Source organism: Vigna angularis, chromosome 4 (genome assembly GCF_016808095.1).
Source record: "Vigna angularis cultivar LongXiaoDou No.4 chromosome 4, ASM1680809v1, whole genome shotgun sequence".
NCBI classification, from domain to species: domain Eukaryota; kingdom Viridiplantae; phylum Streptophyta; class Magnoliopsida; order Fabales; family Fabaceae; genus Vigna; species Vigna angularis.
The window spans coordinates 31346571-31454127 of NC_068973.1; the positions used below are offsets into that span (position 1 = coordinate 31346571).

Genomic DNA, 107557 nt, shown 5'->3' on the forward strand with positions numbered 1-107557 from the left:
TAGTGAAGGACCCTTCCACTTCGTCTGAAGCATAGGCTTTCGCCCTGTAAGCCATATTTTTACTTATTGTTATGTTCCATTTCCTACTTATTTTATCTCTAATGTCAACACCCTTAACATTACGATTCTCTCTTACTATTTTTTCCAATTTTTTACTTAGTCATTTTGCATTGAATAGGCCCAACTTATGCTCCCTACTGCATGTGTGTCGATCCACCACAGTCCTCAACTGCCATGTATCTATTGCCTCCATGTAACCAAAATAAGTCATCCATGGACATTCTCCTTTTGCTTCCACACACTTAAGCCTTATTCTTTTTTTTATCATTTTTAATAAATTTTAGATTTTTTCCATTCTCTAGTGCGTAGGTTTTGATGGCATCCAAGATGTCTTTTTTGTGCCCAAAAAATGTTCCCACCTCCCAGTTGAAATCAACCATCTTTTTTGGCATAGTGAATATAATAAAATTTCCAAATCCCCCTTCAACATCACTTTCTTCATCACTGATATCGGGAGAAGTTAACTCCTCAGATTCTCATTCATCATTGAATAAACTGTTATCACTAATGTCATGTTCTTCCAAATCTGACTCACAAAGAACACTGCAATCAACCTCCATATTACCATAACTATCATTTTCTCTGAAGACACACTGGATGTTTATGTCTACTAAACCATCCATACTATTCACTTCACCATTATCATCATCTGATGTACTCCATTCACGGACTTGTTCTTCTATGTCCTCCAACTCTTCTTCTACTTCTGTTCTGTTAGCCTCACCGTCATTTACTTATGTCCTCTCATCATGTGGTTCATCAACTTCCATTGTCTCACCCTCAACATCATTTGCTTCTGGACTCTCATCATGTGCTTCATCAACTTCTATTGTCTCCTGAACATTATTTGGTTCTATCCTCTCATCATGAGCCTCGTCATCTTGTATTCCCTCACCCTCAACATCAACTTCTATTGTCTCCTGAACATTATTTGGTTTTGTCCTCTCGTCACGAGCCTCATCATCTTGTATTCCCTCACCCTCAACATCAACTTCTATTATGTCCCCCTCACCCTCAACATCAACTTCTATTGTCTCCTGAACATTATTTGGTTTTGTCCTCTCATCATGAGCCTCATCATCTTGTATTCCCTCACCCTCAACATCAACTTCTATTTTGTCCCCCTCATCAACATGAACTTCTATTCTGTCACCCTCACCAACATGACCACCTACCCCCTCATCATCCAACTGTTCTGTGACACCACCATCTCCCAAGGATTGCCTAAGACATAAACAATCATCTTGTTTTGTCCTTTCATCCAACATTGCACACTCACCACCCTCATGCATCTCAAGTGCAACTTCCTCACCTTCTTCATGAACATTATATTCAATCATCTGAATGACATCAGGTTCAGACACAGTGTGCACAACATATAAATGAACCTGACCATTTAACCTAGCTAAATTGACCATATGCATAGCTCCTACGTCATCACACAAGGCTTTTGGCTTACCATCTAATACAGGACCACATCCAACAAAATACCACAAATCCTTAAATCCATCATATCCAAGCGCTTTTACTACACTCACCACAACAAAGTAACTCCACAAGTCAGGGTCAAAATGCATAGTATCACTTTCCCCTTCATACTTCAAGCACCTTTCGTTCACCAAGTTCCCCCCATGGTGAATAACAACCTCTATATCACCCTCCATCACAAACAACAAAATCAAGAATATTCTACACCTATAAATAAACATAAAATGACAAAAAAACACCAAATATTAAAACATTGAACAACTGATAATGAAAGCAGACAAGGAACTTTAACTATGGGGGACATGCGGGACCACAACCGCAATATGCATACAATCACACTACAATCAACCTCAACCCCACATTCAAAAAAGCATGGCCAGATAACAACAAAAAACACTGAATATTAAATTGATACCTATCTATATTACACATACTAACCTCCCACGAAAATCCATACCAACCGCTTGCGATACACGTTCAAGTACTTCGCAATTCACGTCCAGATAGCAACCCTTACTCCAATCACGAAACTCCAATGCCCTAAGGACTTCACCTCTGCTTGCGAAACACTCAGCTTCAGATTTTCTCTTCCCAATTATAATCCCAATTCAATTTTCAATTAACCCTAATTTTATATTGCCTAATAAAAACCCCATTTTTTAAATTCGTTGTTTAAGAAAATACCACGTAGAAATAAAAAAACCCACGTATAAGGGTCTGTGCACGCCACATATCCAAAATTATCCACGTCAACCTTACGGGTAAGTAAAAACTTAACCACGTTAAGTTGATTTAACGGAAAGGGCCCAATTCATTCAGTTTTTCAATATTAAGGACCTAATTGGAAAAACTTAAAAGACGGGGATGTAACTGGGATAAGCCCACGAAAATAGGGACATTTGAATGGGTTTAACCTTTAATACAATAAATTGTTCAAATAATGATTTACATTTATACCTAATTACACCTTCTAATAAACTAATATATAAACTAATAAAGTCCTCTTTAAAACCTAAGATGCAATAGGAACCTCACATAATTACTTAAAAATTCCCATTAAAATGTTCTAAAGTGTAAAATCCAGCAGAGTTGTTGAGTGAACCCTTTTATTGCGTTTGACATCATCTCTTTTTCTCCTTTCATGACCCACTAGTATCCTTGTAGGTAACCTTAAAACAATATAAACAAATATTAAGCATCAAAATTTAGTACCCTAAAACATTGTACATAATCAAGAAAACAAATGCCTAGTGAAAAATCAAACCTTGCAAGAAAACAAATGCCTAGTGAAAAATCAAACATTGCACCGAAAGCTCCAACTTCTCATTATTTGCTTCGGCATTCAAAGCTTCACTAGAAGGATCATCCCCTCGTCCAATTATTGATGGGAAGCAACACTGGAATTAGTTTTCTTTTGAAATGATCGAGGACTATAATACTTAACAATCAAATATGTTTAGACAATAACCATAATATTATATTATCATCCAAAAATTCATAATATTATATTATCAAATATAAATTTCTTATAGTAAAAAATAACAATTACATTAGTAAAAATTCGGACCTTGAATTTTAATTTCCAGTAAAGCCATCTTAGATATCCATCATGTCAAAACATTCATCAGGTTTCAACTGTGGAGGTGTGTGGCCGAAACCCTGAAATTATTAAAGTAAAATAATAATAGAACAAAGAACTAACAGATTTACACAAACATCATTTTCAATGCATGATTGTAATGATTTTGGAAGAAAGAGTTTCACCATTCAAACCACATTGTAGAGTTCATTAATCGTAATAATCAACAAAGTGCTTATTGCTGAAATTATGGGTAAAGTCTATAGTATTGCAAGTGCTAACTAATTATTGTAAAAGAAAACCACTGTCAGCTCTATCATCTCACCTTGCGAACATGAAGTGCAATTTGAACATATATCATCATTTTCCCATAAACCACATTGGAATTGTGCATAAGTCTAATTGTGGAAAAGAAATAAACATCATTACATAAACACAGAAAGGAAACAGTAATTGAAGAACATCTATCATTTAATTAAGACATGAAGATTACCGGACAGTTTATGGGTGGCACTTTGATATCAGTTTTAAAAAATTGCTTCTCCGGAAATTTCGTAACTAGGGATCTTCTCAAAGTAGGTTCACTATTATCCGTCACACACCACCCTGGATCCAAAATATTGAACTTCTAAGTCCTGATACAAGCTGTGGTAATACAACAGTTAAATTAAATTGGATACAAATTTCTAAAAGTTAAAAAAGAAAAAGAAAAATCTAGCAACAAAGGAATTTTGCTAGAAAGACACATAACAAATAAATTAATCAAGAAACTGATGATGATTCAACAGATTTTCTTAGAAAAAACAAGTAAATTGATATCGTTTATTTCAACCACTTTGGTGGGTTGCTAATTGCTATTCCTGTGCTAATTAATTAATGTAACTATGATTTAAAAGGACAAGTTGGTGACAGGGAAAAAGAAAGTGCATCTTGCAATTATTCTTCTGCAGCACTGTTTAAGGTTGAAATCTTAGTAGAAAAAAGTGGAAGATCTGGTATTGTATTTTTGTGGACAACAACGCTTTTTGTTGTTGCAGTTGAAGTCTTTCCCTGTACAACATTAAAATTTTGATCACTTGCACTCCATTCTTGATCCACCACACAATTAGTGTTCTTTAGATCATATAGTTAAATCTCAATAACAATGAGTATTGGATCCAGGCAATAATTTCAATACCAAGATATTTATCTATCTAAAGCTACTTCAGAATTTTCATATTGATAATTTCATATTGTGTTTTATTTAGTTGAAGAAAAAAATAATAAAATAAGAAATGTCTCCTTATTTTCACTTTCCTCCTTCCCAACTAAACAGAAGCTAAAGATGTCTCATATTTATAAAATCTCTGTGGAATAGCCAAGCTTTAGTAGTGATTAGGGCTCCGCATAATTAACCTAACTGCACTAAACTATATCTATACTATATTAAACTATAAAAACTAAACTATTTTTACTGATAACTAAATTATACCATGTTGTGGTTCAGTTTTAAAAAACTGAACCTTTATAGTTACAGTACAGTTAGCTGTATAAACTATCTCTTTTATGTTTATCTTTCACTGTGTTTTGTGGTAAAGTCTTTTCTTATCACTTTTTTCTTTCAATCATCGATTCACCACGATTAGAAATGTTTTTGTTGATCGTCCTGTTGACGTTCTATTACTGCAATTTTAGATTTAATTTTCTCATATTAAAATTATAAGTTTTTATTTCTGATTTAATTTTAGCATCTTACCTTAATTGGGGATTTTTTATTTAGTTAATTTTTGTATTAATTAGCTGTTCTTAAGTTTAGACAATCCACAGCATAATTAAATTGTGTCTCTTATTCAATTCTTCATAGGAAACATAAACAAATTATTTGCCTTATGATAAATGATTTCTGTTAAATATAAAATTATTTTAATAAATTACATGTAAAAATTATATTATGCATATAATAATATTTTATATGATCTGTATATATATAGTCTAAAAATATATAATTTATCTTAAAGACAAAAATAAATAACAAAATTTAAAACAAATTGTCGTAAAAACTGTGTAACGGAAAAGTAAGAGTCTGGTAAAACTGACTTACACTTATAATCAGGAAATAGTTTAGTTATTAGTTAACTGGTATAAATTCAGTTTTTTAAAACTGAATTCTTAAATAGTACAGTTTATATATAATATCAAATAGTTTAGTTTTTTTTGTAGTTTATTAAAATTAAAATATAGTTAATCGTAGTTTAGTATAGTTTAGTTACTTATATCCAGCCCTAGTCTCGTTGTCTCCGTACTCCAACACTTATTGATGTATGTTAACATATACAGTTATATATATATATTATTGTTGTTGATGATGTTGTTATTATGTGTGTGTATGTAGAAACTTATGAGTGATAGAGTCCTTCTTAGTTGGTTTCATGTCATGCATGCAGAAGACAGTGTGAATTGAAATTATCAATCTATAGTAATTTGTAATATTTACAAATCCCCATGCTTGGCAGTTTAAGCTTCAAAAAAAGCATGTGAATGCATAGTTATATGAGCTGGAGAAACAAAACAAGTTTGAAATGGCAACAAATAAAATATATTCAATTTCAGAATCTAAGGTACAGTTCTACGACAAGATATAACTTTGGAATTGGTTACAACTTATAAATACAATGGATTCTCTCACTAGTACAAAAATGGTTTTTTATACCTCTTAAAAAAGGCTTTTTATACCTATTTTTTTATAGGTATAGAAACAAGGGGTATAGAAAGTTTTCGATCTTTTATACCTATTTTTGAATCGGTGTAGAAAGTTTTGCTTTTTATAGCTGTGTTATTCATAATAGGTATAAAAGTCTTATATTTACACCTAATACTATGAGAGCAGGTATAAAAAGTCCTCTAGAGAGAAAATTTTCTTTTTATACCTACTGGTGCTATAATAGGTGTAAAAAGTGGCGTTTTTTTCTTAAAAATATTTTATTTGTATGTACTGCTATCCATATTCAGACCTGCATAAGATTCAATCCCAAAATACAGTTTAAATAATCAAATAACAAGTAAAATAATCAATATTGTTTTCATCAACACATCAAAATGTAATATCTACTTAACAAAATTCCTAACTATATTTACCTAACATAGTTACTTAACATATTACACATAAAATAGTTCCTAAACTCAAAATGTAATATTGAAACATGCTCTCGAATAACTTCAGTTGGTAGTTTTCGCTCATTCAAACAATTAACACACGGACAATAGAATCTTCCGTTATTGTCTAGAACATTCATCTTTGCAAATTCAAGAAATTGTTCTACTCCACTCTCATATTCATTTGTTGTACGTATCAAATTTATCTAACTCCGATCCATTGTTATCTGTGGAAGCAATCACCTTTATAATAGTCAAAAGTATAAAAAATCAACTACATCTAAAAGAAGAGTCACATTTGTTACAACTAGATTGTCAGCTACTATCTTAATCCTTTGTAAACAAAGTACATAGTGTAAGAATATGTTGATAAAATTAAGATAACCACCTGTTTGCAAAGGTGGATAAAATGATTAAGCAACAAGATAAATATCGCATGTCAACAAGTGTATCTTACTTATTATCAAAAGTAAATTTTATCAATCCAATTGGTAGATTTAATCTTCTTATAAAAAGTAGATCAAGTTTATAAGATAATATTACATAATTTAATAGTTTTTATGTAGTTTATTTTGCATAATAAAGCAGTTGAAAGTGTCTTTCTACAAAGTTTGGTACCTAGTATGAACTGATCTTATTCCTACGCACCAGTCAAGAAGGCTTTCTCCAATGTAGGGCAGTGGATTTGGGGAGGATGAAATTTACAGTCTTAAACTCTGGTCAGCCTCATGTTTTAAATTAGTTACAAAATAACAACATTCCACAATCAGTTCAAAATTAAAAGAATCATGTTTCCTTAACTAATATCTCTTACCTTTATTATAATCACCAAAACTATGGTTGCCAAAACCTCTAGAGATGCACATGAAGAAAATACATATTTCACTAACAAAATGGGCATCCTAATGACTTCCAAAACCACAAAAGAGGAGTTATTTCCAGGAGTTGAACTCATGACTTCCAAGTCCATAAGCAGCAAATTTACTGTTGTATCAAGGCTAAAACAAAATTAAATCCAAATTTCATGAAGCCAAGCAATCATTCAATCGTGTTTCTTTATCTCACATTTGACCGTCTAAAATCTAACATCAACGTGCACAATATAAAACTGCTCAATCAATATAAGTTTTTTTAAGGAATATAACTTAAAAGATTGTATCTGAATACTCTCTCGTCTCACAAGGAAACACTTCTTATATAACTAAATGTTTTTAATTATCATTAAACCTTCATTTATTATTTGTTATGTTTAATTATTTTAATTTTAGATTAATTAATCATGTTTTTAACTGTAATTATAATATTGGTGTACTTTAGATCAAACTTTGGAACAAAAGTATAAGAAACTTTATAAGATGTAAACTAAGACATCAAATTTGATACGAAGTAATGATAGAAATATACCTTAATTTCATGGATATCTACTATATCACATCATATATCTTATAAATTTATAAATTATATTCTCTCTATTCGTACATTAAGTGTTATGAATCTTATTGGTCTACATGAACATTATTTATACTTTTGTGATATTACAAAAGATTGTTTTGTAACAGCAGTTACTTTAAGTCCATAACTGTCAATGCCTTGTTGGATAAAAATGATAAGGTATGTGAATAAAAAGTAAATGTAAACCATTAACAGTGCCTAATGATGATTACCAGTTTGAGATTCCAATCATATATTCATTACAAGCCGAATTGAATGGCTCCTTAAATAAGCAAGCACTAATTTTGTTTGCTTTTCAAATTTCATAGAAATACGTCACATATATAGTGTGATGGGTATGAAGTTGTGACTTTTGAGTGTCTATCCAGAAACCAGAAAAACTGAGGCAGCAGAAAAGGCCAAAGTGAAGGAAATTTCCCAACAACAGATTAAATAAGGCTGTGATTAAATAAGGCGATCTCAACAACATATTAGAACTTAGAATCTTGTTTCCCAACGATTTTTCTTAGAGAAATAAATCAATTCCCATGGCAGGTGGTTGAAATTTGCAAAGACAATAAGGTCAAGTATGAGTTGGACAAGAAAAGTGGACTTATAAAGGTGTGGTTTCGATTTTCATACTTTCATTCCCCTTCTTTCATTCCATATGCTTTGATGTGTTTGAAAGAGATGAAAGACTTTCTTCTAATGGGGTAGCATTATCATCTATCATTGCTGCCTGTCTATACTAAAGCATAAATAACACACTAACGAAAGAGCTGAACAACTTAGGTTGATCGGGTTCTTTACTCATCTGTTGTCTACCCGCACAACTATGGCATAATATCAAAATTTCCTATGTGTTTGTTGTTTTATGAGTAGAAGTTGTTATTAAACACATTTTCAAACCTGATTGATATTCCCATAATTGCTTGATTTTAGAGGGAACAAGCAAGATCTCTCCCACTATGGTCAAAAAATCAACATCATACTTAGCAAACTTAGGAAGCAAATCATGTTTTGTAGACAACAGATTGGTCGGTAACTTAACTGGATATAACCTTTTATCTTTTATGGCAAGCAAACTTGACAAACTGAATTTTTGCATTTAAAACTAAAGGTGAACAGTAGAAAAGACTTGAAGTGGTTGCTAACATGTTAAGTACATTTTTTTTCTTTTCTATTTCAAAGGAGGCAGAGTATCATCATAGGCTTAGGAAATTGCTTCATATACCTTAAAACCTGTGACATCACTCAAAATTTCCAACCAGCCATTTTCACTTCGAAAATAGTATTCTCAACTATATTTCCCACGAACCATTTATAATATAAAGAAAATTGAAAATGAAGTTGGCAAGAGAATGAAAAATAAAGATATAAAAATAAGGAAAGAGAGTTACCAAGTAAACTAATGGTGCAAATTTCTTAATTCAGTAGCATGCAATTCCTTTCCACAAGTCCTGAAAACAAGTAAAAAGGATGCCTAAGAATGAATTTCAGTCATGCTAAACAATTTTAAATCATTCAGTTATAGCATATTTTTCCAGTCCATTCCTTTAGCTCAATACCACGTCCAAGTCATGAGAATTTATATAATCAATAGGAGATTAGTTCTTACTGTTTCATGCTGGTTAAATGTCTCTTTAAGATTGCTTCAACTTCTTCCTTAACCTGTAAAGAGACCACATATTTGATTCTGACATCAACTATCAGTAAAAGTGGAACTAACATTTATATGATCAAAATCTAAGCACCCTACCTCAGATGAGAGAAAGAGAATTAACATAGGATATCTCTTAAAAAAAACACATCCAATTGTTCAATAATGAACTAGAAAGAGAATTCTGTTTTGCTGCATTACTGGACTTAACACTCATTGCACAATATGAACAGTACTTCTTCTTGTTGATTCATTTATCTCAAAAATATCACAGCATGAATGCAACACAAGGTATTTGCAGCCTGCAAAGCATGGTGTTACTCACAAACAATACTTTAATTGTCTGATTAAATTAATTCAATTATTCCAAGAAGCATAATCATGTCCAACTATCAAGAAATGCGCAAGAATATTAGACAGATCATATCTTCATGAAACAACATAAACAGAAAAGAACATTAAAAATTAGAAACATAAATAAATGCAAGTATAATATAATCCATTATGTTATGAAAGATAAAATTTATGTCAATCTTCTTCACCAGCTGTTGTAACTGTTCCGATCCTCCAGATCCCGCAACGTCTGTCAGCAGAATTAGCTTCTCGCGCCAAGCGCTGCAGCCAGTTCTCCAGCGACAGTGTCGGCGTTAATGTTGTAGGGTTGTCCGGAATCTTCAACGGCAACGACGACGGAGGTGACGACCGGGATGTGGTTGGTGTCGATGAGGGAGCAAAGGATTGTGGGGTCGACTCTGGCGACCTCGCCGACAAAGCCTAGATCGGCGACCTTGGGGCTGGGACGGGCGGTGAGGAGGCGGCCATCAAGGCCGGAGAGACCTACGGCAGTTGAACCAGGTTGGCAACCCGCGTAAATGGCATGGTGGTGGCGAAGGCCAGAGGAAGGGAAAAAGCGATGGCTGTTGGGGTTTGGTTACGAATGGAAAAGAGGTTTTGGCTTTTAATATTACATTTTTGACACCGCTTTATTTTTACACCGGTTATAAGTTTAATAGGTATAGACATATCTTTTTATTCCTATTTTTGAAGATAACCGGTGTAAAAATTTTTGTCATTTATTACAATTTTGCCACCTTATTATTTTTAATACCTATTTTATATATAATAGATATAAAAGAACTTATATTATTTACGATAATACCATCGCATCACTTTTTACACCTGATAGATTATCGCAGGTATAAAATATCGGTATAAAAAATGTATTTTGTACTAGTGTCTGCTACCAAGTTCAAACTACTGGAATCTATGGAGGGTGGATAGTGTATGTATGTGTATATATATATATATATATATATATATATATATATATATATATATATATATATATGTACCTCAAGATTTTGAAAATACAATATTGGCAGTACAATTATTATCTATTATTAGTTTGTATACCCAATCTTTCTTTGTATTTTATACTGTTAAATTAGAGAATCTAACTAGAATTTTGTTTAACCAATTTATTAATTAGTATTATTTAGATAGTTAAATATTATATTACTGAATTAAATGTCAAATTTTGTCGTTGACTATTTTATGAATAAGTATTATTTAGGTTGTTATATTATTGGGCTGAAATATGTCAATTTTATCGTTGACTATTTTTTAGGTAGTTATGATCAAAGAACAACTTTCTCTCACTTTCATAGTTTTCCACAATATTTTTCTAAGGAATTATTTCCACAGCAAAAAGAATTCGACGTTTCCTTAATATAACCATACCCTCTCACTATTAATTCATACAAAATATGTTGCAATTTTGTCTCTTTTTGATGAATATTATCTAGCTTTTTATATATAAAAAAAATATTATCATTTGGTATAGAGGCATTACAACTTTGTTTTATACGATACCAAATTTTTTCATGGCTATGATTTTGACCAAAATTAAGAAAAAAAAATTTAGGATTATTTTATCATGTAATGCCATCCACCATGTGCCAACCGAGCAATTGAAGATATGTTTGATCTCAAATATTAACCTACCTGTGTTATATTGCTTTATCTTTTGTTTGTTTCAAGGAGTAAATTTGAAGAAGATACAAATAAAAAGAGAAAAAAAGAAAGATCATTTAAATAGAAAGAAACAGAATGAATGAAAAAGTGAAGGAACATAAAAAAAAATTGTAAGAGATTTAATAGATATAATGATTTTAAGAAATTTTGTAAAATAACTAAAATTATTCATAACTGTTTCTAATATTTTTATTAATATTTAATTTATATATGTTATTATTATTAATTATTTCTATTTATTATTATTATTATATTACAATATTATATAATACGTATCGATAAAAGATTATGTTATATGAAGTGAATTGTCAATGTTTTCATAATCAATTATATAAGAAAAGGTGAGAAGTAATTTCCTTCCTTCCAACTTGATTTTGACGTTGTTCTTCACATGTTTGAGACTAGACAAAAACGTCCTCGCAAACAAATTCATCCACAACTTTCATTACATATCAACATATACAAACAATAATTTTTTATTATTATTATTCTTTATGTACAAAACTACTTTAATATAAATAAAGCCTTAATGTTTTTAAGAGAAGTCAAAGTTTAATTACAAGTTTTTTGTGAAATACAAAATTAAATACATTAGAAAACATACTTATCTTATCATTAAGTAAATGTTCTAAATTTATATGTGATTTATTAATAAATTTTTTAGAAAAACTAGTATGAAAATATTATATAAACTGTTGTTATTATTTTATTATAATTATTTGCCCTAATTGCTTCATGACCCAAAAACTTTTTTTATTAATTTAGACCCTACGTTTTAACTAAACTATGGAAAAATATTGACTAAACATATTTACAAAAAGAAGTCAATACATAAATTTACTTAGTTAAAATATTTCTCAATTGATAATTGCATTACATATTTTGTGATGAAACATTTGAAAAGCTACATGTTATCCACAACACAGCCGACCAACTAATTTACAAGTATTAATTAGAAATATTTAAAAGTATGCTTTAAGTAAACATTGAATATGTCTATTACTATTGGACGAAAAGACCAGATAAATTAATTTAAAGCTTTTTTTTATAGGTTTATATTAAAAAAGGTTTAATTACTTTATTTGTCCCTGGTTTGGATGTACTGTGTCAAGTTCGTCCATTATTTTAATTTCAATTTCATCCAAACGTAGTTTAAAAGTGTCAATTTTGTCCAAATTTAGTAAAAATTTTCTCAATCAAGTCCCTTCCGTTAAATACATAGAAACGACGTTAACTTTTTTTCTCTCTCTTCTACTCCTCTATGCAACGCTTCAGTCTTTGTTAGTGCTATTAATGTTCTTTTGTCTTTGGATTATGTTCACAAGACTCATATGTGTTTTTACTTATCTTTTGGTTGGTACAACAATCAATTATATTAATAATTATTTTTATAATAAATTATATTTTTATATACTTTGTTTTTAAATCTGATAACAAATATGTCATAAAAAATAAAATATAAAAAATTTAGATATACCTAAAATTTATAAATATCCTAGTATTTTGTTTAATTTTACCTTGCTTTGATATAAAGATTTTTTAAAGGATATATTTAAATATATTAAATTTAAATTGATATTAGTTTAAATTATTTTATTTTTCATTATTTATTTGGATAAGTAAATTCAAATTAGAATATTTTTATTTGGATGAAATATTTCAATTACTAATACATACAATTATTTAAATCTAAAACAATCATAATTAATGTTTTTGAAAAAAAATTCAGTCAACATTTACAAAAAAATTGAAACAAAATATTAATAAATAATAATATTCGTGTTGATTAATAAACAATCATAATTAATTAACTTTTTTTTTCATAAGCTCTCGTTTTTTCCCTTTTCGTCTATGTTTTATTTTTATTTATTAAATTTATTTAAATACTACTGAGGTTTAACATATTCTATTTGTATTTAACTTTATTATAATATTTTTATTAATTTAATATTCTTTTGAAACTGGGTGTTAAAAAAAACATATATTTTGGTTAGACAAGATGCTATGCTACCTTCAAACCAGCAAAAAAAATTCCATTTAAACTAGTTCCTTCACGAATTCTTTCTAAAAATTCTTTCTACTAACACGAATTCTTTCTAAAAATATGACAAAGAGAAAAAGAATTACAACATTTGCACTAATTACAAAATTAATAAACATGAAAACTACATAAAATTCGGGTACAAATATTTTGCAAAGTTCTACCTAAAAACGGGTACAAATATTTTGTAAAATTAAATTACTTTATACATAAATTTTTAAGCTTAATGTTTTTAAAATTGATATAAATTAATTTAAGATGAAAAATTATAATTTATTCAAAAGATCTTTTAAGGTCAGTGTGAATTAAATTATATCCTGAGTTTAATTTTAAACAATTGTGAAAACAAATTTTACAATGTTGATTGAATGAACTACCTTCAAAATATTTTTTAAAATAATTATTACAAATTTTTACATTCTTTTAATAATATGTGTGCATTATAATTATTTCTATTAGATAATAAAAAACAATTTTTCGCTAATATAGCAATAACATTTAAATCATAAAATAAAACATGCACCATTAAAAAGTTAACGTCCTTTCTGTCCCGAAAGGAGTTTTCTGTCTATTTAACGAAAAGAATTTAATTGACACAAATTTTATTATTTTCAAATGTACCTTACACATTCAATAGTCAAAGCTTTTATATTTTACGTTTTCTGTGATTTTTTTAATTTTAAAGAGAAAACAAAAAAAAATACTATTTCAAAATTTTAAAATGCAATTGATAAAGAAACTCCTATAAAAATTAGAATTTTAATAATGTTGTGGATATAAATCATTAATACTTAGAACATCTCACTAAATATCAAATCAAATTTATAAAATAATAAACAAATGAATAGTAAAAGAAATTTTAATGTTAATTGACTATTAAAATTAATTTTTTCTTTGAAAAAGTACACATTATAGTTAAAGATGAAATTCATAAATACATGTTCAGTAAACTATTAACAGAATGTAAATAAAATTAATAAAATTTAAGTTTCTTACTAAAATAAGAATTTTTTTCTTATTATATTAAAAACAAAATATATTAATACTTAATGTATTGAACTAATATTTATTCAAAATAAATTAAAACCTAACAAGATAACTCTATAATCTATACATTCGTAAAAAAGGTGACTGATAGTATTATATATCATTTAATAAGAAGGTCTTAACGGAGGAAGTTGCTCTTCGCATACCACATTGAAATGTGATTTTATTTTAGGAGAAAATTGAATAGATTTAAGTCACAAAGACCATGAGTATAATTTGGAGGATTAGGTTGCATAATGATGAGCATAAGAGACAGAGAACATTATAGAATATGTGTCACTAGATAAAAAAAAACATTTGTTTAATTTTGGGCACGTGTCTCTGTCTTCGTGGAAAGCCACGCCAGCCGAAATACATATATATCCTGTAAAAAAAACATAAAAAAGTTAATTTATTTTTCAATAAAATAACAGTGCATAAATCAGCAACAGATGCTTCTCGTTGTCTTCGTTTTGGCACACGTAACCTGCACATCAGCGTTGAACAGCACCAACACTACATTTATTTGCAGAATTCTTTAGCAGAAAAACAATTGTTCTAAAGCAGCTATAGTTATATTTATAGAGATAACATATATAGTAACTCTATGAATTAAGTCAAGTATAATAATTCAGCTAAATTGTACTGTCTACGCTTTAAAAGTTTTCATTTAACATTCTTTTGAAAAATAAAAAAACATAATAGTATCGTTTACCTAATAAAATATTTATGACATTTTCTATTGTACCCTTTTTTTCATGTCACAATAAATGCAAAATATTGAATAGAAAAAGTAATTATTGTGAATAACTGTTGTTTGAAGCACTTCTGAATTGGAAGTATATTAAGTGTGAAAAATAGCACATCCTAATAATGCATTTTGGTTTTGGAAACTGTTGTTTACTTAAAAATGAAATTGGAGTTAAGAGGGGGAGAATTGAAAAGATTATGAATTTTGGTTTCGGCAACATGTGGGACAATCAGCTATCACTTCGAGACAAAAACAGTGTTCTATATACAGAATATAATTAATTTTAAATCAATTAATTTACCTCATATTATTTTGTTTTATGACTATTAAAGGCTTTTAAACTACTTTTAAAACCAATGTACACTATCAACATTTTTATAAATTAAAAACTAAAGTATTCAACTATAGTAACAAATATATGCTTAAAAGAACATTAGTCAAATTTCTTTTTTTTTAATTTTACTTAAAAATACATATATTATGGTTTAATCATTATAAAAGTCTTTGTTTTTTTTAATTGTAGATCGGTTCTTCAATTTTTTTTTGTCTCAATTCGATCTTTAATTTTAAAAAATTGATGTAATGCATCTTTTATTATTAGATTGACTAAAGTGTGTATGTAACATGTTGTTGTGGACTTTTTAAATGAAATAGTTCCGTGAACAAGTTAGTCACATGAAATTTCGTTTTTTTAAAATAAAAATTGAGAAAAACACATTAAATCTTCGTTTCATGAACTATAATTGAATCTATGCAAAAGCTTAATTTTGTAAATCATCATCGTTGGTTTGCTAAGTCTTTTTCTATGTTTCGTGAGTTTTGAATATGGCCAAACAATTGAAAAATCCCAATATCTGTGTAAAACCCTAAAATCGAAAATCCTCAATTTCTTTCTACCTTCGTTTTGTAATGGTGGAGAAAATCAACTCGGGTGCACTGCTTCTTCTCTCGTAACACTTGTGGCTCACGACAGTAGAAGGCACTCACGTGTTGGGAGTTGTTACCGTAGGAGACGCACATGCTCATGTTGGTGGTTCGCGTCCTTATTGCAATGGTTGACCTCTATTATGCGATCTAGTATACTGAATGTTTCTGGTTTTCATCATTTGAGGCTTGTGGATTTGTGAATGGCGAAGTTGGTGCTGGTGATCAAATTTGGTGCGGTGGTGGATTCTTACGTCTTTTTTAGATATTCATGGTGGTTTGATGCTGACGAGAGTGAGGTTGATGGGGTGAGGTTATATAATGGATCTTCGAATTAGGGCTTGTGGTGGTGTAATAAAGTGGTTCTTGGTTGCTTGTTCTTGCAGGTTGCTCGAGGCTCTATGGTGGTGACGCAAATGAGTTGTGCGATGAAGGAGGCGTAGTTACTTGTGGTGGTCTCTACTACAATGAATGATGGTGTGATTTATGGTTATGCTCAAACGTTTCTTGTATATCTATGACAAAGTGTGATAATTCATTCATTCGTGCATATAAGATAGAGGCGCGAGGTAGATTCGTGGTTTAGGACTCGCGATATAGGTTGAACAGTGGTGACACCTTGCACGTGGAAGTCAATGGTGATCGACGACAGCATTACAGTGGTATAGTGGCTAAGGTTTCTGGTTTGAGGTTGAAGATGATGATATGGTAGCATCTGATTAATTTGATTCTACGTTATTAATAAGTCTACTAAACCACGTCAATTCTAATCAATTTAATTATACAAGCCGTATTGCTTCAATTTTTTATGACCTAATTGAGAAAAAAAAAATTAAGGAAATGTAACTTCTAACTTAAATAGAGACCATGAAATTATTAAACTCAGATTATTTAGTCACAATGTTGCATTTAAGAGTATAACACAATAGGCTTATCATAGTTTAATGATTTAAAAGAAAAAAACTATTTTAAATTAAATTAAACTATCAAGTACTTCAAAAAAAATTTAGTTAAATTAAAATATAAGGTAAACATACTGAATTAAACTAGTTAGTTTCAATAGTGAATTGGATTAAACTATTTACAAGTTTAGTTAACTATTTCTATATTATTAATAATCTAAACTATTTATTTTTTGCGGAGCTAAAACTAAACCGAAAGATTATTACTATAACAAACTCATTTCCTTACTAAAATTGTTATCGTCACTAAACTATCTTTTTTTATGCTATGTGGAAACTGATCCCTCCGAAAGTGGTATGTTTGGAAAATATGGAGGAATTTTTGGCTAGCTTTGACTTGGTTAAAGGAAGGCATGCGAGAATTCAGTTACCCTCTTTCTGATTGGGTTATGAATAAAACATGTTTGGAATGCTAAGAAACATGCTTTACTTTTGGAGGATGAGGTGTTGGAATTGAATTTTTCGTGTTCTTGTGTCAAATTTCTGCACTTGGATAATGCTGGATGAATGAAACAATTTCATGGAACTGGCACATCTGTGGGCTTTTGCACCAAAGTAGGCAAATATGCCTCTAATATTACCAAAATGGGCAAATTCAAACCATATTACGAAAATGGGGAAGTCGTGGGGAGCCCAATCGATTACAGGACCCAGAAGTCGTTTTTTGGGTACACGATTTCAACACTGTACCTATGAACAATGTGAAGTCGTGCAGGGGGGCACGACTTCTTCTTTTGAAGTCGTTTTGGCCCCCCACGACTTCACTTTCGATCAAATTTTGCCTATTTTAGTAATAAATAAAGCATATTTGCCTACTTTGGTGCAAAAGCCCACATCTGTGAGTGCCTTTAAAGTCTAATATGTTAAATGTTGCACCAATGTTTGACATTTATAGAATGGTTGATATTTTTTGTAAAATTTGGCTACAAAGCATTAATATGCAACATGACACATAAATGATCTTGTTACGAAACTGTTCCTAAAAGTTTAGATTGAGTACAGCATCATAGGAAAAAAAAGGTAGAATTGTGATTGTGAAGAGAGAGAGGAGAAGGAATGAGTCATAGGCAATTCCGTTAGGTGGAGATGAAAGCAAGGCAAAACACATAAGAGAAACACGCAGGGTATTTACAGAAAGAAAGAGGGTATATTGGTCTTGTTGAAAATAACGAATGCCTAGCTGGCTCTTTTCTTTTAATTCTGCTTTTCTACATTCAACAGTTAGCAACGTTCCCTAGGCAAAGCCGCCTAATTAATTACTCAAACCCAGACATCTTTTTCTTTTCTTTTCTTTTCAGCCATTTTCATTTAATGACAGTAAATAATATATATATTTATATTTAAAAATGAAAAAAAAAGGAGAAGAAGGAGTATGCATGATGTACACACACAACACACCATCGTTTTCTCTCTCTGATCTCTATCCATCTGGCTTGTGTTATGAGCTGTTGATATGCCTCCACCCCACCAGAAAATACAAAGAGCATTGCAACCATCAAAACGCAGAGCAAGGGCAACCTAAAAAAGCAAGATAATTCTACACACAATCTCATCACTCATTCACTCTCCATTTCACTTCTTATTGGTAATGTGCAGAGGCTGCGAGTGAGTTTACATTGTAAATGCGTTGATCACGCAACCTCCATCGACAGCACCAGAAAAATGCGCCAAGAAGTTGTACAGGAGGGCAGGAGCAAAACCCCAGAAGCGGAGAGAGAGATTTACAGGGTAAAAGCCGGGAACCGAAGAGTTACGCCGAGCGAGGAGGAGTCGGAAGTAAGTAGCAGGAGGGTGGAGAAGCGGTTGCCCAGCGGTGACGTGTACATGGGGAGCTTCTCGGGCAACGCGCCTAGCGGATCGGGGAAGTATCTGTGGAGAGACGGGTGTATGTACGAGGGTGATTGGAAGAAAGGGAAGGCGTGTGGGAAGGGGAAGTTCTCGTGGCCTTCGGGAGCCACCTACGAGGGTGAATTCAAATCGGGTCGGATGGAGGGGTTTGGGACCTTTACCGGATCCGAGGGCGAGACGTACTGCGGGTCGTGGAGTTCTGACCGGAAGCAAGGGTACGGGCAGAAGCGTTACGCCAACGGGGACTTCTACGAGGGGTTGTGGAAGCGGAACGTGCAGGAGGGGGAGGGGAGGTACGTGTGGATAAACGGTAACGAGTACTACGGGGAGTGGAGGAACGGGATGATTTGTGGGCGGGGTACGCTGATTTGGGCCAATGGGAATCGGTACGAGGGGCAGTGGGAGAACGGGGTTCCCAAGGGTCAAGGTGTTTTCACTTGGCCCGATGGGAGCTGCTATGTTGGGTGCTGGAACAAAGACCTTAAGGTGCACCAGCTTGATGGAACCTTTTACCCTGGGAGTGCTGATAATCTCACTGTCACTATGAGGAAGAGGTCTTCCGTTGACAGTTCCAGAGCAAGTGGGGTCAAGAGTTTTCCCCGGATTTGCATCTGGGAATCCGAGGGTGACGCGGGGGATATAACCTGTGATATCATCGATAATGTCTCCTTGTTGTATCGGGATGGGAGAGAATCCGGGTCGGATCGGGGACTTGTTAAGCCGTTTCGACGGAATCCTTGTTGTTTTTCCGGTGAGGTGAAGAGACCTGGCCAGACTATATCAAAGGGGCATAAGAATTATGATCTTATGCTTAAACTGCAACTGGGTATAAGGTGGGTTTATATTTAACTCTTTTGAGTTTATTCTCTTCATTATTTGTTGTTTAGTGAATCTATGTTCATGGATTTTGGTTTTTGTGTTGTTTCCTAGGTACTCTGTTGGGAAGGAAGCTTCCATTTCGCGAGGGCTCAAATCGACCGATTTTGAACCTAAGGAGAAGTTCTGGACTAGGTTTCCCTCTGAAGGATCTAAGATTACGCCACCGCACCAATCTGCGGAGTTCCGCTGGAAAGACTACTGCCCTATGGTTTTTAGGTATATCCTTTTCGTTTTTTGCTTTATCAATTTATCCTATTTTTATCCTATAGACACAATTGGTTAGATAAAATTTTTTAACCTAACACTGCAATGATAATTACATGCTCAATCTTTGGGCAATCCTGTTAAGAGTTTCATTGCAGCCTTTTCTTTCTGCTTCTTGTTGACTGGATTCTGCTTTTGTCTTGCAGACAATTGAGGAAGCTCTTTCAAGTGGACCCTGCGGATTACATGTTGGCCATATGTGGGAATGATGCCCTCAGGGAACTTTCTTCTCCGGGGAAAAGTGGAAGCTTTTTCTACTTGACACAGGATGACAGGTTTATGATAAAGACGGTGAAGAAATCCGAAGTCAAGGTTAGATGCATTTGTTTTAGATTCTCTGGTTAAATTTGAAAAATCCTTCCATGTTTAATAGCATTCTTAATGGATGTGTTTTTATTTCAAAGAACCCTAGTTTCTGCTCTAAAGCAGTATATAGTTAAATCGCTTTTATCATCATACCATGGGAATTTATTTATCTCTGGAGAGATCCATTTTTTGTTTTACTTTTGAAATTTATTCAAATCAGTTATTAATTTTTGTCCTTCTATGAACTTTTCTGCAATTAGAAATCCTTGGCTTGGTTGTCATTTTTATTAATGCATATCTTTGGCGACGATAACATAACTTTCAGGTGCTTCTTCGGATGCTTCGAAGCTATTACCAACATGTTTCTAAATATGAGAACTCACTTGTTACAAAGTTCTACGGAGTGCACTGTGTCAAGCCAATTGGAGGTCAAAAGGTATATATCTTCAAAGATAAGTTGTTTGCTCTTTGAAGCAGTAGTTCTATGTGCCTGAGTGCCTAATTGTTGATGTTGAAATCCAGACACGCTTTATTGTGATGGGCAATCTGTTCTGCTCGGAATATCCAATCCACAGACGATTTGACTTGAAAGGATCTTCCCATGGCCGCACAACAGATAAAACCAAGGAGGAAATTGACGAAACCACCACCCTCAAGGACCTCGATCTCAATTTTGTGTTTCGTCTACAAAAAAATTGGTTCCAGGATCTAATCGAGTATGCCGTTTAGTTTTTTGTTTTATTTAACACTTTCATGGCTGCTGCTACTTGGCAGTGAAACGCCATGCATATCTGTTTATTTAATCTTATCTCGACATTACGTGCAGACAAATTGAGCGGGACTGTGAGTTCTTGGAAGCTGAGGGAATTATGGATTACAGTCTCTTAGTTGGCCTTCATTTTCGTGATGATAATACATATGAAAAAATGGGATTGTCACCGTTCCTTTTACGCACAGGTATAGATAGATGCATATTTCACTTCAGTGCTGATAGTAACTGTGTGAGTAATTTTGTTGTTCTTGCTTTGCTTCTTTTAGGAAAGTGGGAGGATTCTTATCAGAGTGAAAAGTTCATGCGTGGTTATCGCTTTCTCGAAGCAGAGCTGCAGGATAGGGATTGGGTTAAATCTGGTCGGTATGTGAAAAAAGTTCACTTCCTTTACCCATATTTGTTTTTTTGTTTTTAAGTTGATAGAATAATTGCGCTGTGCTAACATCTGCATCCAATGTCTTAAAGGGTTGGTACAGTGTTTTACTTGAATCAGTTTTAGTTTTCAGAACCTAGGAATACGCGTGCGTGTATTTTGTACACATTGGCGTCTTACTGAAAAAGTAGATAAGAACTCTTGAATTGTTGTAGACCTGCTGAATTGACGACATTCATGATACATAATAATTGCAACTTTGCAAGTAGTTTGAATCATCGTAGTGTGTAGTTAGGGATAGAGTAGCAGGAAACAGTTGTTTGTGGGGGATACATCACACCGTGGGGGTACATCACACATGCTGGTTGTGGTCCTTAATCTCTTTAAAAACGATTTGGAGTTCTTAATTTAATGTTGGCCCGGTTATTATGTGCTCTGGTCATTGTTGATTTTTCTCTATGGATATTCTTTCATATTATCTTGTGCATTTTTTGTTCAATTTTCATTCGGTATTTAACTGATGTACTGTACTCCATCCATCTTATACATATATCTCTTCATGTTTCAGGAGATCATTGATTAGATTAGGAGCAAATATGCCAGTGAGAGCAGAGCGTATGGCTCGGAGGAGTGATTTTGATCAATACACCCCTTGCTGCAGTGGTGAAACTTACGATGTTGTTTTATATTTTGGGATTATTGACATTCTGCAAGGTTATGATATCAGCAAGAAACTGGAGCATGCTTACAAGTCTTTACAGGTTGACCCGTCATCAATCTCAGCCGTTGATCCAAAGCTCTACTCAAAAAGGTTCCGGGATTTTGTGGGCAGAATATTCATTGAAGACCGGTAATAGTGAGTAAAAAAAGTTTTCACCTGAAGTATTAAAAAAATAGCTGACGATGACTGTTGGTGGAGTGGGAGAGCTTGCGGTTGGCGGTGGACCTGTTTCTGCGGCCGTGACCAAGAGAGATCACCTGAATGCAGGTTGTTTTCATGGCTGAATTTTGAAGATGCACAGCCATGATACCGAAGACAGGGAAATAGAAATGATCTGTCTTTTTTCTCTTGTTTTTCCCGTGAAAGGGGTTGGGTTTGTGGATTCTTTTTGTGGTCACAAATAGGATATGAATATGATGTGAAAAATTATAGATAGAAGAGACTTGAAAGTGTTTCTCAAAAGATTGAATTCACAGTGCGTGGATAGTTTGTTAATAAAGAAAGTGTACAGTTCATTCAGAAAGCATAGATTGCAGAAGGGTATTGTTTTAAAAATAAAAATGGTAATATTGACTAATTTTCTCTCTCTCTCTCTGGTTTTTTTTTTCTGTCAGTTGGCGGTTTCTTGTTCGATGTTAGAGATATTTTGGAGACAAGGTTGTGAAATGGAGGGCCATCATCAGCTCATAGGGATTTCTCCCACACAACCCAAGTCGTTTACTTTTTTTTAATATAAAAAATAAAAGAGTAAAGGTGACTCAGCTCTATACGGTGCTGAGCAACATTAAAATTGAAGGGGATGATAACTTTTGCAGTGAAAGTAGGGGCATTGGGCTGCGAGGTATCAAAAGCAGAGAAAGCACCAGAAAGATTCGCAAGCGCTTCTTGTTTTTTCCTCTCATCTTCTTTACTTTCTTACTTTTCACTCTATCTTATACTGTTTTTCTTTTAATTTCTCAAAAAATCGATGTTGACCTATTTTCGGACTATAATTTAGTATCTCTTGTGATTATTTTAACAAAGCGGACTGCAATTTTAAACATCGTTTAACAAAAATCTTTTAAATTACTTTTTTTTTCACTGTCATTTTACTAAGCAGCGTCCCAGGACAAAAGTTTTGAAAAATCCTAAAAGATAAAGAATTAAAGAATTTTATTTTTTTATTTGTCAATTAGTATCCTTGGGATTATTTGCTTTAAAATATATTTATCTTGGTTTAGAAAGTATATCTTTAGAGTTTTGTTTTATTTTGAAAATGTTATGTTATGTGAACATATTGAGAGCGGAGGTTAAAAGCTCAATAATTTACTGTTATAAAAGAATGACTACATTTAATACTATTAATCCTATTTTCTGAAGTTATGCAAATATTACCAGAAGCAGTATTTTTGTAACAGTCCTCACGGGAAGAACAACATAATTGTTTGATAAAAGAATTACGCGATTACTTGTACTGGTGGCGAACGTTGATTGGTAGACTGAATAAACTATTATGAATTCTGCGATGGGATCGAGGGACAATTATGCGTTGCTCATGCCAATGAACCATGGGAGTTGTGTAGGTAGATATGTCTGAATGAAGTTTGAAATTCGTTGCAGAGGTCAAAGTCAGTGGCAGAGGCATAAAGTTTATGCTTTTCCTTCTTTTTTTTATTCCCTCTAACCATTTCTCATCAAACGTTCAACGCGAGAAAAAGAAAAGAACACAGAATACTCACTCGATTATGAATTGTAACGTATTGAAGCACATATCTCTATGTTATGGAAATTTATTTTGATTAATCTGTATAGATAGTAAAAAGAATAGAGAGGAGCAGTGATTTTGTTTTTGACTTTGTTGTCTTGTTGGGTTATTGTGTTGTCCGTTTGCTGAGACAGGAAGCAATCGACCTACGCAACGTCACTGTGAGTAAGTGGGGTCATTCTCATTTATTCCCTCTCCCTGGCTGGTGTGAAGTTCCATTTCCAGAATGCCAACCTCGCCTTCAGTTACAAATCGCATTCACAAAATCTTCCTTCCATCAATGAAATATTTTTACCTTTTTTCTCCTTTTAGTATTTGTCAATTTCTGAATATGAAACATTAATGCCTGGAAACATGGTCAGCATGTGTTGGATTGATGCATCATCATCATCATCTACAACCAGAAATTTAGATCTGAGAAATGTAGATATATCCGTATAAGTGCATGCCTTTGCACTTTTGCCCTAGCAGAAGGACTCAGGAACAGTGCTTTTTCCATGTGCACTTCAACCCTTGCTTCCACCAGCTCATCACTACCAAAACAAGGGTTTTTAATATACCTAATCTCTTCTGCTACGTTCAGTACCTTTGTTAAAAGCATCGACTCACTAATCAATGATGCCGTTTTAGTAGTTAAGTTCAGTACTATTATAATATATACCTACATTTCAAATTCATCCAACGGCTTGTAATTGCGTTCAAGTCAAATTCCACATCCCCAAATGTTAATTAAAAACATGTCCTAATTATTATACAAGGCTACGAATATGCATCTAAATATTAATAAATTTACCACACGTTGTCATTAAAACAATTAGTATTTAAATTATCAAATATCGAAAGAAGAAATCATATATATTTTACAGCCAAAAGAGGTAAAAAAGAGTGATTGATACTCGTAAATGAAAATATCATATTATTTGATGATAAAAATATAAAGAAAAATAGAAAAATGATGATAAAAGAGTATATGATTGCTCTTGAGGAAAACCTTATCTTGAAGGCAGAAGATCAAAGGGTATGTGATGACTGAAGAGGTTTGGTCTTGGACACTCTCATTTTGGTGGTGCTTTGGAAATTGAAAGTTTTGGAACTTGCACATTATAAAAGTAAAGTGAGCTAGGTGAAATCAACAAACATGATGTCCTGCGGAAGCCAAGTGCTTTTTCTTCGTTCAAACACACGCATCATTCTGTCATTCCTCACAATACCTAACCATACCTGTCAACATTAATTTGTTCAAAGATATTTATGATAGCAAAATCATTCTGTCTCTTTTTTCTTAAGAAATACAACAAATATAATTAACATTTTTTTACCTTCCTTGTTTACAATTTTGTAATAATTCCTTTAGCATTATGTAAAGTTTACAACTTTCGTAAGGCACATTTTTATTTGATGCACCCAAAAATATCAAAGTTTCGTTCCTTTTTATGGTGATAATCTTTGTTACGCATGTTACAACCTATGAAGATAAATCTCACGTTTCCATAGTCCAGCATCCGCGTGTATGCATTATCATCCCTCCGATAATATAAACACGAGCCACCACTACCATGCATGCATCAATGATCAATCTCTTTTAACTTCACCATTTTTCATATAAGGTCAAATACATAATACAAACCCATGTCAACATGTAGTTCATATATAAATTGATAAAGTTTGTGCTCTATACTTAGAAAGAAGTGCTTACAATATTTGTAGCTAATCTTCTGGTACTTGTTTGAAAAGGAAGAAAATTGTAATGGATTGTGTACCATATAAAACCGGACAGTCAGCTGTTATTAAGGCAATAAATCACTATTAGGACTTGATGATCACGGAGTCTGACCGATCAATTGTTAGTACAATTAATTTTAATATTGAAAATTTTAAGATGAAATATAATTACTAATTATTGGACCATAATTTAGTTATTGCTTTCTACAATTACTTTTTGATCGGTTTGGATGAATAACTATAAAAAACTTGAGTAAAAGACAATTTCTTAACCTCTTAGATAATTTTTCTGACACATTGACCTTGACCCTATACTCTAAAACAGATTAATTATAATAATATTAGTCACAATATTCTGATTTACCTCACTTTTTGCTATTTTGTGGTTTATACTTGCACTTAGTTCTTTGTATATTGAATTATGATATTTTCTAATATTTTAATATTTAGGATGTTTAATCTCATATAATTTGAATTAAAATTTCATTTGAATTAAAATTTCGTTTAATTAACCTCCCAATAGTAATTATTAATATTAATATTAAATAGTATTGTTAAAACAGGTCATTTGGCACAGTCCACCACGGGTTGACTCCTTAGTGAGTTAACTCAACCTGACTCATTTATTAGTGAGCTGAAAAAATTCGAATTCGGCCCGACCCACCACGGGTTGGTAGATTAAACCTGTTGATGATTCACTTAATTACAAGTTCTTTTTTTAAATTAAAAAAAATTACAATTTTTTTATAATTCAAATTTAAATAATTTCACTCTAAAATGATGTTAAACTCTAAAAACAATTCAAAATAAAAAAAATTAACATACAAACACAAATGTAATCCAAAAACAAATCCAAAAAACGAATAAATAAGTTTATAATATTGATAATTTTTGTGTCAGTTATCCATTTATTACTTCTTCGTTTATAAGATTAGAGTGATAAATTTATAATATTTTACTGTTTTGAAACATTTTTTTCTTTATTATCATTTTCAATATAATAAAAAAATGTTAAGTAATAATATTGAAACACGAAATAATAAATAATTCAATTAAACTAGTTGGGTTGGTGAGCCAACCCAACTCACCATGAGTGGAATCCATGGTAGGACAGATTGATCCATAGGTTCTAACCCATTTTGACAACACTAAACGTAATGTTAATTACAAAAATCAATTTACAATTTTAAACAGCATTATCATTAGAGACACGTTAGTTAGCAATATTATAGTTTGTACCACTCTCTGTATTATGAGTGAAAAATTTATTTAAAACGATAAAATATTAGTAGAATTCTTGTATTGTGAACATAGTAAAAAATGAGATTTTCAAAATTGTATAATATCTAATAAAATTTAATAAAAAATCCTTTTTTTAATTAATTTACTAGCTAGCCCTATTACAAATCCTCCTATTACCTTTTTTACAAAAATTAGGGGTAAAAAAGACCTTCTTGGAAAATTAAACGAGAAAGTATTACAGCTAACATATATAAAAATATATAATTCATTTTTTTTATGTATTGTGAAAAACAAGAAGATTAACTTGGCGTGATAAATATATTTAGAATTATTTATATAATATTATGTAAAATGAGAAATAAAGAAGTAAGTAAGGGTTATTTATTGGGTGGTGTGGAGATATAGGGAAAAAGCCACAATTGTTTCCAACTAAGGTTGTCCAGAGAGGAACCATAATAATTGCTTTCATAGTTGCAAATGACTACTCACATAAATATCATAACAAACACAAAATTTTTACCACTTCTTCCATTTCTAACCAATTATAGAGTCCTCTTTTTCCAACCATGCCATCAATATGTACATTTAATGCTCCAACATTTTCTTCTATTATCACCATCTTCCACAGGCTACCACATAATCAACATTAGATATACTTCAGCCATTGCATACTTTATTATCTTCACAATATTAACTCATAAATGCATTTCAAACCACTTCAATAAAATTCTTAAACAATAATCAATTTTTAATGATTAAAAATAATTAATTATTATAATTATCAATTTAGATATTAATCTATAAACTAAAAATTGATAATAAATAAATTAGTTTCTATTATAAATAAAATATTATAATTAACTTTTAAATTGATAACTAAAATAGTCTTTATTATGAATTGATATTTAAATTAGTCATTAATATTAATTACCAAAATTTTAATTACCAAAAATATTTAACCTTTAAGAAGCAGAAGCAGAAGTCAATGTTAAGTAGTGTTGCTAATTAAATGGTAAAATAAAATTACTTATAAAATACATTTATATTTTGAAGAAAATCATCACTTTTAGTGTTTACTTTGTTTCTAATTTTGTTATAGTTTGAATTTATTATTTAGTGTGATTAAATTGTTGATATAAATATGTTAGATCTACATTTAACCAATATCACATGAATATATAAATCTGTCGGCACAAAAGAATAACATATACTATCCATATAAAGTCACTAGCCATTCCGACAAAGCTAATATACCAGCTAATATTGTTTTTCAATAACTTGCATGTAACATTTTTTTATAGCGTTGAATATCTTAAATCAATAATTCTAGTATGTTAAAAACTGCATCTTTAGTTTTCTTCTTTTTCATTAGTTAAGAGGAGCGTTAGAATAATACTTTCTCTTGAGCACATTGTAAAATCTGTAATATTGATGGAAATTTATTAAACATATAAAATAATTAACTAAAAGAAATATATTTTATAATTTTTTGCGAAGTTTTTTTTTAATAAATGTGTACAAAAAATGCATTTAAAATAGTGTAAGAGAATTGTATGTATACTGCTTTAATTTTTTCTCTACCTATTTAACACTTGATAAAAAAAACTACTTTTACTTTTTTATTTAATTTTTCTTAAATTATTTTATATTTTAAAATGAAAATACAATTGTATTGGTGTTGTAAAAGTATTGGTGGATGTTCCAAGAGAATGTTAGAAAAGACATAATATTAATAAGATGTGAATTCATCCTATATATAAAGAATCCACATCACTTCACTCCATATATATAATATTTTAAAATAATAAATTTATCAATTTTATTTATATAAAGCTCAATTTTTTCATCACTACATGCAAAACTTAGAATGACACTCAGTAGGTATAAAATAAAAAAAGTGTATATCATCACCATTAATTTGTTCATGCACTGTGTAGGTTAATTATTTACATGAGATCTCTTCCACCCAGTTGAAGTAAAGTGTATGAGTGATAATGAAACCCTAACTGGTGCATGCAACAAAAGCCAAAAAGTTATGATTTTAACGATCATCTACGTAACACTGAAATGTTAGATGACTGTATATAATATTAAAAAGCTTGGATGTAAAAAAGTGATTTGAGGGTTGAAGATTGCCTTGTTTAGAAGATAAGAATTAAGATGAGAGTTAATTTAGTGATGTTAAAAAACAGGAGGTTCCAACATAGGGGACAATCTTCCCGAACACTTACATTCTTCCATTTTGTTATTGGATGCAGCAGAGACAAACTAATGTGGAACAATAGCACCTCCAACTTACCTACTAAGCAATTAAATAATAAAAGTCTTCATTATGCTGTCTAAGGTTACACAAAAGAGGCAAAACTAAACAGTTGCCAAACTCTCGGACCCATGCACTTTTCTCAAATATGTCATAATCACATTCATTTAATTGTGTCTTCTTTTCTCTCTTTTTCTTCAATGGGCCTGCTACACCTATTCTCTTATAACGCCACCTCTCACACCTTATTAATTCTCCATCTCTAATTCATAAACAGACAATGATCATCAAATATCAACCTTCATCACTTCAATATTGTATACATACACTCTTAAATATACATAGTTTTGAATATTTTGACTTCAAAATTTGAATTTTTGAACCAATAATTAGTGGTAGCTACTATAGGTAAACAATAAAAGACAAAATGGAAGAAGAGGGTGAATGACAGCAAGTGGAAGGTGGCAATTTTCTGGTTTAAATCGCGTGAAAGTGAAGGGTCGTAGGATATATATAGATAATGTTGGATAAACGCGATTGGGTATGGAATTTGTTGTTGTGGGTTCAGTGGAACTCCTTTTCGAAGATTTTCTATAATGTTCTTAGTGCCCGACCACATGGATGCTAATCAAGTAGGATCTTATCATAGGCAAAAGATCATATAACCCACATAATTAGAATCTACAACTAGCTTTCTCATAATGCTTATTTAAGGAGTGCCATGTACATCATGAGATTTGGGAAATTTCCATAAAGCCTTATCTCAGATCGAAGTTGGAAAATTCTTCAAATTTGTAAAAGTTTGGATTGCTTGTGTTGTTTTCGAAAACAGTTTTCTGCTTTCTAAATTTTGTTTCTTTCTTCAATATATTTAAAATCTATGGTCTATTTAAAGCTTGTTTCTGTTTTCTAAGACTTTGTCTGCAAAACACTTAAAAAAAGTGAAAAAACATCTCCTAAACCGTTTCTTACTTTAAACTTGTTTTCAAATGGTTTTCAGAACTTAATCATTTTAAGTGGAAAATTTATTTTCCAAAGGTGTTAATTTGTTTTCGAAAAAAAGCTTTAACATACTTAAAAAAAACTGAAAAAAAGTATCAAACATTTTTAACATTTGGTAAGACTTGAAACGTATATTCTAATAAATTCGTCGACCCAAACGCAGTTAAGTGTCTGGGATCCGATGTAAAAATGGTGAGCTCAACTTCGTAGAAAACAAGAAGAAGAAATTGCTAGTATTATGTCCAATTGGTAGAATGGTCTCAAAACTAAATGAATCCCCTAGTGCTAGAAAATGTAGTTTTCTCCCATCGTTTATTATTTTAGAAGGAATATATTTATTTGTTTATTTATTTCATGTAACGAAATTTGTATTTTTTATTTTATTTTTTATATTGTTTCTTTGTCAATGTCTTTAAAATATATACACTGATATATATTGATTTTAATAATTTAAAATATATTTGAAATATTTTTAAGTGAAGTATAGAATTGTTTTGCATTAGTTGAGGTGCCTTCTTTTATGGAGGTCATCATCGAAGAAAGGAAGAGGCCCTTGATGAAAATGTAGACCATAAAATATATATAGTAGACAGGGAATGTCATGAGTAAGGTCTCTGGAAATGAGAACAAAGGAACCCCACTAAGGCACATAAATAGTTGTGATTTTATGTCAACGAAAATAATAATTGACAGATTGTCCAAACCCTCTCGTGGGATGTTTGGTTTGAGCCCACATGTTGTTGCCTATAATGTTTTTGTTCAATATGTGACTGTGCTTCATTTCGAGCTTTTGGGACATGAAAAGGATCAAATCAATATCATTGTGACACACCACATCACAAGATTGCTACTGTTTGTAGATTTTAACTCTTTTCAACGAAATTGCTGGTGGTCCTAAGAGTGGTTGAGAATAATGAAAATGAAAAGAAATGAAATGAAGTGAGGTATGAGCTCCTTGCGACTAGACACTCTCTTTAAACAATATCAATGAAGAAAAAACATATTTGGTCTAAAATACAATGACAACACATAAAATGAGATCGTGCGAGTGGTGTCATGAGCACAATTTTAGACCTTAATTTACCCTAAAACAAAATCATTGTCCACAATAAAAAACAAACATCCTCCAACTTCCACCCAGGAAAAAGGACCTATACACAAATCTTTTTCACAGAAATAAACGTGCAATCTTGAGTCTGACACAACATCAACATACTTGAAGTAATAATAATCACTGATAGGTAAATCTTATAGGATAGTTCAAACATGAGTCTAAGGTAGATATCTGCGATTTGAACAAGAAAAAATAATAGTAAATCTATTGACTCAAACTAAGAATACTTCATCTATGTTAATACATCACTCAAACATCAAATAAAACTTAAAAAACTAAATATCTCTGTAGTTTATATAGAAAGTTATATGTATTCAATACAGTTCGATATATATTACCCAGTTAATAATTCTAATAGCAAAGTAAGAAGTCTTGAAATGATTATTAATATATTTAGAAAAGTATTTAGTCCACTGGTTCACCCATGACATCGATACCCACATTAATTTATAAGCCTCACAAACTAAAATCAAGAAAAATAAGTGATATAGGAAGTAACATTAAAATTAAAAAAAAATGGGAGAGAGGAAAATAGAAAGAAAAATTGAGTAATTTTAATATAATTTTAAACAATAATAATTTTTACCGATATCATTAGAGATAAAATATTAACGAGTTTCTAGAAAATCAAAGATTAAATGACTTATTTTTTTTAGAAAATTTAAGAGCTAGAATAATTAATTACCAGAGTCAATATTTTCAATTTTTACATGTGAAAGTTATTTTTTGAATTTATTAATTATTATAACTGTCAAAAACTGTGTAATCTAAGAGTTCCGATGGTGTATGGCATTGACATAAAAAGATCGGGATCAAATTAACTTAATAAAAGATACAGCTAAAAAGATTGAATCTATTCGTTTTCAATTTTATCTAATATATATTAAAATTGAAATAATCAATTTTTGGATCAGGCCTGGCGAACTTCGGCGTTTACTTACCGCACCTCCACAATTTCGTTCTGCAGTTTCAAATTTTTTAAGTGACCATTTTACCTTTTATAAATTTCCAGATTAGATGACCCAAAAACTCTTTAGAATAAATTTTTGAATTTTTTTTAAATAATATTATCCAAAATAATATTTGCAGAACGTGATTTCTGAAATAAAATTTTCAAAACGCTTGAAATGCATAATTGAAAAAACTTTTTGGAATAAAATTCCAGGCATAAACTTTTCGAAATATTCCTACATGAAATGGGTTTGTAAACTAGCTTTTCGAAACATAAATATGTTTTGAAAATGACTTTTCAGAATAAGATATTTTTTTGCATTTTGTTTCTTTTTTTTTTTCTCTCTCTGTAGAGTTCTTCTCGTCTTCTTCTTTTGCAACAGAGCCATGATGGAAGTGACAATAGCTATTATCACAGTAGCAGTGATGTGATACAATGGTGAATCTTGTTTGATTCTTTTCCTATTATTATAGGGCTGCAGATAGTAATTTTAAAGGTGCAGGGAATAACCATTTACTTTTTACCATTGTTTGATTGGGGTGTTATTTCCAGCACCCTATCACTTCTCTTCCTGCATCTCATTAGAGCTTTCTAAAAAAAATTCCAAAATAAGAATGGGTGAGTGTCGTTCGAAAAAGAAAAAAAAGAGTGAGTGTCTTTCAGAAAAATCTTTCCGGAAGGGATTTAATGCGTCCCAGATAATAAAGTTTTAATCATATTTCAAAATCCAACCAAATTTAATTAGATTTTAAAATTCGTTTTGGATTTTGAAATTTAATAAAATTTTAACTAAATTTTAAATTTTAAAAAAGTTAAATTGATTTTAAAATTTGACGACATCTTAGTCCAATTTTAAAATTTAATTAACATTAGATTTCAAAATTCGATTAAATCCTTTTTAGATTTCAAAAATCAATAACTTTCTTAACTTTATTTTCTTAATAGATTTTCAAATTCGATCAATATTTTAACTGTATTTTAAAATTTATTGATCTTGTAAACCGACTATGAACATCTTATTATTTTCTTAAAGAATTCCAAATGTAACGAAACAAAAGTAAAACCAATAAGATAAACAAGAACACCAACACCAAGAGACCATCAACAAAACTCTGGAGACCATCAATGGCAAAGCGCTGAGAGATCATGAACCATAAGAAGAACAAGGAAGAAGAACGAATAAGAGAATGAATGCAGGGTGCATGAGTTTAGTGAATATATTGGCCAAAAATTAAAAATTTTGTTTGGTAAACAGTAATTATTTTGTGCCTTTTTTTTTCAATTAATGAGAGGCAAAAGTGTTTACTTAGAGGTGCAAGAAGAAATATTGGAAACACACGGAGAAGCACTGAATGCAGAAAGTAGTTGCCAACATTTTAAACGGTGTTGCTCCTTCCACTACCACTATTTCTCTCTCCACTCCCCCAATTTATTTAATTTTCAAAACTATCCTTATGTTAAAATTTATTTACTTTTACCATTTAGGATTTTTTAATATATTTCAAAACTCTAATTTTAACTCACTTGTTCACTCACGCATCATCACATCTCTCATGGATTATATTTACTCTTTCCATTTTTATTTTGAGTTTTTGTTCTTTCTTCTCGATGTGAGGGAGTAACCCGAGAGTGTTCTGGGAACACAAAATGAGAAGGGCGTTGGCTGGATTGTTTATGGAGATGAAAGAAAGAGAGAGGAGAATAGAGAAACATTCATTAGAAGAGTGTTAGAGTTTTGATTGGAGGTTGAGAAGAGAGAATTTAAAATGAAAAGAGAATGAACCGAGATGGAAGCAATGAATGGAAAAGGAAGAGATGAGGTAAAATTAGGGTTTTGAAATATATTAAAAAATTCTAAATGGTAAAAGTAACAGAAAGATAGTTTTGAAAATCAAATAAATTGGGGAGTGGAGGGAGTAAGGGGTGGTGGAGGAAGCAACACCCCATTTTAAAAGGTCTTTTTCTCTTCACAGGCCCATATTTGGTGTCTCTTTCTTTTTGGATCACAGCCCAATTCACTATTTCTCCTTTCCAATTTGTAATATTTAAATGATTCAACATTTTCAAGTCTATTATAACAATTATTAAATATTTTAAAAAATAAATATGAACTGAATTATGTAAAATCAACTACTACCAGTTTGACAAATGTTTATGATATTTTTAATCTTTATAATATTAAAATTAAAATATTATAACTATATACAGTATTTAAAAATAATAATAATAATTATCATGATTTCTCAATGATAACAAATAATAAACTTTAAACTATTAATTATATCAATATTGTTTAATTTAAAATTTTAGTTTTCCAAGGAAATATTATAACGAATTTAAATAATCAAAATTAGTAAAAGAGAATTTGATTATATAACTTTGACTTATGGTTTGAATAAGACATCCATAAGTTGAATAACAAGACAGAAGAGAAAAAGTAAGAAATTGAAATTTGAATTGGATGGACAAGAGAAAAAAAAAATTGTTTCTAAAAGAACTATAACAGGAAGCTTGCAGCCTATGCTGGTGAGCAGAAGCAAGAAAAATAGGAGGAAGAAGAGAAGTTAATGTTGCAAAAGGCCAAATTGCATTTCATTATTAAAATTATATCTTTTCTCCAAGGATCTGACTTTCGCTATATATCTTATCCCACTTTCTCCATATTGTTGGCGGAAGAAGCACGATTAGCAATGTGGCTTGTGTTCTTTTGTATCATATATTGAACTTCAATGTGAAAAGTCCGAGTGAAGGGAATACTTCTGATTTCCATTATGATGTTGCAACCTTTTTAGAGTGCTCCGATTCAAATGGATCTCAAAGTATCAACAGTACCTATTTAACCGCTCATTGGGAAGGTGTCATGTCTAGTATCAATATTTATAGTCCAAATGGTGAAATTTTTTCCGAAAGGTTGTGGACATATTTCATAGTTATCAAACATTTTAGATTTTTATTATTTCTTTGTTGTCTTTATTGCAAGCTTGTGTGGTTGTTTCAGAAAAGATTAAGTGAAGTTTACAGATACTGTTGGAAAGACTTATTAAAGACTGTTGGAAATACCTATTAAACAATAAAAGCATTAGAAAGCTCAACAAACTCAATGAGTCCAATATATATTGGTTTGAAAGTTGAAATTGAAGCAAGATGATGTCTAATGACTTCGTTTAGGTCATCAACACAGCTCATGTGTTTTTAATTGGTTGAGTTGTTTTCTATTATGCTAACTTTTGTAGTCAATTTTATTTAAATATTATGTATTTTTTTATATTTACATTGTAATTGTGAATAAGTGTACTTTATCTTAAATCATTAATAAAATTAATTTTGATTATTTTTTTTGTTTTACAATTTTATATATTTTATTTATTTATTATTATAAAAAACAAGTTTAATTAAATTAAAAAAATTGTAAATGTAGATGGATAATTAGAAATAAAGGAGGTTTCAAACCTCTACAAAATAATAATAGAAGAGGTTAAATTCTCCACAAAAAAACCTCCACGGTATAAATCTTATAGGAGAGGTCGGATACCAAGAGTCATTAAAAACCTTCACAAATTAATAGCTACGAGTCCAAGGTTTGAAAAACCTCAAAAATTAATTTGCAGAGGTAAAATCCTCCCCAAAATGAAAAATAAACCTCCATTATATAACAGTTTCCTTTTAGTATTATAATCATATAAGAAAAACATATTATTTTTTTTTATTGTCAAATATACAATAAACGTTTGCATAATTGAGCAGATTATATTTTTTAAAGAGAGATGATATCATGACACTACAGGAAAACTGTCAATTACCGAAGGATTAATACCGACGGCCTACAGGCCTTCGGTAGAGCTGAACTACCGAAGGATTTTCCGACGGTCATGTTAGGTGTAGATTATCGAGGCTTTTTGGTCGTCTGTATTGGTACAACGACTTTAGCAAAGGAATATGACCGCCGGTATATTGCTTAGACTTAATGAAATAACAATTTGGGATTTCTCTCTCCCATTCTGCCAAATTCTATTTTTGTGAAAGCTTCCCCCAAGTGAGAAGTTCTTCCCTTACTCTTCCTCTGTCATTCAGAACCCCCAAACCTAACCACTGTTGTTCGTTTCGCCCTTCCCCATTTTTGTCAAATTGGTGTTCAATCGCTGTGTGCTAGGTTTCTATCGTGGTAGGAGAGTGCTAGTGAGGAAGGTGGTGGTTGAGGTGAGGGATTAGGTTGTTGCGAGGGGGCTATTCGAAGGGGTTTCTTGACGAGGTTTCTGTCGCGGTGTGACGAGGGTGGTGTGGCGGCGTGACCAATGCTTCCGGTATCGCGACGAGGCCAATCTACGGGCTTTGTGACGAAGGGCCTTTCGCTGCGTGAGGAGGGCTTTGACTATCGCGAGGAAGGCTATTGGACGACCGATACACCTAGGGGGTGAGAGGTGAGTTCTCTATTTTGTGAATGATGAAGACTTTGTTGATGAAGGGCTGATGAAGAATTTGATATGTCGTTGTTAAATGTATCCAATGTTATATATTTTTCTTTGAATTGGTTTGGTACTTTGTTCCGTGAATGAACAATGATGTTTAAATTATGTGCAGTAGGTTTGCTTTGAAACCTTGGCCCGTATGATTTCATGAACTTAAAAAGTAAGCTTAGTTTGCTTTGAAACCTTGGCTTGTGTTGTAATAATATATGATTATGTAAATCCTACTTTCTCTACTTCTCTTTCAGTTTCCTTTATTTCAAGCTCTTCGTTGTGGCTTATGGTGGCAAGGATTTTGTCTTGCAATGTTTTCTGGAATTGCTAAGGGAGTTGTGGCTTATGGTGGCAAGGATTTTGTCTTGCAATGTTTTCTGGAATTGCTAAGGGAGTCCCTAAATTCTGTATGTGTTTTGTGCAAAGAAGGTTTATTAGAAGTTGCTGACCAAGTTGTAAACTAAGCTGCACTAAAGCTGTTAATTATGCTTTGTAGTTCTTAAGAGTGTGGGAATGAGGAAAACTTAATATGAATTGGTTAAGTTCAATTATAATATGCTTTGTTCTCATAAAAGTGAATTAACCCAAAGATTAAGCAACTTGAATTGACGATAGTATATATTCTTTTGTTCTAAGGGTGTAGTGAGTTATGTAATGACATATTGATATGATAATCTATTGTGGAGGGGTATTTGCTTATGTAGTAGGGAAGATGAATTTAATTTAATGATATGTTGTGTAGTTTTTAACGTTATTAGAGTTCTTTGAGCTGTTAGTTATGTTTGAAGTTGTATTTTGTGGAATTGAAATGAATGCTATGTTATTAGGTTTTGGAATGGAACGTCTGAACCTAAGGGAGTCTTTTTAAGCTGGCTGTTATGATATATCTGGGTGGGATTAATCAGAATTGGTAATAACTTTAAGTGTACATGTTTCTCTACAAATGAATTTGGTTTGATATGGTTGTATGTATATGGGAATGTCCTAAGCTTTGTTTAATTATGTTTAGTGTAATTAAAGGTTTGGATTCAGTTTCTTGGCTAGTTTAAATCTGTTTGGGTATATCTGGGCTAGTTGGAATGGAAATAGAAAATGTTTAGACACATTTTCGTTTTAAATATAATAACATTGAAAGTAAGTTATTGTTGAGTGGTAATGTAATTTGTTCATTACTGTACAAGGTTATGGTGTTTTGATATGGGGCTGAGGCACAATTGGTGAAGGTCTGCAGTTGAAGTCAAGTGTCCAAGATTTCATCATTTTCAGGTACGTAATGTTCGTAGTTTCATCATTACAATTGAATTTTTTTAATTAATTTCGCAGTTTGACCAATTTTAGCATGTATGAATTGTCTGTTTTGCTTATTATAGCCTTCATAAGAATTAAATTCTGCAAATTGAGCATGGAAACTTATGTAGATGCTTTATTTTAGTTTGTTGCTGATTGATCTGTGTAAAAGCCTATACATTGAAGACACTTTTGTGTTCTCTAATTTCAAAAACTATAACAATTGATAACAAACCTAATGAAAAAGGAGATAAAGTACATGCTTTAGGGTTGCCACTAACAATAAGAATGTGTATTGTACACTTCTTCTCATCTTTTCCTTTTATTTCTTTCTCCTTCATTCTGCTCCTGCCAGGACCATGCCCCCCCCCCCCCCCCCCCCCCCCCCCCCACCATGCTCCTTTCTTTCTCATTTAACTTCCACCCAAAAATCATACGCCAGGACCATGCCCCTCCAACATGCACCTAGGGTCTCACATATTTCAACCACTTGTTCATCCCATATCTATGCAAGAAAACAAAATCTTTCTCTTTCTGTAACATCAAAATCTCTCACTTTTTTATTTTAAAACTACAATTTAGATGTGTCATGTAGTGATTGCTTGTTCCTCTCGGCCAAGGCTATTCAAATCTCACTTTTGAACTTTCTTAGGGTGGTCTAGCAAGTTTCTTTTAGAGGATAGACACTCAATCTTACAATCCCTAAGCTATTTGGCTTCTGTCCCAAAATTTGGCTAGTGGAGTTGCCAAATTTTCACTCTTTTTCTCACTGCAGAATGGTGTTTCAGGAACCTATTTTCCCTTGTTGTATAGGCACTTAGATCAAGAGCTATACAAGTTTCCACCCCTCAAGATGCTACCACTATCTACACAAGTGCTGTCTGGTTCATTTTTTCCAAAACAATGAGTCGCAATTTGGTGGTTTAAGACACGAAATGTCACAGCAGTGGCTGTAGCTCAAAACTAATCACTCTAGCAACTTGATTTAGTGATTTTAAACTTGTTCAAACTTTGAATTGGCTCAAATCCAAACTGTTATTCAAAAACACCTTGCCACTTCCTAATTTTGACTCAAAATTGATGGTTTAGTATACTATTATGCACTCAGACCATTATATCACTAATTGAACTCTGCTAGCAACTTTTAAACATCATTTTAGACTTGCTCAAACTGTCACACAACATAGAAATGCTAGCATTCAAAATCTGACTTTGTTATGGCCAAAAATGTGGAAAAATCACTCCATCACACCACCAAAACTGAGTTTAAAAGATTCAATGGACTAGGCAATGTTAAAAGTTACTGTAGAATGTGTAACTACATAAGACCAAGCTGAAAAACAGCAGCTAGGTGGAGTTAAACTCGATTTAGACTCACACACAACTCAAACAGCATAGTGCAAAGTTGAAATCTGAAATCCGAATGCTTATTCAATGCTGGTGCAATATCAAGCTTCTGTTTCAGTGCACATTTCTTGGTTCTACAACTTAAGACAAGTTTGTTTGATGATTTTACATATTTTTGAAGTGATAGCAACTCCTAATAATTACAAAATTGAAAATTGACTATTTGAGTTGCTCGAAATTTGATTTCAACCACTGTCACTGCTTGGAAAATCTATCACCCAAGGTTCACTTAAACATAACCCCTTCTGATATTTGTATACTTTAAATGCACTTGATTGAATATGATTGCTAGTTTTTGTGAACCTTGGTTGACCATATGTTTCATTTTAAGTTTGATCATGATGCGTGATGAATGAAAGGTGTATATGCTTTATTTTGTATTGTTTAAGCATGTTTTGGTGGCTGTTTTAGTGGGCTGAATATGTTGGTTGTAGATGAATACAAATGTTACACAACTAAAAGAACATAGCAAAAGACATTCATGTGATACAATACAAATACATGAAGTAAATAATACTAAAGACTAGATAGAAAGTACCATATTTTTTATAAGATCATTTTGATCCAGCTTTTTCTCTCATTTGTCAATGATTCACAAACTGTTTCAACCATCAACTCAGTCACATATGCCTCTTTTTCAATGATACCTCCACACTTGAACTCAACAATGTCCCATAACACACAACCTACTTCACCTCAAAACTCTAGGACATTGTATAATCTGGTTTTACGGGTCCAAGGCTGATGACAATGGACTTGAAAATTTGAATAAAAACCTAAAACAGCCTCAAAAATTGGTGCTAGGGAAAATTTTCCAAGGTAGGGTATATTTGGCAAGTGACTTAATTCAAAGAGGGCCTAGATCACATCAAGAATTCACATCAAATGATCAGTTATGAAGAGAAATAATGCAAGGCCTAGAATGTCATTTTCATGATGCACACACACAAGAAAAACTGTAGTTCAAACCTCTCAAGGTTCACTTTTGTCAAAACTGTTCTTTGGAACTGATTCATCATGTAAAAATCACTTAATTCAATGTATGAAACTATACAAACATGACTAAAAATTATGCACTCAAGTTAGACACTCTATCTATCATCTACAAATTAAGAGCTAAGCTAGCAAAATGAGAAATGTGCAAATCTGCAAAAACTAGTAAAAACAGAGGTAAAATTTATTCAAGGAACTTTAAAATGACTAAAGAAAGCTAGAAACAAACTCAAATTAAATTGTACAATAAACTCAAAATTTTACTACTCAATGTTGGAACAATCGGTACCGTCTTAGAGTCACGCAACGGAATAAAATATTCTGAAAGCGTGTTACGGTCACAAATCAAGTTTTGATGGTCCGTTTTAGAAAAACAATTTTCTTAGAGAAAATTTATCAAACAATTGATGTGCATAAAACAGTAAAGAGTGTAAGGAATAGAAAAGTTGACACACTGGATTTTTATCCTGGTTCGATTCAAAAGAATCTACGTCCAGTTGTTAATCACTATAAAAAGTGATTAACGTTTTCAGTAAAATCAGTTTCACAAGTTTACAATAGAGTAAATGAAACAGAAAAAGATAAAACCTTCCTTCGAACAAACGAACCGGAAGAACAACAACTTTGCCAACTTGAAGAGAACCGCTCCGACCCTTGACCCACAAAGCGCGAGCTTCTCCTTTTCACAAGACTAGGCAATGCAATGAACTAGCTTTTGGAACTTCCTCAGATCACACTGTATTCTCAAAAGCTCTGTGTTCAACTACGTTTTTCTTGTTTACTAATCTTCACAGAAAAACCACTATATAGCCAGCTGCTCTGAATATTTTTGGTTAAGTTTCAACTGCCACGAATAATCGATTATTGTAAGTGATAATCGATTATTCAAGTCCGTTACAGGGTTTTCAAAATGTGATAATCGATTATTCCTGTATGACTCTGTGATAATCGATTATTGTCATTCCATAATCGAGTATTGCTGTTAAAAATGCAAGTTTACAAAGTTTACAAGAATTTCCTACTACATTTAATTTCTACAAATTGCTTTTAACTGATTCTAATATCTTCTTCAACTAAAACTTCTTGCAGCATCATCAAAACAAATTTCTTCAAGATTTACCAATACTCCTTATTGGTAACACTCAACCTACAAAAACACTCTAAAACTAGGTTAAAGAAGCTAAAAGTAAGAACTAAACTAAAACAGAAAGAATACCAGTAAAGAAACTACCTAAGCAAGTCTTAAATGACTAAAGAAAACTAAAGAACACTTCAAAAGTCACTAATTGTAAGAGATTCTAAAACTCACTAGTGAAAGCCTAAAAAGTATGCTAAACTAGTTTTAAAATGAGGACTGCACTAAATTGATATGTAGAACTGTTAAGACACTTTGTAAACAACTTTTAAATGGTCAAAGAATGTCAAAACTAATATAACCAGTACAAACAACCAGAATTGCGAAATTCACCCAAACAAACCCAAAAAATGTTATCTGAACCAAGTAAAAACTGGAATGTAAGTATGTAAACAAGTTCACAATGCTAAAATACTAATAAAAACTTAACTAACCACTACAAATCACTAAGAAAACAAAATCTGACTATGGACGTAAAAATTAAAGCACTTAAACTAGTAAGAGTAAACCATAAAAAACTGCACTAAGTTTAAAATTGAGTTAAAATTCCATTTGAACATGTTTCCATTCATCAAACTAAGTTGTTGAAGTGGTTAGTTATGATAATTAAACTTGTTTGAGTAAACCACTACTAAAACCTCAAAATGAGTACTAAAAATGTACTAGAATGGTCAAAATTTGCAAACTGCACTAAACTAGCCTAAGAAAATTCAAAGAAATTGTCCTAACAAGTTTAGAATGGTAAAACCTAGCTAATTAGAAACTCACACTACAAGAGGTGGGAAGAAAAAGGGACGAGTGTACGGTGCAGGGCAACTTGCTGCAAACTATACAACATCAAGAGGAGGTACTCTGAAGCACCAACCATCTTCTTCCACCACTACTACTGAAGAGACCATCGACCGCTTGACACAGCTACTACAACAACGTGACCAGGAAAATCATGAATTGAGAGAAAATTACAGTGACTTGAGAACCGAGTTTACAAACTTCAAGTCCCTGGTCATGAGAGCGCTGTCTGATGCTTCAGACATTCATTCCACTGACCCTCAGCAGCCCACATCAGTCCAACCCACACCAGTCCAACCATCTATAGAGCAACAAGATGATGAAGATCATTCTGATGATGACTATGTAGATTTTTAGTTTAATTTTGTTAATGAACATAGTTGTTAGAACATTTTTTATGTTACATTAGGATTCTGTTACATTACATTTGCTAGATGAACATGTTGTTTTATTGTTTATGTTTAATGTTTCATTTTCAAATACAAGTTCTTAAATTTCAACAATACAAATGATGTTATTATATTGTTGTTTACTCCATTAATGATTGGATGATTTTGGAATGTATATTATGGAGGTCTGTCTATGGTTTGAAAATGTTATACAGGTCTGTCTGTGATGTGAACATGTTATGCATGTTTGTGTGGTTTGATAACAAATACAAAGATCACTTACTTCTGCCTGGTTTCTACCGAAGGCTTCTGCCCTTCGGTAATTACCGAAGGCTTTTGCCCCTCGCTAATTTAAAAAGGCTTTTGCCCTTCTGTAATTACCGAAGGCTTCTATCCTTCACTAATTACCGAAGGCTTCTGCCCTTCGCTAATTACCGAGGGCTTCTGCCTTTCGGTAATTACCGAGGGCTTCTGCCCTTCGGTAATTACCGAAGGTCAGAAGCCCTCGGTAAATTTTAGCGACAAAAGATTTACCGACGGAGTTTTGGCCGTCGATAAATCGTCGGTAAAAGGTAATTACCAAGAGCTTATGGCTATTTCCGAGGGATTATGGCCTTCGGTGATGCCCTTGTTTTTTTGTACTCTTTTATATTCATTTGATACATAATACAAAGATAAAATGATTTAAAAAATATAAAATTTTACATTTTTTCGAAAAAAAAGAATAAAAATAAATAAGAGTACTGAATCTAAAATATTTAGGTATGTGAAATAATATTTTCTTTTTTAAATAATGAAGAGTCTTATGCAAATTAAGTCTGAGCGTATTACACTCTTTTCAGAACTTTAATTATAATCTGTATCCCGGTATCCAATCATTGATCCACGATAATAATTATTTAATAGAATGGTCCACTGACTCAAATTAAACGAGTTCATTAACTAAATATAGTCTTCCTAAATCAGTGGATTAAAACCTAAAATTATTATTAGCAAGACCAAGTACTTTAAAATAGAAAAAAATAATCTAAAATTAGAAGAAATAAAATATTTAATATGCTGAGCCGATAACTTATTTACGATTTTAGAATAATTTCAAAAACATTACATATTTATTAATCAAATTGAATATAATAAGACTTTGCTTGATAAAAAAAAAAAAAAGAATAGTTTCTTACAATTCTACAAGTTCATATCAAATGATTTATTTGTTAATCAACTAACTTAAAAGTTACAACCCATAAGTAATCATAGAGCAAGATTAGACTAATAAGTTAAATTTGACTATATGAAAACTTTGAATTCTCTGTTATTTATTTTCTGTTGTATCTACGAGTGTTAGCGAATGAGAAAGTGGTTACAAAACAATTGACCTGAACCTTATCAAAACTTAGAAGCAGACATTTTTTTTAATGTGAATTGCTACTTTTTGTTAAATTTGCATTAATTAATTATTTGAAAATGAAAAGGTTTAGTTTCCGGAACATAAAATAGTAATATAATTACACACGCAACACACAGATTTGCCCCAAAACATAATACGGTTTTTATTATCCTTTTATAGCCGCCTGATACAACAGACGAAAGTTTATGTACTAGACAACATAGACACATACACCGACTTTGTTAATGATTGATTCTTCCTCCCAATGTCTTTTATCTCCAACTTTTACGTAATTTAATTTAAAGTTAAATATATTTTTAATTTCCAAACTATGAAAAGTAAATTTTTTTTTAATCTTTCTAAGGTACATTTTAATTTTTCTATTTAAAAAAAAGTATTAATTTTCTATTCTTTTGGGAGGACAAAAAGTTGAAGTAGAAAACTAAAATGTACTTTATTTTAAAAGAATAAGTATTCGTTTCATAGTTTAAGTAAAAACATATTTAACCTTTTAATATATTAATGTACATCTGATTCTTGCGCGGTTTTCAGACCCATAAAGAAACTTCTTTAGTGGTGTTGGTCTTCCAGTTTTATTTAAAACTAACATTTACTCACATTAATGCATTTGCACATTTTATTTAACCAACTCATTTTATACGCAATCATCGGTTGAACATGATGTAGTCATTCCACCTTCACATAACCTTAATATAAAAGTAAAATTACAGTCAAAATCTCGTATGTATTTATAAAGGATGCAAAAGAAAACGAAATAATTTTCTAATTTGTAGATTCTAAAATAAACTAAGAAATTATCGACGTTTAACTTATTTATCTATTATTTTAAAATTTATTATTAAAGTTTTAATACTTGACAAAAGAAAAATTAATAACACACCAACCTTTAAGAATAATAATTAAATAAAAAAACTTTCGTATGTGCAACATTTAAAAAGCTTTATCAATAACTAGTTATACAAATTTCATATTTTATACTACCTTTCTCTCGTCATCTAATAAATAAATACACGTGTAAATTGTGTATTAATAAACTTGTTGGAAGAATTAAAAATATAATAGAAACGATACTATTAAAATTTCAAGAAAATGAATCATTTATTTTAAAATTTAAATATATAAAAGGAGATGAAGAGAGTAATATACTTCAACCTTAATTGTTCCAATATAACTTTACTTATGACTGTATAAGAGAATAAAAAAAAAGTTACGTTTAAATATTAGTTTTTGTCTCTTGTACATTTATATATCCATTATTCTCTTTCTTGTCTAAAGTAATGTATATATGATGAGATTATTTCAGTAAAACTACTTCAAAAAGTAATATATTTCTCATTATTCTTAATATATATAGAATAAATAAAAATTTGAATGATGAATTATTATGGTTCAATGTTTCAGTTGAAATGGTCTGAGGTCAGTCGTCCTTTATTCCTCTACTCTGATTTGTTCATTCATTTATGCGTTCCACTCCGATCGTCAACCTTTTTGCTTTGTTTCATATCTTGAATGTTTTAATTTCTCCAAGATATTTACTACCGGTTTGTGGGTGACATGCAGAAAACACTCTGACGCTTAAAACATATATGTTTTCAGTCTCAATATGATTATCGAAAAAAGTATCTTTATCTGAAGATTAATCTCGTATTTATAGACTTCGTAACCATCAAATCCATTAATTATTCATTAAGACAGTGTATTTTTAGACAATATAACCGGAGAAGTTCATATGCCTACCAGTACATATTGTATAATACAATCAACATACTCTAAGATTAATACTTATGAAGGAAGATGATGGTCTATAAGGGGCAGAATGGTTTCAGAATAAGACGAAATATGAAGTGAAAGAGAAGGTGTGGAAACTGAACATATATGGTAAGGTGACCTTTCCGCGCGCCAAACAGCATACAACTTTCCTTGACCTAACGTAAAACCAAGGGTGAAGTTGCATAATATAATTTATGTTTAAGAAATGAGTTTTAGTTTTAATTCAATTTTAAATTCAGTTTGTAAAAGTAAAATTTATATTTAAATATTATTCTAAATTAATTTTATCTTAATTGATATGAAACTTTTAATTTTAAAAATGATTTTGATATTATATTAAAACAAAAATGACGTGTACAATAAAAATTTATATTCATATATATATATTATAAGTTGATGTTATTTTTAATTACATAATACCTTCAATATCTATATGAGAAAGTGAGTTTATGCCTAACTCATCCCCACAAAACCGGTTTGTAAGGTGAGGTTTGCACCTCACTTATATATTATCATTTGGCCTTATCTCTAGTCGATGTGGGACTTCCAACACACCCCCTTCACGCCGAGGTATAGACATCTCGTGCGTGATAGTAGAAATTGGGTGGTCCGATAGCGGCCCGATTGCGGGTGGAAGAGAAGAATAGAATGCCCACTTAGAACTCGCTAGGATAGGCTCTAACCATGACTCTGATACCATATCAAATATGGTATCAGAGTCATGGTTAGAGCCTATCCTAGCGAGTTCTAAGTGGGCATTCTATTCTTCTCTTCCACCCGCAATCGGGCCGCTATCGGACCACCCAATTTCTACTATCACGCACGAGATGTCTATACCTCGGCGTGAAGGGGGTGTGTTGGAAGTCCCACATCGACTAGAGATAAGGCCAAATGATAATATATAAGTGAGGTGCAAACCTCACCTTACAAACCGGTTTTGTGGGGATGAGTTAGGCATAAACTCACTTTCTAATAATCTATATATATGAAACCTGTTTATATGCATCCAGGTCCCATTCTCAAGATTTCTTCTTCACCTCTCAATATATCCGTACAAATATCATAGGACAAATGTTTGTGTGGAAAATACCTAATTGTTGGTTACATTAAAAGGGATATGTGTATACGTGAGGTGACATGCACATACAAGATATTTGTTTTTGCATAATCATTATACTTATTTGATACAGTTTTTACGTAAATTATAAACAAGCACACATGTCTCAATTCTATAACAAGTATTTTTAATGTGCGTGACTAGAATAACTTTCAAAACACTTATTTTTTTCCTTTTGAAAACAATAACATATGCTCTTGAACAGAAAATAAGAATTACATGATTTTTTTGTGTTGAATTTTTAGTTTGAGATTTTAATATTTTTATTTAGTGGTATATTTTAGGTTTTTGTAATGCACATGGTACGGATAGTATGAAAGGGCGTTAAAATATGGAAGGTTCCGAATTATATCCTTAGCAGAGATAATACAGATTATACAGCGGTACAGATGCATTGTATATATGATTGCATGTGAATCTTTAAATGATTTTTAAAAGAAGTTTTTTTTTAATATTTATTGACTTTAAATATTTTTTGAGATGATTGTGATGACTTGGATATAACATTTTATTGCCGAACCTCAACAGTAGAATTTTTTTTTATGGTTAGTTATATAAGAGGAAGTACACAAGTACATGTGAGCTGATATGTTTAGCACAAAATATATTTAACCGATGTCAGTATAAGTATTTTTCTTGGTAAATATTTGGTACAAGTACTTCTGGTACATATTTGGTACACGTATTTAAGTAACATATTTGTTGATCTCAAATAAACTTTGGTGTTATTCTTTGAAACGCTGATATAACATCATAAAAACTGGATCAATAAAGGAATATTCTGTTAATGACTGCATGGTTAACGTTACTACCGATAAAAAAAACATCACCCTCTTATTCCAAAGTCGACATCATTTTTCATCTTTTAATTTGATTTATAAACATACAGTGTTACTATGGGTTCATAGCCGATCGAACAGTAAAGGTGCAAGAGAGCCTCTAAGTTATTTTGGGCTTATAGCCGACTGATGATACTTCTCAGACAAATGAACTGAGCGGACAAACAGTTAACCGATCGGTAAAAATAGTCGTTAAAGTAATCAATAGTAATAACTACTGGAGAGTTAATGAAAATAATTGTCATTTGTTAACAATTAATAATTTCATTTATTGGTGATCAATGAGTCAAACCTAACCGTAACCTTCTTATAATTTATAAATATTTGTATGAGAAAGAGGACATGTAACTTTTGAACACTGATAACTAATCTTTATTATAAGATTATTACATAAAGTCACTGAGATAACTAATCTTTATTACAAGATTATTACATAAAGTCACTAATTTGAGTGTTAGAGTGTCTTTTGTAGGTACCATCTCCTGCGACTTCGACAAGAAGAAGAAAGCGTAATTGGATAATGGAATGGACAACTTTAAATGTTTTGGATTAGAGATCTAAATCCTGCAAAAAAGAAAATATAGTAAAATAGGTGGTGCTAGTAAAAACTACCATATCCTCGCCCCGCCTAGTAACGGTGCTTACATAAATGACGTAATGCAGTTGTGCAAATAAATTGAAAAGTGATAGTTGGATACTTGGTTTTATATTATTTTATAATACAAAAAGAAGTAAAAAACATTTACATACCTCTCTACATGAAATTTGAGAGGAAACGTAAATCTAGGTTGGTAGCTAGTTGTCCATGTACATATACACTTTTTTATTTAGAAATGGAAAGACTGAAAAGTCTTGAAAGAAGGTGGTTGATGTTATTGGATCATGACTTAGAAATTTTTTATAAGAACTTTTCTTCAAATAATAGAATATATATTACTATTTTATTGGTTTCTATATTTAAAACAGATCAATAGAATAAGCTATGTATCACGGTTCATATATTTAAAATAAATAGAATAGGCTATATATCACGATTCATATATTTAAAATAGATGAATCGTCACTGTTCATATATTTAAAATAGATCAATCAAACCAATCACGAACTACACAATTGTAAAAAAAATTTGTTTTTCCGATATTATATCAGCATTTCAAGTCGACTTTAGAGATGGAGCCTAGTAGTTCATTACCCTAAAACACAAGCAAGTCGTTCTGGATGTCGTAGCCCAACTTCTCCAAATTGGGTTTCACCGCAAACTGAATCATGGGAGGTGGACCACAAGTTAACGCCAAGGTATCAGGAGATGCAGCTGGTACATGCTCTCGGAGGATAGTCTCGGTCATGAACCCCACACTGTATTCCCACCCTTCTCTTATGCTTTCTTGCACCACGTACCACACCTTGAGCCTGTCATGTTTCTTAGCCCATTCATCAAGCTCCTCTCTCAGCAATATATCATCCTCGGTTCGATTCGCGTACACCACATGCATTTCGGTGTGGTCCTCTGGGTCCTTCAGAATGGCTTGAACCACTTGGTAGATGGGTGTGATCCCGGTGCCACCAGCCAACATGGCTAGCCTCTTGGCAAACCTAGGCTTCCCCTGGACGAGGAAGTTTCCTCTCCCGGTGTATTCTATGTGGCCTAGTGGGCCTTTCACGTCCAAGACAGAGCCAATGGGGAGCGAGTCCAAGTGTTGAGACATGGTACCACCGTTGGGGAATTTAGGATGCACTCCTTTGAAGTAAACCTTGACGACGAGGTCAAAGATACCCACTTCATCTACACTGCTTGTGGGGGTGTAGGCTCGCATGCATAGCTTCTCGTCGACAGTGGCACATAAGAATACGTGCTTCCCGACTGGCAAACCCATCAGCTGGTCCTCGCTGGGTAACGCAAAGCGGAGGAGCCTGACGTCGTTGGAGATGGAGGTTCTGGAGAGGAGCTTGCATGGGATTTTCTCGCGTGGGTTGAGAGCCACTTCTCTGATTGGGGCCAAGTGGGTGGTTTCAGAATTGCCATGTACGGAGGAGTTGGGGGAAGAGGAGTCAGAGGTGTAGTCGGTGGTCATGAGCTCACCGATTCGGTAGTCTTGGAGCATTTCCTTGGCTTTTCCGGAGTGAATGGCTTCGAACTCCTCGGTACAGTCGGTGCCGGCGTTGATGAGGATGCTATCTTCGCCGCCAGGATGGTCTTTGAGGAAGCGGGTGCAATCGTAGACATGGCCGTTGACTATGATCCAAGCCGAATCTCGGTTGTTGTGTCTTCTGACTTCGGAGATGGAATAGGTTTTGGTGGTTGTGTTCATGAATGGGGAGGAAACACTCTTCTTGAGGGATGGGTTGGACTCCGATGATATCTCCAGCTGCCTCTCTCTTCCCATCCATCCGCCAGATTGGTTGCCTGGTTGGGTGGGGTGCTCGAACACTATACCAATCTCACCCTTCTTCGGCTTGCACACGTTTGTCTTCACTCTGAACCAGCAGTTGTTCATCATTCCCTGCACATTCAAAACCTTATTTCGTAAATTGCACTCTAAATTATTCATTAACATCCATTTTAGTAAATAATTATTAAAAACCTAATTATTTTTAATCTTATGTATATTTATTTCTCATATTTTTTAACTGTTAATTACTTAAAGTTACTAATACCAAACCTAGATGCTAAGTCATGGAAATAGCTATTACCAGCTGTCACTAATCGGACCAAAGTTGTGTGCGATGCGAACCTACCAAAACTAGGTCGCTGTCAATGAGCACGCGGGAAAGAAAAACGACAGATAATGGACGAGAGAGAGAGAAGCAGAAAGAAACAGAAACTGACCCATTTTCAGCGGGTTGACGTCATAAGATCATAATAGATATAATAAAATAAAAACATATTGTGACTGAGAAAGAAACAATGAACATGAAAAGAGCACTGTGGTGCTCGAGTTAAAACCTGATTTACCATTTTAGTCTATTTTCTTTTAATTTCGTTTATTTTATTAGAATGTTAAGATAGAGTTTTTATGTCTTACTGAAGCTGTTTTCTAACAAAGTTATATAGAACTACAGGAATTATTAAAATAAAAACTGTAAGTAAAAGAAAAAAGCACGAATAATTATTGCGCATATATTAGGTAATATCAAAGGGTAGTAATTAAGAGTAGCGTAGTTTGTTAAATGAGAAAAAAAAGGTAGAGGTAATGAATAATGGAGTAGGATTGAAAGAGAGAGGTAATTACCAAAACATTCCAGATGAGTTTCTCTGGCTGGGTGTTGAGGGCCTCGTCCCAAGCTCGCACCGCAATATCTTTTGCTGCGAGAAGATCCAACACCTCCACCTCCAAGGACCAGAAACACCAACACCAGTACTTCCCATATTTGTTCGGCTTCTCCGGACATTCCACGCTGCACACTTGCCACGTTTCACCACCGTCCAGCGTTACCTCCACACGTGTCACCTTTCTCCCACCTCCTGCATCAACCATCATCTTCACGTTTATTCTCACACCCAAATTCACTTCCAATTGCTTCACTTAAACACTAAACAAAACTAACTACATCCCAATGCTTTCCACCTTGCAAGTTGCAACGCCAAATCACCTCAAATTTTCTTTTTCCCTCTCTATCTTCTACAATATTACTTTCTCTAATTATTTTTTTCCGTCTTGTCTTTTTCAATTACCTTCTATTATGATTTTTAATACTGGGGAAGTGGGAAAAAAAGAGAACTGGCAATATTTGATGATAAGAGAGATGAAACTGACCGGAATAGGCGTAGCCTCTGATGAAATAAGGCATCTGAGTAGTCCATGAGTTGATAGGCAAGATCTCTTCGTGAGAGGGCGTTGTTATGACGGAGTTTATGTTGACCTCGTTGATGCAATACTCTGGCTTGTACCACCAAGCTACAAATTTTGATACACAGACAATATATAAGCACTTTTGATTACAATCGATAATAATTTATAAACCAAGTAATTAGAAAGCGGAAATGGAGGGAAGGGAGATACCTTCTGCATTGGCAAGTTCGGCATCCACGTGAGATGGAAGCACCCTGTTATCCATGTAATGGTAATAGCTTTGAGATTGCTGGGTAGAGACAACGATGCGCTTCAACCATTTCACCATGCGGCCACCGACGAAACCGGGTATTATCACCCTAACGGGGAAGCCATGATCCGGGGACAAAAGCTCGCCGTTTTGCATGTAAGCGAGGATGATGTCGCGAGAGGGATCGAGTGCAACCTCCCTCGTGATACTGGTCCCGTACTTTGACCCACCGTCAGCTGGCAGATCCTCGGAGCCTTCGAAGCACACGTGAAGGGCTCCCTTCGCGCGGCTGTAGATCCCGCACCGCTTCAACAGGGTCCGCAACGGTATACCGCGCCACACCGAAGTAGATATGGCGGCGGGCCCCCAGTGGAAGCCGATGCTCTGTTTCACCATGTTCTGTTCCTTGCGCCTGTTCCCAGCGCAGACAAGTGTCGCAGGGAACTCGCGGATTGGAAAGTCGTGGAGCAGCTGCTCCATGGTGAAGCAAGTGGGCCGACTAACGAGGCCCTTGACCTCAACGGTCCAGTCCTCCCAGCGAGCCCGTGGCACGGGTCCGTGGTTACGGACGTAGTGGAGAGGAACCGGAGTGATGAAACCGTGGTGCATGAGACGAGCGAGGGGTGGCTCCGAGTTTAAGGGGTGCTTTCCGGTCAACCGGATCAGGGAAGCGTTCCGTTTGACCCAGTGGTCGGAGGTTCCATCGTCTCGAGGGTCGAAAATGGAGGATTCAACTTCCACGCTGGACTTTAGAATGAGTTCCTTCAACACAGAGGTTTCTTCTTCGTCGTCGCTTGAAGAATCGGAGGGTGGTGGTGGGAGGGGTAACTTGATAGGACGCGGGAGTTCCGGAGCAGGCTTGTAGGAGCGAACGACGGGGTGTTGGTGGACGGTGAACGGACGGTTGTCGACTGAAGCCGCCATTGAGGGAATGGAGGGAGTGAGAGCAGTAGGAAATTAGGAAATAAGAGTTTTGTTTAAGAAGTGATTATATGTTGATAGAGTTGGTTGGTTTAGAAGAAGGAAAGTTGTTTTTGAATGAAGGAAGATGCAGGGATTGGGGAGTTATATAGAAGGCTGGTGGGGGTAGGAAAGGAAATTTACCTAACCAGGATGTTGATGGAAAAGAGTGAGACTATTCTGTGTACCATATACTATGTCCCACTCAAACCAAACTTCTATAATCCACCCATTCTCTTTTCATAAATTATTTATTCTATTATTATAAACATAAAGCCTCTTTTTTCACATATTCTTCAAGTAATCTATCCCTCTTAATCAATCTTACACTATCTCAATCAATCATTATTCATTATTCATATGCTTTCTTTACTCTACATAAGTCAACCAAGTTATTACATATTAGTCTCATTTAATCCACCTTTATTAAAAAAAAATAATCACCTTCTTTATTACAAAAATTATCACATCTTTTACAACATTACTTATGATTTCTATATAACTTTAGCCTTTTCTAGTTTGACTAAATATTATGTGAACATTGAATGTCAATTTAATAACGTAATAACATTTTAAAAAAATAATTAAACCCATTGTTCTATTGATTTATGTAATAATGTTAGAAGTTTCTTGTATTAAAAAAATGAGAGGATATATAACTATTTAATAGACTTTTTCTTCTCTATATTCTTATTATTATAAAAGCTAAAGTTTTACTCTTTTAAATATTTTGTTTCATATTAATTTTAAAATAATTATTATAGATGTTAATGGTTATACTGTGTTTGACAAATAACATAAAACATATTTATGATATTATATTCTAATTTGGTTCATTATCTTTGTAATAAAAAGGTAAACTGGTTATCTTACATGCAGCAACGACATATACTCCAACAGCAAAAAAAGTGTACATAAGAAGGAAATCTACTAAAAGATACGAGGAAAAAGTAGAGGGGAAAAACGAAAGTACGGTGTAAATAAAAAGCAATAAATTGCATAAAATACGTGCCAAAAAAACCAAAATTTAAAGAATAAATAAGTTTACTTTATTTTGATAAGCATTAAAAAATGTCTTTTAATTATTTATTCTCTATCACTAAAGACAAATGGTGTGATAAAGACTGTTATTGTTCAAAAGAGTAGAATAGTTAGACTAAAAATCAAAGAAAAATATTTATTTATAGCAAGTTTACGAAGTTTTTTAATTAATGAACCCTTTTACATATGTGAACTTTTGATAACAAAATGACATAATTTTTTTTCTTAAGAAATGTTTTGAAAAAAATAAGTGGTTTTCATGTTGGAAGTCCCACATCGACTAAAGATAAGTGGGTGCAAACCTCACCCTACAAGCCGATTTTGTGGGATTGAGTTAGGCTTAAAATTCACTTCTAATATGGTATCAAAGTCATGGTTAGAGCCTATCCTAGCGAGTTCTAAGTGGACATCCTATTATTCTATTTTATCCGCTATCGAGCCGTTATCGGATTATTCAATTTCTACTATCACACACGAGATATCTATACCTCGACGTGAAGAGGGTGTGTTGGAAGTCCCACATCGACTAGAGATAAGTGGGTGCAAACCTCACTCTACAAGCCGGTTTTGTGGGGTTGAGTTAGGCTTAGAGTCCACTACTAACATTTCAAAATATTAATATAATTGTTAAGGTGAATTATGTATTTTTCAAAATTTGTATCATTATATTTAATTAAAAAAACTACTCAATCAATAATTATTATATATTTAATTGAAAATTTGTTTAGTATTGATAATGATGCGTTTAAATAATTGTCATTTAACACCTTAAATTATTAACGATAAATTAATATTTTTATTACTAATAATGTCATATTATAGATATCAAAATAATAAGAAGTTTTATGAGTTGAAAAAATTGACTATTATTATTAACTTTAATTTCTTATTGATAACAAATTCGTTCTAAGACGATAAAATTTACAGCTACTATTTTGTCTGAAAAGTTGTGACAAGATTGACGTATGTATAAAATATGTATAAAAGATAAGATATAAGATATGTAGATATGTAGATAGATGTTAAGGAAGTGTTTTCTAACCTGAAGAAGTTCCATTTAGTCAATATTGAATTATCGTTTGGTTAGTTATTATTGTTTATCCTTTGAATATATTGTGTCTTACGCAAGTATTTTCACAAATTTGATACTAAATATATAAATATATTAATAAGTAAAATTATTATTATAGTATGTCTTAAATTCTCAATGATAAATTTATTAAATTAATAATTTTAATATCTTAAATTATTAATTTAGATATATGTGTTTAATTTCTATTTTAATTATATTAATTATATTAAAAATGGTTAAATATGTTTTTATCACTTAATTTTCAGTGAAAATTAGAATTAGTATATTGAAAAAAGATTTTTCTAAAAAAGAAATTATAAAATTCAAATATTTTAATATTAGAAATAATATTTTTTTATTATAATCTTGCATTTTTTATTATTATAATAATTTAATTATTCTTATTAATATTTTAAATATGTTTCCAAAATAATACATTAAAAAAATTAGATAACCAGAATATCTCTAATTCAGAATGCTTTTCGATTATCATCATAGAAACTACGTTAACTATTTGTTTCCTGGATAGTTGGATTTTAGCATTAAAAAGTGTTTACTTTTCAAAACAATTTCCTGAGACTAAAACTTTTGTAAGTTTGAATATAAATTTGATTTTATAAAAAGAAACAAAAAAAATACTGAGAAATTACATAAATTAGTTAAATTCTTTATATTAAACTGACTATATATAATGGATACTAATGCGATATATAACATAATTCTAAAAATAAACAACAAAGTTTCACTCATTTTTCTTTTCTACTCATTGAAAGAGAGATTGTCCGAAAATTATTATCTAAAGTTTTATTTTTCTTCTTCTCTTGTTGAATTTATTTTAAGGGAGATTGTACGAAAAAAAAATTGATTTTTGTGAAAGCTTAGTTGGATTGATTTGATTGCTAAAAATATTATTATTAGTTAAAATATGTTTCAATTTAAATTATCAAGAAGAATTAATATTTTATTCAGATGTTTGTTTTGTAATATATGACTCCTAGAACAATGATAAAATATGATAATTCTATGAAGTTTAGATTTGAGATTGTTAAATTGTATGATACCACAGTCGTAACTACAATAATAATTAACGTTTTAATGGAATGTACAAGAGAAGATGATGAAAAAGGTTGAGTATATTATGTTATTTGCTTTCATTGTTTTGAGTTTGTCCACAATTTAGACTTCACTTGAGCAATTAATTACACTAGTTGTTTCATGTTGTTCAAGTGAAGGACAATTTTGTGTGTAGTTCAAGCAAGGGCTTGTAAGGTAAGGGAGAAAGATACTAAGACATATATTCTATCTCTCTATAAGTATATTGTTCAAGCATACGGTTGCTTTGAACACATGACAAAAGTGTTGTATGGTGATCTTAATTGAGTGATTTGCATGCATGACCTTGATAGTTGATGTAAGAATACTTGGAGTGATATTGATTTGAGTAATGATCATAAACACAAAACTCACATGATATCTCTGTTGTATTCTATAGTAAAATAAACAAGACTTTAAGTGGTTTGAAATTGAGAAAGACTTACATTCACTAAAAAAAATATGTAAGTTGTGACGTTTATTTTTGTATAATATCACGTTTTCAAACTAGATAGTATTTATACATTTGACTTGGTGTGATGGGTTTAGGATATGTATGTGTTAGTATGGTGAAACTTATTTATCATTGTTTATTAAATTATTTTTAAGCATGTCTCATAATTAGTCAAAACTAATGAGTTCTTGATATAGGTATTTTTTTCACTAGCCCACTCTTACAATCTTATATATATTATCATAATTAATATGGAAACATATTCTATTGATAACACTCAAAATAAGCGAACTTTTAACTGGAATGTTTATATCATAATGTATTTTTGTATATATTTCTTATAAGTATATGTACAGTATAGAATGATCAAGTCATAATGAGTTAAATTAGATTATAAAATTTTTTACTCAAAAAATAAGTCGAGTTGAATTATTTTTCTTTTTAACTCAACTTGGAATGAGTCAATCCATGAGTCTATGTAATGGAAGACTATGTAGTATTCATACTTTCAATATCTCTTCTTTATTATCAAAACACCACACTTTTTCGCACACCACAAACAAATTTAGAGTCACGGGCAACAAAAGAGAAGATGAAAACAGAACCATCGCACAAGCCTAACAAAAAAAGGTAACGTACTGATGATGATCTTCTGTTCCACATTTTTCTTCAACATTATAATATAATATAATAAATGGATAACAAACACTATTTTTTTAAACGTTATAAACTGAAAAATAGTTTGATAAACGTACAAGTGAAGAGCCAAAAATCGAATGATTATCCTAAAAATTAGGAACGAAAACAAAACGAAGTATAGTGAGTGGTTTTACTTATTTTAAACTGAATTAAAATAAGTACAAGCATTTTTAATTTAAAATTTAAATTACAAATATAAAAATATTTAAGAACTAATAATATTAATGATATGATTATAATTTTTATAGACAAATATGAAAGGTGAGTCAACTTTGAGAGTACGCACTCATCGAGTCCGAAACCTAAAAGACAAAGGGATCAGAGTTATAATGGCCACAACGGTTCTCCACTCTCTAGTTCAGTAAAGGTTAAAGCCACGTCGTACGACAAGGTAAATTTGTTTATTATCTCTAATAATTTTATTCATATATGTTTCTTCGAATATAGTTATAAAAATTGGAATTCTTAAATAAATATTAAAAATTGAAAGAGAATTCTTAGGATAGCATCCCGGTTCTTACTTTGGCGGTTAAGATTGACTGTGAGTCCTGTGTTTAGGAAGAATCCACGTGCTAGGGTTCTTTTACTTGAAAAAGGAAACAAGTGTACAGTTTTTGTTTGTTTGAGTAAGGATATTTTGGCGAATCTAAGGATGAGATGCACATATTGCAGCATAGATTTTTAAAGTGTATGAGTTTGCGGCCAATGAATCTGAAGAGGCAAAAAGGTTGTGTCGAGGTGCCACAATTGTTGTGGATATACTAGCATCGGTTATTTTATTGTTAAAATAAGAAGCAATGCAATTGGGGTCAAGTGTCTCCAAGATTCCGATGATTGAAGAGCGTTGAAAGATATAATTTAAAACCTAATGGGCAAGAATCAATGGTAAAAGTGTAGAGTGGTATATATATAAGGAGAAAAAATATGAGAGGGACAAGTTTTGAAGTGCGAAGTGGCGCATCGTTTGTCCCAACAGCCAAGGAACCACCCCAAACAAAAACATGGGGCTGTTTTACGTACCAACCCAAGACACGGAAATTGAATAAGCCCTCCCTAGTAAAACAAATCAACCATATAAACCCCACCTGTATTAACTACAAATTATAAATTAAAAGTTGTTCCACAAACAAATAAGTGTTATGTTTCCAAAGAAAGAACCTTATAACTTTTCAATTCATTATGATATCACTTGACTTATGGAAAGCTCAGTTTCCTGTAAGATTAACACAATGATAATTAATTTAATTTAAAGTAAAACAGAATTACTGGTAATTCAACCGTGAGGTTGTAATTAATTTTAAACTTATTTCAAAAACTATAAATACATATTTAAAATAAATAAATAAAACTATAAAATAAGAAGATAGATAATTGTCTTTATTATACGTTAATTATTATAACAGTCCAACAATTTTGATAACAAAGTATTTTTTACAAATAATTTTTTAGTTAGATAGGGTTAAAAAACAGAAATAAAAAATTGAATATATATATATATATATATATATATATATATATATATATATATATATATATATATATATATATATATATATATATATATATAACTCAATCTTGTTAAACTAATTCAGGAATGTAATTTGACCTTAGTAAAAGTGAAATTTTTACCAAAAAAAACATATAATTAAATATTGTAAAAATGACATATGATTATGATTATATTTCTGAGTATTTTGGGTATATATAGAGTTTATATCGAGATTAATTAAAAATGAGCAAAGTAAAGGATATAAAAAAGAAAATCCATTGGGATGTTAGAAAGTGTTGAAGAAAAAGAGAAAAAAAGAAAGAAAGAAGTGAGGAAGTAGGGGGCGGGTGCTTGGAAAGAGAGGGGTAATGTGGGAGGTCGGGTTGGCTCTTAGAGGAGTTGTGGAGTCACATTTGTGTCTGTCACTCTCTTTCTCTTTCTCTCTTTGTGTCACCCACTTTTACATGCATCTCAGCCAGATAGATCAATACCCCTTTCAGTCAATCTTACTGTCACCAACACTTTCTTCCAAAATTCAAACCATATTCACTTTACGACATGTCACAAATTTATATTCATTAAAAATGCCAAACATGTACTGCTCACAACTGCCGAGAAAAAGATTCGCAGTTTTGCATCTCACAAAATACATTGGATTTTTTCACTCACTTTCTCTCTTTCACTACTCCAAATGTACGAGGATACCACAAAAACCACATCTCTTTTCTTTGGCCTTGGATATTTTTCTTGTCCCTTCGTTTCCAACCACATCCATTCCTGCCAACTGATAGCTCACACATTGTATCTTTTTCTCAACTACTAATAGATATCATCATATCGAAGACTGGGAAAATAGTGCTTATTATATTCAGTCTCTGTCAATATTTGTATTTGGAAATTAATTCTTGTATCTTTCACTCAATAAACTTTATTCAAGGTTGAGATTCATTTAAATATATATATCCAGTCATAATAAATGAAATTAATGTCCAAATAAGTATGTTTGTTCCTATTGGTGAAAATGGATTGCGATTCAGATATGAAAATGGCAATTCATTCGCAATCCATTGGTTTGTTCTCAGTCTAGCTATTGCACTTGATAAGGAATAGGAAAATGTCCACAATCCAAAAATTTTTTATAATGATTATACAAGTCTTTCTTTTTGTTCCTGCTTATAACCGAACTGACAAAAACACTTAAATTCAACTTTCTTTTCCTATTTACAATGGTTTTTATATATTGTTTTTATATTCATTAACCAATATATGATCCACTTTTATATACTGCTTTTTATATTAAAACTAAATGCTTACGCTAAAAAATATATTAAAAAAAATAATAGTATCATGATATACTTTAAAACTGATCATTTTTAATACATCTTAGGAATTCTAAATAGTTGAAGACTTCCATAAACAATCCTCACTGACCAAACAAACAGTAAAGATTAATCATTTTGTATTTATAAATACTAAAGAAACTCACACATTAATGTTTTTTATCTAGAGCTAAACACAAATACTTTTAAGTGGAACAAAATTTAAAGTTTCTTACAGACTTTTGATCATAACTCACGTGGGACACCTCTTAATATAAATGTTTTATTTTGGGTCTCAAACGTTATTCGGTTTTATAGCTTAAACTAGCTTATACCGATAGCAGAATACTAGGGTTTATCGCTTGACTTAAGAAAAAGTTTCAAAAAAAACTTTTAGTATCTCCACTCAACATAGAAATAAGTTCCAAGAAAAATTCTATTATTCCCTGGTCGGTTCAGCCTTGCTAAGTTCCAATAACTTTTCGTTATAGAAATAAATTATAAAAATATTAAAGTGTTTACTTTATTTAACACATATTTTTGTGAGTAAAAATATCTCACACAGGAAGGTTCAATCAAATAACAAGATCATAGCATCTACTGCTCAACATGAAAAAAAGTTCTAAAAAGAACTCCCATTAGTCGTCACTCAGCCTGGAGTCCGTCATTCGGATCAGAGCAGAGCAACGACTTAAAGCAAATTGAAAATAAGCTTCCCAATACAACGAGAACGACCTTTCTGAAGCTCATATAAGTCTTATAGTTAACCTTGGCTAAAGTCGAACGATTAACTCAGACTTGGGGACATATGTATGGTATATAGTATAGACCGAACAGTTAACACTCAGGTTAAATGATTTTATTAATGTTGGGCCATAATTGGGCCAATAGTCCAGCAGATGATAAAATAATAGTAGAATGATTAAAAGGGGTGTTACTCCCTCCACCACCACACCTAGTTCCCTATACGTCCTCATTCCTTTTTTACCCTTCAATAATATTTAAACGGATGTGAATATGCGTTGGATTCATAAACGGATATCGATCTCCGTTGAAGAACAAACGAATCTCAATATCCGTTTAAGAATATACCTGCAGCTAACAACCCACTTACCAGTATCCCTCTACAATCAGCTCACCATATTCAATATCATTGTGAAAATTTTGTTGAGTTAGTGGAGGGCGTTGAACTTTTGTTGGGGAATTGCGTCCACAAGATTATTATTGAAGCGAACAACTCCAAGACCTGTGCTGACGCCATCTGGAGTGAGTTCCAAGTATGTGTCTCCATTCTCTAGAAGACCAAGTCCCCTTCGTTCAGCTACACCTATTCCAACAACATCAGGGCTTTCCTTCTCAAAAAGTATTGCTGATAGTTTGAAGAAAACAAATAAGCTTTTGAATCAGGAAGTATTGAAGTTACGTGCTCAGGTATATTATTCTTCTCCCATTTTTCTCATCCCAATCAATTACAAGTTACTTGCTTTGATATTTACTTATTATGGTATCAAGAGAAATCTGACATAATTTTTGTTAGGTTGAGACCTTGAGACAGAGATGTGAAATGCAAGTATTAGAGCTTCAAAGGTCATCAAAAAAGACTGAGACAAAAATAAAAGTGAAGGGTGAAAAGGTGTAGGAAGATTTAAAGTTTTAAAAAAAGATAAATTAAATTAAATTAATATAGGATAGTTTTGGAATTAAAAAAAATGGAGAGGTGGAGGAAGCACTTGGGGTGGTGGAGGGAGTAACACCCGATTAAAAGATATTAATTAAAGATATCTGATTATAGATATTGATAAGCTGTTTATGAGTAACTAACCAAATCTAAAGGTAAGTTTGTTTTTATTTTATTGGATTTGTGTTAGTTTAGGATCATGGGATAACTTATAAATATAATGTCAAGGCCAAAAGGAAGGTACATTCTACTAGATCCAATATACTCAATTGTGATAAATAATTTATTAAACCACGCCTAACTCGAGCGTCAGAGTGTATTTTGCAAACACCCCGATCAAGAATGCAAGTGAGCGGAGGAGGCGACTCAAGCATTAGAAGACAAAAAAATTACGTAAAAAAAAGTAAAAAAAGGTACGACCGTCAGCCCTACACATATCCATACATAAACACATACATATATTAATTATCTATTTTTTTTCATAAATAATCAAATTCGTTATTAAAGAACTTGGATTAACAATATTTTTATTTGTTCTCCCTTTAAAGAATAAAAATAGATGTGTGTGAACTGATCAATAATGTAATTGTCATATTTTTATATATATGAAAATTAATTTTAAGAAGATAAATTGGCCAATTTCACACATTCAACAATATGATATTTTTATTTTTCATTGTGTTATTCTCTTTTTCTTAATTATCTCTTCATGTTGAACCATTATACCTTACAAATTACAAAGGGGAGCTGTCATGCATCACAAATAATCACGCTTCATGATTTTTCCTTCTTAACTTCTGTATGATATTTCTGTTCCAACAAAGCTTTCTTGGCAAAATTTTAGAAGGTAGTTTCTTTTATTTAAAAAATTAAAATATTGTGCGATAAAATATATTATCTGTATAATATTTTTTTAAAGGAAAATGAAATTAACTTGATTGCTCATAAAAATTATAAAATTTGGAAGTTTTTATGTTCTCTTTTCCATTGAAATAAGAAAAAAATTTAATAAATTATAATTTTCTTATGCAAATAAAAAAAATTAAAATTAAATAATTTGATAATCCATATGTCAGTGTCACAAATATCTTACAATCTTTATTCTTTTAAAGCGTCTCCGGCTAACAAAATATTAATGAGGTAATGAAACGCAGAGGTTAGTTAAAAAGTAATCAAGTGAGGATTATATAAATCAAAAAGGTACTAAATTCATTGTTGAGAATTTCTTGTCAATATATATAATAAGAAGCTAATTATTGTATTTTGTCGTTTTCTTCTTAATAAATGTCTCTCCTACTTTTTCCTCTTGCGTTTTTAATTAAAAGCTAGAAACTTAATTAGTCCACATAAATTTGTATAATGTGTTATTGTCACGTACAAGGGAATTAATTAATGATGAAATATTTTTTTAAAACTTGCAAATATCTCAGGTGATTAAATAAAGTTTCCGTTGCTTCTAGTGGATTCTTCTTAAGATGTTATTTAATAAGAAAGTTTATTTTGAGAAGTCTCACATGCACCAGCACTAGTGCACAAAAAGTTTTTGAATTAAACGTTTGACCCAATATCAAAAGTAAAAAATGTCTGGTGTCATTTTTGTAATTAAAAGGTTTAATAGGTTTGGAGGTTCCTATATTTGCGGGTTCGTTTCAATTGGGTCATCTCATTTTGGAAGTGATTAATTGGATCTCTAATTTTGGTCAATTTGATTCAATAATAGCATTTTCGTTAAATATAGATGGCATCCAGGTGGCACCTAGATGAATTTTTAACATTTTTAATTGTTAAATATATTAATAAATGAAAATATAATTAGAAATTATTAAAAATATTAAATTAGGCCGGTGGTGGGGACTCAATTGATCACTTCCAAAATTGAAGGACCCAATTGAAACAAACCCGCAAATATAGGGACTTCCGAACCTATTAAACCTAATTAAAAAGAGTAAATAGATGTATGATATTAGGGTCTGACGTGTATAGTCTATTTAGACGTCAGACAGCTCTATTGGATGCCAAAAAGATATATAAAAGTAAAAAAAAATGAAATTTTTATTACTATTAGACGTCTGGGTTGGGGTCTGACGTCTATAGTCTGTTATGGGGGAACATACTTCTAAATACCCAGCCCAAAAATTTAAAACGTCAGTTTTTTACTTCATTTAGACGTCTGATCCCGTCACTCCGACTTCTAAAGCCATTTAGACGTATGTTATGGGAGAATAAACTTCTAAATACTCAGTCCAAAAATTTAAAAAGTTACTTTTTGACTTCATTTAGAGTATGATCCCGCCACTCCGACTTCTAAAGTCATTTAGTCGTCTATTATGGGGGAACAAACTTCTAAATACTCAGTCCAACAATTTAAAAAGTCACTTTTTGACTCCATTTTTAGACGTCTGATCTTGTCACTTCGACTTCTAAAGTCATTTAGACGTCTGTTATGGGGGAACCGACTTCTAAATGTTTGCATTAAAACACCGCGAACGCGAGGCAGCCATTACGCGCACTCACTATTCATTATCCTCCTCGCGTTTTCTCTCCACGGGCTACGTTTTTCAGGTTCGTTTTCTCACTTTTGCACCATTTTAAATTAATTTTACTTCGGTTACATTACTCTTTGATGAATTATCTTTCATTTGAACCGATTAAAATGCGTTTTCATTGGGTTTTGGTGCAGTTTTGCTCGTGTCCTTGGGCGGCATTCTTGGACGGCGATTTCTTGCGTTCTGCACTCCTTCCATTCCCTCCACTACGTTATCCAATACAAAAAAACGTACAATCCATTCTATTCAACTAAAATATAAAGTTGTAAACTCGAATTACCATGAGCCAGGAGCAACCCGAGAGGCCTCAAGCGGAGAAAGATCTAATCAAATACAGCGACATTTTAGACGTCTAATCTGTTCAGGTCAGACGCTTATATAAACGTCTGATCTGTATAAGTCAGACGTCTATATAGACGTGGGGTCCGACGTTCCATCAACGTCACCTGAATAGATGTCAAGTTTTAAGACGTAAAAAACCCAAAATAACAGACGTCTAAACCCTTTTCCTGCACTAATGCAGCTAACATGTTGAAGCCATGTTGCTACTAAAATATCTAATGGACTTTTAATTTTATTTTTTAATTTCATACTTCCTAATCAAATAAAGTAAGCAAGCATTTTTAATCTAGGTTTTAAGCAAGTCTTTTAAATTAGAAGTTTCACTCAGATTTCATTAAGACTTAATAGTAGATCTTTGACAATGAGCCATTGTATAAAATGAAGTTTTTTTTTTCCTTTATGTAAAAAGAAAAAATATGACTTTGAATAAATGTTTGAAATTAATTAAATTTTACATATTTCACAATTTTTTTATATTTTTATTTAAAATTATATTAAAAATCATTATTTACGTATTCAAAATATTTTTTAGTTCTATTTAAATACCGGGCAATTTATTTTTATAGTTAATGGATGATGTAAATGTTACTTGTGTTTTTTTTTTCTCCAACTTACCATTCAATTAGTTTTTTTCTCTCTTCAATCTTAGAGCCAACCAACAAATCGGAAGAAAGTTGATTAATGAATTAAAGTCTAAAAAATAAATAATAATTACATAATTTCATTAATGAAAACATCAAACAATATAAGATTAGATAAAAAAATAACACCTAATATATAAATTTTAAAAAAACCTTAACTAAAAATATTTAAATTTATAAAATATATAAAACTTAATTAATACACATACTTCTTGTGATTAAAGCATTATTTTTTTCTTATAGATGTTTATAGAAAACTTTGTTGGATTCTAAATTCTAATGGGTTTGGGAGTTTCACATTGTGATGTGGGGGTTCTTCCTACACCCCATTGTTTTCCTCTCGCACCCCAAGCTTTTTCATAACACTCATTTAACCCCCAATAAAGAGTCCAAAACCTAAAACCCTAAATTAAACATCTTCTCCACAATTTGGAAAATGCATCGCTGCACCCCAAAGACGTCCCCTCCAAGCTGACGTAGCCCCAAGTTCTCCCCCCAGCAGCACACTTCCTTCCTTCTTTCCGATCTCGCGCACTTCCATTGTCGTTTGGTGATTCAAAAGCGCTGCACCTCTATTAGTGATCATCATTCTTGTGCACGGTGCACCACTTTCGCGGCGCACCTCCGTCCGTTCTCTTTGATTCATTGTCCCTCTCGAAAGGTAAGTGGTGTGTTGTTCTGGTTTGCCTCTTTGCAGGTTGAAAGTCGGATACAAACCCAATTTTGAAATCCGATGGCTACGTATGAGAACAAAGACAGATAATAAATTTTCACAGTCTGCACTCTACGTTCTTCTTGATTATCGAACAATAATATATACAAACTTTTAGCATGAAACGAAACTGAAAAAATAACCAAATTGTTAACCATTCGGCAACCAATAATATAAATTAAATGGTAAGTCAAATATCTTTTTCTTAAAAAGATTTGTATTGGTTTAGCTAATTAAAACTTACTGTCAGTTTGAATTTCATGAACCAAACTCTGCAATTATTTACGCAATATATTTTTAATATAATGAAGTATTCACAACATAGACATATAAGTTTATAATCCTTTAAAGGACAAGTTTTAAATGATTATTACTAATCTCTTAAATATTGAAACACAAATTTTGCATTAAAATTAATGTTTAGAATCAAACCCTCTTAGTCGTTCTACTCACATTAATAAAAAAATATTTTATCGCATAGAAAGAGTTACAAAGAGTTTTGATACATTATATTTAACTCAATGATATGGAGTTTAACTACTCATAGATATCTAGAACACAAGATAGAGTTGAAATGATGAATTGGTTGATAGAAGATGGAGTCCTTGTATCCTAGACAAAAAGTATTGGCTCGATGGGCAAGCAGCAACCCTTGTTGGGTGAGTAATTCTCTCCAGTTGGACATATAAACAATTATACTTATCTAAGAACAAATAGATACAATTTTTACATCTTTTAATGAGATTCAACAAAAAAACACATGATAAAAAGGTCTTAATAAATGTGAATAGCATCCAATTATCACAATCATCATCTTGGTGAAGAACATCCTCCTGATGCTCATCAACATCAGGAATAATTAATGTGGTAGCTTCTCCAATTTCATTATATGATTCCTTCTACAGGAAGATGCCATAAGTTTCCTTCTAATTTTACCTTGTGCAAAACTCTCAACCTGACACCTCATGTTTTTTCATTTCTATTACAAAATAATTCAAACAAACATTAAAACCAATACACTTAACAAATAACTAAATTTTAAAAAAAAAGAATAAATAAACAAAACAAGAACACACAAAATAAATAAAATTAAAAAAAACTAACAATATTATAAGCGATTAAAAAAAATTAAAAGCAAATTTTAAAAAAAAGTATATAGATATATACTAAGATTTCAAAATCTCACAGAATACCTAATCAGATCTCGAAATCAAATAATTTTCTAAATTGAATTTCAAAATCTAATATTTTTTTATATCCTTCTTAACCAAATTATGAAATTTGGTATCTTCTTAATTAGATTTCGAAATGTGATATATCCTTTAAGTGAGATTTCAAAATTTGAATGTTAATAAAACATTTACAAATTGTTGTATTTTCACAATTATTATCCCAAGTATAAAATAAAAATAATTAATAAGTTTAGTAAATATAATTAATGCATTAGTTGTTAAAATATTGTGGCATGACCTTGCTTGCTTTGAAAGTGGAATGTGTGGGAAGAGGTCAAAGTAGTGAGTGAAAGTGTGTGGAATGTGCTGTGTGGGGGTAGAGATGTGTGAGTGGTGAGGTAAAGAAAGTGTAAGAGAAAGAAAGAAGGATACAAGGATGAGGGAACGAGGGAGGAGTTGTCGCTGCTAAGGATGTGTGGTGTCTAGGGTTAGGAAGTGTGAGGGGTGGTGGGTGAGGTAAATATAAGGAGAGAAAAAACGTTTTCTTTTTTATCCTAGTCAAAAAGTTCAGGTTAAGGGATTAAAAAAAAGAATTAGGGTGCAGAAAGAAAATTTGGAGGTGCAAGGAAAAAGAAGAAGCGGGAATGGTATATGGTGCATCTTTCAATTCAAAAATCCAGTTTTGGTAAAACTTAACTCCTCAGTCATGATTGCTTTCTTAGAGTCTGAATTAACATAAAACAAAATCCTTACCATTCACATCTAAAGCTCTGAAAAGTCAACCAAAATCGCTGCCGATAAAGAAACTTCAATATACTGTGATATTTTTCAGTTAATCAGCAGATACTAATGAATCTCTTGAACAAATAGCTGAATTTATAGGACTATTCTGTTTGAATAGATGTTTTTGGGTTGACAATCCATTTCATGGCAAATGAAAGAATAGAGAGGAATGAAGAGAATGGGAGTGTGAAGAGAAACCCTAAAAATCCCAACAACACAAATGGGATGGTGATTACAGTGTACAGGGAAGAAGCCAGAAGAAGAGTATCAGAAGATCCCACCAACAAAACAATGCCACGTGGCATTGGCCATGATCGTCGTGCTCTGCTTCTTGCTTACTCAAGAAAGCTCAGAGATGAAGCCTGCAAAAAGGTTCCATTGCCCGAAACTAAAACCAAGGTAATGATTATAATTAATCGTCTTTATCCCTTTTGTTTCTTCAAGTGATTCAGTGAATTGAGAAGAAAAAAAATCAGAACTTTGAAAATTTAGTTGGAGGTTGCACGTGCACGATCAATCTGGTGGCGATCCTCCTTAACCAAAATGTGCAGAAATGAAGAATTTGCATCCAAAGAAAGAACCCCAAATGCATTCCCCTTGTTGGTAACATCATATTTAACATTTGCATTCACTGCTTTTTCTTACCTTTGATGTTGTGTTTCACTGCTTTTCTGTTTTCTGTGCAGAGTAAAATTAAGAACACGTTGAAAAGCTTGTCGTGCAAAGAAACGTAGCCGCGAAAAGAGGGAAGATAGATTGCTTTATGCCTTATTTTCTGATTTAGTTTACTCTCACATTCCACATTTGAAACATATTTCACATAATAAGACTATTTTGAAGAATTTACATTTGATATGAAAAGTTATAAACTCTTGTATTTGATGAGATTAGAAATAGTTGATGAAGTTTACTAATTGACATTTAAGTGTCATGGCCTATAAGAATAAGTAGGATTTAACACAAGAAAACATGTAAAAGATTTATCTAAAACCATATAATGTTATATCAGGGACCTGTACATTGTATTAGTGTACACAAACTAATAAAAGGTTTAAAGAATAATTCTGAAGTATTATTTCAAAAAGTAGAGTACCATATATATATATATATATTCAAGGATTCTATAATTCTTCATCTATTAAAGGAATGACATGTGCACAAATTTGCATAAATTATAATAATACCTAAATTATAACTAACAGAATATTTGATTGCCTAATATTCTTTAATAGAATATTTGGCATATCTTAACACCCCCACTCAAGTTGGTGCATGGATATCACACATTCCCAACTTGAATAGAGACTCATTAAACAATCTTCTTGACACTCCTTTGGTGAGAATATCAGCCAACTGCAATTCTGATCTTAGAAAAGGAAATGAAATTATTTCAGCTTCAAGCTTCTCTTTAATGAAATGTCTATCAATCTCCACATGCTTTGTTCTATCATATTGCACAGGATTGTGAGCAATTGCTATAGTCGAAGTATTGTCACAATACAAACTCATAGCTTCATTTTGTTTAAAGCCCAAATCTGATAGCACATTTTTAATCCACAAAAGTTCACATACACCTAGTGTCATGCCTCTGAATTCTGCTTCAGCACTAGATCTTGCTACTACAGGTTGTTTTTTACTCCTCCAAGTTACAAGATTCCATCCTACAAAAGTAAAGTATCCAGAGGTAGATCTTCTATCATCTTTTGAACCTGCCCAATCTGCATCAGTGTACCCTTCTACCTTTAAGTTTTCATGATTTGAGAACAAAATTCATTTTCCAGGAGCGAACTTCAAATATCTCAAAATTCTTTCAACGACATCCATATGAAGCTTTCGTGGGTCATGCATAAATTGACTAACAACATTCACTGCATAGGTGATATCTGGAAGTGTATGGCACAAATAAATTAATTTTCCTACCAGCCTTTGGTATCTTCCTCTTCTATGCTTGCTGAATCTGAGCATTGAAAGAGTTTATGATTTTGTTCAATTGGTGTATCAGCTGGTTTACTCCCAAGCAACCCAGTTTCCGATAGTAAATCAATAGTATATTTTCTTTGGCATAGAAAAATACCATGTTTTGATCTAGCTACTTCAATACCCAAAAAATATTTGAGGTTTCTAAGTTGTTTCATCTCAAATTCAGATGCAAGGTATTGTTATAAACTAGAAATCTCATCTTGGTCATTTCCTGTAACAATCATGTCATCTACATATATAATCAAAGCTATAACTTTTCCTTTTCCTCTCTTAAAAATTAAGGTGTGATCAGAGTTACTTGCTCTATACCCAAAAGCCTTCATAGACTTGGTAAACCTTCCAAATCATGCTCTTGGGGATTGTTTTAATCCATATAGAGCCTTCTTTAATTTGCAAACCTTCATTCCAATTGAATCAGTCATGCCTGGTGGAGAATCCATATAAATTTCTCACAGTATTAAGCTTGGCTACCAGTGTGAACGTCTCTTGGTAATCTACACCATAAGACTGAGTGTAACCTTTAGCCACAAGTCGTGCTTTATACCTCTCAATAGTTCCATCAACTTTATGCTTAATTGTAAAGACCCATTTGCAGCCCACAGTTTTCTTCCCTCTTGGTAAGGACACAAGATCCCAAGTGTTGTTTTTTTCTAAAGATGTCATCTCCTCAACCATTGCTTCGGTCCATCTAGGATCTACCAAAGCTTCCTGTACATTACTAGAAATAGAAATTGAAGATAATTGAGATGCAAATGATGCATATGATTGAGATAACCTGTGAGATGACACATATTTACTAATGGGATATTTAACTTTGGCTTGGAGGTCTGGTTCATATTTAACTGAAGGTTGACCACGGTTAGAACGAGGTGGAAGAATATATTGAACAGTAGTAGACTCAGTGTGCTGGTGGTCTCACGCAGACAAGAATCAATTCCATGATCAATTTCATCTAAATTAGTATTATCAGAGATAGGATTAGAAGGTACCTCTCAAGAGTCAAGCTAACCTGTGGAGAAGATTGAGCCAATTGGTTATGATCAGAAGACACTGTATTATCCAGAAAAGAAGGGTCCATATTTAGGATTGGCTCACTTCCTGCAGAATGATCCTCACACGATAATTTATCTTCACAATCAAACATATCAACATCATGATTATGCACTTCACTTTCATTGTCTCCCTGAAGTGGAGAATCAACATAAAAAAATCCATGCTCATTAAATGTCACATCCATAGAAATATAAAATTTTCTTGATGGTGGATGGTAAGCACGATAACCTTTTTGAGTTGATCCATACCCAACAAAAACACATTTGATCGCTCGTTCTTCAAGCTTTGTACGTTGATGTGGGTGTAAGTGAACATATATAACACATCCAAAAATATGAAGTGGTAAATAAACTATGGGAGGAAAGATACAATGATCAGACAACACATCAAAAGGCCTTCGAAAGTTAAGCACACTAGAAAGGGTTCGATTAATTAAATAAACGGCAGAGCTCACAACCTCACCCCATAAATGAGATGGGACATTACCATCTATCAAAAGTGATCTTGTCACCTCTAATATATGTCTATTTTTCCTCTCAGCCACTCCATTTTGTTGTGGTGAATAAGGACATGTAGTTTGATGCAAGATGCCTTTAGAGTTCATGAACTCTATTAATTCAGTCTTAAAATATTCCCCTCCATTGTCTGGTCGAATGACCTTAATAGATGTGTTAAATTGTGTAACAATCAAATGATAGAAGGAACGAACCACATCACACACATCACTTTTATATTTAAGCAAATATACCCAGGTTACCCGAGTACATATCATCAACAAAACTGATAAACCATTTTTTTTCATTATGTGTAGATTGCGGGGCAGAGCCCCAAACATCTGTGTGAATTAATGAAAAAGGAAAATCAGTTTTGTTATTGCTTAAAGGAAACACAACACGATGATTTTTTGCCAAAACACAAGTTTCACAAAAAAAAAATCAAAAATAATAGTGATGGAAATAATTTTTTAATTAACCAAAAGAGGGATGTCCCAACCGTCTATGCCACAACCAAATTTCTTTTTTGTTTTTATCTTGTATATGATCGTTCGCAAGACAAACCAATCTTTTTTAATGGTTTGATTGTGAGACATTTTCAAGATAATATAGTCCTTCACTCTCTCTACCACTAGCAATCTTCTCCTTGGATTGGATGTTCTAAAAAAGACAATGGGTTGGGTAAAACAAGACAACACAAGAATGTGATTTGGTTAATTTGCTGACGGAGATAACATTACAGTTTAATGTAGGAACAAATAAAACATCAAGAATCGATAAGGAGGGTGAGAGAGATATAGTACTTATACCTTCAATAGGAGATGAGACCCCATTGACATTAATAATAACAGTTTTTGAACAATTAGAGGAAAAATTAGTAAATATATGAGGATCACAAGTCATATGATCAGTAGCACCCGAATCAATTATCCAATCACTACCCTTAATAACAACAGAAAGATTAAGGGCAGAGTAAGTTAGATATACCTGACTTGGTCACAAATCCGGCAGCAGTAGAAATATAACTCTTGGAAGCAGTGGAAGTTCTAGAATCATGTTTCTCCAATTGATTAATATTCAGTGAAAAAAAGCACTAATTCCTATATTGTAAAGGATATCAGTGTTTGGCTCTTGATACCATAATAAAAGGTTTAAAGAATAATTTTGATGTATTATTTCAAAGAGTAGAGTACCATATATATACATTCAAGGATCTTATAATTCTTCATTTATTAAAGGAATAACATGTACACAAATTTACAAAAATTATAATAATATCTAAATTATAACTAACACAATATTTGATTGTCTAATATCCTTTAATAAAATATTTAGCATATCTTAAAAGAAACCAAAGTCATTTTCTCCATAAATCTTACTTTTGAACTAATGTAAATTATTGGTCTGAACCTGAAAATAGAAAATCCCTTTAAGTTAATGTAATATTTTGCAAATCTTTCCTATAAACTGCATAGCAGATATTTTTAGACAAAAAGAATAAAAATGGTATAGTGGTTCGTCGTGTAACGTAAATAGTCCTTTATTGTGCTAAAAAAGTTTATTTTAATTCTAAATAAATTATTATTTTAATGGAAGAGAAAGTGTGATTATAAATATTAAAAACCCTTTTTTTTAAATTTTTTTAATTTGTTTGAAAATTATAATCTAGAAGTGTTTTTTTTTTATATATAAAATTACAGTACAGGAGCTTAAAGCACCTCTAAAGTAACATTTTTGTATGACATATTATACTTAAAATGAAGAACAATAACACTCAATCATAAATAAATATTTTACTGACTATATCAAGTCATGTTTTTAAAAATACTTCCTAAATAATAAACAATTTTATGAGAAAGGATGATTTTTAACTAGCAACAATTTTATTAAAATAGATGTACAATAAATAAGAATATAGGTTTGGATCTAATACAAAGTAAGAAACGAGTACAAATGAGTATGTCACACCTGTTTTTCTAAAATGAGATTTTGATCCTTTGAAAACGAAATAGAACATGTCAGTCTCTTTACACATAATAAGTTAGAAAATTACGAAAATTGAATAAGGGTAAAAGTGAGAATAAATCTAAGCGATCACCAATGATTCAAAAAGCTATCCCTTCCACATATGATCGCATGGTATCACTTCCCAATGTCTCAAATCGAACGAATCCGTCTTCGGTTTTTGCTTTCTTTCGCAGACAGAGGCACAACTTATTCCATTGCGTTTTTGGCTTTTTAAATTTGTTTTCCATGCATGCTTGTAGATTGCATGTGTAGATATAATGCTCTATAAAAGAATTAGGTTGCTTGATCTGTGTGTATCGGATATGAAACGTGCAAAGGTATCGGATGTTGAGAGTCGATACTAGTTTCGTCGGATGTCTATATTCGAGACAGACAATATCAATTTTCAACATCCCATAGAGTTTCCAGAGACAATGTTTTTTTTTTTCGTTTTTAATTTTATCTTAGCGTTTTTATTTTTTCGTTTTTATAAAAAATTATGCTTAAATTTTATGTCATTATTATTATTTTTTATTGTTAATAAGATTTTATTGTTTTAATTAAGTTGTTTATGTTTTAAACGCGGAAAGTTGAGTTGTAATTTATGTTTTATAGTCAAATTATTTATATTTTAATTAAGTTTGGTTTTTTTCAATTATTTTATCTTTTTTTATAGTTTGTTGATTTTTATTTGAATTTAATTGTTTTATTTTAAATAATTAATTATTTATATTAAAATTTTAATTAATTATATTTAATTTAAATTAAATAATTTAGTTTGTAAATATTTAATATTAATTATAATTTTTTTGAATTTTATAATATTTATTGTTTTTAATTTGTAATAATATATTAATGAATTCATTAAATTGAATAAATTTTATTGTTTTCAATTATTTAATGTTTAATTTTTTTTTTAGTTTTTTAAATTTTGATACTTTTAAGATATTTTGTTACTTTAAATATTTATAATTATTTAAATATTTTAATTAATTAAACTTTTTTGAATTAAAATTAATTGTTTGTAATTATTTAAATTTTCTCTATTTTTGCTGAGAGATTCCTGGTCCATTTTTTTTCACCAAAATATTCCTAAGGTGGCTTCATCAGTATATAATGTCTGATGCTAATTTATCTTCTAAACCATATTTTATACTGATATTTAGTAATCCACATATTTTGGTGTCACTTGCTATTTAGTTAAAATAAGATTTAGGCAAGGTTGCAAACTTAGTAGTGAATTTAATTGATGAGCATTGGATATGAAAAACAATAAAAGCATCGCATATGTAAACCCGAATAGGAGAATATCGGATTTTTATATTCGATACACACCTCTTCATATCAATTTTTATTTTTTCTAAAATATTTTTATTAAATTTAATAAATTTATACAAATTATTTTTTAAGAATTAATAATTATTTAATTAAAATATAAGAGAATTAATAATTATTTAATTAAAATAGAAGAGAAGAACCAATTCAAATAAATGGGGATGTAGGGTTCATAATCATAAGGAATGAAATGGGGTGCTTCAAAACAAATTTAAGGTTTTCAATACTATGCATAGAATTCTCGACAAACAAAAATTAATGCATAATCACTTTCATTTATTACAGGGCATTTCCGGAATTAAGAGGTGCAGATGAAAAGGATGGAGGTGCAAGATGAACACCCTTTAAATAGGTGCAAATAGGCCTTGGATCAAGTACAAACAATAAAAACTGACAATAAAATATCAACAGACTCAAAATAAAATCTACTTAATTTATCTCTATCTTATATCAATAAAATAAAATAATACTCTCCTAAATAAATGGAAAATCAAAACTACCTATACCTATTTTATCTCTATCAAAATCAAATCAAATGTTACTCAACCCAAAACTAATAAAATAAGATTTAAACATAATTATTAATAAAACCCTAAAATTTAAGTTTACCCCCAACAAACTCCCCCATAAACTTAAATTCTTCCTTCCTTCATTCGACTTTCCATGTGCATCATCCCACACCGGGTTTGCTTCTTTCAATCAGATTTGACTTCTTCTTTTTTCTTATGGCTCTCCTGTCTTTTACCTTGGTTGACCTCTCTAATGCTTTGACTGACTTTGTTATACCCGACTTCTCAATAACCTTGACTAACTCATTTTTTACCTTAGGCGATTTCTCAACAATCTTGGCTGACGTCTTCATCGGGTTCTTCTCAACATCTTCATCTTCCTCTTCGTCTGGTTCAAGAATACTAGATGTTTTCTCTTCCTTTTCAAGAGTCGCCTTCTTCAGCTCCTCAAGCTCAACCCTCTATTTATTCATAATTTCATTAGCTCAATTTAGAAGCCTCCCTATCCACTGAATCTCTTCATTTTTTGTTTGAGTTCTTTCTCCAGGTTTTCCTTCTCCACAATTGTTGCATCCTATACCGAGATCACTTCATCCATTGTTGAGATCGGGCTCTCTATGTCCACTACATCCGAGCTCTTTACCAGCAATAGTTCTTCTACATCTTCAGTAAGGAAATTCGTCTCCCCCTTTGTCTCTGCCTTGCAATACTTTGCAATATGGCTTGCCTTACCACAATTGTAGTACTTGCTTGATCTACACTCGTTTGCATAGTGACCGTACTTGCCACACTTAAAACACTCCAATTTTGATTGATCTCCTCGGCATTTCCCTTGTCCTCGGTCACGCCAATTCTACTGACCGGTTTGCTCTTCATTATCATTCTCAAAATTACATCGGCCATGTCCACCTCTTCTTTGGCCTCCTCGTCCTCTACCGCCAGAACCTCGGCTCTAAGTAATCCGAGTTTTATTCGAATCAAAAATGTACCTGCAGTGCTTGATCGTCAGGTTCAACCTGATCATCCCAACTCCTTCTCCTTTGTTCGTGGGCTTTTAATGACCCAACAAGTTCATCCACTGTAAGAACCCACAAGTCCTTCGATTCTTCGATGGTGCACACGATACTTTCGAAATCTTTGGTAAGGGATCTCAAAATTTTTCCCACAACCCAGCTTGATGGCATTTGTTCTCCATTCCTACCGAGTTGGTTGGCCACCTTCTCCACCCGAGTTATGTACTCGGTTATGCCTTATCCTCTAAGAGCTTGTATTCGGACTTGTCTAACGCGGTTGTCACCTTTATACGCAACCTCCAATATCTCTCAGGCTTCCTTTGTTGATTTGGCATTCGCTATTTTTTCGAATCTCGACTCATTACTGCATTGTAGATAAAGTATAATGTCGACCCATCTCTTGCTTGAGTTTTCTTCAACGTTGTCATCTGTGCCACCGTTTGATGTTCATCCTCATCAGGTTCAATGTACCCGTCTTCCACCATATCCCAAACGTCTTGGGATCTTAATAACGCTTTCATCTATAGGCACCAATTATCATAATTGGTTTTTCTCGTCAATTGTGGCACACTCATACCATTGACAACCTTTGTCATCTCTCTCAAAAAAAATCAAGCACTCACTTTTTATCTCACGATGTTTGACTTTCTCCTCTCTATCTTTTTCTCTCTCTCGGTACTTAGAGCATAAAGCTCTGATATCAATGTTAAGAAAAATGTGACCCACACAAATAATAGTATGCTTCAATTCATTGGGGTTACTTTTCATTGAACCTTGGCAACCTTTAAATAGGTGCAAATAGACCTTGGGCTAAATACAAATAATAGAAACTGACAATAAAATATCAACAGACTCAAAATAAAATCTACTTAATCTATCTCTATCTTATATCATTAAAATAAAATAATACTCTCCTAAATAAATGGAAAATCAAAACTACCTATACCTATTTTATCTCTATCAAAATCAAATCAAATATTACTCAATCCAAAACTAATAAAATAGGATTTAAACAGAATTATTAATAAAACCCTAAAATTTAAGTTTATCCCAACATACATTTCATACCTAATCACGTGTCTCAAACACAAAATTATACTCAGAACAATCAAATAGGGCCAATAAAATCCCAACAAAGAGCACCAGAATCAAAATCTCAAATAAAAATGGAAAAGAGCAGAAAGTCACAATACTGAATAACAACCATGAAATGCGAAGAAAGAGGGTTGAATGACCATGGAGATGGAGCATCGACTGCAGCTTCCTCCCTTGGTCAGGCTAGTAGCAAAAGCAGTGTAGGGTTTGATCGTGAAGGCAGCATGATGTTGATGGCGTCTCCAAGTGTGGTGACAGCCTTCGTCGGTATTTCACATTATTAAAACTGCAGGAAGAATCCAACACAATTTAGAGATCGAGAAGAAGAGGCACCCACACCGTGGATTTCATCTCCGTTGGTGACCAATGGTGGTCGTCACTCACCTTCTTCCTTTTAGGTTGGGTCATATTTTTTCTCTCAAGTTGTGTTGTTTTGTTTGTCTCGTTTTGAGTTCAGTTGAGTGTGTGAATGATGATGAGATGAGATAAATGAAATAGAAATTATAACAAAATAATATTCGCGACAAGAGCCAACTCCGTTTCGAAATCACTTATAAGTTACGGGTCAATCCAACAACTAACTCGTCCTCAATCGAACATGTAAGATGATTCAAATTAAAAGAGACTAATATCTTAATCCAACACACATTTTTCTAACATACTGACCCATTTTTATATTATCATGTTATTGATGAACATTTATCAATGGTAAACAATCTTCACTTAAAGAACTTTTTATTTTTTTTCTTTCAATTAGGTTTTGTTAACCTATATAAACTGAACCAAATTTAGTATCACTTAAATAACTTATTGACCAAGAACAATTACATACTAAAAATGATTTAAAACAAAGTAGACGATTATATTATTTTGATATTTATTTATTAATTATAAAAAATGAGTTCCTAACAAAAACAAACATGAGATAAATATCCAATCATCTTTCAAGTGTCATTTTATAATCATCTAATAATTCATATATAAGAAATGACTAGGTAATAAATAATAAAAAGCTAACTACTAACAGTATTCTAGACTCTGCCTTATGTCAAGAAGGAAATTAATGAGAAAAAGACTAAAATCGTTATAAAAATGTTTAATGAAAATGAACTTTGCACTAGGAGAAAACCTAATGGACTAATGTGAGGGGAAAAAATTATAAAAAGGAGAGATGACGTTTGTCATTTAAGATAATTTTGTCCAAAATTTAGCCTCCTTCCTTTTTCCAATTTCATTTATAATCCTTTTTCCAATTTCATTTCTAACTCCATTGCATAAGGTCTACAAAAACAAAAACAAAAAAAAAATATAATTTTGACTCTTTAAAATCTTTACCCAAATACCTTACCCTTTTATAATGTTCAAAGTATTTTTCCTAAAACAGTGTGAAAGTTCAATAATGTCTCTATTTAGACTTGGTTACACTAAAATCATGTCAATATTTTATAAACTCTCATACATATATATATATATATATATATAGTATACAATATGGTTCAGTACCCTTCAAAATTTAAAAAGACCGAAAGCAAGTAGACCCAGTTCCAAAAATGTCAGACATTTTAGCCTATCAAAAGTATTTTTCGTCTTAAAATAAATTATCTTAATAGTACCATTTTATTGTTATTATAGAATAAACTCAAATTGAAAGGTTTAACAATCACTAGACTAGACTCATCCTTTCCAATGACCCGTTAAATATGAAGTGATATCCACTTTCGGTTCTAATCACTAATCATAATTTCTACCAAGGGCTTCCCATTTTTCAGTAATGGTCATTTCATACAGATGACGACCGTGAAATAACAGGTAAAAGAAAACCATAATTTCTAGGCCAGTATTAGACGAGGTTCTAAACATCAGGGGGAAAATCACATCATCTCAATCACTGCACACGGTAGTGTGTCCAAGGGCATGCAGAATGACATTCTATATCCCTAACACTATTAAAGACGATTTATTATACAGTAATTCAACCTGTACATAAAGCAAATCATCATTCGAAGAATAAAGCATCGGTTCAAAATGAAATTATTTGGACATCTTGTCCCTAACCTTCTGTTCAATTCACCACTTAGCCTGACCGCATAAAAACCAATCCAACCTAGGGTACCTAACAATCATAATGAGCTGGATCTCCTACACCTAGAATTCAGAGGCAATGAGCACTCTATAATTGCCTTTTGTACAGTCTATTTTAAAAAATATATAAAAACAGGGAATGTCACGGTGCCATATCAATCTATAGATAGAGATGAACAGCTATACTCTGCCAATTAAATTATAAAATTGCTCCGGCATAGCAACAAAACCAGCCATGCCAAGATCACTGGCATACTATTTGCAGAAGTGCAGCTCCTTCCCTACAAGTTTGTCTTTGAATTTACCTTCTTGCATTTGCTATCCTATGCCTCCGTCGTCTTCTAGAGCTTCCTAACAGTATCCTGTGGAGTCTGCGTCCAGAGACAGCAGCAGAACCTGCAGATGCGACACTCTGAAAACCAAAGCGATCAACATCGAAAGAATCTCCAGCACGATCCTGATTATATCTAATGTTCGGCAAAAAGTGACGAGTTCTCCCCAAGCCAATGGACCTAACTGAGAAAAAATTATCCTCTAGATATTCACCGTCTGAATCATACTCATCACTATAAAAGGTATGAGAAAAATCATCCTCTACATATTCACCGTCTGAATCATACTCATCACTATAAAAAGCATGGTCATTTGGCTCCAGCACATAATCCCCCAGTACCATAGCCCCTGGCGTTGAAGATAAAATTGTGCTAATAACATCATTTCGTTCTCTTTCACACTCAAACCTCTTCCATTTTTCTTCTCTTATTGGGTCCACTTCTCGGGGTCGTGCAGATGGATGCTTAGACTTAACATGTTTCCTAAGCTCCTTGTAATTCCCCACAAAAGAGCAGTCATCCTGCATGCAACTTCTTTTCTTGGCATTCAGAGACTTCCTTGCGGCTTCAACCACTGTCCAACCTTTCACCTGTCGGCGACAAAGGGGGCAAAGAAGCTCATGAACTTTAGTGTTGTCTTGAGATTCACCTGTGCTTAAATCAAGATTTGAATTATTTGCTTCTAGCTGCAAACTTTGAACAGATGTTGCTTTAGTATATGCTTTTTTATATTGTTCAAAACAGTTTGAATAGCGATGACTTGTTGCACACATATAAGGGCGACAACCCTTGTCATAAGACGAACAAAGCAAGAGAATGGCATTGTGGGGGACCTCCATACATACAGAACAGGTTATATCTTTCCAATCTTTCTTCTCCGATGCTTTAGAAGAGCTCTTCTTTACAGTAAGATCTTTCAGATTTTTTCTTGCACAAGACAAAAGACATGGTGATGACTTCCGACCTTGAGACTTGTTCCTCAACTTACTAACTTCAGCCATTTACCTGAAACTAATCCAGGAAAGACAATCCGTGTAGGTCTGTTAGAAAGGAGAGAAAGTGTAAAATAATAAATTAATATGTTAGTTATTCCAAATACAATCATCAAATGTCTGAAGTACATATTTCACATTATGCCATTTATGACGTAGAAATTTTTACAAAACCTATAAATGTCTTAGCAACAAACACATGTAAAATGATCATAATGATTCAACCATTCTCGATAACTTTTGCAGTTACATCTAAGTCACAAATGGTAGGATAGTATTGAGTCAAGATTAAATAAAGGATGTTTAAATAACAATTTAAAGCACAACATTAGGACGTCCTTGCTCACCACGATTAGCACTAATCATGTGATTCATATAGTGAATATAATAGAGGGCATAAAAACACAGCAAGTTCCATCATATAAAACAGCAAGCAAAGCTTCAGTCTACAGAAAATTGGAAATAAAATTATAACTACGAGATAATGTGAAATAACACCTAATAAGTACAATCACTAGCTTGCAAAATTGTGTAACAAGCAGCACCACTACAAAAGTCAACAAATACAAATTAAACCAAAGGTGTGTAAAACCAACCCATCTATACCATTCCCTATTACATATCATCAGGTCGTTCCATGGAAATAGAATCTTAAACAAAAACTACAATAGAATTTGCCTTCACTAAATCTTTCTCAACTTGATTCATGTATCCACACTACCAGACTTCAGTCTTGATAGCAGTCGGCCCTATGGAAACGGAATATTAAACAACAATACAATAGAAAGCTATGCCATTGCTTTCACTAAATCCTTATCATCTTGATTCATGTATCCACACTGCCAGACATTAGTCTTGATAACACAGTCGTACGGAAATGGAATCTTAACACATACAATAGAAAGCTATGTCATTGCTTTCACTCAATCTTTCTCATTTTAATTCATGTATACACACTGCCAGACATCAATCAGTCTTGATCTACTATATTCATTTCCGTCGAGGATAGACACTGCAACCTTTACGACCCATTGAATTTCCTTCAGTTCAGTCATGACATCCCAATTTTATGCATCCAAGTTGCCATTTTTTTATTGGATACACCAAACGAGTAACAGTATAAAATGCATAAAACAAGCACCATAGAGAAGACGGTAAACGGTAGATCATTCATTAGAAGATGAATGATAGAAAACAACATAGTTAAAATACCAATTTCACCTTAAATCGGGAAGAGTGATAAAAATAGCATTTTGAATCAATGGATTTTACAAAATTATTAATCCATATTCTATAGCATTAAATTCATAAGTCATAACCCATTAAGTAGCATGAAACTTAACAAAACATATTCCAAAACACAAAAAGGGTCAAGAACACATCAAAACCTTGCAAGGTAGAATATATTAAACACAACGGAAACATAAATACTCTACTCTTAGAATCTAGATGTCTGATCCAGAAAACTTATCACATTATAATCACAAGGATCCACCAATACATCCCCATTTTCATTTCCATCAACTTCACAATCCAAATAAAGGCTCAAACATATTAGTAATGGTGGAAGACAAGCCCAGAACAGCAACAACTCAGATAACAGAGGAAGCAAGCAGAGGAATAACTGAGAACGGAAGAGTGGAGAGTGAGCTTCATACGATGACTAGGTTTTCACCAAATCAAACAAAATGAGCAATGAAGAATTTACCTATGATTTGAACTGCGGAGTGTGATTAAAAAGGTAAAGCCGATGGATTTGATGATTTAAATCCCAACATTAATTACCATGAAAGAGAATCTTCTTTATATCCTGATCCTTCTAAACCCATTTGCTTGTTTCTCAAGCTAACAAAAATTATATGAATAACCCCTACAGAAAGTTTATGCAGATCTCAATGTAGATCAGCACATACAAAATTACTGGATACTTTATAACACTCTTCTTGTGAGACCCTGAAAATTTACTCTGTAAATTACATGTCATGTCATCATTAATGCACCCCACAATCAATGTTTAATCCCCTTAAAAAACCCACTCCCAACTCTGATTTCATCTCTGCTGTGCACGGAAAGCTGAGCCAAAAAAATCAATTTCTCTGGAAACATTAAAAACGCACCAATCTTTGCATGCATGCACGCCACGTGTCGCGGGAGAAGCTTCCAAAACAGGGTTTGGTGTGCAGGTGGCAGGCTGGGAGACGCTCGTCCGTTTTGACGTGGAATCCACAAAATCTGAGTTTTTAGAAACTCTCTCTCTCACTTGTGCGCACACTTCGTCTTCCCCACAACCTAAAACCTCCATTTTCTCCAACTTCTCTCTAGAAACCCTAAACTTCTCTCTACTGTAATCCTCACGTTTCTCCTCCGATCCTATTTCCAGCACCGTAGGAACGTCCGTTGCACTGAGAGCTATCCACTGGACCGAACAGCTTCAAGGACTGAAACTGGTAAGTCCCCTTCCATAGCTCGTCCTTAGGTTTCTGGAAAAACTAGGGTTCATAGTTGCATGCAAGCTTGTAGTCTCAGTGTTCTGTATTCTGTGGTTAGATTTGTTTTGGAAGAGTCAAGAGCGTAAGAAAAGCGTAGTTGGGCGAAGCCACTTTTGCATCTAGGACAAGTTCGGTTGCCAATCCGGGTAAGGGAAGCTTATATGTTTAATTTATACTTGCATGTTGAGTAATCTGGATTGCATGTATGAAAAGTATGAAGTTTGAGCTGTTAGGGACGTTTACTGATATCTGGTATGAATTCTGGTTTTGATTGATCTGTCATGAACGAGCACTGCCTGTATGTATTGAATACGTTGTGGACTTTGATTGAAATGCATGTTGATTTGATTACGTATGAATGGAGTATGGTTATTGTATAGTTGGAATGATTAAAATGATGAGATCTATATGATGATGATATTTAAGGTGAATTAAATCTGGAATGAAAGTTATAAAGTTTATAAATTTGAAATCTGGAAGAATTTTCGAAGGTTGAGAAATCCGAAATTTTATTCATCCCCTTTGATAAATGACGCTCGTCACTGTACGGTCTTAAACCGTTCGGTTTCCCCTTAAAATAACTTAGAATGGGATTCCTTCATTTGGAAAGAATTCTGCTCGTGAACGAGCGTCCCCATTTGAATGTTTGAGCGTTCGGCCTTATGTCGAGCGTTCGTCTTTGATAGCATTCGGCCTTATGTCGAGCGTTCGTCTTTGATAGCGTTCGGCCTTATGTCGAGCGTTCGTCTTTGATAGCGTTCGGCCTTATGTCGAGCGTTCGTTCTTAATAGCGTTCGGCCTCATGTCGAACGTTCGTCCTAAATATCGTTCGGCCTCATGTCGAACGTTCGTCCTAAATATCGTTCGGCCTCATGTCGAACGTTCGTCCTAAATATCCTAAACATCAGTTCAGTATATACCAAATTTTACAAAGAAAATTTCTAAGTCTTATTGAGTATTCTTCTTATATTGAATCTGGTCCAAGGTAATTATTTTGAAATCTTCTAAGTACCAATACACTTCAAATTGAGTCAGTGCATTTAACTGGTCAAACAGAGAGTCACGTCTGTCCATCCAGTACTATATTTGAACGTTCGTCCTATTTCTTCAAAGGACTGAACGTTCGTTCTTTTGTACTCTTAAAGTTAAAGATGAAATTGATTATGAATTATGATAAATTACAGTGCGAACGTTATACCAAGTGATTTTATGATTATGGAATTTGAACGAGCGTTCCAAGGAGGATCGTCTCAGATGTGTTAAATGTTAAACTTTGGTAAAGTATGAACATGGATAAGTTAAGCCTCGCTGTCCATCCTGATATTCCGTGATACTTCTCTTCAAGTAGAAGGGGGTAGTCATGTGTGGGAATGGCAGGAGACCCTAGTCCTATTGAGTATTTTGGACAGATAGGGTTAACCTCGAGTGGCAGCTGTTTGGTGTATCCCAGTTACTACATCACTCGGGTGCAAGGACGCTTGTAACTACATGGTTCATACAGTCCGGACGGTCTGTCTTATATACGTATTTCTATGATTGCTGATGTATGAGTTACATGTTGTATGTGTGGATTTAGCTGTAAATGTATGTGTTGATTGTATAAACTAAATATTATAAGCTTACCCTTGCTTTTCCATTGTGTTGTCTGCTGTCCATGTATATTCCGTCTTGTCAAAATGCAATGATCATCCGTTGTGGGTGTGAGCAGATGGTGGTGCATCCCTTGAGCAAATGCTGGAAGAAGAAAATTTGGAGGAGGCAAATCTGGTTGAGGTAGAAGTCAAGGCCGAGCCTTAGAACGCTCGTTAGAGTAGGGATGTAATGGTAGAGTAGTTGGACGTGCGGTTAAGTTTTGTAAAACCGTCCGTCCTGGTTATCACTGATTTATATCTTGAGCGTACGTTCTTCTGTACTGACGCCGTTCGGCTTCTTCTTGTAATTCTGTTTAATGCCAAAGACTGTTTATGTTACTGTTAATTGTAATTAATCCTGATTTATGGTAATTACGGTATTTTGGGATGTTACACTTCTTTATATTATAATTCTAAATATCCTTCATTTGCAACACTTGAGAACTATTTCAAAATGTCATTAAAACTTAGTAAGTAACAATACACATAATACATCTAATGCTCACTCACATTAATATTGGGTTTCCTTTTCAGAGATCGCAAACTGATTAAGATCTCCTAACTACAGTATCACACTAGCATAACCAAGTAATGATTCTTTACTAGATGCTAATCATTGAGCAAAAGGGTCCAAAAAAGCTATGTGGATGGAAATTATTTTTAAGAAAGTATCCTCTATCAACACAAACACGCATGCCTATTCTCTAATAATGCCAAAGACTTGAAATATAGAAGAACATCATGAATTGTAAATGTGGACCCATCATGACAAAAACCAGGAGTAATGAATTACGACTTCTGACATGAACCTAAATATTTAACTTCTGCAAAAGATATAATGCAAATCCATGTGGTCATAGAGATAGAAATAGTCAGATCAAGTAAGGCCTTGTCAAACCAAAGCCTGGCCTATTAGTTTGTTACAATTCTTTTTTTAAGGCTTGGCCTGTTCTATTTAACCTGTTAGTTCGCCAAAGTGTTTGCTTTTTCATTCACACAAAACCAAACAACGCATATTTTTCAACATCACTTGATTTCTTCTCACTTCTATGTCTTTCTCTTTTCTTTCCTCGAGATAAGAGCCAAGCTCTTTGGTAACCACCCTCGGAAGCTAGTCATTAAAGAAGAGAAAAACACATTCAAATACTCCACCAACCAACTCAGACAACTCAATGCAGGACTTAGGCAACCTTTGATGGCATTGTCCCCATCACAGCACCACTCTTAAGGTGGACGTCTAAAACTTGCACCAAATTTTGCTTGATGAAATTACACTTAACTTTCTTGTTGGCCAAAACCCTCCATAACCCTTTCCAAAGACATCGACAACTAACTCTAATGCCAATAGATAAGCACCCAACTTTAAAGGCTGGTAGTTAGAAGTGGAGAATCAAACACTTCGATATTCCACTAAGCATCACACGCTACTTAACTCTCTATCAGAGCCACGAAACACACCGTAAAACAATGAAATATAAACTACTACTTCTAAAACTAAAACAACGAAATCAATCAATCCAAAGCAAACAAAATGACAATCCATAAAATAAGAAATATACTCAACTCAACAAGTTTCATGGTTGACCTTGAAAAAGAACAACTTGATGACAACTTTTTTTATTTCCAGAAACATCAACATATGTCTAATATAGTCAAGAGAATTCAGTATCATCCATTAATACCATAAGTTGTGTCCTGTCATACCTCTTATAGGATCTTACCAAGAATAGTTCCACTTGGCATGAAACAATGCACCACACGCACTGGAAGTGTACAGGACGTAACATCAGTCAAAGAACCAAAACGAAATTATCCAAATTCCAAATTATAGGAATTGTTCATACTTTATTTAATTCCCTTATCTTACCAATCTAAGTTTTCAAAAACTCCTTCATGCGCGGAAATCTCGGTTACAACATGGAAACAGACAATTATGTCACTGATGCGGAACTAAATACAAAGTTATAAAGAAAGGTTCAATATTTAACACATTCGCGGAATTCAAAATCGTGGATATGTTCTAGTCTGAGCAGCGTGGGGATCGTGAGGTGTAATTTGTAAATCGAGGTCTCATGCCAAACGAAAATTTCTAAAAGCTCCACAGAAACATTTTCAAGATTGCATAAAAAGGAAGAAATGGAGGCATCAAAGGAGACGACAGAGGAGAAAAACCCTCCCGATAGGAGTCGATTGGGAAGAGATAAGTACCTGTAACTGGAATTCACGAGAAACGGTTAGCGGGGCGTCGTTTGTTGAAACAGTGGAAATGAAGGATATCAGAGGAGTGTTCCGATCTTCGCGCTCACGCTCCCCAAAATCCGATTATAGAAAAGGCTGGCAGAGGTGACGTGTGCCTATACTGCAACACCTAACCTACACAATACTAGTTCTTCTCACTTTTTCACGTTTTATAATTCCATCCAAATGAAAAAGAGGAATGCTGCTTTACGTGGGCTTATGAGCCTCGTTAACATGACCGTTGGCCCATTAACCTTTTTTTTTTTATAATAGTTCATTCATTCACTTATTGAACTATGGTTTAAACTCTTTACTTGTCTCTATTTAGGTTGGGTTTTCTGAGTTTGATCTCTGATTTATTAGAATTTTCAAGTGAGTCTTTAGAAGTGCTAATTTAAATTAATTGAACTTTTACGGTTAAATTTAGTTAACAGGGTTAAGTTTTTGTACAAGTGGGAGATTGATGTGTACTTTTTTGAAACGTGACATGTTGATGTCAGAGTAATGTGCTTGTGAACCTATCTGATTGTTTTTTTCAATTTTTCATATAGTCACTAAAGTTCATCACGCTCCACCACCTCCTTCGTAGTGCCAGCGATGCTTGTCCCCCCCCCCAACCAACACAAACCCTCACGCCACCGTAAGAAGAAGCCATCGCGAGTTTTGTCAAAGCCACCGTGAAATCTCGAAACTTGTAGCGCAAAAGCTCCAAAATCACAGCGTCACCATGAGCATCATCACAAAACGAAACTCCTCGCTTCATCTCCTTTATCGCGAAACACTTCCTCGCAACCTGTAAAACCTGAAACACAGAAAGCCCCAAATCTCTTCACACCAGAAACCCTAAATTGCGACTTCGCTCATCTTCCAAATTGAATCCCAAATTTAATTCCAAATTGAATCCCAATACTTTAAATCCCAAATTCCTCTCAGACTTTTAATCCCAAATTGAATCTCAAATTCAGTTTTATTGAACCCTAAATCCCTTTTCAGAAGCTCTGCTAATTATAATGTCGATGTTGTACACGAAGCTTCCATTATCCAAAAGTTGTCTGTGTTGCTTCAACCTGTTGCTGCAAATGGCAAGAAAGTTTCTCTTGGACAAAGAAAACTTATGTGTAATGATGACTGTGCTAAGTTAGAACGTAAACGGGTACTTGCATATGCCTTTGAGATAACTTCTCCAAATCTGGATTCTCTTCATTTTGGTTCCTGTTGCTTTTGAATTGCTTTCTGACATGTTGAGACGTGATCCTAAATGGGTTTTATCTGTTGAGGACAGATGCAAGGTTTTGGTTCTTGGCAAGAACAGGGGAAATACACAAGGTCAAAAAATTCATATTTTCTCTCCTATGATAAAGGACAAAAGAGATGCAGTGAGGTTCATTGCTGAAAGATGGAAGCTTGCGGTGTATATAGTTGGTCGTGAGCCAAAACTTGTTGTTTGAAGAAGATGAAGAATTGGGAACGAAGAGAACATTTAGATTAGAATTGATTTTTTTTTCAAGTTGGGAAAAAAATGTCTTTGGCCTCTCTAAAAACTTTAGTTTCAGTCCTACAATTTTTTTTCAGAAATTCATATTATTATAATTTTACAAGTTGCCAAATTTCACGTTTCAACTCTCACCATGCCACGTGTTCAAAAATTGACACATCACCCACCCATTTGTGTAAAAACTTAACCCCCGTTAAATAAATTTAACGACAAGGCCTCAATTGACTCAAATTAGCACTTTTAAAGACTCAATTGGGGATTCTAATAGGTCGGGGATCAAACTGGGAAAAACCCACATAAATAGGGACAACTAAAGGGTTTAAACCTTGAACTATCACGATTATTTTCCATGAACTACATTAATAATAAATAAGCGTTTGTTTTAATATATGTTTTGTTAATAAACATCCTTTCAAATATATGTCAAATTTCATATAATAATTGCATTTTATCATATCATATATATATATATATATATATATATATATATATATATATATATATATATATATATATATATATATATATATATATATATATATTTTATTGTATGATAATAAACTTGCTAAATATATGTTATCTCTTCTAGCTCGTATATATGTATTTAAAATAAAGAAAATATAAAAAAAAATATTAATTTTAACTTATAAATATTTAGAGTAAGTATTCCTTATGTGTCAATCCATTTTTTCTTTTTAATTTGATGTGGTAAAGTCTTGGTTGCCTTCTAGATTGAAAACTTTAACATGTTCACAAACTTAATATATTTTCTCACATTCTTTTTCATCATAAATTAAATTATGAGTTTATTAAAAATCAATATATATTTCTATACTTAGTATTTTATTTGGACTACAATATTTTGTAAGTAATACATGTTTTATACGCATAAAAAAATTACATTTATGTATGTTGGTTAACACGTTATTAATATAGTCAATGCGAAAACAACCATGATAGTCCAAAAGGTGGATGAATGGACTTTTATGAAAAAGTTAATGCATCTGACACAGTGGATAACACGTTAACTAAATTTATGATTCTAAACCTAACTAACATTTTTTTTATGTGTGGTGTTTGTTTTAAAACAAAAAACTTTTTTATTATGGGTTTTTATGGAAAAGTTAACGGATCTGATACAGTGGACAACATATTAACTAAACTCATGAGCCTACATAACACCTAACATATTTTTTATGTTTTATACGCATAAAAAAATTACACTTATGTATGTTGGTTGTAACACATTGTTATTAATGTAGTCAATGTGAAGACAACCATGGTAGTCCAAAAGGTGGATAAATTGGCTGTTATGGAAAACTTAAACAACCACGGTAGTCAAAAAGGTGGATAAATGGGCTGTTATGAGAAACTTAATAGATCTGATATACAATAGACAACATGTTAACTAAACTCATGAGAGTGTTTCTTCCTGCACCACCCCACATTTCTTTCTGCATCCCCCACATTCCAAAACTAACATTCTTTAACGGATTTTGAAATTCGTTGAAGCTTTCGAAAAACGAATTTTGAAAATTCGTTGAAGGCTTGGAAAATCCTTTAACGAAATTCAAAATCCCTTGAAGGTTTGGAAAATCCTTTAACGAAATTCAAAATCCCTTGAAGGATTTTTATTTCAACGGATTTCAAAATTCGTTGAAGAAAAGAAATGGGGTGTAGGGCTTTTTGAAATGCAGAGGACACTTTTGGATTTTCTTAAAAAATGTAGGGGTTGCATGGAGAAATGTGGGATAGTGTATAGAGAAACACTCAACTCATAAGCCTGTATAAAACCTAACTAACATATTTTTATGTGCAATGTTTGTTTTAAAACAAACACTTATTTGTTATGGACTTTTATGAAAAAGTTAATGGATCTGATATAGTGGATAACATGTTAACTAAACTCATGAATCTACATAAAACCTAGGTAACATATTTTTTATGTTTAATAGGCATAAAAAAATTGCACTTATGTAAGTTGATTAGTTATTAATGTAATCAATGCGAAAACAACCATGGTAGTCCAAAAAGTGAATGAATGAGCTTTTATGAAAAAGTTAATGAATCTCATACAATGAATAACATGTTAACTAAACTCATTAGTCTACATAAAACCTAACTAACATATTTTTTATGTGTGGTGTTTGTTTTAAAATAAATACTTGTTTATTATTTACTTAATCCATGTGAAAACAAACACTGCACTTAAAAAAATATGTTAACTAAGTTTTATATTAATTCATGAGCTTAACTAACATCTTACGCATATTCATTAATTTTTTTCATAAAACCTCATTCATTGTGTTTAGACTATCACGATTGTTTTTGTATAGACTACGTTAATAATATGTAAAGATTTGTTTTCAAATTAGTTAATTGTAATATTTACTATAATAAAATTAAATTTTCTCTCATTAACACAATAAAAATTGACAATGATGTTTTATGAAAGAAAAATTTACATATTAATTTGTGATTGGATAATAATGTAAAAAAATAAGTACTTAAATATTTAAATAAACTATATATTTTTATTATATATAACGAAGAAAAACAAAAAATGAAATAATTGATTAACATAGGTTTTTGTTTCATTGAATCTTTTTTCCTTCTTTCTGGTTAGTATTTATGAAAAGTAAAAAAAAAAAATTTATCATATTACAATTAGGTTTGATTAGATCATAAATTAAATATTAACTTACAAATTAGTTTGATTGATATAAAAGTGTTTGATAAGATATGTAGAGCAACTCATTCTAATAGATAGAAACTATTTTAACTAACTTATAACTTGTATTTTATTTTATTTACTTATGTCATTATCTTTTATATTTTAATAAATCCTATTGTTATTCTTAATTTACCTCATGATAAAAAATAAAAAATAATTTGTCTAATTATTATTAAAATTATAAAAAGTTATTAAAAAATAATTATAAAAACAAAGTTATAAAATAATTAATAAAATCTTTTATTTTTTGAGAGATAATTAATTCTTGTTTTTTTATGTGTTAAATTATTTTTTTGATTTTTTTATGCAGTTCAAATTAAAAATATATTATACAGTGAATTAACCCGTGTTTAACTTTTAATTTTTTATATAATTCAAATTAAAAAATAACATTATTTAATAAAAAAATCCAATATTTGATTAATTGATTATACATACACAAAAGTTACAGTCAGTAAAAATTAAAAAAAAAAATTATGTGACAGTAATTTAAATTAACAAATATAAAATTTAATTTACAAAGAATAATATTATATATATATATATATATATATAATTTTAAAAAATAAATATCAATATCAAATTTTCAACAAGAAATTAAAAAATATATATGATTAAACTTAAGTAATAATATTTTTTATAAAAGTGTAATAAAACTTATATAGTTGCATTTTTTTTATGTTATTTTATATTTATCATTATTAAATAATTTTAAACAATGAGCTAGTATATCAATTCAGAATTTATAGATCACGAGCTTGTCAATGTTAGCATATTAATAAAAGAATAAGTTTATTAGTTATATTATATATATGTTAGATATGTTTATCCTTATATATGTTAGATATGTTTATAATTTTTTTAACTCAGTCCTTTGATAAGTCAAATTGACTCAGATTTGACACATGATTTCTTTCTTTTTTCATGACTGTAATTACTTAAGTATATAATTTTAATTTTTTTTCTCTTTTACATCTCCTTCATTTGAGTTTTGAGGTTGTCGCTAACTTAGGATGTGTCCATATGGTAGATTGATGAAACTAAGATAGTTTGATTCGTTATCAAAACCATTATAAAGAAGTTTTCTGATAAGATCCATAAGAGACTCCAAATATTTGTACCGAAAATTGAGCATCTTTAGTTAAGTAGTTTAAAAGGGAAGCTCCCAAATCTATAAGCGAGGTGGTGGATAGAAAAAAAAAGTCATACACCGATGAAATATGAACAAAAGGTGAATAAAAATCTCCATACAAATAATAATTTGACACCCAAAACAATAAATTAACAAGAAAACAGAAGTATGATGTAAATTATAGAAGTTCAAGTAAAACTTTGAGCGACTGTGTTATTATAAAAGCATTCATACTACTTAATTTTAAGGTCTATGATATAAATTGTATTATATCTGGCAACCGATCGGCTATCAGACAAACTAATCAGGAAAGATAAATATCATTAATGACCAATTAATAGTTTAATGATCATATTAATGACGAATATACGGTATTTATGAGTGATTGGTAAGTTATATTGTCCAAAAATATACTGCATTAATGGTTAACCAATGGACTTGGCTGTCACAAGTCTTATAAATATAGAATTAATATCAAGTTAGAGTGATTTTTTTCTATCCTAATAAAATATAGACCTCTTTATAAAATATATCTTGAGCGTCGGAGTGTCTTCTGCATTTTGCAGATTAATAATTCATCAAAGTAGATTGCATTCTCGGAGAGGATTAAAGATCAAAAGAGAACAAAATAAAAAAGAACGATCGATTCTCAGACCAATTCAACCAAAATATTTTAGCGTCCACTCGACCGGGTGGCATCCACTTTTAGCCACTAAAAACCAGACCAGTACTATATCGATGAGGCTCATCTATCAGCCTATAGGTGACGGCAAAAAGTCTCACCACCGATATTAACCAGCTTATGCACTTATGAGCTTTTGACTTTGCTCAATCATACACATATTTTGATAACTATTTTCTATATTATTTTTTGTTGAATAATTTAATTCAATATCTTAATTTCATATCATGTTGTTATTAAGGATTCATTCGGAAACAAACAGAGTCCGGTGACGCACCCATCATTTTCTCGAATTTAAAGGTCAACATCAACGTGTTCTCTGCCGTTCAGATCCAACGCGGTTCAAATTCAGCTTCTCCATAGTTTCCCTACTGAATCGGTGGGAACCGCAACCGAGAAAAGGATGTGGAGAAATCCTTGCAGAATCTCCAAAAAATTACAATCAAAATATTACATTCTAGTAGTAGATTAAATTCATTATAATTAACTTTTTCTTCCACTCTATGGATACGTGCCTACTGTCATTTTTGTGGTGCAATTACTTCTTCATGGAGTCGTGCAAATCACTGCTTTTGAGAAAAAGTAAACAATTTGCTAGTTAAAGGGTGTTTGTTAATAAGAAAAAATAATGGAATGCTCATGAGTAAAAAAAAGGATCCCATTAAATTCTTATTCCCCTGATATCAAACTTTCTGGATAAGTAGAATTTTCCTATCTATTTTTAATAGTAACATTTTCCATTGCCAAGAAGGAATAAAGATGTTATGGTGATGAGGGTTCCAGAAACAGAGGAAGGAAGGTCTACGCGGCCCGGATCTTACGACTCACCCGAGAGCTCGGCCACAAACCCGACGGCGAAATCGTCCGGTGCCTTCTAGCGCGTTACGATGGCGAAAGCGAAGGTGCTCACGGAGCTCCTGCAAACCCGCAAGCCCCTTCTACACTGGCGAACACTCAGCTTTGTTCAAACATATAATTGTTTTCTATAAAACCATTCTAAAGTTATTTTATTATACTGGACTAATGACGCACCTGAGATGCATATGTTATTCAATATTTATTCAAGATTTATTTTTAATTGGTGCACTTTTCTTGATGATAAAGCTGCAGGGAGAAAAAGTAAGCGTGGAATCCTTGGGTGCTCTTTCTTAATATGTACACTTTTCTTGATAAAGTTGTAGGTAGAAAAATGTTTGGTTGAATTGGTTTAAGGATAGTTCGTTTTTTTTTATTTTGCAGATTTCAATTAGAATGTAATTCACTTTGATAAGTTATTGATTTGTAGAAAATACTCTTAACGTTCAAGTGAGATAACGTTTATGTTTCATAAAAGGGTTTATATTTTATTAGGATAGAAAAATATTTTTATAACTAGATACCAATTATATGTTTATATAACTAGATACCAATTGTATATTTATATAACTTGTCACAATCAAGTCTATTAATTAACCATTAGTACAGTATACTTTTGGATAATATAACGTGTGAATCACTTATAAATACCGTATATTCGTTATTAATATGACTATTAAGGTATAATACATAAACATGATGTAATAATTAACATTTGCTAAATTTGTTATGATTATATTATACTATATATTTGATAGAAAATATTGTTATTAAATTTGATCTTTTATATGATTATGAGCTGACCTACCTATTGATAAATGATGACAAATAATGACAAAATTATATATGTATCGAAGCTGAACTCAAGCAGAATGGAAAAAAAAATTAAGAAACTTCACTCCAATAAATGGCCCATTTAAAGAGAACATATCATTGTTTATAGAGCAAGTACATATATATTAAAAATTGGTGAAATACAAGGGTTCCCTTGAGTTCTAATTGAACGAGGTAATCTTCAATGCAAAGATCATAACATGAATTCTAATTGAATCTAAGGTTTTCTCCATTGCAAAGGTCATAACATGAAGTCTTACTTTAACTTTTTAGGTTCAGCATTGCAACTTTTGCTCTTATGCGAAAGTCTTTTAAGAACTATACTTCATAATTTTTTACATGCATTTTCTATAATCTTGTTGTCAGAAAATATGTTTTCAACCGAAAAAAGAAAGCTTGTATTCTTTTAACCTGATTTTATGGCATATGGGCATGTTGTAATATAGAGCCTTTTTTTGTAAGACTTGCATTTGATCTCAAGTGTTACAGTTGCATTGAGAATGCCGTAAATAATCTGTTTGTCCAATAGCATCAGACCAAAGACAAAGTTTAGAGGCCACGCAAAAGAAATGGATTAAACAAAATTTTGGACATAAATACAAACAGTACGAGATCAAGATGTACACAAACAATGGCATGCTAATAATAATAAATAAATAATATGTACAAATAGAATCGTCTCCAATTCTTGCTACACTATTGCTCCTGAGTTAAGCAAGCCCTATAGTTTTTTCTCCTGTCAGGTAATGAGTGGAATGCAAGGTTAGCTTTTTCAGCTGGAAGTTGATCCTCCACCTTTGCTACAACGGGCAAATCATCAGAGTAATTAGATAACACATTGAGCATAATTATCCGATAGGATATCGCCTAGTCGATAACTTAGTTATCTGGTGTGCCATGTCACGCGTTAGATCCAAAGCCGTGCAGAAAAATGGATACAAGTTGCAATCAAGCAAACTCTGAATGCTAGAACACGAACCAATGAATTATTTCTGCAGTCATGGACCCAGATGAACCCCAGCAACTTCCAGACTGAACATTGAAAATGTTACACGCAATGAAGGACAGAACTGTCATCGAAGAGTAAAATAATCAAAACGCCACTCAGACAGATAAATTCAACCTATATTCCAATGATTTGCACAAATGGATGCAATGTTATTTGAGTTATGAATGGAAACCTTATAAGGATAGACAAGCATGAAAACAGCCTTTTTTGTGTATAAATTCAGGTCGATGATAAAAAGAGAAAATTCGTGGTAATTTGAGACAGTATGCATTTACCTCCATAATGCTTCATAGTCGAAGATAGCATGGTTAACCCTTCCGGCCAAGAACATGAGGAAATGAAGAACCAGAGGTCTGGGAAAGTGGCCTTTGGACAAATGAATGGTTTAGAAGTTGAGCAGCGGTGGGACGCTCATTTGGATTAACTTGAAGGCACTGCAGGATAAAATCGGTTGCATCTCTCGAAAGGGAGTCGGGAATAGATGGTCGAATACCTTTTCCAATTCTAAATAATGCCTGCATCTGTTGTTTTAAGAGATTAATTAAAACTCAATCGTCAAAGCCAGCAATAATGCAATTTGAGATATATTAATAATGTCAAAAACCAAAATATTCCACCTAATATAAAAAGCGGGCACCGAACATAGACAAAATTCATAAGTTAATGGAAAAAGATACACAAACATCCATTAAAATATATTTTTCTTTGCCCAGTTCTTCTTTTATTAAATATAAAATAGTAAAATAATATATTATAAATCACATCAGTAGGTCTCTTTTTGGTGTTTTTTTACTATTTAATTGTATTTGTATCAGTACTCCAAGTTTACAAAATAAATGGTAGGAACCTTCACAATTTGGATCAAAAGTGGTAGCCTGAATAGTTACAAAACAGAAAAGTAAAAAAGAATGTAAAGGCGAACACATGAAACAGAAAAAAAAAATTGTAGAATTAAAATCAGAAGTGAAATTGTGAGAACTGTAGAAACCTCCCTAGAGACACAAAAAGCAAAATAACGTGTTGCATGATCACCCTTACTGTGAGCTAACAATAGTAACGTGAGTTAAGTATCAATAATATGACATGTACCCATTCCAAATCACAGTACGGAAGTTGGCCTGTTAACATCTCCAGTACAGTGCATCCCACACTCCATATATCAGCTGGAAGCCCATATCCCTTGTTCTTTCCTTTCACAACCTGCATATTTCAGATTAAGAAATTGATACAGCTATCAGTAAATCAAAAGACGAAACACCCAAAATGAGAAAATTTAAGAAAGTATTAAGGTTTTAAAAGCAAAGCGATGCTTATTTCTATATATAATAAGAAGGCGATAAATTATTGAAACAAGACATGTATAATCACTACCACTATCAATAATTACATACAGCTGTTTATTACATTGATCAAGCCATATGTAAAAAGTCGGACAAAGCAAAAGAAAAAGGTAAAACTTCAACTCTTCATATTCTCTAATAATATCATTGACAAAATGTGGCATGATCCAGTGTTGCTAAGGAATTTATTTCGATGGAGTTCGAGTAATTCCTTGGATCCATGGTGTTAGACCAGTAGCACATTGAATGCAAATAATTTTAACTGTGACAACGTAATTTCATTTATAAGTGTACAGTTTACAGATAAATGGGAGTGAGCAGAAACTAGTGTCAGAGTCAGCATCTAGCTATTAACATAACCAGTTTGTTAAGGAAATGAATTTGAAGTTTGGAGCCATGTACACGCTCCATTAATAGATTTGGCAGAAGAACCATTATAAAAGTATTTCTGTTTTGATCAAAAGTAAAGATTGAAGGCAAACCTCCGGGGCCATCCAGAATGCTGTACCCTTCATTGATTTAACGTCATTCATTTTGGTTGCCTGAAAAGCAAATCATAAAATGAAGTCAGAAAAATTGAAATGATAAGAAATTTAACATTACTCAGACATCTATAACTGATATCAAAATATTCTAGAAATAAAAGAAACCCTTAAATTGGCAATCCAAAATAAAAATATATTTTGCATACCTTGGCCAATCCAAAATCTGCAAGCTTGACAGATCCACTTGCATCCACCAATATATTTGCACATTTGATATCCCTTAAATCGGGAAAATATAATTTAGAAAATATTTACAATGATTGTTTCATCCCAATTACATAACTGGTACATGAATGCATAAAATAGGATATCAAATGAAACTCAAGCAATAACCCAAAGACAAAATCTGCTACTGAAAACTCCAAATGAAATTTCCCACATGTAACCATCAACCTGATCTCAGTAAAGAACTTGATTTTCCTTTTTAATTATTTGAATTTGAAGCTCAACGTAACTAACAACTGGAAGAAAATAATAGGCCATCCACAAATACAGGACCATTAGCATCAAAAGGTAGTAGTTTGAGGCACGGAAATAATTGGAAATCTTTTCTCCCAAGATTATTCTGTCCATTAACTCCTCAACTCTCTTCTTTGGCCAAATAAGTAAAACGCATTTCAAACTATGAAAATAGAGCAATTGATCAAACAATAAAAAACAATCCAGGCAAATAACAAGAAGAAAATAAAACAAATACCACAAGTTATTTACAAAGTATATATTGCAACTACAAGGACGCAAAAGTGAAAATTCTTTTGAAGAAAGGAAAGCAAGAACCATAGAACTCTTGCCAGCATCGTTCTAGAGAAATGAACCATACCATGTGATTCAAAACCATGATTACCATGGAAAGTACAAGTCATATACAGCAAAGTGAAACAGGATTAAAAAAACAAAATAAAATATAGACTCACCTGTGAACCACATTTCGATCATGAAGATACTTCATACCGTGCAGAATCTGTCTTGTATAGGCAGATACTTGGGAATCTCGAAGAGTATACTTTTGGTAGAGGCTTCTAAGGGAACCTTTGGTTACAAACTCAAGAAAGATATACAGCTTTGATTCATCCTGTGAAACATTGAGCAAAGTGTAAAATACAAATATTTTTGAATTATTAGTAATTGAATTTTACGTTACTAGTAATTGCAGTCATGTGAATCCTTCACCATACAAACATTAGACTACATTTCATGGCCCATCATGACATCATGCCCTGACTCAACTACAAACATCCCGCTTATATTAGAAATAATGTAAGAAGTTTGAGTCTTTGAAATGCCATAGGACCTGATTTCATTGGCAAAATCTGTGATGGCAACTTCAAAATAGATTTAATAATGATAGTAAACAAGAAAAATATATGAACTTGAACATAGAAGAAAATGAGACAAAACAGCGAAATCTCAACCTGTAAACAGCAAGGAAATGTCAAAACGAGCATAAGAAAGAAAAGGAAATCAGAAGAAGAAAGTACCATTTCTGTGCCATAATATTGAACAATATTTTCATGCTCAAACTGACTCAAAAGTGCTATTTCCTGAGAAAGAATAAAAAGACAAATCTGAGAAAATAAACATAGTGGGAGAAGCATGAAGAACAGCAACATCTCAAATGATCTAATGGAGTATTGCACAAGATAGCATAATATTTATCTGATAAAACTTTTCTTTTTCAAAGAAGTATTCCATTATTGGAAAATTGTGTAAAACTGTAAGCCCCTCACCTGCTCCAGTTGATATACACTTTGCTTTCCCTGAGTCCCCTGATCAAGCAATGAAACTTCTTTTACAGCAAAAAAGAATCCATCACTACAGTGATTCAGAAAGCATAACTAACATGTTAGTAGATATCACTTGCACAATAACATAAATGTATGCTAAATCATTGTAAAGCTTGGTTTCCAATTTTGTACAGAAAATAGAATAAAAATTGAAGCCGCAATTTGATAGGAAGATGCTAAATTAGAAATTATCTTTTGAGATGTTTTTGGATTTGACAAAAATATGGCACTAAAACGCAATTACAATATCTTGCCCCTGCCAAATCTAACACACTTCATTAATTTTTTCTATAGTTCTCTTTAACTAAGATTTTAAATATGTTTATTCAATTAGAAGCCATCTGTATCATTTCATCAATTTCACAGTGTCCAAATGAACAAGCTAAGAAGCTCAAAGTCATTTCTAATCGGGATGAATAATAGAAAACTTGCAGAGTTTAATTTCAGAAATTCTCTTCACCACTACTCAAAAAAAGGCTATCAACAAAGTATATTAAAAAAGACAACACATCAAGGAACTATTAAGTATTATCATTAGGGTAATGGTTAAGACATCAAATGTAGAAAGTTTGTTTTTTTTGGAAAGTGGAATAGCTTTACCAACCATTGCCTAATTTAAGGGCTATGGTTAACAAAACCACTAAAAGAATTTAGGAAATTTATCAAAGAAAATCAAAAAGCAATAGAAATTTCACACACTAGTTTTCATCTCACGTCAAACAGACATTGGACACAGACAACCCCACACAAAATAAAAGGGTCGCAGTCTGCATATCCTTGACAAACTAACATTTTTGAATAACCAAAATCTGGAAGTTAGTAAACATGGCAGACATTTTGGATGAGATGGCAAAAAACCATTTTAGCCCGTCTTCAACAAAAAGGGAAGCAATTGAATTTGAATATATCATAAGCCCTTGTGCTCCAATTCTGGCCAAATAGGAGAAGAAAATAAATATTTGATAACATTATCAGATACACTGCAAAATATTTTCCACCTTCCCACCCAAAAAGAAAGTTTTCTTCAGGACACAAACTAACAATTTCTGAATCAGTTAGCTCAATTCAAAAGACGTCAACCTGCGGATTCAACGAGTTGGTTCAAGACCTACTGGACACAAGTGGGTAATATTCATCTTTAAAAAAATTGTGTAATAATCATTACTCGTGTTATCATTGGAACACCATCAAAAAGTATCAGTTTCTATAGAACAGCTAAGTCTTGCTCTTACTAATTCTGCTCAAGATAACCATTACCTACTCTTTATTTTGAAACATTTGAGTAAATATCGGATCCGGATACGTGCTGGACAGATGCGTATACAAATTGAAGTATCATCATATCACCCATTTTTTAATTTGACAGAAAACCATAACAGCACAGCCTTGCCTACTTTATTTTCGTATTCAAACCCACACAGCAACTTTCTAGAACTAACTTTCCTTCCCAATCATAAACTCCAAAACTACCAACGCATTAACCCCGCCGCCAATCCTATCCACGTCATTCAAAATTTAAATTGGAAATCTCCAAAATTGCATTTAACGTAATAGAATTTTAATAGTTTTAAAAACCTTTTCTACCAACTACCACTAAAGGAAAACATCACAACTAAGATCCAAAGCCACAATAGGAAAGGGAGGGAGAGGCAAGCACACCGCACGTGCTAAAGTGGACCAGTTTTTCTAACGCCTGATAAAATAAATTGGCTGAAGGAGTGAAAAAACTAATTTTATATCTATGTGGATCATTGAAATGTAATTGTGCAGGATGTAATTGTGCATGAACTCCCAAGTGCAAATCCCATATAATAATAATAGTTTTAAATTTATAAATAAATAAAAAATAATAGATGATGATGCATAAGAGAGAATGAAAAGTGAAGGGTGAACAGAATGCACTTACTCAGAAATTCCTTCATAAACGGTGCCAAACGAGCCACCCCCAAGAAACTCACCCTTCTGCCAACTTCCGGCGGTAATAATCCGCTTGATTCTCCCTTGCGGAGAAATATTGTTGGGGGTATGATCCGTTGTACTACTAGAAGAATCATCTTCGTTCGACGTGGAAAACGAACATGATTCAGAAAGCCCAGCCACGATCTCCGCAATCCTCGCTGCATTATCCACATTCTCTTCCTCTTCCCTCTTCGGGCTCGCTCTACCCACTTGCCCTTCTTCTTTCTTCGATACCTCCCTCTCTACTACCCCTAGCGGTGCATCATTCTCTACATCCCTCGTATGCTCGGAGTGCTTCAACGATAACTCTTCACCTATCGGAGCCAAATCCCTCAAAAGGTCCCACGTGGAACACGAGCTATCATCCACCAACTGAACTCTAACCCCCGGCGGCGGCTTCAGCATCGGCGGACGAACACCCTTAATACCAGTGGTCGACTCATCTGCCTCCAAAACCCTAACCCCATCTCCTAATTTTTCACTAAATTCACCATCCTCTGGTGGTTTCAGTATTCTCTCCTCGTTTATGTTCGGTACTTCTTCTTCTTCGTCCTCTTCCTCTTCCTCGGGAATATCGAGGTTTTCGAGCTTCAGTCTCGGGAGGATATCGGAAGAGGAACGAAATTTCATGGCTTCCCAGGCCGCAGCGGGAATAGAGAAGTCTTCTGGGCCGGAAAGACCTAAACTCCTGCAAATTCGATCGAACTCTCCCTCGACGCCCTCGATTCGGAAGCTGGTGCGGTCGTAGAACTCCATGGAGCGCGTGTAGAGCGCTTCGTCGGAGGTAGATGATCCGGAGTCGTATTCAGAGTACTTGAGAGCGTTGCGGCGCTCGAGCTTGGGCTTCCTCCGCGGGTTTTTCTGATCCATGGCTTTGGTGCGGTTGCGGTGCTCAAAAATCCGAGATAGGTGATGCATCTGAATCCATCTAAAACGACGTCGTCAATGGATTGAGGAATCGATTTAGCTGCTGTGAAACTGAAGGGTTTGAAGAGATGGAGAGGGAGATGTGTAGTTTTCTATGATTCTTGTGGATTGGTGCGATGTTAGAAACGAAACGCGCGAGAAGAGCGACAAAGTAAACGGAGCTGACCAGAGAGGAATGGGGGATTGATCGAAATAGAAAGTGAAGAAAGACTGCACGCACAAGACCAGTAAACGTCGTTGAACTGGAAACACAAAACGCGGTGCCACATCGACGACCCTTCCATGACTTGGATTGCCCCACTGCATTTTTTTTTTCTTAAATCAGATCAATAATAGGCAATAAGATTTTATTTAAAAATATTATTACCAAATTTTAACTGATATTCCAATCATGTCGATTCAAGAAATATAAGTATTTTTTTTATTAAAAATCCATTCCATTCATTTTACTTTCCAAACATTTCAGACATGCTTTTTATTAGAGAATCTCACCGTTATTGATTATTTTAATCGATGCCTGAAAACACTTTATCATTAATTAATTTTTTTAATTTTTCCTCACCTTTCTAGAAATATGTGTTATGAGATATTTCATAAGAGTTCGTGTTAATTTTTGTTAAGAATCTTTTCGGAATATCTTTATGGAGAAAATTGAGAGTGTTAGGTAGCTTAATGAATTTCTATGTCTAAAACAATTAATGCCTAGACAAGATTTTTCACGTGGTTTTTCAACATTTTCTTTTTAGCACAAGAAGTGTCGTTAACATTCAGAACAATAATTATGAAATTTACAATAAAATAAGCTACTAGTTTTGAGACTAGAAACTATATCATTTTACAATAGCTCGTCCTAATATACAACATTCACTGTCTAAGTCATTCTAAATGGTTTACTCTATCAAATTCAATAACATAAAGTAAGAAACGTTATAAATTTAGACATATAAAATTTAGTTATTGAACAGAAATATTCCAAAGATTTCAATTACATGAAATCAAATATAATCTTAGACTTAGATATGTTCAAGCCAATATTCTTTAAAATATACAAGTGTAAAAAAAACCGGTTTGCTTTTAGAAATTCATTAATGTCTACTCGGTCAATTATTCCTGTTACTCTAACATCCAAAATAAATAAATGAATAACCTTACTTCAAAATTTGTAAACACATTAACTTGTGCAAAATGTTAAATTAAAATATCATTTAAACTATGGTATATTGGAATTGTAGTAAATTTGATTAAAAACGCACACAAAATCATTTTCTTAAAGTGTGAATGATGTCTCTTTTTAAGGATTTATTTTGTATTGTGCAAACTTCTTAGATATAACATGAAAGTGAGAGATTGTGTGCTATCTCGAGAAGCATAAAAGCATCTATTTATAAATAGAGTATAGGATCATAGACTCCATGATCCACAAAAGATAACTTGCAAAGGAAGAAGTGTAACTTGTAGTTGAAACTCTCTAACTTGCATAATGAATATGCACCACTTGGAGCATAAGAATGTAGTTTGTGACAATAAATCTACACCTAATTGAACTATACTTGGAGATCAACAACAATCATGTAGCATGGAAAGGAGATCTGGATAAAAGATGACGGGGATGAGACTGTTGTGTTATGAATCTTTTTCCTATTTCAATGTATAAATAACATGCTCAACAATTGCGAAATTTGCATAATCTTTCACAATGTTATTGTTTTCACAACAATCTTTCACATGTTGCAAAAGACAAAAAATAAAAATAAAAAAACTAAAGAATAAAATATTAGGTCTCATATAATATATAATGTATCAGAGTTGGTGTAACAAGTTATATGAATCAATTCCAGATTGAGAAACTCAACACACATTGTAGTTGATATAGTAAACTATATGAGCTTAAACACTTAGTGCATGTTAGAAGTTTATCAATCACAATATACCCTTACAATTATTGTTGTTACTGTTGTGGTATTCTTATTAGACCATGCACTTATTCATATTTCATAAGTGTTTTAAATATCTTGCCAATATCTCATGCAAGTAGTTCAACTTGATAGATAATTTCATCAAGCATATAATAGAAATCACAAGTCATCCATAGAGGATATGAAAATTATTAAAACTTTGTTTAAAGCTAAAATTCTTATACAACATTTAATTTTAACTACAAAGTTCACTTTGTCAATAATGCATTGTTTAACACTCTAACACACAATAGAAATGGACAATTTTGATTTCAGAATAATTTTAGTGCTACTAAAATTAACAAGTGCCTTGTTTTTACTCATATGAATCTTGTTCACGAGATCTCTAATCACAAGAGGTTGGGTTTCAATCAATTGTTTGTTTGCAAGTTTTTGAGTCTCATTCTCTCTTAAATGTTTCTAAAGTCATGTTTTTTCCCTGGGGTTTCGTCATATGATTTATTATATTTCATATGTCTTAACATAATCAATGGAAATTGTTCTAGTCTTTAGAAACGCTTTATCAAATTGTAACTCAATTGTATATGTGTGGTTTTTCCATTGTAGGTATTATTTTTAGTTGTAGCTAATGTTAACTAACAATCGTAATATCTTGATACAAATAGGGTTGGTTTCACTCTTAATTGAATGTTTGCTAAAAAACTTTTCAATCATTCAACTTTAGTTCCAACCATATCAAAAGCAACAACCTATGATTTTGTTGTTGATCTTGTAATAATTGTTTGCTTAACTAATCTCCATGTAATCGCACCACTCTCATTAGTGGATTTTATCTCACATCAAATATTCAATTAATATCGTTGTACCATTCTAGTAACATGGGAAATTCATCATATTAAATGGTATAATCCATTGTACCTATTAAATATTTCACAATCCTTGACAATGAATCCCAATGTTTTTTATCAAGACATTAAGTGTACATACTCAGTCTATTTATTGCACACGTAACGTTTGGTATAGAAAAACTCATTAAATTCAATAAGCTGCTAAATATTCACGAAGCTCCTAAATATTCAAGCATATTGAGGTTGAGAAATATATTTTTCTTTATTTTTATTTAATTTAGAGTTAGCATTATAAGGGATGCTTACTAGTTTGAAGTAATATTATTCTTGGGATAACAATAGACTACCTCCATTCTTTATAATTCTAAATCCTAAAATCACATTGGCTTATCACAAAAAGTCATGATCATTAATTTCCTGCCACTCATCTCGGAACTAAATTGCTCTAGACCTGTAATGAAAAATGATGCTTAACGGTCCATTGAGCGCCAAAACATTCATAATTTTTATGACGCTTAACGATACAAAATTGACACTCAGCGATCTATAGCTAAAATGCTCACAGAGTTGCATAATGAACTGTCACTCAAATCTAGCCTGCCACTACTCATTGTATCGTAAAACAACATATGAAAATTATGTAATTTGGGAAATGAAATCTGTTCAAATTGCCAAATTGGTATTTCCTTCTTAGTACTTTGGTTAAAAATAAATTTTAATGTCAATGCAAAAACCATTTGGCTCAATAGATCAAATCTTAAGTTCTCCAATCAACACAACTCAACCAAAACAATTCAACATAACAAACATCCAATAGATCAAATTCAGTAAATCAATTTCATCATACAACTCAATCATGCAATTACATATTTAAAAATATCTACAACACTAAAACAATTAAATTGGCTTCCATTACTTAAGAGACTACAAAATTTGTTTAAGAATCCCTAAAACACTATCAGATGCACAAAAACACCTATCTTCCCTTAGGAAACAAATGCACACCGTTAGAACCATTGATTAATAAAGACTATTATAGAAGACTCAAACATTACATGCGAGTCAAAAAATGTCACATGCAGAAAGAGAATAAACAGGCTAAGAAAAGGGGTAGAAAACCAACTTACTATATTAAAAAAACTAATTGAACAAATTTGAATAGCTTGTTGCATGGATCATCCTAGTGGTCTTCAATACACGGTGAAAAAATGTGTTTAATGAAATTGTGTGATTTTAAGATAATAAAATCTTTTATAAAAAATCATATTTATACTTTAAATTTTCATCATTAAAATAATCAAGTATCACTATTTTAAACACAATATTAATTCTAAAATACGATTTTCTAACTCTTATAACAATTATAATTAAATGTATATTTAAATATTTTTTCCTAAATATGTTAGTTATATTATAATATTGAACTTTTTTATTTCCAAATAAAATATAATTAATTTATATAAATCACATAAAAATGAAAAGACTACTTTTATTTATATATATATATATATATATATATATATATATATATATATATATATTAAAAACGTCACCACAATATTAATTGTAAGATTAAAGAAAATATATGCATAAAGTATGTTCTTTTAATTACTCTAATGAAAATACTTGGAGTGTCCACATCTTTATAACAATTTAATGTCATTTGTCCATATGTATTCAATATTCTTAATATTAAAAAAATAAATAAAACAAATATCACTAGTTAATTTGACTCGAGAAGATTAGGAAAATTCAATTGATTTAATTTCTCAAAACTCTCGAGAAAAACATAAAAAAAAAAAGCCACTGCCATCTTAAAATGAAAGAGATGATCTTGTAGTTCTTGGTCTGAATGGAAACAAAGTATACTTTCATTACATGATTTATTAGATAATTGAAAACAGAAAATGCGAATAACTATTTCAAACTCAAAAAAATTACAAAAAAACATCATTGAATAGTTCAAAAAAACTCATGCTAACTCAAGGAAAGTTCAAACAAAAGTAGAAAAAGTTGTCTCCTACCCTTAGATATTCTTTACATACCCACCTATGTCGGTTTTAAGTACAAGTACCATTTGTTGAATATCACTTGAGCTTTCTTAGGAATATGTCTGTAAATCACAATAAATCAATCATATCTTATATTTATAATTGAATCGTATATAAAGTCAACACATTTAAAAGAATAAAAAAGTATTTATAATTACACATATAGTTAATGGTAATTTTAGATCTTTTCTTTCAATATCAAATTAATGTCTCCTCTTATAAAGTTAGAGTCTAAACAGATGTCAAAAGATAATTCGTTTTCTATCTTTTACTAATAAAT

The 107557-nt window shown here is 32.1% G+C and overlaps 4 protein-coding genes across 13 annotated transcripts; 1 reads left to right on the forward strand and 3 right to left on the reverse strand.

Moving 5' to 3' along the window:
* The first annotated feature begins 18436 nt into the window (after window positions 1-18436).
* LOC108331901 (phosphatidylinositol 4-phosphate 5-kinase 2) lies at window positions 18437-22839 on the forward strand. Of its 2 annotated transcripts, none has more exons than XM_017566905.2 (8): window positions 18437-19769; window positions 19867-20031; window positions 20226-20391; window positions 20711-20821; window positions 20908-21101; window positions 21212-21342; window positions 21424-21516; window positions 22099-22241. In XM_017566905.2, exons 1-8 carry the CDS (start codon window positions 18751-18753, stop codon window positions 22107-22109), a joined length of 1890 nt encoding a protein of 629 aa, XP_017422394.1. In that variant the 5' UTR covers window positions 18437-18750; the 3' UTR covers window positions 22110-22241. The 2 variants fall into 2 exon arrangements, with proteins under 2 accessions (XP_017422394.1, XP_017422393.1); XM_017566904.2 differs by having other exon boundaries at window positions 18439-19769; window positions 21424-21520; window positions 22099-22839.
* A 25385-nt stretch (window positions 22840-48224) lies between these two features.
* LOC108329915 (nitrate reductase [NADH] 1) lies at window positions 48225-52963 on the reverse strand. The gene is made up of 5 exons (XM_017564298.2): window positions 51877-52963; window positions 51631-51771; window positions 51106-51338; window positions 49068-50376; window positions 48225-48439 (listed from the first exon to the last, which is right to left on the reverse strand). The coding sequence occupies exons 1-4, from the start codon at window positions 52838-52840 to the stop codon at window positions 49069-49071; spliced, it is 2646 nt and encodes an 881-aa protein (XP_017419787.1). The 5' UTR covers window positions 52841-52963; the 3' UTR covers window positions 48225-48439; window position 49068.
* A 26456-nt stretch (window positions 52964-79419) lies between these two features.
* LOC108331875 (uncharacterized) lies at window positions 79420-87313 on the reverse strand. Of its 8 annotated transcripts, none has more exons than XM_052876273.1 (3): window positions 87137-87313; window positions 86650-86691; window positions 79420-80827 (listed from the first exon to the last, which is right to left on the reverse strand). In XM_052876273.1, the coding sequence occupies exon 3, from the start codon at window positions 80815-80817 to the stop codon at window positions 79786-79788; it is 1032 nt and encodes a 343-aa protein (XP_052732233.1). In that variant the 5' UTR covers window positions 80818-80827; window positions 86650-86691; window positions 87137-87313; the 3' UTR covers window positions 79420-79785. The 8 variants fall into 8 exon arrangements, with proteins under 8 accessions (XP_052732233.1, XP_017422355.1, XP_017422353.1 ...); XM_017566866.2 differs by having other exon boundaries at window positions 79420-80821; window positions 86633-86691; XM_017566864.2 differs by having other exon boundaries at window positions 86633-86691.
* An 8133-nt stretch (window positions 87314-95446) lies between these two features.
* LOC108331819 (mitogen-activated protein kinase kinase kinase 1) lies at window positions 95447-102797 on the reverse strand. Of its 2 annotated transcripts, none has more exons than XM_017566775.2 (9): window positions 101483-102797; window positions 99520-99604; window positions 99271-99333; window positions 98707-98864; window positions 97939-98011; window positions 97730-97789; window positions 96997-97107; window positions 96183-96428; window positions 95447-95930 (listed from the first exon to the last, which is right to left on the reverse strand). In XM_017566775.2, the coding sequence occupies exons 1-8, from the start codon at window positions 102451-102453 to the stop codon at window positions 96216-96218; spliced, it is 1734 nt and encodes a 577-aa protein (XP_017422264.2). In that variant the 5' UTR covers window positions 102454-102797; the 3' UTR covers window positions 95447-95930; window positions 96183-96215. The 2 variants fall into 2 exon arrangements, with proteins under 2 accessions (XP_017422264.2, XP_017422263.2); XM_017566774.2 differs by having other exon boundaries at window positions 95447-95968; window positions 101483-102795.
* Window positions 102798-107557: the final 4760 nt, after the last annotated feature.

Bases quoted from the DNA above. Each gene is read 5' to 3' on its own strand.
- LOC108331901 (XM_017566904.2), top strand. From the start codon at position 18,751: ATGCGCCAAGAAGTTGTACAGGAGGGCAGGAGCAAAACCCCAGAAGCG. The intron at 20,032-20,225 runs GTATATCCTTTT...TTTGTCTTGCAG, and splicing joins TACTGCCCTATGGTTTTTAG to ACAATTGAGGAAGCTCTTTC. The intron at 21,521-22,098 runs GTATGTGAAAAA...TTCATGTTTCAG, and splicing joins GATTGGGTTAAATCTGGTCG to GAGATCATTGATTAGATTAG.
- LOC108329915 (XM_017564298.2), bottom strand. From the start codon at position 52,840: ATGGCGGCTTCAGTCGACAACCGTCCGTTCACCGTCCACCAACACCCC. The intron at 51,772-51,876 runs GTATCTCCCTTC...CAAAATTTGTAG, and splicing joins CGAACTTGCCAATGCAGAAG to CTTGGTGGTACAAGCCAGAG. The intron at 51,339-51,630 runs GTCAGTTTCATC...TGGTTGATGCAG, and splicing joins CAGAGGCTACGCCTATTCCG to GAGGTGGGAGAAAGGTGACA.
- LOC108331875 (XM_017566865.2), bottom strand. From the start codon at position 80,817: ATGGCTGAAGTTAGTAAGTTGAGGAACAAGTCTCAAGGTCGGAAGTCA.
- LOC108331819 (XM_017566775.2), bottom strand. From the start codon at position 102,453: ATGCATCACCTATCTCGGATTTTTGAGCACCGCAACCGCACCAAAGCC. The intron at 97,790-97,938 runs GTATGCAAAATA...TTTGCTTTTCAG, and splicing joins CAGATTTTGGATTGGCCAAG to GCAACCAAAATGAATGACGT. The intron at 97,108-97,729 runs GTTTGCCTTCAA...TGAAATATGCAG, and splicing joins CATTCTGGATGGCCCCGGAG to GTTGTGAAAGGAAAGAACAA.